The sequence below is a fragment of the Leguminivora glycinivorella genome, chromosome 3 (genome assembly GCF_023078275.1).
Source record: "Leguminivora glycinivorella isolate SPB_JAAS2020 chromosome 3, LegGlyc_1.1, whole genome shotgun sequence".
Lineage (NCBI taxonomy): Eukaryota > Metazoa > Arthropoda > Insecta > Lepidoptera > Tortricidae > Leguminivora > Leguminivora glycinivorella.
In genome coordinates, this window is record NC_062973.1 from 16866918 (window position 1) to 17011096 (window position 144179).

Below are 144179 nucleotides of genomic sequence, written 5' to 3' on the forward strand. Positions count from 1 at the left end.
ACATGGGATATGTATTATATTTATTACAATACCCTAATGCCCCCATAGGGTCTCTCCTAACCTATCGACGCGGAATTGGCTTTCGCCGTCCTTAGATCGATCATTAGTATGAAGTTAGGAACTTGCGTTCAGCGACGAGGACGCTTACGGCTCAGCCACGACATTGGTCTAAGCGCGACAGCGGTGAGCGGCGGCCATAAATTGGAGCGAGACACAGCGATGGGACTTTTCATTCACACGTATGGCGGCCGCTCACCGCTGTCGCGCTTAGACCAATGACGTAGCTGGGCCGTTATGCGTCTTCATACTAACGAGCGAGTTTTGGTTGGCTAGAGCTGATTCCGCGTCGTTAGGTTTGAGGAAACCCTAACTCGGCGCGGGAACTTGCATGCGATTTTAGATACATTGAGGACTGTTGAGGTTACAAATAATTTAGCCGGCCAATCAATGTAATGATCCAATTAAAATTAGATCTGTATTGTTAATAAGTATTATAAATTTATAATCATTGCTAACTCCTGTAATTATAAACCCAATTTCAATCATTGGAATAGAATTATCTGATATGTACTGCATAATCGTATTTATTCTGTATAATGAATTAAAAAATGTAATGATCTTCAATGGTAACAATACAAGTAAATAGTCATGTAAGATTATTGTTACAATTCGATGAAGTAAGGTAGTGGCACCTAAAATGGTTATTAAGCTTTCCCACTTTGAAACCTTCATACTCTGCCATAACGAAAACTGCTGCTCTATAAAAAAAAACTGTGACCCAACTTAGACGCTGGTACCTTACTCATTTTAAAGCAAGATAATGGCCATATGTAAAATAAATCATGTAAGTATTAAAATTTAAATAAATTGTTCTTATTCAGCCTACTCAATTGGCCATCTGTCGCCAGTATAATGGCGATAAAAATAAATGTAATCGCGAGAGATTCATCAATGACCACCAATCAGTGACCAGTAGAAATATTTAGTATCGCGACTTTATAATCATATGTATAGCAAGTGTAACTACGAGTATTAATATTTTCTATAACTCCTAAAAGTACAGTAAATAATATGAACAATAATAACAAAGTAATACCAGGGGCGGCTCACTCCGCGATTCTATCGCCGCGCTACAAGTACATCCTGGCGGCCGCGAGTTCGCGGCCTACTCAGGGTGGCGCGCGTTCTCACGGAATGCACGTTCGCACTTTCTATTGTTACTTTACGTCGCGAGGTTTTTTTAAGCGATGTCCGCGTGTGGAATGGCTAATAATACTAAGTTAAATAGACACATTGAATAAAATAAATACCATAAGACATTCTTACTTAGATCTACTACTGATTAAGTCCCACGGAAAAGTTCAATAAGGCTTGTGATGTTGGAACTTGAACAAAAATATATAAATACAGTATATAAACCTAGAAAGTACCCAAGACTTGAATATAATAGTATAACATTTTATGTGAGTATTAATTCGTTTGGATTCATTGGTAACCCTATCACCGGACGCCGCGCACGTGCGGCTCGTTTCTTTGTAAGAATTTTGTAGGTATTTAAAAAGGCGGCATTTCGTGAACATCAAAGCAGTGGGCCTTCTGTACTTGTACTATTATATATTCTGTGGTAATACTTAATATCTCAAATTGTACAAGTTGAATGTTGTGTTGTGTAAGCAAAGTGTAAATGCTGATAAATGTTTTATACCCAAAAAGTTGTTTTATTTGCAATGGGATACCAATGTCACTCAATGAAAGTTTCGTTCATTTCATTCATGCTAGATATTGTGTGATTCCACCTGTAAATAAAGGATTTTTTTTACTATGTCTGTGACAAACAAGCGTACGGTCCGCCTGATGGAAAGCGGTCACCGTAACCTATGGACGCCTGCAACTCAAGAAGTGTTACATACGCGTTGCCAACCCATTAGAAACTTGTTCACTCCCTTTTGCTGTGTTAAATACACAGCAAAAAGGATTGTACAAGTTCCAAGGAGGGTTCAGGTTTCCGACGACTCAGTAGTAGTATAACTCGTAGGTTCATGAGCAGAGTAGGTGTGGCATTCAAACAAGACTTGTTGACCAACATGTTACTCTTATAATTACATGTAGGTACCAAAGATTGATTTTACTCCATTATTTCACAATAACTAAACAACATCTACATATCGTCACTACTTTGAAAAAAACTTGTATCTTCTTCTGTCAGAAAAATGTAGTGTGTATGGAATGCATATAGACTAACTGCGTTTTAACTTTGAGGAGCAGTGTGAGATACGAGATTATTTCAAAGTAGTGACGAATTGACGATATATTACTTCTTTTTCTACAACTCTGGTAAACCCTCAACTGTCAGGGCTATGTTCTTTTGCCGCCAGACTTCTGTGCCATTGGATGGGGGTCTTAGCTACTATTGAAGAAATTTGCGTCCCAGCTTGTAGCTCTTCTTTTAGGATTTCATTGACCAAGTTGTATCTCTGAAAAAAGTTCACAATACAGGGAGAATGCTTTGATTAGGGCCCCAAAGCCCTAATTACTGGTATGAACAAAAGTCAAAGTTTCATTTATAAATTTAGGCTAATAGATGGCAAACCCTAAAAAGTGAAGTAGGGTGAGCCAAAGATAATAGAACTGTAAGGTGCAACAATTATTTTGAACAGCTGACCAAGGGCTGCCACTTTGCCAAGCAAATTTGCTCAGACAAGGCAAACATGTGCGCACGTTTTGCGCGCACCAGGCGTGCGGTCTTTGTGGACCCAGCTAATACATGGTCACCCCTCATAAAGCTTAGTAGAGTGGAAAATAATACATTTTACACGTAAAACCTGCCTGTGTGGTGACGGGTTAAGAATTTCATCACCCCCTTTCTTCCCGTGGGTGTCGTAGAAGGCGACTATGGGATATGGGTTAAATTGTGGTGTGGGCGAGAGGCTGGCAACCTGTCACTGCAATGCCACAGTTTCGTTTTCTTTTAACCCCTTATTTGCCAAGAGTGGCCCTGAAGCTATAGTAGTTTCATGTGCTCTGCCTACCCCTTTATGGGATACAGGCGTGATTGTATGTATGTATGTTTGTTTTACACGTAAAATTACTAAGAATGTTACACAGTTATAGAAACAGTTTTCATACAAATTGACTAAAAAGTTAAAATTGAAAATAGTATGTTCAAGATAAGGTGGCAACAATATTGTCAGCCTCGCTGGTGCAAACATTATTTAAATCTTCAATTTTATTATGACATTTAAGCCTTGCAGAGGTGGGGCTATCAAATCGTTGCCAACTTATTGTGGCCTGACTTCTTGTACTTAATGGTAATTTTTTTTTCGTTGCACCCAATAGAAATGAGTAAAAATTCTCACTGTCCACAGAATAAGGTAAATTAGTAGGGCACAAAATTTATACTAAAAACCTATACTGTGTGAGTATTTTTACTAGTGACTACAATTTATAAATGTCTTATTTGCCAAAGTAAACAACAAATTTAATGAAGCTTATCGTTTAAAGTAAGTATACCTTGTACATGGGTAATCCATGGAACTTGTCTGTGACCACAACTAATCTGAATTGAGACTTTTCTGCTTGGTCTATTTCATTTATAACATCTACGTGTGTCGTTTGCAAGGTGACTTGCAATTTCTTCTTAATTGTGTTCTCTACTGCCCCAGACTTATTTCTTATACTATAAAATACACCTGTAACAGAGTAAATTCAAAAAGACAAGTGTGATTTATTTATTATAAACTACGATTATTTCATGAAGAACCTTCATACCTGTAGTATGGGATGCATTTTTCAAGGACTTTAAAATATTAATAAACATATTACCGCTCTAAATTTTTAATGTTCTGGTAATAAATAAATAAAAATATACTCTGTTTTGTAAACATAACCTCTATTTTAAAAATTTTCAATAATTAAATTTTGACATCTGACAGTTCTGGTAAGGGTGCGCGCCCACGGGCGACAAAGTTGCTCGACGACTGAAGCTAGGAACATACTACGCGGACGTCCGTCGTAAAACGACCGCGACCGCGACCTATCAGTGTGCACGGAACAAAACATCCAGAGAGCCAGATTTCGATCGGACGTCCGTGCGCTCAAGGCCACGTCCGCGTCCGTCGACCGATAGTTTGCACGGTTATGTGTTTTTCCATTGTCCAGATTCCCGTCCGCGGTCGATTCACGACGGACGTCCGCGTAGTGTGTTCATTGTTTTAGTCGTAAGCGCACTTTCATACTAGCCCATGGTCGCGACTTGGTCGCGACCAAAGAGTCGCCCGTGGGCGTACCATCTAAATTATGGTTAAGACCTTTTTACATGTTCCACAAACTATAAAGCTCAAGCTCAATCGATGTTGTTGGTGAAAGTCAAGGTCGTTAAGTTTCTGTCCTGAGCCCCCGTAAAATTCAGCAGACTTTTTCTGTAAGCAAATACAACATGAAGGCGTCTCCATTGCCTCCAGTTGGTCTCCTGTTTATTTTCTTCGAGGTACAGAAAAATACACCATATGTACTTATAAAAGAAGTAGAAGTTTAAGGCTCAGTCCATTTTTAACCGACTTCAAAAAAGGAGGAGGTTCTCAATTCGACTGAATGTTTTTTTTTTTTTTTTAATTTTTTTGTATGTATGTTCCTCGATATCTCCGAGAATTGTGGACCGATTTTCAAATTTTTTTTTTTGATCGAACGGGTATAACCCCGAGATGGTCCCATTGGCACCAAGTCAGGGTCTGATGATGGGATCCTGGAGAAATCGAGGGAACTCTTCAAATGTTATAGGCACATGTAATGTTTTTAGTGTATTTTTCAAAGGTAAACCAGTATTTACGCCTGTTGGTAATAATTTTATGTGGCTGAGCTGATGAAGGAAGGTCAACTCCTCAATGGTTAGGAGTTAAAGGATAATTCTTTCACTAGTGTACATGTATTCGGACTGATACATATAATATCAATAGGAACCACTAAAAATCAACAAATAAATAAACTTTTTAACAAAAAATAAAACCGCCTTCAAAAATAAGCGCGTTACAAAACACGGAGAAACTAAAAAGCAAAAAATAATAAACCTTTGAATTCAGATTTCTTATCGTATTGCAATAATCTAAACATCCAAATTATAAACAAATCAATTATTTTTGGAGTCGGTGCCAGCCTGTGCCGTATGGTTGGGTGGGGCAAACAGGCAATAGCAAGGCGACGAACAGGTCTGGTACCGACTGCAAAAATAATTGATTTGTTTATAATTTGGATGTTTAGATTATTGCAATACGATAAGAAATCTGAATTCAAAGGTTTATTATTTTTTGCTTTTTAGTTTCTCCGTGTTTTGTAACGCGCTTATTTTTGAAGGCGGTTTTATTTTTTGTTATATTTAAACAAAATAAAAATAACTTAAACCATGGGCCCACAAAATAGGAAAAATAAAAAATAATTATACGCTTTTTAGACTTTACCTAAACTGTAGTGCTATAATGTATACAAGGCCTTATAAAAACTCGTTTTTTGTTGTGGTATCCCCGTCCCAAACGCCATTTTGACATTTTTGACAGCACATAACAAAACGAATATGTCTCGGAATTTGTTCTCAGGCCATCGATTTATTTAATTTTCGTGGATATTTCTTTTGTTACGTTCCCATTACTAAATATACTTTAATTATAATTTTGATATTCGCAGTTTTTTGTTCTCGTAACAATTAATTTCTGGCGTTACGGTCGCTCGCTTATGTAGGGCGCAATTTCGATTTAATATTTTCCGTTTTTCGGGCTACATTTTTGTGTAAACAAAAATTGAAAGGACTATATAGGCTGTGAGATGTAATATTATCATCTTTACTGTTGTGCGTAACGTGGGCTTTCGTGTTTTTGGATGGTAGTTACAAATGCAGGGGAGTGGACGCCATGTTGTTATTTACTCGTTGATTTGTAATCGTCGCGAGTCGTGATATGGGTTTATTGTTATTTTGCAAAGCGTCGGTTAGTGTGTGAGCATGTTGGAGGATGTACCCGTCCACGGCAGCCGGAGTGACCCCAAAGGCTCGAAGGCTTCCGCGCACCAGAGAAATCTCAGTTTGGATTTTAGGTAAGTCGACAGAAACCTTATCAGTGCTTTATCTTGCCTCGGCGCATTGACGTGATAGACAATATTATACTGGGTTCAATGCCAATGGGTTTTACTATGAGGTTAGGGTTTCATGGAAACCTTCGTATTTGTAATGTTTTTTTTTTTAAATGAACTAAAAAACTGAATCTATACTCGCCCACCGTGGACCACACTCTGGACCCACCATCTGAACAAATATATAAGTTTTTATTCCATAAATAAAAAAAAAGTTTTTATTATTTTATTGAAAATTTATATATATGTATATATATATAATATATATACATATAATTAGTTATAAGGTATTCAATGTTTAGTTTAGTTAATATTTATTCACTTTGAAAGTGTAGTTTTGTGGCTTAGCATTATTTGTTTTTTGCATTTTGGCTTAGCAGGCAGGGTCACTACCAACTACACCAGACAGATTGCCCGAGTGTTTTATTTATTGCATATTGCAGTTTCTCCCATTTTTCTGTTCCATGACTCCCTTGTCTATCCCTTCTTAATATAATATCTCTTCACATTTGAAATGGCTGAACCACATGACTTTTTGCATTAAGATAGCTTGAAACCCAAGGATCATGAATCCATATAAGATAAATAAAGTCTAAGCAAACAACATACCTAAAAAACATCAAGAAAAAAATATGCTCATCAGATCTTGCCACACCTTTGGTTGATAGTTGGTTACATGGCAACACTCATTATATTAACCATTTTGAAGACATCGGGTTATGGATGTGGGTGAAATTGTCAAAATAGATGTTCTAAAGAACCCTGTGTCAAAAAATGGCAATAACTTTACTGTGACTACAAATTTATCTTTGACAATCCTCTGTATCCATTCTCTTTGCACTAGCAAAGACTGGTACTAACCAAGACTACCAAGTAAACTGTAGATAATGACCTATACAAGTACAGTGTCTAACAGTAATGGAAATTTTACAAATAACAGCAATTTAGACATGGCTTGATTTCCCATAGTTTATTTCATTCATGTGAGCATTGAGCCAATAGTTAAGAGGGCATGAAACAATACCTTGAGAAACTGGTCACACTTTATGAACATCATTTTATTTTAGTTGCAATGTTTTTGTGCAATCTTTCACATGATAATAGATGAGCTCTTGTGGCGTATGGAAAAAGGTATACTTTTGCATTAAATAATAGTAGTTTCTGTAATCATTTGTCCTTGGTTCACCCTCAGTTTGTATTTGTTTAAACATTGTTCTGGTATTTGTTCATGAATTGTTTGCAATGGTAATGACATAACATTTTTTTTATTTCTCGCAGTGGCTTACATTTAATCAAAGCTAAATATTAATTATTGATTGATGATATGCATATGACTGATGCTGTGACAAATAATAAATCAACCTCGAAACAAGATATTATTCTAGAGATGTAATGATTGAGAGGTGCCAAATTGCCAATAAATTTAGTTTTAGACTTCTTTTGAATTTACAACTTTAGAAAAATTGGGAGCGCAGAATCCCACATCTTTACATCTAGTTCATGTAATTAAACAAGTATTTGTGTATTTCTAATATCAGTCTATTTCGAGTCACAAGTTGTGCTAGACTGCCTGATGGTGATACGCATCCAATAATAATTACAATATTTGAGTCTGTTGATTTTTCTCACAAAAAAGATCTTCATATCTGTTTATCTGTTATGCAACCTTGATTATATGAAAGTAAATATTTACATGTTTGTGGTACAAATTATGTGTAATAAAGAGATTGTACTGTTGCCAACATGCTATTTATTACTTTACTAGTACTGGAAACACTTTTACACTCTAAAGTCATTGTTCAGAGTGAGCAATAATTATTATACAGTGGAATCTCTACATCTCGAACCTTGTTAAGTCGAAATCCTCAGTAAGTCGAATAAAAATGCCATTCCCTTCCGCTGAACCCTTAAATACGCGGTATCTCGAATTATTCAGACTTTGTAACTCGAACAAAATGTTGATTCCCTAGGAAGTATTGATAAATTAATACATTCTTATACTCTATAACTCGAATTTCGAAAAGGAGACTTTGTAAGTCGTACTAAGTAAAATAAAAAAATGTCTTACTCGGAATTCCCAGAAATAATATCAATAAAATCTACGATGAATGTTCGGGTTCAGGGCTTTCAAATCTATTGTTTTTGTCTTGTACACGTGCAATTAATACATTCGAACAGCTGTTGACGTTTTTTCTTTGTCGACACAGGAGTCACAGGGCACGATGTCTCGTGAAGCTTATCCATCAGTAGTCAGTACCTACTCATTTAACCTTAACTAACTACAACATACTTTTTTGCCTAAAGGTTGACTAGTAGAGAATGCTTTTTGGAATAAAGTAAACCTTTTGTACCATAAGTTGTTTGTTCGATGAAGATTCAATAAATAAATATGAGTACAAAAAGGAAACTGAAGACTTTATTTCATTTATGTGTCATTTGTTATATAATACTGTACCTAATAAGTATAGGTACGTAATATAAAACTTACTCTACAAATCGAAAAACATACTTAGAAATCGCGCCTTTGTAAGTCGAAATTCCAACAGTTAAACCACTGTATCTCGAAGTTCTTGTTAAGTCGAAAACTCGTTAACTCGAATTTTTTTGCTTTTCCCTTGAGATTCGAGTTATCGAGATTCCACTGTATGACTATTTTATGATTCAACAAATAGTTTAAAGTTATAATCCTTTTCAATAGATACTAAACTTGTAGTTTAGTATCACATGTGTGTAGTTTACAGCAGCGGCTGATCCATACAAGCCGATTCCCACCGGCTTGCCTAAAATTGATTACTAGTAAAGTACCTAATGTAAAGGTAGGTTTCTTTTTGCTCAGTGTTGCCTAGCAGAAATTTTTACCGGCCGCCACTGGTAGTTTGTTCATTGTTTTTACTTGTGCCTTCTTTAAACTATAGTTTGAAGAAAACCTTCTTTAAAATTTGTAAATAGGATTATTTAAGATGAAAGCAGATGACCATCCTTCAACCTCCTGTCCTGTTCATCCATATCCATACTAATATTATAAATGGGGAAGTGTGTGTGTCTGTTTGTTTGTCCGTCTTTCACGGCAAAACGGAACGACGAATTGACGTTATTTTTTAAGTGGAGTTAGTTGAAGGGATGGAGAGTGACAAATGCTACTTTTTGTCTCTTTCTAACGCGAGCGAAAAGCCTTGGGGCATTTTATTTTTAAACTTATATTGTTGTGGTCTCCACAGACTTGACTTCCCAGATTATTATAGTTTTGTTGTTATTATTGTTATATATAATGATTATCTGTTATCAAACCTGTTATCAGAGATAAATTGATTGAACACTAGTAGGTAGTTACGTAGTTAGGTACCTAGTGTACCTAGGTACCTACGCACGACAGAGAGATTTAGGTTACCCTGACCGATATTCTTAGGTATGGCATATAGGCCAAGTAAGATGTGGACAATGAAAATATTCCCTTTGATCAGACGTCAACGAACGAAAATATATTGTAAACGTATAGGTATTTGGTATGGACTATCTACAATATTCTATAGGTACATATACATATTTAATATAACATATTAGGCTTGTGTAGTACATGTACTAATAGTACAAAAGACACGATTCTCTGCACTGTACTAGACCGAACTACTCCCAAATGATTCTGCTCTCTAGTACATTTAGTACACTCACACACGCGCAACAGAGTGGGAGCGAAAGAAGCTAAGAGCCGAGGACCCGAGGAGTGACAATGACAGCAAAGCGATCCGTGTGATCCGACCGCAACCGAACTAGAACCGACTGACTCGGACCGAGAGCGCGCGAAAACGGCCGATCAGCTCTCTGCTAGTACGAGCGAGCGTTACTGTACCAGGGGCGGCTCACTCCGCGATTCTATCGCCGCGCTACAAGTACATCCTGGCGGCCGCGAGTTCGCGGCCTACTCAGGGGTGGCGCGCGTTCTCACGGAATGCACGTTCGCACTTTCTATTGTTACTTTACGTCGCGAGGTTTTTTTAAGCGATGTCCGCGTGTGGAATGGCTAATAATACTAAGTTAAATAGACACATTGAATAAAATAAATACCATAAGACATTCTTACTTAGATCTACTACTGATTAAGTCCCACGGAAAAGTTCAATAAGGCTTGTGATGTTGGAACTTGAACAAAAATATATAAATACAGTATATAAACCTAGAAAGTACCCAAGACTTGAATATAATAGTATAACATTTTATGTGAGTATTAATTCGTTTGGATTCATTGGTAACCCTATCACCGGACGCCGCGCACGTGCGGCTCGTTTCTTTGTAAGAATTTTGTAGGTATTTAAAAAGGCGGCATTTCGTGAACATCAAAGCAGTGGGCCTTCTGTACTTGTACTATTATATATTCTGTGACTGTACGCCATATGCACAATTTGTCTCTCGCTCTCTCGGTGTACTACTGTACTAAATGTCCTAAAAGAACGAACTAGTATACTTCGGAGATCGTACTAGTTGGGAGCGATCTTTTTGGTGAACGAGCAGGCACAACTCTATAACATACCCACTTACTTAACGACACAAGGCTACACTACTTTTAAATCACGTTTCTAGTGGAATGCCACTCATTAACTTCATTCTTAAACTTCGTGTTATGCTCCAATAAGTGTTAATTTTGCACACCTGTTATCCACGTGAAAGGAATACGTGGATATACGCGGAAAAAACATTTTACAACTCTCCATACGAACCATGTGCAGTCGCCACCAGTATATCGGAGCTGCTAAAGCTCTCAATAATATCGAAACGTGCACTGTAACGCGATTAATATTTTTTGTGAGAACTTTTGCAACTCTGATGTATGTGATGGACTGATGGTACCCATACCCATCATATTAAAACGGAGTGGCTCTCCGGCGCTCCAAACATAGCAAAATGCGTCCCTTGAAATATCCTCTTAGTACACTAGACGCTGATTCCGCATTCAAATTGCACAGAAGAAAATGTTTCCCGTCGATTCAGCAAATTGTTATCTTTTCTATGTATCTTATCCTAGAGTAGATAATATGATATAATAATACATTTCTTATACCTATACCTACTTACTTTTTTGTTGCTATAAATTAGCTAAGTATAATAAAGTTATCAAGATACTACGGACTATAAAATGTCTCCAGTAATACTGGACCAGTATTGTTGTTCTATTTACCTCAATCCCAAATATGCCACAACATAAGTAATGTAACAAATAAATGTTAGAATTTAGGTTGGAACTAATTCTGTATTACACGATTCACACATGATTGATGAGTGGCCCCGTTGGAATGTAGGCAGTCTGTCCTTTGACCTCAGTGTGCTTCATTCAATAAGTCGGATCCTGACACATAAGTATAGGACATGTACTCCTAATGATATCATTTATACGCAAATTCAACTTCAAAGTTTTCTAATACTTTAATAATTGCTTGAAATAAATAATGTCAAACAAGTTTGTCAATAAACATTCGTACCTTATACTTGTTTTCAATATACCGCTTATTTCTAGTGACGTGAATGGCTTGACAGACTATGACTGCACGCGTAGGTAAATAAATTTAGTTCTATATTAGTATTCCATAATATCAGAGCCCAGAATACTTTAATAAAAAAAAAATACTGCACTGAAAACAACGAATAAAACGAAGTATGCCATTAAATAAACTATCGCGCTGATTCCAAAACCACAGCTTTAAAAATAACATAAGAGGTCAAATTGTGACTGGGCCACGAAGAAGGTTCACAGAATGTAGGGCGATCGTCGCCCGCCAGGTGAACGGACAGAAAGTAAAAGTGGGCGGAAAGCGCCACCTATAGCCGGCTGCCAGAGTAGTTACTCCGTTTGGCTAGTTAGCCAACATCACAATCGCTTACGAATCTTAGCTAGATCTCCTTATCACTCTTCTGTAGTGGGATGATAGTGCCAGACTGCGTTTCGCACAACGCGTAGCGTCAACGATTGCCACTTCGGTTAGCCGGCTGGTCAGCCTTTTTCTTCGTTACTTTCTAAACCTCGTGTAGGATGCCTTAAGAAAGTTCTAAACACTACCATAATTTATTACTATTAGAGTATTGTTTTCTACAAAACCATAAAAGCGAGCTAACGTAAGCTATCGAAATTGCCTGTCGTCGAACGGATCGTTGTTACATGATCAAAACACGAGAATACGGTTGTTATTACGGTTAGTAATTAGTGACACTTACACTATATGGCTGCCAATTATGTGACATGTTATCGATACTCCACACCGTTGTTCGGAGAAAGGATTCAACATGATGTAACTGTAGATACAGAATATCTATATTACATATTTATAACGATAACATACGTAATTCAACTTTCAAAACACGTGGAGGTGTTGCTCGAGCTGTAAACATTTTCAATCGTTGACTAACCCATATGTGCCCAACACATATATTTTTTTCCCTATTTTTTGAGATGAAAACCTCATTCTCCTGCTTATTTTAATCAGTAGTAGCGTGTTTTCAGCAATGGGTCGAAAACGACCCAATGGGCATATATGGGCTAATGAACGGCACGTGTTTAAAAATAACCAATACTCATCAAAGTTCAGACTTTACCGTATTAAATTATTAATCCTTTAACCCTCTGTGGCGCTTAGGTGTATTAACACAGCGTGGAGAGGAAATGTAATGGCGCCCGAAGCTTGGATCCGCCGTGTAATGCTCGAGCTTCCACGTTCCGACCTCTCTCCCGAGCGTTAATGTAAACTAATGTAACGAGCCACTTGGTTGGTTTTAATAACTTATGAGCCCTTATTAAGGTCAACCGGGATAATTGCGCCTGCAGGGCTAGCACGTGATTGGCGCGAGATTATTGCGCGAGATAGACTTATGAAATTACTACAATTAGAAAAAGATGTACCTATTTATGAGCTATGTCGCGTCAATCATGTGCAGGCGCAATTATCCCGGGTCACCTTAACTATTCCATAAATGTTCGAAAAATACACTAAGACCCACAACACAAGACAGACACAAGATAGGAAAGTATGTAAGTCTCGTATTTACTGCAACAGAGTTTGTTATTTTCTCCTGACGTAAGGCCAGCACCCAGCACATAACAGTAAGTTGCTGATTACCATATGTAAATGTAAAATATTTTAACAATGCCTTGAGCCGTGTTCAAACATCGCAGAACAAACGTTGCGTACATATCCGCGATCATGACGTTGAATCGCTGTAGGTAAACATATTTATTTACTCAGAGATATTGTATTTTTATAATTACATTTTTTTTAAACTATACCATGAAATACACAATGAAACGACTCGGTTAACGTCAACCACATAGTCTTCAGTGTGGCAGGAGAGGGTATTGGCTATTATGTTTGTGACGAGTCAATACTGCGAGGCGAGAACTGAATATCACCAAGCGGCTCTCAACTATTTGTCAGGAGAGAATACACAGGTTCTTCGGGCGTATCATGCGTTCTAACCAGCACACTCTCCAAAGGAACATTATGCTCGGCAAAGTCGAAGGCCGACACTCCAGGGGTGGAATACAGTCGTCCCGGCAAACGCTGAGACTGAAACCCTTTGCCCAATACAATAAGCTCTTATTTTTGGGTGCGCCAAAGTTCATATAAATTTTTAACCCCCGACGCAAAAACGAAGGGGTGTTATAAGTTTGACGTGTCTGTCTGTGTGTATGTCTGTCTGTCTGTCTGTCTGTCTGTCTGTGTGTGTGTCTGTCTGTGGCATCGTAGCTCTCGAACGGATGAACCGATTTTGATTTAGTTTTTTTTTTGTCTGAAAGCTGAGTTAGTCGGGAGTGTTCTTAGCCATGTTTCATGAAAATCGGTCCACTAGGTCGCGGTCGGGGGTTTTTTCAAAATTTTAATTTTGTGGTTAGGTTATTACTCTTGCATAAAATTGTTTGTTTACAAGGTTGGCTAATTGATGCCATGATAACCGCCCATCATCGTAAAGTTCATGTTCGCAATTATTCATCACTTTTTGTACTTAATTATAGATGCGACACTGCTTCCTTCTTTTTATACACAACCAGTTTATTTTTGACAATTTTGCATCAAGGTTAAGGCTAAATTGCTGTCAACGTTCATTGTCGGATGAGTAATGCGTTTTTTAACCTTTATTTAACAAAGTGCTAATTATTTTAAAAGTTATTGGTAGACGTTTCGTACATGCAAACCTCCATTGCTTTTGACGTGACTATCAATTCTGTCTTTTTATATCATTTTTTTTCCCGTTTTTAACCGGTTAATGAAATATAAATCTTAATAATGTTTTTCTATGATTATTGCCACAGATCTAATTTTTTTTCTTCCAATTAAAGCTACATTTCTGTAGAAAATAATAACGGAACGGTAAAAATCTACATAACAAACGAACGTTGTTCATGGGAAGGCCTTCTAATGTCCATGAAACAATATCGGTGTATCATTCAATTAATCTAAAATGATTTGTTTGTGGCCTTCTGTCCAGTAGACCGCCCAAGGCAGTTTTATTGTTACTACGTATGTTTGTTCAGTCATTAGACTTCATGAATATTGTGTACTTTTAAATTAGCTCGATCTTTGAAGTTTGAATAGTACGACCATAATGGCAAAAAAATACATAGCGCCTGTCCCGTGACATCTCAAATGTCGTCCCTGTTCTTCGGGGTTGCTGACTGAATTAAACAAATAGAATAGAATAATTTGATCCAATACTATTTATAAAAATAACCTAATTCTAGATTATAGCTTTTTATTACTTCAACCTTACAATGCTTAACATGCACATTGATATTGTATTGTAGTAGAATTAATTTAAGTTAAACATATTTAAGTAAAAAAAACAAATGTATGACCGCTGCTATAAAAAAAATACACTAGTAGCGTTGAACGCATCTCAATGGGCATTTGGCATATGAGAGGATGCATTATGTTTTGATGGGGACAGTAGTTATACACAACACTGACTCATTCTGCCAATAGAAGTAAAACTGCTTTTTTGAGTGACTTATTTTTATTGTACTGTAAGATAAAAAGTTGGCCTGCGATTATGATTATCAATGATTCATCGTCATTATGAGGGCAGGGCATTGCAAGCTGTTTTACTCAACACTGCAAATTTACCAAAGTGGTATTGTTGTAAATATTTTGTAAAAGAGATGTTTATATATTCTAATGAATCATCAAGATACCTGAAGTTATGAATCTGTTACAGATATTAAGGCCAGACCACGCAATGTAAATGCTACTCGTATCTACATAAATAAGTCACACATGCCATTTAAAGGGTTAATTACCGGACAGTAAAGTTTATAGGTAACCCGAATATGTTGTGGTTTGGGTTCTTGGGTTACTAAACGTAAATTTAAATTAGTACCTAGATGTGGTTGTGGTGGATTTATTTAAGAAATAAAATTATATTTTTGTAGGTGTAAGTCTATATTTGCGTTTCTTTTGTCATAAATGAAATGCACTAGTTTATAAACATTTTCCTATACAGAATAGAAAATACTGTCCATGCCACTTGTCTAGTCGCAGATTGACTAAAAATCCCTCCCCTTTGAGCACTGCGTTGATTAAGTTAATGGAATTAAACTTCCCTTTGAGTTGTTTGAGTCCTGGAACCGCTTAGTCCCTTGTCAAACATATCCAACAAACGAGAATGGTGTTACACTTGGCTAAGTCTAACCTTCATTTGATTGGGTGCTCATAAAGTTACAAATTGGTCCCTTAAACCTATTAGAGCAGTAGTATACAACTGTTATGTACACATCACACGTTTGTACTTGTATAACCTTTATTTTAAATTTATATTTATAATGTGACAGAGAATATAACGATTATCTCACATAGATTCATAGGTCATAGATTTTTTGTAATAAGTATGACCCTACAAGTAAAAAATGTGAAAATGAACATTCTGATCCTCCTTTTCCTTTCATCAGACAAAATTGGTCAAACAAGTTGTGAACTCATACACAACAAAAAGAGGTCGTATGATTACAAGGGTATTGACACGTGTCGTCTATGTCAATATGTACATACGATTATCAAGTGTGGCAATCGTTTCGTAACTATTTCCGAATTTCCGCCTCTTCCGTGCGACCGATTATAATAACGGACACACGCCGAATTCGAATAATGTCGACTATAAAGTTACAAACTTCTTATCTCTTCCGAAAAAAGTTGTACCGTAACATGTCGAGCGTTATATCGACTTAACAACGTGAGTAACCCGCTTAAAATATTTTGAGTTAAGAAGTATGAAACTTTAGGTATTGTTGGCTAACGTACAGATTTTCTAACGTTACGAGATGCGATTTTAGCCGACGGTAAGTGGGTAACCTCGTGACCGGTGGCTCTTCAGTTTTTTCTGACGACCTTCTCGCCGAGAGAGCTATTGATTGAGTGTCCATTTACCTCGCCGGAAGCGGCTCGTAGATCAGGAAGTGAAGCTACAATGTTGTCGACATTTGTCATTGTCGATTCGAGGCGTTTCGCGTTTTTCTCGTGCTCATCGAATTTATTGTTCGTGATGGTGAGTAATGTTTTCGCCAGGTTGCATTTTGTGATCATTTGTTCTTTTACTGATATTTGCCTAGACGTTTCGCAGTTTTAACATGGAATTTATATTTAATAGAAGTGCCCAAACTATAAATATATGTAGTATAAATTAAGGGTACGCCCTCTTGTGATATTTTGGCACGTTTTTGTATCATTAATCGAGCGAGATGGAAGACAAACGCAGTCCCAAGCTAGAAGTAAGTACCATGAATATCCCTGGATGTCGTGGAATGTATGATTTGTATGCTAATATTGTAAGAAAACAGGATACCTACTCTACGTAATGATGAGATTTGTCATTGACAAACTGGACTCTGTACACACGTGAAGTCACAACCGTAACACGTAAAGAACATCACCTTTATTTATAACCATAAAACTAGCAGGCCTAAGACTATTCGACATAAAACAGACATTTCCTTTGAAACTGGACCAATAACACTCATCCAATTTAGCGTGACTAATACTTTCCTCCCGACGAAATGAGTCAATTCGAGTAGCGATTAACGATAGAATCGTCTGAGTCCGAGTGTAATAAGCTGCCTCAATTACAGTTAATTGTTGACCCTTTATCGAGTGGACAATCGAGCCAAGCATGCGAGGAATGCACGCCCGTGTACACCACAAACACAAAGAGCTTATGTTTTGTACTATCCTTGTACAATAGCGCCCTTTAAACAGCGGGCTTGTATGCTGACCGCAATTTAAGCTGATCCGTGCTCGCCTACAGAATACCTAATGGTGCTGTGTCGGTGCTATCGCCTTATTTGCACATTCAATTGAAATCCCAGGAAAAGCGATTAGTTCCGGTCGTTTAGTTTGTTTTGTAACTTTGGGTCGAATTAAACAAGGTATTTAAATCTTTCTTTCCCAGCGTTTGTCACGTTTTCCGGAGTGCCAGTAGCAGCGATGTGTAGTTTTTAGTTTAGAAACTAGTTAGACAGTTTGATCGCTGCAAAGTTGTAGCTTCCCTCGCCATTCACTACACTGTAACCATACGGACTATAAGTTGGACTTGAGATTTGTTTTTACCATTACAACTTATTACTCTCGTAGATCCGGAACTGCAACTATATCCCCGCGCATCTCTAGGCTGATGAGGTTGTCATTATCATAAACAAGTCATTGACCTTATTTTACTACATGATTCTCAGCTTTATTTCTTAGAAATTATGACTTACGCAAACGCATAATACCTATTAAACTTCAGTCTTGAGGCCAGCTCATGTGAAATCGAATTACTAAGGAAATCATGTAGATGTACTATACATTTTTGCGGTTATATAACACCGGAAAATACAAATGTGTACAGTCGACTACAAAGATATGTATACACTTTTTCACCTTATTACAATGCAATAAGGTGAAAAAATGGATACATATCATTGTAGTCGACTGTACTTTGCAGTTTTGTAAGATGATGATGGCTTATGATGGCATATATTGGACTGTAAATTAATTATGTATGTAGTATGTACGTTGTTGCTATAACAAGGTGCTAGTCGTGCTACAATTACGAGTAGGTAGATTAATATCGATCATTATAATGTAGGATATGAACGTTAAAAATATTATATCTTAATAGTGACTATAAAATAAAATGCCAAGGACAGAATTCAGAAGGCATAGTTCAGACCATGACTGTGTTATATATAGGTGACACCTAATTTCTTCATAATGTTTTATAATTGTCACAAAACAACAACAGGCAAAAAATAACGATTTGTCTCGGTTAATGGGTAAACCGTGATCATTTCAATAGCTTTTCTTGCTCTGGTAAACCAATTTAAAAGTGTAAACGCATAGTTGTTATAACGGGTATCGGGATCACATTATACTTGGTCATCCGACGAAGTAGCCACTTGCAACCAATGAAAATGAATGGTTAGTGCTCGTGCACTCTGTCCGCGGTGGCCGTGGCATGACGCAAAATATGAATATGAAGCATTCGAGTCTGTCGTGACACTCGTGACAGACAGTGCTGTTGTAGCTCGAGCTCGCCAACGCGAAAACTTATAAATGTGATTTTTATATTATTTATTCTCATGTCCTATCTTAACTCCCGATTGAATCCGAAAATTTTAATGTATTTTTTTTTGTTTTTGTATCTACTTAGATCTTTAGCAGATCTCTTTGTTAATAAAAGTCTATAGTTAGGTTTGTTATTCCACCATAAGTAGAAAATACCTTCTCTATTTGCTAGAAACTACGAGTATAGTTGATTCAGAAAGCGTCAGAAACTTAAGAGGTGATGAACATATGTAAAAAAATGCATTTTATATTTGCATTCATGAGTATGATCTTTAGAGTTTTTGCAAAGGTCTTAGTATTTATCGCCTCTTGTCAATGAACAGTTTCACGGTCACAAGGAAGATAGGTAAACGCGTGTAATGCTATTGGCGTGGGATTGAAGGCAACTAGATAAAAGTCATGTGGGAAGTGGGCTTTTAATGTGGGATAGTTATGGATAGCCGGTTTTACAGGTGTTACCCAGTGACGTGATTGTGCTGAGCTGGGCATAGGTGAATGCTGATGTCAAACCACAGAACACCCCACTAGAAGCCTAATGCAAGCGATATTGTTCGAGACGCAAATCACCAATCCTTGCGGGGTGAGGCGGGCGCGCACGGTGCTGCCATTGGTCGTTTCAAATAATGGCGCGCCTTTACGATTAGCAGTAGGGATGGGAATGGGACATGTCTAATTATAGACAATGGTACCGGTACCAGTACTGTGGTGAATTTGTTTTGCAACAAATTATAACATTATAATTAAATTATAATAAGGCCTAGTTACCCTTCGGGTTGGAAGGTCAGATGGCAGTCGCTTTCATAAAACTAGTGCCTACGCCAAATCTTGGGATTAGTTTCCAAAGCGGACCCCAGGCTCCCATGAGCCGTGGCGAATGCCGATGCCGGGATAACGCAAGGAGGATGATGATTGTGATAGCACCTCAATAAAAATCATTCTAGTAACTAATAACTAAACTGTGCATTTTTACTTACGTTTACTAAGTTAAATTACCAACTAAATATTCTAAACTAATCAATCAACTAAATAACACTACAGACTCTACAGATTCTAGATAATTATTCACAATTACAAATCTGCTTTCTTTTATATTTCATAAAATGGTAGCACATGGTACGAACGGCAGTACGAAGTTCCCGCAACACACATAAACTAACATGGCCCCATCCCTAGTCGTTTACGTGAAAGGGATAGCATATCGCATTGTTAACTAGGCAAAAAGGGATGGACGCGCCTCGGCGCCGCTCAGTACAACCATATTGACCAGTATAAATGAACTCCGCGGATAATAAACAATATTCAACAAAATAATTAATTTGACTTAACTGGAATGTTATTCCATCTTTTTTATATGTAGAAGTGTTAGAAAACTTGCCACACCACTTTATGCTGCAAGAGACCATTGTTTGCAACCAAATTTGATTATTTAAGATTTTTTCCCGAGCGGACACGAACACTGTTAGCGGGTCGTATACTTTGTCGTATGCTTGGTGACCGCGAGTCGCCCTGTAAGGGCCGTCTTGTTGTATTGGTCTGTGTGTCAAACATTTTATAAAAAATATCATGAAAATTTAAAGGGTATGGGTGATTCTAAGTTAAGAGGTACTTTCGACGGCACTGACAAAAAAATATATTTTTTCAGGATAATACTTCATAATAACATATTTATTTTATAAAACTAAATGTTTTCTACCTGGGCACTCAAAATTATTACAGAAATTCATGTAAATTAGTCACAATCAGCTCTAATGTAGGAAAAATGTCTCCCCTGGCCTGTCCCCCAACCGAATTTATTTGTCAACAAGTAATTATGACTTTGTTAAAATTCACTTATTATTTTAATAGCCTTAATTTTACAAACATAAATAACTAAGGAACAGTATTTTGTGAGTGGAATTTCTTATATTACTGTATTTAACAACAATTATGAACTCCAAACTTTGTCCTACGTGTTTCGTGTCTCATCCCCTGGCTTTTTAGTTTTCGTTCAAAAGTCGGTTTAATTTGTTAATCTGTGGAGGTTCTGTCGTCTAATACACAGGGTGTTATGTGAAGTTACCGTCAAGAGGCGCGTAAGGCAACTATGCATCCGTTTTGTTGATTATTTCGGCCACGGCACTCGCTGGGTACAGAAATGTTGAGTGAATGCAGTCTTTCCTCTGGTCACTTTTATTTCACAATCATTTGTTTAAATACTAATATATATAACAATATCCACTGTAAATGTTGAATATATTGTTACGTTTATTTATGAATTGCGTACGAGAAACACTTTTACAGCTATTTTTGATTTTCATCGAAAATGTATCTCCCCTGGCGTATCAAAAAAGCCAGGGGAGATACTTTTGTACTAGTTTTGATTATTTTTATTTCCGTTTTCTCTTAACCTTTGTTTAGCGTTGTACCTATTTTTATTCTAGCTTTACGATAGAAGGTTTTCTTTCCAGAAAAACGCAAAAAAAAGAGGACACATTCACATTCAACTTCATATGAAATTTTCGTGAAGCTGTTTAATAAAAAGGTTTAATACTGATATTAAAAGGATAGGCTTTTGTTTACTTGTTGCCTATTGATTGTACATTAAAATTATTTTTGTTTTAATGGATAATATGGAGAAGTGAAAAATAAGTCAACTCATTAAGGAATTATCACTTTTCTTGCTGTAAAAATGTTATGAAATGTAAAGTCTGAGTATAAATAATCAATAATTATAATAAAAACAATAAATAGAGTTATTTCTTAAAAAAATAAAACTAAATTTTTCATACAACTGTCTCTTCCCTGGTCACAAAGTATCCTCCTCTGTGCAACAGTATCTCCCCTGGACTGAGTATTTCCCCTGGTCGCTGATAAAACACGATAAAACAAATAAATTGACTGGTCCTCTTTGTAAACACTTCAAATTGGCAGTTTTAACTAATACAAATAAACAAATAGGTAAAAAACAACAAAAAAGTTCGCGCCGTCTCTCCATACAACGTATTACCTCTTAACTTAGAATCACCCGTATACCGAATTACCGAAAGACAACAAAAGATGAGCGAAATATTCGGACCATCCACAATCACTATGACATACATTTGAGTCATCAAGTAATAGTCGTTTTGTAAAGGTTATCTGATGTCACCGGATAAGACAGTTTTTGTTGTTATAACAGTTCCATGTTACTCTATCGATGTAAGGTTATGAGCAGTTTGAACAAAGTTGGTTTCCGATTCATAGTGACTCATGTCCACATAATGAATCAAAACACCTTTAAAAATAGTACACACTGGACTTAATGAGTCAACGCAGTATTCCGAAGATAAACTCGTCTACTGGGCAATGTTACTTCTGATATAATTGACTGACTCATTACTGTACAGTCAAGATCATAAATATGTATCATACGAATCATTTCATTCATATTTATGTCTATCAGCGTTATTATAATCAGCAATTCCCGTCAACTTTGTACAAAAATTAAGGGAAAAGTTAAATTTGTTTTTATTAATTCCTATTTTGTTACCAAGATTTTGTTGATTAATTGAGATTTTATTAAGTTTTATTTCGTCATTAGGGTTCTCTAGTATCTATATTTTCTTAATTATAACAATTATCCTGTATATATCTTACGAAAGTCGAATTATATTACTAAATGTTGGTAACAAAATAGGATCAATTAAAATTTGCTGACGTGGCATTGTACAAAGTTGACGGGAATTGCTGAAATGATGTATCAGCGTAAACTGCCTAAATATTAATACTATTCTCTGAGCCAAGAGGAGTTGTACCAAGCAAACTCGAATGACTTTTGCAATGACGGTGTGATATTAGCATTCATGAATGTTAAATATTCCCTTATTTTGTTTAATTCCAGTCTGTGCAAACGCAAAGTTAGCTCCTCGAACGAACACTAGGTTCTTACTTTATGGGCGAATCAACTTTTTGACCGACTCAAATCTGTCCGCACATTCTTAACATAGTTGTGAAATTTCACCCTTAAATAATGAATTTTATTGGTATTTTTCACTTTACCCTGTATATTAAAACATAACCCTAACTGTTAAATCCAATAAACTGAAACTTTGTTCATTAGAAGTTCGATTTCTTGGTAACTCCAGAGACATTTTGAGTAACGCCAGAGACACCAAAAATGTCGGTCAAAAAGTTGATTCGCCCTTATACGACTAAATGAACATACATTTTTAGGTAGGTACCTATACCGTGAAGGTATAGGTACCTACCTAAAAATGTATGTTTCATTGTACTTATAAAAATCATAAAAGGTGTCTCAGTCTCTCAGCATATTCGTGTTGCATCAAACTCAAATAGAAATTTAATAAAATAAGTTCCTATTCTTGTAGGATAATTTTTTTTTTTTTTTTTTTTTATAAATGGGCTTACTCTTGACCACAGACTAGCCAAAGGCAAAGACGTGGCCTACGATGGAGTGAGCTCGCCCAGAAGATGCCTGTTCACTCTTGATTTGAAGGTTGCCGGGTTAAATAACAAATAGTTGCTGAAATTCTACTAAATTAACAAATTTATTATTGGTTTCAGGTACGAACGCTAAGTTAACCCGCTTGACTTCATGGAAGGTAGTCGAGTTAATGTCTCGTCTCTCGGTGAGTCTACAATTGGTGTCATTCATACCTTCATTGATAGAAGTGATGGCAATTTTAACTCTTATACTGTAATTGACGACACAGATTATAGACAAAGCTTTAGAAATATTTCTACACTAAGTAATTGTAACGTCTCATGATGAGCTGAGTTTATAATGAAAATGACTAATGACATCATAACGGATGGCATATTAGCACTCGGGACACATAACGGTCCCATTTTGCGATGAGGTTGCTTTTGCTCAAGCTCACAAACATCTACACATATCATCATCTTATTATATACCACATAAGATCAAAAATTGTATACGCTTTTATCGTAAGTGTAAGACACACGAGAGACGAAACCATAATGTGACTTCCCACGGATTGGTATCGAAGTCGCACACGCGCCCACGAAGCCGAATAAAGGTCGTATATACTTGTATAGTAACATTTATATGACTTATGACTACTGTCGTAAACGAACTTACAGCGTCTTCTGCCGCTGGCGCTGATACTGTCAGACACAGACGTCAAGTCATTGATATAGAAACCACAGGCTGACGTAAAGTAAGTATTTTTCCTTCGGTAGGACCACCTACCGAACCATACTAGCCGGCAACGCACCTCCAACACCTCTGGTGTTTCGGGTGTCCATGGGCGGCGGTGATCGCTTACCATCAGGCGACCTGTCTGCTCGTTTGCCTCCTATCCCAAAAAAAAAAAAAAAAAAAAACTAGCAGGAAAATTTTGCGTAAATACGACAGATAAAATGATGTGGTTCGAAACAAAATAAGGAAAATAAATATAGGTACTCAGTTTAAATTTAAGCATCATTGGCTACATGGAGATCCCCATTGCTAAAGGTCAAGATGTCAACACACTCTGGATCTAAATATAGGTACCCCTATCCTCTCTACTCTAACTAAATTCAGAACGTACGTACTACATAAACGTAACGTACGTACTACGTAACGCACGTACTACTACGTAATGTACGTGCTACATAAACAAAGTTGTCAAACAGTGCAATCATCCGATGATCCTATTCTAGAATAATTATTTTGATCATCCTCTTATTTTATAAATATTCCACATTGGAATATTTATAAAATAATAAATATTCCAATGTGCATTAATTTGTATGCGTCGCACATTGACTATAAGTAACTTTACTTAAAAATAAGAGACTAGAAATACTAAAAAAGTAATAAAGCCTCAAGGCATTAAGTCCGCCATTTGTACTTTTTTTTCCAATTGTGCAATAAAGTTTAAATAAATAAATAAAGAGAATAAAATACTAAAATTCTGAACACGTTTCTTCGTTAAATATGAATATTTTGTTGGATTAGACCGTAGACTAGCATTATCTCAATAGTAACATTAGTGACCCAGAAAATGAGTACATTCAACCCCACCCAGTTTTTACTTTTAGGGCACAGCTCGTCACAAAGTCTATCAAAGGGCATAGTATCAATTTCGATGTCTATTGATTTAATTACGCCAACAGACTTCTCAAATTGGTAGTTAAATTTGGACAATTCCCTACGCCTATAAAAAGTATTTATAGCAGCCCGTAAAGACCCTATTATCCCGGCTTGATTCATGTCGGACGTCGGCAACAATTTGTTGAGATTAAATATAACTGAGATACGTCGCCTGGTCTCCGGGGAGAATAAGAGGGGCCACAATGGACGGAAACCATCAATCAGTGACCCCCGGGCCCAGAGGCCGCGTAACAACAGTTGGTGTCCGAGGGCGCCTTTGTAAACTACTCAAGACTTCCAGTATCGGAGCCTATCTCGTGTCTAGAGCTGCTATAACACTTGTTCACTGCTTACTGCTTACGCTTACTGCGTCCGATATTTTTAACAATCTGCGACTCCTTTTTATTTGGTTTTGTACTTGTTAGCGAAACAACCATGAGATATTGCTGACTTAACTGCTTTGTCACGAGAATATTATGACTGACATTACTATTTCGGCAGCATTTTTTCTTTTAGAAGATGAGACATCTTTAAAATAAGTTTTGGATTATAATTGCGTAAAAATGATGGAACACTTTTTGTTTGCCGCAACAGTAGACTTTATTTATTTTGTTGTAATTCCCAAATTGATTAGAAGTCAGTTTGATTAAAAAGAACATGATTGACATATAGAACCATGTAGTTTCAAATTTCCATTAACATACGTATTCAGTATAAGACTTCGACCTTGCTTTGCATTTGGAAGTAGCAATTTGCGAATTTGTCAGGTTGAGTCTCGCCTCGCCTTGTTTGACAAGGCCGAAATGCCAGCGGCTATGGCTGCCCGAAATTGCTCTCCTTAAGCCAAAGTATTTCGCGAATAGTCAAACATATCATATTTACGTTTCTCTTTCGCTAAACCAACACTGTGGCTGTTCTGCCTAAAAATAAACAGTATGGGTAATTAAAACATACCCAAAATATTTCTTCACAAGAATGTCAATTTAAAACATGAACGTCCCGTTGAAAACGGCGGTCTCGACGAAATTATTTAAAAAATAATTGGATCACACCGTCGTGGGTGAATTAATTTCTAATTGCAGCAGTATTTTGGGAAAGTTCGTTAAAAATAAGTTTCACTCGTGTTCTATTAATACCATAAATTGTATTGTAGTCGTACAAAATGTGTAGTAGGCACATAGCGCCGGACGGCGAGAATTGGCTTCATTTGGGGTCGGCGCGGCGCAGGGACAAACTGATTACGCTAGTGAGCTAAGCTGAAAACCGTAGACCGAAATAACAAGGGCAGTACGATAAACCTGCGTCACTCAAATGGCAAGGTTAACAATAGAATTGATTTCTGCTTTGATCTCGCATTACGAGTAATGTGGGCGACCTCGATCGGATTTTTCAATGCAAAATACTCAGTAGTCCGCTTAACTAGACACATACCTATAAGATATAACTCTATGAGGCATTCGTGGGCTATTTTTGTACGAGTGGAAAATATTTATATTGTATTCGTGCATCTACGCCCACGTTTACTGCATTCGCTTACATGGGAATTATATTTCCGTGCGTCTTCATAGTTCATAAGTTACGCTGAAAAACAAGAGCTTTAGGCTTGTGCCGTTTCGTTCGTTGATCGGAGCGCTCCGATCTCGTTCAATCGCTCCCACGAACTAGTTCGCTCTTTTAGGTCTTTTGCTCATTTAGTTCAGCCAGACCAGCGACCACTGCGGTCGGAAAGATCGGAACGAATGGGACCGAATAGTGTCAAAATGATACGAGTAGTCCACAGATAGTAACATTCCGGGTCGAAAGGTTGTAAGTAACCGAAGTTTAATATGAAAACTTGACGTTTTTTTGTAGCTCTCGCTCTCGGTCGGCGCAGTCACACGCTCGTTCTCGATCCAAACCGCTCGCGCTCGCCGATCCTATACTGAACTAAATGAGCAAAGACCGATTCTCAGAGCACGGAAAGATTCAGTTCATTTCGGTCATTGATGGGATTTTATTCCTAACAGTTCATAGTTCGTGAACGACACAAGCCTAAAGAGCTTTGAACGATTTACTCCGAAGTCCGAATGTGACTCCGATGATCTTATACATCAAAACAGACGGGCATATATGCTTTATATATGCTTTTAGCGTTTTGATCACATCACTTATGCTTATATTTGTATGATCTCACGACTGCGTCAGGTTTAGCTCTGGTTTAGCGCTAACATCTTTCTTTTTAGGGTTCCGTAGTCAACTAGGAACCCTTATAGTTTCGCCATGTCTGTCTGTCCGTCCGTCCGTCCGTCCGTCCGTCCGCGGATAATCTCAGTAACCGTAGGCACTAGAAAGCTGAAATTTGGTACCAATATGTATATCAATCACGCCAACAAAGTGCAAAAATAAAAAATGGAAAAAAATATTTTATTAGGGTACCCCCCCTACATGTAAAGTGGGGGTTGATATTTTTTTTCATTCTAACCCCAACTTGTGATATATTTTTGGATAGGTATTTAAAAATGAAGAAGAGTTTACTAAGATCGTTTTTTGATAATATTAATAGTTTTGGAAATAATCGCTTCTAAAGGAAAAAAAAGTGCGTCCCCCCCCCTCTAACTTTTGAACCCTATGTTCAAAAAATATGAAAAAAATTACAATAGTAGAACTTTATAAAAACTTTATAGGAAAATTGTTTAGAACTTGATAGGTTCAGTAGTTTTTGAGAAAAATACGGAAAACTACGGAACCCTACACTGAGCGTGGCCCGACACGCTCTTGGCCGGTTTTTTGTCTTTGTCTGGATTTTTATTATCATTTTAACATTGAAAAATTGTTCATACCCAAGATCTTAATGGCCGTTCACCTTTAAAACATATAAGACGCATTGTATGAACTAAATTATAATTTATAGATCACTTACGAACGCGACGTGTATCGCAATATCCATTAAGATACAATTACTGTACATAATCTACCAATCAGCAGCCCGGCCGGCGGAAACCGTGATTGTCGCAGTTCCTCCTATTGTCAGATTGCGACTGGCAGGCAGTCACTGACTGGGGCTTTCGCAGGATTTCTATCGCTTAGCCGGCATTTAATTGCTGTCATCAGTCAACTGTTCTGCCTCGTCAGCTTTGTTTGTCTTTGGAACCATGACTCTGTGAAACGTCAGACACGCTGAAGGCCAAATTGCGGCTATCCGTCAGCAATACCAAGCCACTTTATTTGTTTTTATTAGAATTTCGTATCATTCAGCATTTAACGTCTCTTGTTTGGTGTGGATACTCAGGATACTCTATCCAAATACTGAGTGCTTTTTTATGGACATTCCTTTACGTGTTTGGGTTTGGGCAGGAACGTCGCGGATGTAATAACATTAAGGGTCGACCCGCGACCGTCATCCATTACCAAACGACGAAGCATCTCTGAGGACTTACCTCCAAAATAGGATAGGTAATTACTATTGATAGATAAGTTCTGTTTATATTCCTAATAACATTAACGAATAGTTTATTTTCTTTAGTAATATTCCACGTATTTCTAATGAAATACCGGAAAGCCATTAGCGATGCCTACAACTAATAGTTGGGATAAACCCTCAAGGAAAGATCCTTTGTTTAATGTGTCTGTCTTGTTTTGCTTTCGTACAAAGGCTGAATTTTCGTCAACTGTATAAACTATTGTTCTTAATTAATTGTCATTCATTAAACAACTTTGGATCCTGGTTCCGTTTGTAATTACTAAACACAACTTAGTCAAAGGACTATTTGTTTACAGAATGCGTCTGACGTCACGAGTTCCGGATGCAGTAGATGGTAGTATCTCTGAGCGTCATATAATAATCGCTCCATCGTCATGCTGCTTGCTTTTTACATTCTATTGTGTCCGAAGGAAGTTCATGATAATTGCCCTTTATTACGTGCAATGGAAGGAAGTCGGGTTTATAAACGTTCAAATTACTTTATGTGAAGGGACAGTCAATGTTGATGGCGCTGACGGAAACCCTAATGCACGGTGTTTCGAAACGATCGTGGAATAACAAAATATCTACCGAACCTCGTTCTATTTTGTTTTTCTTAACTTAATACCTTTCAAATAGATAAATTCAACTTCCTTGTTTAAAATCTGTTAGCATAAAAATAGAAAAGTGCCATTATAGTCCCTCCTGGCAGCGAATAGAAGAAAAATATGATAAAAAAAATATGTAAAAGAAAAGAGAAATGATGATGTGAAAAACTTGTGCCATTTCTGTTAATAATCGTAGACGTACATAGATGTACCTATCAGTGGCGGCTGGTGAAAATTTCTGCTATAGGCAACACTGAGCAAGAAAAAACCTACCTTAACATTAGGTACTTTACTAGTAATCAATTTTAGGCAAGCCGGTGGGAATCAGCTTGTATGGACCGGCCGCTGCTGGTACCTATCTATATTCATCGTTCCCACAGTTAGGTACATTTGGCACTAGTTTATAATGATAAATGTGGCCTATCACCTCCATGTCACGGCGACTCCCTGGCCGAACGACGTTATCCAATTTGTCGCGTGCCCAGTCGTTGGTTTCGTAGACAAATAACCCAATTTACTCGTCTACCGCTGTCTATATCTAGCGTCGGTAACACATTGCAATATCTATGGCATTTCACATTACACTTCAGACTAGTTCAATTTTTAAGCTCCTGACAGAAAAATTGTTTAAATTGAAAACTTGTTATAATATTTCAATTTTCAACTAACGACAATATGCCTTAGATACTTTTTTTCTATGTAACTTATTCTAAAATCCTTACTAAATATTTTTGAAAATAATATAAATGCCTGAATGCCACACTTGTTACGACATTTGTTCTCTTATCAGCATATCACATCCACGAGGCAAAGCTGTATTGTTTCTTTATCTTTGCGTAAAATATTCAATCCATTGTCGATGCTTATTCAAGCTAGAGTCATTATTACGGTCAACCAAAACTAATATGTAAATCACATGCAGTGAAAGTTAAATATTTTCTCTTGCAGTTTAGAAGGTACGAATGTACCTAATAGTATACCTAAGTAGTATAGTATAGTATTCTAAAGTTAGTGTTCATTACTTACACAACCAACTAGGTCGCTATAGATTTTGGGTACAAGGGCGTTGGGTTGGGAATTATGGCTGATTAAACACTCCTAATTCGGGGATACATACAGAATAGCTAGTTACTGCCTTGTCTATATAGATAATGAGGGTGTGGACACTGGGCTGTGGGCTGGTTAACGTAATAATTACAAATCCGTACATGTATTAGAAATTCACGAGTTGCGTATCCGCCGCATAACTTAAATCGTCTTAGTTATGCAATTACAATATTATAAATGTTAATCATATTTCAGTTTATTAAGAAATAAATATATCATTGCAATGTCACAGTTTCGATTTCTTTCAACCCCTTATTTGCCAAGAATCACTGAAGCTTTAGTAGTTTCATGTGTTCTGCCTACCCCTTTATGGGATACAGGCGTGATTGTATGTTGTATGTATGTAAATATATCATTGAGACATTAAAAAAGTGTCAGTCGTCGAGGTACGGAAATTCGTCTACAAACCGCCTTCGAATTAATACAACAAAAGTGTGTTGTTTTTTTTTCCCTGAAGAAACAATAAATTTGTAACCTGGCATAAACTGTATTATGCAAGAGGTGCTCGGGGAGTTTTCATTTCGTTCAAGAAGCCTGCTGAATTTAATAGGCATCAAGTTTCATCTTGAGACGGCTAAAGATACAAAGATAGTAATTAAAATTAAATTCCAGTTAATTCGATATTTGTAATATCCCCGGTAGGCTGTTATTAATAAAGTTAAACTAATGAATTACTCTCGTTTTAATAGAACCTTGTTTGATTGTAGAGTTTCTGAAATAGCTTTCAGATTTAGGTAGTAAGTATATTTTAGGTTCATCAGGTATTTTTCTGCCGCTTGTCTGTCATTTGCCTCCAGCGAATCCTTTACTACTTAGAACACATGGCCAGACGGGAGCCGGAAAACCTTGAGAAACGTATTATGGTTATTGGTGGATACCAACCCGCTGGGTGGACAGCGTTAAGAAGGCCTGCCAGGGATTAACACAGGTGCCTATTATTAGGACTGCATAAGACCGTGCAGAATTGAGAGTTTTGGTGCGAAAAATAAGGGTGCGTAACATCTAAATATATAAAAGAAGAAGCTGACTGACTGACTGACTGACTGACTGACTGACTGACTGACTGACATATCAACGCACAGCCGAAACCGCTGGTCCTAGAGATTTCAAATTTGGCACATAGGTTCCTTATATAGTGTAGAGGAGCACTAAGAAAGGATTTTCCAAAATTCACCTCCTAAGGGGGTCAAATGGGGGTTCAAAGTTTGTATGGGGAAACAAGATTAGTTTGACTATTTTATTCGAAACTTCACAGGAAGATTCCTTAAGACATATGACTGAATACGTGTTTCAGGTTTTTTGAAAATTTAACCCCTAAAAGGGTGAAAAGGGGGTGATAAAGTAAAAAAATCAATATGGGTATCGTTTTTATGGTTTATCGGGTCGCTGATCACGATAAATACAACGTTTTTAAAATCTAACGAGGCGGAAGTGAAATACCTTCTCCCCTGTTGTGGTGCAATGGGGTTTAAATATATAAAAGAAGATATTGACTGACTGATTGACATATCAACACAGCCGAAACCGCTGGTCCTAGAGATATCAAATTTGGCATATAGGTTCCTTATATGGCGTAGAGGAGAACTAAGAAAGGATTTTTCAAAATTTTCCTCTTAAAAGGGTGAAATGGGGGTTCAAAGTTTGTATGGGGAAACAAGATTAGTTTGACTATTTTATTCGAAACTTCACAGGAGGATTCCTAAAGACATATGACTAAATACATGTTTCAGGTTTTTTGAAAATTTGACCCCTAAAGGGGTGCAAAGGGGGTAAAGTCAAAAACACAATAAGGGTATCGTTTTTATGGTTTATCGGGTCGCTGATCACGATAAATACAACGATTTTAAAATCTAATGAGGTGGAAAAGAAATTTTCTCCCCTGTTGTTGTGCAATGGGGTTAAAATATCCAAAATAGCCATAAGTATAGCTTTAGTTTTTATCTTTACTTCTGGTTCAAGAGATTTCAAATTGACACGGAAGTTCCTTAGAGGAGCACTAAGAAAGGATTTTTCAAAGTTCACCTCCTAGCATGATAATTTTACAGGGGCAAGGACAGGGACAGGGCCAGGGACAGGGACAAGGACAGGGACAGGGACAGCGACAGCGACAGGGTTAGGGTTAGGGATAGGGATAGGGATAGGGATAGGGGTAGAAATAGGGATAAAAATAGGGGACGGGGACGGGGATAGGGGAGGGACGGGGACAGGGACGGGGACGGGGACAAAGATAGAGATAGGGACGAGGATAAGAATAGGGATTGGGGTCGGAATAATCGGTCGGCAATCGATATATAGGCAGTGTAAAATGCAGGTGGCTCAGTGGGAAGGGATTAGTAAGTAGGCATCGGCGAGTATCCTGCATCCGTAATAACTATTACATTCAATGTGCTGTAAGAAGATCGTTGTTTGCTTGCCTTTTATATGTTTACGTTTGCAATATAAGCAAAATGGTAAAAATTGTAAGCGATAATGCAAGGAAGTACTTTTTACCCTACCGACCATAGCGTCGAGATACTGGCTATGTGGGTTGTATGAAGTTTCCCCAGTATAAATATTTATATAGGTAAAATTCATACATATTCGTACCTACTACCTACGCTGTGGTCGCTGTGTAACAATTCTACAATCATTGCAAGAATTTCTTTAAAAACGATAGTAATATGTGTAAGGTACAGTCAGCCAAAACCGGACAGTACAGCAAATAGATCAGTTACAATGGCCCCCCAGTCGAAAATTGCCCCGCTTTACCTGAATCGAAATAATCGCGGACAGATGTACCTACAAAGAAACCTACGGATCCAAATGAAAATCTTATTTTTTGTAAACGTTTCAATAAGAATATTTTTATTACGCGGGCGAAGCCGCGGGTAAAAGCTAGTAATGAATACAAACTTGGCATATTCTCAATTTACAAACGCTCAAAAAGTATACTTTTTTTATGTATAATGCACAAAAGGTATAATTTCAATTTGTATAAGATACAAATAATATAACATACAATATACATACTACCGTATACTATAATATACATATTAACTAATTACATTTACTATATCTTTAATACTATATAAATATTAAAAAATATAACAACATGTCATATAAATCACAAAATTAGGTTGGGAACCCCACAGAAACGAACCCTGTCAAAAAAGTAGGTTTAGGTTAGGTTTGAACTGTGACCCCACAGAAAGGAATCTTGTCAAAAAAGTAGGTTTAGGTTAGGTTTGAACTGTGACCCCACAGAAACGAATCCTGTCAAAAAAGTAGGTTTAGGTTAGGTTTGAACTGTGACCCCACAGAAACTAATCCTGTCACAATAGTAAGTTTAGGTTAGGTTTGAACTGTGACCCCACAGAAACGAATCCTGTCACAATAGTAGGTTTAGGTTAGGTTTGAATTGTGACCCCACAGACACGAATCCTGTCAAAAGAGCGAGGAGCGAGAGAGAGAAAACAGCAGGCGCTTATATCACATGTATGGTATTCGTTTTGTATATTCTATTACTTCAACGTTATACCACATTATACTTATAGGAAACAATATTATATGTAACAAACATTATATAATTTGAATTTATGCTATCTAAAATTATATATAACAGCAATTATACTAATTGAACTTTATACCATACAAAATTATACAAATTGAAATTATACCTTCTACCGAATATACCATACGTTTGTATACGTTCTATTACTTACCCGAAAAATAACGACCTCATGTGGTCGCGACCCTCAGCCTTGAGGAACCGAGGAAGAAGATAATTAAATTAACTACGTGGAACGTGTTTAGTTCAAGATGTCGACATTGGTTCATTGGTCGTCTGGGAGACTTTCTAATCAACCCTAAGGCAGTATATTTCATTCATAATTATATACGTTTTCACTCAAATTTTGGTGTGTCGATTTGGCGCTATCTCCCCGCAAAATCGACAGATGGCCCGACGGTACTCAATCCCGAACCAATCCGCGTTTCGCGATCGGCAGCTGTACACACAGACGCACCTTGCGATATTAATCAGATCAGATCAACATGGGATATTAATAATCATCTTCAGCGGCAGTCTATGCACTCTGATTACACATTTTACTTTGACAGTACCTCTCTATAATACTCGATCCTCTTTGATATTGCTAATTACAACGAATTATAATGTAATTGTAATTCGGGGAAAGTAACTTAAATTCATGATTCCTTTTTATTACACATTGTTTTGGGTTCTGCATTACCTATGATAACCTCCTTAAATGTTGCTGGTTATAAAAATTACACTACAGAGTTCGCGTTCACGCATTAGTATCGCGTGTCCTCCGTCTCTTCGTTCTCACATTACCCTCATCCCAAAGGGATCGATTTATTCGTAATTGAAGCCGGTGTCAACACCAACTTTCCCTGAATTATTAAATATCCACGATGACATGTTTTATCTATGCATGTCGGGTCACCAGGGTACCTAGCCAACGTCACAATCGCTTACGCTAATATTGTTATCGTAGCTAGCTCTGTATCGCGGCAATACGGCAGAGCGGTAGAGAGAGCTGGCTACGATAACGATAGTATCGTAAGCGGTTGTGACATTGGCTATAGGTATTAGCCATAGCCAGGCCCTCGGGGTTAGTGATTCGCGTTTTCAGGTCGGTGCTTGACCGCCACGCTTATTCTATATGCCTGAATTATTCTACTTCAATATGTCGGTCGGTCAAGCCAACTCGTGTACGGTGTAGGTATATTATTTAAGGCGTGGGGTGAAAATGCTTTGTGATTTTTATAATCAATAAAAAAATGATTACCTACACCAGTAAGATAGAGAGCCTCTCGTAGCTCGTTCTTTGTTATACGGAATAGTTTTCATCAGGCCTCTATTAAAGGCCCCTGCAAATTTCCCCCACCTCACCATAAGTGTTTTATTTCTGAATGTCTTTGATATGACTTTTCCATTCGAAAGAATCTTCAAATTTATGAATTCTTGAGAAGGTAATATATTAGATTACATTTTATTAAATTTATTAATCTTACGTAGAACTCAACTCATTAATTTTTATTAAATTTGTTGTGATTGTTCTTGTTATACAGTAGTTAATTAGGCTCCGTCAGGGCAAAGATATAAAAAGTCAGAGGTAGGTAGATAATGTAGAAATGTTCTCGAAATAAAGACGGTTAAAAAGCAAAAAGTACAAAACAAAGTTAATAATAATACTTAATATTGATATAAAGTGTGCACTACTAGAGTTGATTTCAATTGAAATCAACAACTTAACAAACTAAATATTTTTAAATTTTCTGTTTAATATAATATTAATAACATACCTAATAATAATAACGCTAAACGTAGGCGTAAGTATAAGATTGGCACGAAATATATTAAGTTGTTTGCCTAATTGAGGTTGCTTGAGGTCACCACGCCGTCACTTAATTTAAGCTTTTTCTTCGGCTTAACATTTTAGTTAGACAAGGCACTGAATGGTGAGATCATTTACATAGATAGCAATTTTAGAGAAATAAACCTCAACAGTCTGGCTTTAGAAATTCCTTTCTCTATTAGAAATTTGGCTGATGGATTTAGATTTTAGATTAGTCTTGGTGTTATTTTTTAGTAAAACAAGTCTTCAAAGATTCATAAAATTATAAATGTCAAAGTTGAAATTCAGTGTTTAGTTGAAGTCTACATATGTATAGAAAAGAAATGTAATGCCAGAACTTCTGTTGACTCTTCACAATGCTTGTGCTAAATAAATAAATATTCTGCACTAAGAAGCCATACCAGTTGCGGTATCAGGGTACTGCAAATTGGTTGAATAGGTTTCTGCGTTATTGGATTGTGACGGCATAGCGTCCAGAAATATCGATAGAGGTTTTATTAGACTACCGACATGCAACTATAACTGAAGGCCCGTATTTCTTAGCTATGTTGACCTTTAGAAACCAATCTCCTTCTATCTTTGGATTTCCTTTGAAGATAATTAAGGCAGAACAAAGTCAACAGACTTTCCCCTCGTTGGTAATAACTACAAGAGTTATTTTCTCTCATAAAACTTCCCTGGGCCCGGAATTCAACCATAAAACAGGAAAGTGTTTTTCATCTTTGTTTATTTCCTTTGGCCCTGGAATACGAAGGTTCTACTAAATATTCTGAGACCCTACGATCCACTTGTTGCTCAATCTATTTTACGATCTGAAGTTCCAGATGGGTTGCTTATTTAATAGCTATGCTAAGCGATACATGTTTAATTAGTTATTGCGCCGTTAAACCATTGCTTCAACGATACGCGTGTAACAAAGTAGAGTAATTCCCAGTGGGTCAAGGTTTGACTAATGCTGTAATACCAGCGGCTACTCCAGTGTCTTGGCTAAACAATCTAAACATTCTGTAATGAAGAATTCTGAATTACAATGCGCCTGAGCGCTGCTATTGTTATGAAAATCATTTTTCCCCTCACTAGCTAGGAAACACGTGTTTTGTCCTTTAATACCAGCGGGTAAAAACGCATTTTATCCACTAGTGGATAAAGTAATTTGACCTTGAATATAGGCAAATTTTCTGCTTTAAAATTGATAAAAGTTGGTTAATCTAGTGATGAAGATGTTTTACCACCTGTGGAACTACTGGAAGCAGTGATAAACGCGTTTTTTGCGTTGTACTTTCCTCGCTATAGTGAGGGGAAAAGTTTTGTGTTACACACGAGTGCAAATGTATTTTACTTCTCGTGTGTTGAAAAACTCGCAAGCTCAGGATTCTATTCTCGAACCACTCGCTTCGCTCGTGGTTCAACTATATAATCCTTTCGCTTGCTCGTTTTTCAATTCCACACTCGGCGTTAAAATACAACTTTGCACTCTTGTATAACAAATAACTATTAGATGTTACTGAAGATTTACATCACCGTCAGATTTTCAATTGAATATCGCGGGGAAGAAGTCATGTTAACTACAATGACGTAAAATAAATACATTTGCGTTACGTTATAAAAAACATTCGGATTGATTAAAATAATTGCGCAATATGCATTTTGGTGGCAGAGCACGTGAAATTTCGCACAGAAAGTGTAGCGAACATCGCAACTCCGCAAGGTCGGCGGGCGTTCACTTTCGCGCTATTTGGCAAGCACGTAACACCTTAAATTTAATGCTCACAATCATGAGTGCGGGGCTTTTAAGAAATTACTTAACCACCCCGAGGAGCGTAACGTAGCAGTAATGTTGCTAGAACTTTACCGACATTAAGATAAGATAAACAACTCGGTTACAGTACAGCACAGTATAATAAAGAGTACTATCGTACAGTATGGCCACTCCCGCTCCCCGCTGAAAGAGCCGCCCACCCCCTCTCGGTTACCTAACAGTTACCACTTGTCAAAAACGCGAACAGTCGACCTGTCATATCTCACTCATACGAGCATAGTACGCGTTCACCTACACAAGCTTAGACTGTGTGCTCTGCTAGGAACGCGCCTCTTTCATATATTTGATCGCCAGTGTCCGAGGTGTGGTTACAGCATTAACATACTCTCTTTCTCGAATTCATTTATTTGTTAATATAGAAGTGCTGCTGCTGACAACTATGTACGACATTGACTTACGAGTATAAGTCAGCATATGACAAATTCATTTGGTAATGGTAGATTAGATAGGTCTAATAGTCAATGCGACTTGTGCCAATGCCAGGAAAATTCAAATAATAGTTTCGCCATCAACCATATCATGTTCCAAATACACATGTAAGTATTGTAAGGATCTTTGTTTCGTTATCAATGAACAATGCTAGCCATAAACGTTCAAATCTTTCATTATTTCTACGGACCAAGAAATCAGTTGTTAGAAGCCATGCGTTCCTTTCTCCAATCACCGAATGGCCGGAACAATGCGCCCGGGCGCCGAGTCGAATCAATCCAACCATTGTTTGATTTGACGTCATTCCTTTGACTTCGTTTGCCTGGTAGCCCGATTTTTGTACCTACTTTGCAATTGCATTTTTGTTCAATTAATAAGATACGAAGCTAATTAAGATTGGGAAATGTAGAATTTTTGAGTATACGGGTCGATCAACTATTTTTGTTGTTATTCTATCTGATAAGCGAGGAGTAGAAATAGCAGAATAGTTTGTCTGTAAAACAAAGGTGCTTTGCAGACGTCCGATTAAGAAATAGCGTTAGTTTTGACTAACTAACTTTTAAGTTATAATTTTATTATAACTATCACAAAAACAATTGGTGTTTCAAAATCGAAAATAAGATGTCATATATTAAGGAAAAAATGACGAGAACCACCAGTGGTGAAGGCCGGATCAAAATATTTGTTAAAATAATTTGATTTGTTCCCATAGTTGCGAATTGGTGTTTCACCCATAAAAATAAATCATAACCAGATTAACCAGTGATCGGAACTATAGCACAACTTTAACAAAACTTGTTAAGTGGACATCTTAGAGTATTTACAGCCATGAAAATATGAATATCCTTGTAGTAATGTATTAGAACTCTTGGATTCAGGTATATAATCAAATTTAACACTGATCTGAAAATAATAATCTTGGTTTTATTTTAAATTTATGTCAGCTCTAAGGTTTTGTTAAAGTTTTACTCCCATAGTTCCAATCACTGATCATAACGATGGCAAAGAGTTAAAAGTTGATTCGCCCGCATGCCTGTCTATCTTCTGTATTATTTTTGAGACAAGGTCGAAAGGTTAAACGCTTAGAGATCCCGACCAAACCTGAACGAATCTTGATTTATAGATACCTAAATATGTACACAATGTACACATTACCTGTTGGCATTATATTTGGGAAACCTTACATGTTTCATTTTCTCCAACAAAAAGCTCTTTATTCATTGCATTTTATATACTCGTACTTCCGAGTTTTTTTTTCAATCTTTCATTGATTTTCCATTTCTGATGGGAAGTTTTCCTTTCTAAGAATCGCTGGTTCTCATTACGAGTGTGAGATGTGGGTCTTCGTCATGTGCCGTTGGCAAATGACATTTCAAATTACGTGCCATTCAAAAAGGAGTTGAGTGTACGTACTTTGTAGAAATCTTTTATGTGTTTGCTTGCGCTCGTTGGACTCTGACAAAACCAATTAGAATCAATAACGTTAATGTTAATGGACGTTATTTTGTATTGGCTCTATCTGTATATGTAGAGCTGCATTTACATCATACCTTTTTATCGTCAATTGTTTTGTTTATGCCGTGTCAATTTTTTTTATCTTCCTACACGTTGAGATAGATTTTATATGTTATGTATAGTATAGGCATTGCTGATCTGATATAATATAATATACCTCGCTTTTTTCAGACTTTATTAATAACAATTACTAACTTGATCTTTCGATTTAGCCCATGGTTGACTGGTAGAGAATGCCACCAGGCAATAAGTCCGCCATTTGTACTGTTTTATTTATATAAAGTTTAAATAAATAACCTTATCAAAAAGTGGAAAATTTTACTGTTTAAGCTTAATTTTATATTTACGAGTAGGTATCTCTAAGTATAATTAAAGTTGCTGCTTAAAATTAAAGTATAATAAGGCTTCTATTTCTGCGTCTTTAAATTTAATTAAATGGTGTGCAGTGTCTTCAGTCTAGCATATTAAAAAAAGTGAACTGCAGAACATTACATACCAAGCGATACCAACAACAGCATGGTTATATTGGTTAAATTCGGGTCATCGATGTTTCACTTTCCTTGAAGTGTTACATAAGTATTGAATGGTACCTGTTATAAGTTAAATTCCATGGTGTAAGAAATTAGCTACGCAGTTGGATCTAGTTCAATTCAATCACGCGCCTGGCTAGTGGTGATTTCATTTTCTGAATGCGTGATTCCTTGCCATTATCCAATAAACAAATTCGAGCAGTTGATAGGCTGGCATGCGAGGCCGCTCCGAAGCTCTACCGTGTCCATTGATAGTGGCTCGGCTGCCCGACCCCAACGATCTGTCACGGTGACCGCATCACACTTTTGCTATAAATAGATCTGCCTTTATCGCTCCCAGCGTATCTCTCAAATTAGCAGACGATGACGTTGGTATGGTTTTGAGTTTTCATTGAATTGGCAATAAAAACAGTCTGTTGGCTCAAGCCCATGAGGTAATACCGGCGCCTACTAACGATAATTGGATTAATTGGTCGTTAAATAGGAACATTTATTGTCCCTGTGATATGTAACAAAACAATATTAGTAATTAGGTGAAGTAATTGATAGCGGTTGGTAGTTTTTCTGCTACTTCCGTAGGAGCAAACCCCTGGAAAATTACTCAATTAGCTATTCCATTTCCATGAGAAGCTAGTAACTTGTGTTTATGTAACACCGACTAACTACGATGAGTTGAGTAGTTACGACAGTACTCAGTACGTGTCGCTGTTAGAAATCCGTTTCCTGGCGACTTCCCATTCGTGAGACTTATTTGCGAGTGAATAGAATGGTTTCACTCTGTCTGTATTTACACGTGCTTATATTCCATTAGCCCGGAATGGCCGGAATCCGAGAAATGCTCTTCCGAGCTGCGGCTCCATCAACGCCACATGTGTTTCGCAGGAGGCAACATGTGCCCCTTACTCTATAATGTTCCAAAAATAACTGATGTTAATTCGCTCCCCACTCGCGCTGCGTCGGAATTCTTGCTCAGTAAGTGGCCATAACACTTCCACTTCCTCTACTTTCTTGATTGGGTGAATATGCGTCCGCGTTGAGAAAGCCTCTAGGCGGTCGCGCCGCTCGTGCCAGATTGCTCTTCTGAAATTGATAGTTTAACTAAGCGATAGAGATTTACAGGGTCGTCGTCCGCTTTCTCCCAAATATTGGTATGCGTTTACAAATTCAGCGTTATGTCATCACGTCTGTCTGCGCTTCGTAATAGGACAGATGGCCACTACTGAATACAAACAAGTGTTAGTTCTACTTTTATATGAGCCAACTTTGTTTACGAGCATAACTGTTTCTCTTTAATATTCCATACGCGGAACGCTAATGCGGCGCATTCCTCATAAGGTAGCAATATGAGCACCTGTTGATATCAAACGAATACAAATATGGGACGAGTAGTCGTGGAGATATTAGAGTCCTTAAGAAATCGCGTCATTGAACCTTTGAACACAATTTCGTGTGACGTAGGCGAGTTCCTCGACGTAGACCATTGTTTTTTGACAATGAAGTATAATTTGTTGTCAAGCTCCATCGTTAATTGCACGTGTGCCTACGTCAGTTTGCGCAAGTGTGTTGTATGTGCGTCCATAGAAACCAGTTTTCACGTAAATTCCGACACCCGTGAAGTCGGTCGGGGAAATCTTTGGGCCACGAGCCACGAATCTTTGTTTACTGTTTCATTTGTTGGTCAGTGGAGTTCAGGCTGCGTAATCGAGGCGATCCTTGTACAATAGACAACACAGCTTTCGACCAATTGAAATGATTATATTTCTTATTGTTATGGTCTAACCGTTGATATTGGCTTATTGTGTTAGCGTGGCGGAGTGTTCGAACGGTATGCCGCGGCGTGCTGATGCGTTGCGTAAAACAGTACGCCCCTCGCGGTTCTCGGAGACAGACGCGCGTTCCGTTTGAGACTCTGTTTACATTCGCGCCAACAATGCCTCTTGGATTGTCAGTGTTACAATAATGTTTGTGTGAAGTCTTGGGAATATCGCAGTGACCAGTGCTAAGTGTATCGGAAATGGTTAGGAAAATTGTTGTTGTTGGACTGCAGTACTATGAGGACCCGTTCTATAAGTATGTATTATTCCATAATCCACTTACGATATCAAAGCTATTATTTACGAGTGCACACTAGATTTATGATGTTTTCATACTTTACATACCTATTATACCTACTAGGCTTCTGGTCACGAAGTTCCATGAGGAAGAGGTATGTAATTAGAAAGGTTTTGATAACTTAGGTCTGTAGAAATCCTCTATCAGACTTCTAGAGGAATAAATGGGGTATTTATATTTATATTTGTTGTGACTAGTCCTTGGTCCCTCGTCATAAAGGTAACATACATATATTGTACAAGTAGGACATATCTAATTACCCGTGTAAAATATTTACCAATTATTCAGGTTTAGAGCACACGAGGAAAAAACCCACAGTATGTCTTGTCATTACCAACGAGTCTCACCTAGGTTACCTAGGTAATGAGTTCTATTCATGTCGTTTGCTGGAATTGCTGGGGAAATAGCAGTTACTTTTGTTGAGATGCATTTTCCACGCGCCTCATCCATTTTCACACAACCGATTGAAACGATAATGCGGTATAAAAATTAAATATTTTTGACACTACAAACCGAAGTCCAAAGTATCACATTGTTAAGTATAAATATAGTAATCTACATATTTTGGAATATGTATTTATTCATAAAGCGATACAGTTGTACAATAATGTTGTATCGATAGTTTATAAACAAAAAAAAACACAATTAACATGTTATAGGTAACCAGAAACATCAAAAGGCAAACTTGATTTTGCTTACCGGAAACCGGATAAAAATCTACGCCTTCAACACCACCAAACCAAATGTATTTTGTTGACACTTGTATCATGTTTTATAAAAATTATAAAGCTATAGGTTATAGATATTTATTCATTTTGCCTATCTTTATAACGACTACTCTCTTAATATTTGATAGGAAAAACTTTAGGTATAGTCTATTTAAAACGTGACCCTACTCAATAGCAATTGTTGTTGTTAATTGTCTTGATAAGATAATTGATAGTCGCCTCCGATATCTAATATGTGCTGTAATCTTGTTCTGTCTATTCCTTTAAATGTAAACACCAAATCGAGTTACGACATTTTTGTCAGATAATCTCTTTTCGGTGTATGTATAATATTTCTATTAATAGTAATTTCCCGATTTTACAACGTCTTTTTATGGAGTCCATGGAGACTGGTTAAATATGTGTTTCTGCAATGTGTAGGTAGTTACAAGGCTTAAATAAATATTTGAACTACCAAAGCCTTCAGATCAAAACAGTTTCTCACTAAATAATACTCAAACAGCAAGTTTTATACACTGAAAGATATGTATATTGGATGACGTCACTTGTATGAGCTCCCAAATCTCCCAATGAGTTTTTTTAAATAGTGATACTGAAATTTTCATTTAGATTCAATTGAATACTGTTCGGAGGCATGCAAATTGATATATTATTCAAATATAAATATGATTAGAAATATTTTTTACTGAACTATGACAATTAAAGTAAGCATTTTTAATTAAATATAAGTAATTCAAGCTATAAGTCCATCACAAAGTCGTTATTTGAAAGGTTATTTCAATACGAAGTTTAGACATCAAATATTAGAAACCTTTGAACAATATCAAAATTATTTATGAATATAAAATAAATTGTTTTTTAGTAATCTCATAGTAGTAATCTAGTAGTAGCTTCTTTGGTAATCTTATCAATTAGTAGAGGAGTTGTACGAGCATTTGTATGGGAGGGGTCATAATAATTCCCACAGAACCAAAGTTTGGTTTTTTTAGTTCTATGTGTCTTTTTGACATACTAAAAATATAGTAAAATATATTTATGCAAAATGCGTTTTTTCGACAGCCAAAAGTTGTATGAAAAGTTACTATGAAAAAAAAGTCCTATAATTTAAACATCGTCTCTGGATGGTCTCTGGTATCAAGTTATGGGGAATTAGGCGGCAAAAAAGTTTTTAACGTTGATGTTTATCAAAAATTTAACAATTTTCCACTATTTTGAGAAAATAAAAATCATAAATTTGATGAAGGGAAGTGATCGAAACATAAATTTCAGCAATATAATTTTTTTCATAGGTACCTCACCATGGCAAATACGGGTACGATCCGCCTGGTGATAAGCAGTCACGGTAGCCTATGACGTCTGCCACACTAGAGCCTCCACATGCGCGCTGCTGGGCCTTTAGGGTACCTTTCCACCAGAGGTGCGCTACGTGGATGTGTTTGATATCCACCAATCATGTTCATTGTTCCACAAAGCATAGCGCTAGTGGGAATGGGTTCAACTAAGCTAATTGTGGATATCAGACGCATCCAAAACACATCTCTGGTGGAAATACACCCTTAACAGTCTTCAGCTAGCTCACAGGATAAGGAGCGTCCGCGGGAGAAAAATCCTCCTAAGCCGCAGTGTGCGACCATATGCGGGTCCAGGGTGTGCGGATGGCCGATTTCTGACTAGAAAAATCGATGATTATTAGATTTTGGTTTTTTCTCGTGCTCCTTTGACTGTTAATGAGAAATTAGTTTAAAGTGAAATTGCCTCTGATAAAATGTTAAACATCTTCACACCACCTTTCACCCGTAAAAGACCACACACTGTGGGGTTTAGAAGGAATTTTCTCCCGAGAAAGCTCCGGATTTTTGCAGTTTTAGCGGTAACCGTATTTACCATAAACTTGTATTTTAGTGAGGTTTAATATAAGAACATAAATTGTCGCATCCCAAATAAAAACTTTCGATAAAATATTATATCAAACACGAGAGAAAACCAAAACCTAATAATCATCGGTTTTTCTAGTCACAAATCTGCGCATCCTCACACCCTGATGGACCCGTAATTATATGGTCGCACACTGCGGCTTCTTCAATCTAGCGTTTTCCCGGCCTAGCGCCAGGGTCCGCTTTCCTGCTCAGTCTTCACCACTTTGCCCGGTCTTCGACATCCTCAGGCTTGAGATTGTTCTCTTGCATGTCCGCTCCCACGACGTCCAGCCAGCGCTTCTTTGGCCTACCGGGGCCGCGTGACTTAGGGCCTTAAACAGTGAGATTAAGGCATCTGTTTCCGATGTAGGCTTAGGAGTAATTTTCTCCCGCGGACGCTGCTTATCCTGCAAGCTAGCTGAGGACTCTTAAGGGTGTCTTTCCACCAGAGATGTGTTATGGATGCGTCTGATACCCACCATCAGCTTAGTTGAACCCGTTCCCTCTAGCGCTATGCTTTGTGGAACAGTGAACATGATTGGTGGATATCAAACACATCCACGTAGCGCATCTCTGGTGGAAAGGTATACTAAAGGGCCAGCAGCGTGCACGTGGAGGCTTTAGTGTGGCAGACGTCATAGGATACCGTGACTGCTTATCACGAGGCGGATCGTACCCGTATTTACCATGGTGTGGTACCTATGAAAAAAATAATATTGCTGAAATTTATGTTTCAATCCTTTCATCAAATGTATGATTTTTATTTGTTTTTATTTTATCAAAATAGTGGAAAATTGTTATATTTTTGATAAACATCAACGTTAAAAACTTTTTTGCAGCCTAATTCCCCATAAGTTGATACCAGAAACGATGTTTAAATTTTAGGATTTTTTTTTCATAGTATATTTTCAAACAACTTTTGGCGGTCGAAAAAAAAGTATTTTGCAGAAATATATTTTACTATATTTTTAGTATGTCATAAAGACACACACAAAGAACTAAAAAAACCAAACTTCGGTTCTGTGGGAATTATTATGACCCCCAACGCTATATCTCCTCTACTAAATGTTATTTTAAAATATAGTTGTAGAACTACTCTCAGGATATTAAGTAACTAACAACCTAGATATTAAGTCTATACTAACAAGTTCTATGGATTTTTAATTGGTCCGAAATAAACAATTTTTATTTTATTTTATTTTAAATCGTAATAGCAGCGTGGGCGCAATAAAGGCTTAGTCGACCAAAAAGAGTTTCAGTCTCATTTCGAAACCCCTCTGTATTCACGGGGTGATTTCTTAATTTCGCGCCGCCATCAATAACATTCTTCGTGATTGTGAGTCGTTGGACGATGCGATGCAATGCCACAACGGCCTCGACGACAGTAATTGTTATTCAATTACCTATCGGAATAAATATTACAAATTGAATTGAGATAATGAGCACGCCGAGAGCACTAACCGAGAGAGATGAGAGTGAGGTTTGTGAGAAAATTTGGCAAGGATTCGAAAGTTAGTACTTAATTAACTTAATATTCGCTCATGTCCGGTGATCTCATGCCATTCAGTCACTTGAGGCCTAGAAATACCTGTATGACCTTCAAGCGACAGATAGCTAGTTGGTTTCTGATTCTATTATTTGATTTAATTCAATATGTTGTTACACAATATCCAATCAAACTCATATACCTATATCAGAAATGTGACGCAACTACTGAACTTGATACCTTAGCAGTCATTATCGACCAAAATGATCAATTGAATCTAAGTGCAAATAATATTTTTGCCATATTATCAGCACTCTAGTAAAATAAAACAAAAAGTTGTTGACAGATTTAATGGGTTGTAATTGTATTGTAGTTCACCAAAGCAGAAGCACAATTAACATAAACAAAATGCACATTTTCTGCACAAACAGGGTTTATTGTTTGCCTCCGCAAGTTATTACCTACATACGAGTAATTTTCAAATCTCTGCACGAGTGTACAGTGTAAGGCACCGTTGTTTATAATGTGTCATAGTCATAACAGCCTAGACTAAGTATTATGGACGTTGTTGTCGCACCCGCGGAGCTTTTAAAGCTTTCGTAACGCACAAAAGATGAAAGCTTTAAGCTCCCTTTGTTGTTGTGCGTATTTTTCACTTTATTTGCCACCATCATTTTCCTGTTCTTGCTCCATTTATTAAGCTCGGTGAAGCCTCTCATTCATCCCTATCACATTTCTAACTCATTAATCTTATTCCTATTAACCTCTGAAGTGTTATATACTTAGGCCTTCTTTTTGATATAAAACATCATGGGCTTCAAAATCTTATAATAATCAGGGGAATAAAGGTTTTGCTGAAGATAGGTTTGAAACAGTAAGATACAAGTTGATAATTGCTTTTGTACACTTAGTTAATGTAGTTCATGTTTGTTGACAGACATGTGACGGGTGCTAGCGGGCCGCCGGCGGGATGCGGCCACCAGCGGAACCGCTCGCTGGACTCCGTCCTCCAGCGGATACCCGAGGACATGACGCCGACGTCGCCCGAAGGCTGCGCCGGGCGGCTGCCCTGCGAGCCGGCGGCGCCGCGGCTCGCGCTGCCGCCCGAGGTGCCCGCCGGCTCCGACGACTCCGGCATCCACACTCCCCCCGACGGGCCCGAGGACGACCGTCCCCCGCCACCCGCCGCCGCCCGCTCTCGCGAGAGCCTCGACTCCGGCAATCCCGAAGACACCGACAAACCGCCCGATCCGCCCGACACTAATGAGACAAATGAAACAAAATCTGAACCGGACCGGACCACGGACGTGGACACATCGAAAAACAAAGACTTCCTCCTCCGATTGTTCGAAAGCAAACTCTTCGACATGAGCATGGCCATTTCGTACCTCTTCAATTCGAAAGACCCCGGCGTGCAGGCGTACCTGGCCAACAAACTTTTCTCGTTCCCGCACGAGGACGTAGACTTTTATTTGCCACAATTGGCGACCATGTATATAGAAATGGGTGACGTGGCCGACGTCCTGAGGCCATATTTAGTGTTTAGGTGTAAACAAAGTGCGGAGTTCTCTCTGAGGTTGGCCTGGTTGCTAACGGCATTCGGAGGTGACGCGAAGAGGTCGAAAGCGATGAAGTTTAGAGATTCAATATTGGCGGAGGAGATCAGGCCGGCGGCGCGGCGCGGGCACCACCGATCGCAGTCGGACGCGTCGGCGCTGCGGCTGGCGACGCCGTCGGGCCGCCACCTCGGAGACCTGGCCTCTGGCCGCGCCTTCGACAGCGGCTGCTTGTGCGGCGAGCAGTGCTCCTGTGGAGCGCCGCGATTAGCACCACAAACACAGGTATGTTCACACAATTGAAACATGACATAAATTTGAGCAATGTGGCTGACACGTCTAATCTAAGCGAATGTAAGCTAATAAGAATCAATATGTAGTTATGTACACCTAATCGTATTTATTGTTTATTTCAATTTCAAATTTAGTAAGTTTGCAAAAGTAATAGATGGGTTGTGGAATTGTATGGGAATATTAGGAACCAAAATAATATTTCTTCGTTACTAGCTTACTGTATCGGCACAGAGTCTGCCAGATACATATAATATTACGGTTAATAGTTATTTGTTATACAAGGGGGCAAAGTTGTATTCTAACGCCGAGTGTGGAATTGAAAAACGAGCAAGCGAAAGGATTCTTCAGTCGAACCACGAGCGAAGCGAGTCCTTTCACTTGCAAGTTTTTTAACACATGAGAAGTAAAATACATTTGCACCAGAGTGTAACACACATGTTTCCTCTCACTATAGCGAGCAAACTACAACGCAAAAAATGCGTTTATCACTGCTTCCAGTAGTTCCACAGGTGGTAAATCATCTTTATTACTAGATTCACCTACTTTTATCAATTTTAAAGCAGTTAATTTGACTTTATTCAAGGTCAAATTACTTTACCCACTAGTGTATAAAATGCGTTTTTACCCGCTGGTATTAAAGGACAAAACACGTGTTTCCGAGCTAGTGAGGGGAAAAATATATTACTTTATTAATTTTAATGTACGAAATGTTAGTCGCTTCGCTACGTTGTATTTTACGGTTAAACAAAGGAGCTGTACGCGGAAAATGAAAAGGCAAACCTTAATAAACGCGACTTTTAAAGGCTGATGTAAATGAACTGCCGCGGTAAAGTGCAAAAACCAGGTACCCGTGTTATTTAATAAGATTATGCTAATGGGCTGTAGCCTGTGAAATATTAAACAAGTTGTTTAACCGAGCTCCGCGATAACGAACGCCGAGAGTTGGGATACCGTACTTTGTAGGTATTGTTTTGTGGCAGATAATGTCGATGTTTTAGGACAGATTCAGAATCAAATTGATTATCTTGATCAAAAATTGAATATCTTCTTAATTTATGATTGGACATCTTAATCTAAAATATCTAATGGGATTAGCAGTAGGTACCTATTTATAATCGTGCGTGGTTGCTTGGACCATAATCAATAAATGTTGTAAATAGGATTTGGAAACACCTGATATTTATAGTGATATTAGTGATTAACCCCCTTATTCATAAACGTTCACTAAAGTTATCGAGCCGATATAGTTCGTTTGTCCCTTTCCGACGTATTGGTGTGATAGAAAGGGACAAACGAACTTTATCGGCTAGATAACTTTAGTGTACGTTTATGAATTTTAGCTACTTTAATTTTTGAAACACGTTATTGTCATCTTTTTCCTTTTGTTTAATAGGTATCTCTGTATTGTCTTTTGTACCAACTGGATCACTTTGCGATTTTAACGTTTTCACCGGGGAAGGAAAGAGAAAGATCTTCGTATAATTGTTTTAGAGATTATCCTCTTACGTTGCTTTAATTCTCTCGAAGATCCGTAACTTACAAATCTTACAATGCAATCTTATTCGTTCAGATTACATTTTCGACATAATTGAAAAAAGTAAAAATGCGTTGACCTAATTCTCTTAACTAAGTCGTCGAAAAAATAAAGACTGCTATTTGTTATTGTTATTGTAGTCGAACAAAGAGTCGTGACAAGCGGGTGGCTATTGAAAACGAAAGGGAATGTTACTTCTTTTATTACAATGATTCACTTTGTAGTTCTAAAAAGGAGGGGAGATTTTCTTTTGTTTCATAGTTTCGAGCATAGATTGAATGATTCAATTCACTTTGTTCATACTTTGTTTGATACACGATCAATCAATTGGTATAATAATATATATTACAATATAATTTTAGTTTTACTTCAATTATAATAATTAACAGAACTAAAAGATACAAATTATAAGTACATATTTTATTTTTAAAATGATTTCCTACATACAATAAGGCCTGATTTAGACGGCGTTCGAACTCGCATGCGATTTTAGTTACATTGCGGGCTGTTGAGGTTACTCATAATTTTGTACAGTCATCAAATACCGCAATGTAATAAAACTCGTATGCGAGTTCTCGTATCATCTAAATGGGCCCTAATAGAGCTATACGAGGGATCGCATCTACTCTGTTAGAGACTAAGAGTGGTTTCGCACTACGTCCGATCCGAAACCGTGAAAATAAGATCCGTCGTAGAGGCGTCGTAGCCGTAGAACTATTGGTATGGTATGGTAATTTACGCACTAGATCCGAAGAATGACGGAAACAAATCGGATGACGATCGGACTTAGTGCGAAACCGCTCACGAGTAAATCTCTAAACATTTCTATTGTCAAGGCATCGGAACACGTCTATATTGTTACGGCTCAGCCACGACATTGGTCTAAGCGCGACAGCGGTGAGCGGCAGCCCTACGTGCGAATGAAAAGTCCCATCGCTGTGTCTCGCTCCAATGTATGGCCGCCGCTCACCGCTGTCGCGCTTAGACCAATGTCGTGGCTGGGCCGTTAAGGCATTATAGTGTGTTCAGATATTTTTGAGCATCTCGGCAGCTCCGATGTTCCAGTGGAAATATGTATTATTTAGAGGCACAAACACTAATTAACATAATTGTTCAACAACTTATCAAGATACTAATGTTGTTCCAATCAATTGATTATAAAGATGAAGTAGTGTTGTGTCCTTGTCTTGTTATATTAATAGGTACAATAATATATACTTCGCTACTCTAGATTAGTAAGTACTTTACCATTATAGTTTACAATCGAAGTCCGTCGCTAAGTATAATCATATGTTTACTGTAGGTAAACGATTTTTGGTTGTTTTCGAATCAAATACAAAGGAATGAGGCAGAAAAGTACAAGCTAAACTTATTAAATTACACAAAATACAAACAAGAGGTAACTTCTATTTTGTTTATCAATATCGCATAAAAGCGCATGTGTGGGTATATTTCGTTACATATATGACATTGCAGCAATAGGATTTCGTCCCAATATCGTGGAGTGTGCAACAGGTACTATCAGTAGAACGTGAGTTGAGACCGCTATTGTTCTTTTTATGTATTTGTGCAGTCAAATCGCTTACAAGGAAACATTTCCGCGCATCTTTTATTCTATGCATGAAACGTCCATAGGATTCCATTATCGAAGAAGGGCAATGTTTAATTTGTGCTGGCTGCATTTCCATATGGCCTTCTTTTACGAAAATTTCTTTTCACGTTTTAGTCTACTTTTCTGTGAATATTTGTCTTTTTCTTAAAGAAATGTTTTGGCCTTTGTAGGATTCATTTCCTATTCGTTTTCTATTCTATATTTTTTTGTTTGAAACATAGTCTAAATATAGTGTGAACGGTTTCGGTACATGTAGGCGTATATATCGCGCAGGTGTGGCGGTGGCATTTGCGGATAAAAAATGTCTCCGCGTGGGTAACACTATAATAACATGCGAAAACATTTCGCTTACCTACCACCATTATATATCGACTCACTAATTTAATTCGAAGGTCGGATCAAAACCAACCTCTCAATAGTTTCAATTTGCCAGCCCTAAAATTGAAATGTAACAAATAATACTTTTCACATTGTTTCTTCTGAATTCCGTTAATTTTATAAGTACGATGCAAGCATTTATTGAAGTTTTGAAATAAGTAATCGGAGAATTAGAATAGAATAGAAATCATTTATTCAGGCAACGCATCAATACAAATAACACATAGGGTAAAAAGTTGCACAAAGTAAAAAGTAGTAATAAAGATGTCAGGCCTAAAATGGTCTCCACTCTGCTAACACGACTAGCGTGGTTAACGGCGCTGGTTTTCTGTGAAACCAGTGGGGTGCGCGTAATTAGGTACAAAATCTAGCTTTGCTGATAAATTCTAAATCAAAATTAAGCTTAGTAGGTACCAAGTTATTGGTGGTCGGGTCAGTTCCGGATTATTAACACCGTTTCGACTAATGCCATTGTTTAGGTAATTAGCTGTACACAATGAGACACATAATGACCCCGTTATCTATTTGTGTCGTTGTTTAAATAAAATATTTGGCCCATGCCATGATGCCACTAATTAGGCCATGATGGGTGTAACTTGAACTATATTTGGCTTGTGGGAGTAAAACGAGGAAACTGTGCCGGTTCTCAGTTATACAAGGTCGGCTAAAAATTCATTAACAATATTATAATAAACTCGTGAGGCAGCGGTCCTTATCTAATCTTTTTTAGTCCTATATATCTATTTCTTGATAGGTATTCGCAATAAAGTTATTTTATTTGTATCATGATTTCTGATTGAATTGGGTGTATAGTAATTCAATTATTGTTTATATAAAAATTGATCTTGCTGAAGAATTGATGATGCTGACTGGCCTCTGGCATGGTATAAAAATAAACCTACGAAGTGCGTATAATCGTAATCGAAACTAGTGCTGTATACGAATTCATTTTACGACAGTAACCTTGTTGGGGCCGGCCGCACTAAATTCGCGATGAATATGATATTGTAAATACAGTCTACTGTAATTCCTGTAATGGATCGTTAACACGCGACACAATGTCGCGTCCTTGTTTTCATTTCACTGAGAATCAATATGTGGTTTCACAATAACGATTACCGGCAACGATTTTTTCATGGTATTCACATTTTGTATGTTTTCCCTCTCTATTTGTTTACATTGCCTAACTGTTTTCTACGAATGTTATTTTTACAAGAACACAATCTTTAGAGTTTAACTTAAGTAATACCGATTCTTTGGTTTCATTGCGTGTATTCGAGTACTGGCGAGACGGTCAAAAACCGATTATATTAACAAATTGTACTGCGGTAGCATGTTCCCATAAAAACTGTATGGCGGCAATGGCATTGACCTGGATGTTACAAGACTTGTGCCCACTAGTGGGACGATGGCTCATTGTTAGACGTTGGCGTAATCGATGGTAAACTGTTTGGTGACCTTCCGAAATCCGACCGACCTGTACGGCTTACTACGAAACAAAGACTAAAGTTTTTGTAAAAAAAAAGTATGCATACTAGAAATTCATAATGTATTCAAAAATACAATCAGCCTTTTGAATTCCTATTTAGCACACGAATACTAGGGATGACTATTTTGCACTTTTTATTGATGTCAAAAAAAGCTGTCCAAATTATGTAAAACATGGGTCTGGCAAAATGTACGCATCGAATGTTATTGTTATTGCCTATGATTGTTCTTCCGCTTCCCATTTCTTATTTCGTAACATATTTTAATATTTAAATGTTATGTTTCTGAAAAAAGTACTTTGTGTGCTAAACTTAAAACAAGGCTACACAAGCAAGGCGTGACAGCTATCCCATGTAAAAATCAACTGTCATGTCATTATGGAATAATTATTTCACACGTGACACATTTATAAATTTAATTCTATTAAGTGCGTTAATATGTCACTTTCTTAAACTTGGAGGTAAACATATTCTAACTTCAGTCACTTTTTCACGTTTTTGTGTCCATGAACTTTGGCGCTATTGACATTTTGCTATTGGTGGACAAACGCGCTACCATACCTATTACCATCCTTGCTGGCTGTCATTACTGTCAAATCAATGTAAATGCTAAAGAATTGTTTTAAAAGCAACAAACACAAAACAAGTGTCAAAATATTATTTTGGGGTCTCGAACATGACAACTAATTTGCATTTCGTTGCCGTATTTGGGTATCTGTGGCCTTATAAGTATTAAGTACCTTCCAAGGCAACTTGCGCTCTTCTGCTAATTGATAAATAATGTTTGCTATTGCAAATGTAGTAATTTTTCCTTAAAACTATGACTATGAAACACAAGATTCAGTATCACCCGCTTGAATAAGGCAAGGAGAAAATGAACTAGTATATCTTACACGACTTTACAATCTATCAGCACTGCTTCTAAACAATAATGTGAAACTGTTTAGCTACCTTCTAATAGGTAATAATAACATTGTTTAATAAACGTTAACATTAAACAACCATTGTCTACAGTTTCTGAACGCGCTCACGAGCATCGGCCGGCGGCTGGCCGGCGTGCAAGACAAGGAGAGGAGGAACGGGCGGCTGCGGGCCGAGCTGGCCTCGCTGGACCTCAACCTGCCCGCCAGGGTGTGGCTGCCGCTGCACCAGCGCCCGCACCACGTGCTTAGGATACCCTCGCAGGCTGCGGCCGTGCTAAACAGCAAGGACAAGGTAAGACAGTGAAGCAAATGGCGAATCAAATCAAAATCAAACAGCATTTAGCAGTCATCCATCCCGAGGTAGGACGGCAGATTATCAGCAAGTTTCCAGCCAACGTGGATGATTCTCTCGGCGATAGGCAAATATACGTTTTTGTATAAAGAATTCTACTATGCAAATGAACAATCTAGAAGTCAATCAATCTAAATTCTAAGTTGTCTTGCTCATTCATTAACTTCCTTGCCCTTTAGATTGCAGGGTGAATAGGTACCGATACAATACTAACTATAGTATTAAATATATTGCACACCCAGAAGTTCCTTACATTAATGGACATTCTTAGACAAGCCACAAATTGCAGGATAGTTACCAACGTCTAGACATACAAAGCGACTACCATAGTACAGCGGTAATCGACTTGTTGAGAGACGAAGTTTCAAACACGAGCCGGCTCCTCCGTGTTTTATCAACTTTGATTGCTGTTGCAACATAGTTCCTACCGCACGGGGAAATACAATATTATATTTTAAACGACTTGGTATTTGTAAACTCTTGCACGTGTAAGACTCATAGATACACTTATCGAACAGTTTGAATAGAATACATATTTTTCAGTAGGTATTTCGTACTACACATGCGGGTCTACATATACTGCCTTCGGTCGTGTTTTAGTTTATGGCCACTCGTTCCCAACTTCCTCTTTTCCGCACTTGTATCGTAATGTACTAGTCTACTAATTTCTGAGCAGTCAGTTACACAGTTAACTGCTTTATTTACTGTAGCAACAATTTGTGACTCAACGATGCTCAATTTAATTTAACTGTTAAAAGTACTAACTACTATAATTGCAATCTTATAATTAAATCCAAGAGGCTCTCAGGGTTGTCGCCTATAGCCAATGTCGCGTTTTATAGTGAGACTGTACATCCTTTGCGTTTTTATTCAGTCCAATCCAATGCATGAAAAAAACAGTCGCGCATCAGAAATCCCCTACTGGTCAGAAGTGGCAAATTACCTATTAGCGATGTATGTTATCGAATTGGAATATATTATCATACAGTTAGGCTGTATGTTCAATCGCAAATACAAAAATATAGTCTATGTAATAAATGTTAGTACGAGTCAAATTATACGCCACGTTTTTCTGCACGCAGGTTTGTTATCATATACAGCTGTAATCTTTCTTGATAACTGTTAAATATAAATCAACAAATGGTGTCGTCATTTATGAATATATAGTAAATCATTCGTAATGTTTTGTCCTGCCTGCTTATCTGCTCAAATTCCATTCGTAACCTCTCGTAATAAGTTATCTTATGCAAGTAAATTTCGATGAAGTTATTTACCCCAATGACAAATAAGTTATATAAGTTGTTGTGATTACATTTCACATTTGCGTAAATTTGTCCAGGAATGTACTAAAAACAATCGTTTATTACGTTAGGCTTTGGCGATTCTAAGATCCACCTTGGCGAGTTAAGTCATCTACATATAGAAATGCCAACACTTTTAACCTTTTTATATACCTAGTACCTACACTAATATTAAGGCATGGGTACCCGGATTATATACGGTAAACTGCGTCCAATGGCTCATGGGTATTTCCTGACAGGATCAATAATGGAGCATCAAGAATTACTGCATTGTCTTTGACGACTGAAAGTACCCTTCCCCTGAAGGTTGAAATTCTCACGTTTGATATTTTACCTGGTGTAAATTCTCAGAGAGAGATAATATAGGTAAATCTGTTATTTAAAGGTGACTAAATGACCGTAGTTATGCAGAAAACTATTAATTCCATATTTCGGTCTATGCAAAAAGGTAGGTACCAAATCCACATAGTTTGGTGTAGTCACAAATTCATAGTTGGTTGCTTTCTACAGGATAACAGGACTACAGTCAAATAATATAGATATTTTAATCTTTGCTAAACGAGTATTTAAGTCATTTCTGAGCACTCGTAATATCTGTATTATAATCCAATTTTAATCTTACCATTACTGGTAAAATTAAAATTGCATAATAATAACTACATTTCGATCACTCACACTTACTTCTTGATGCTTATTTCATTTATGATATTACCAATGCCGTTCTTGATGCTTATTTCCTTTTTGATATTATCAATGCAGAGTGAAAGCTGTGTTAATTATTTTCAGCTAAAATCTAATAACTTAGGCTCCACTTTCACTAACAGAAGTCGCTTGTATGTGTTATCGGTACTTACTGCAACAGCGACACAATTCTGTACTCATTTGTCTGGCCGGCGACAGCCTGACATGTCTAGCCAGAAATGGCGGCATGACGGCTAACATTTGAAGACTAGATAGTGTTTCATATTGTACCTACTGAAATGTACCTAAATAAATATTTAGATCTTACGGTTAATTTTTAAACATAACAAAGACGGTATCCAGATACTTTAGTAATATGTAAGATGAATCCTGAAATCATGTAATTTTCCTTAGTAAAGAACTTATTTAAGTAAAATAGCAAATAGGCACATTGCGCGAACTTGCAACAATGTAGTTAAGTTGTTATGTGAACAATTTCACCGGCGCCATGGTACATTTTCTGCCGAGTACGCCGCGCCTTTCTAATGGTTTTACTGCATTACGTACCTACACTACACATCCATGTGTCGGCCTGTTTTTCCACTCTCGCTATACTCCTGATGTCTTAGTACTTACAGGTTACTGACAGAAACTTGGCCTCTACGTCCCTCAAGTTTACTTTAATCTACCACACCAAAATTGGCTAAATGGGATGTCACCTAATGTTTTGTGTGAAAATATTTCAGGAAATTTGGAATTCTTTTAAAATAAAAACGAGAAGAAGTTGTAATCTTGTACAGTAGTGCCATCGGCGTTACGGTAGCTATCAACTTGTAATAGAATTGTCTCAGGAAGTAGCTTGTATTTATTATTATAAGTTATAACTACATACATACACGACCATAACGATTTTCATTTCATTTTCATTTCACATGTACATATATGCAAAGAAAAATAATTTTTAAGAAAAAAAAACCGCCTTCCTTTGGGGTTCTGGTGATAAATACTTTCAAATGTTGGATTATGTTATCAAATCGTCTGTATATTTTTTAATGTTTGTTATTCGATATCTCCGTCATTTCTGAACCAATTTTGAAATTTGGATGATTCTGAAGTAGGTACTTAGATGAGAATGATTATCAGAACGGAACTCTAACCAGGGGCGGCTCACTCTTCATCAGCAGTTCCACTGCACCAAATGTCACTGTTCTGGACGTAAGTGCATGCTGTTCTTATAAAAATACCAAAGTCACTATAAGTGTGCCGTTCAGATTTGAAGAGTTCCGTTCTGACCATCATCAGCAGTTCCACTGCACCAAATGTCACTGTTCTGGACGTAAGTGCATGTTGTTCTTATAAAAATACCAAAGTCACTATAAGTGTGCCGTTCAGATTTGAGGAGTTCCATTCTGACCATCATCAGGAGTTCTACTGCACCAAATGTCACAGTTCCGTACGTAAATGCATGCTGTTCCTTTAAAAACACAAAAATCACCATATGTATGCCTTTCAGATTTGAGGAGTTCCCTCGATTTCTCCAGGATCCCATTATCAGAACTGGGTTCTGAGAAAAATGGGACCAATCTGTATGCATATACATTCAGTCAAAAAAAAAATTAAAAATCGGTCCAGTAACGACGGAGATATCGAGGAACAAACATTTAAAAAAATAAAAAAAAATAAAAATACAGACGAATTGAGAACCCCTTCCCTTGAGATTTGGAAGGCGGTTAAAAAACGTAATATACAATAGTCACCTGTAAAAGAAGATTGTTTTCATTAAACTTACTGCTAAGATAAATTTTAAGTTTTTATAACAATAGCGTGCTTTGTATTTTTCCCGCAGAAATTATATCAACTCTTAATTGTTTTTGCACGAATTTCTTTCGTATCATATAATTCGAAACAATAGCTTTGGAATTACCTTGCATGTTCATATTATAATTTATCACGAGATCCGGTTAATGCCAAGTTTTATTGCATCGATTAAACGATAAGAACCTATTCTATTGCGACCTTAGAGTCAGGTTTTTATTGTTCTTATATAATATTAGAACACGCATTCTCACATTTTGTGACTGGTACACAGTGACTTTGGATCATATCCGCACTCAGTTTTTGTTTTACTCAGTCTAGTTTGGGTCTACAATTCAATTATTATTGTATCTCAGCATACTCAGTAAACAGCATGATTCATTTCCCTATAAACGACCACTTTCCTTAACATTGATCATTTCGTATTTAGCGCCTCATACATAAGTCCCAGCGTTCTTGTACAAGTACAAATTATATTTGAATTTTGAATGCTTCTAAGAAATATAAAAGAAAAGTTCTAAATTTAAAATTGAACAAATTGGCCCGGGACTTACGAAGTTAGAGCTTTCCGTGGCTGTGATAATAGTGACAGAGCGGATTGTAAATCCAGCCAAGAAGCACACTGCTTACAATGGGATTATTTGCGCATCGAGTTGACTTTCCTGGCAGGTTGATTTATTTGTACGATTCCTCTCACCGCAGGAAAACGTACCTTCCTACTAGGAACCAACAAGATGTAAATGCGTAATGATTTGAATTCATAATCGTTATCGAGTGTGATATCTCTTAAAAGTATCATTGTAAAACTGTAAGTATATATGTATGTAGATAAAGTATGACAACTCTAATTTAGATAACATTCTGTGCGAAAACTATGAATTTGTTGTAGGACATCATACTTACGCTTTTTCATCAGAGTCGAAGGTCGAAGCTCACAATAGACTCTAACCTGGTGTGAATCCTTACTCCGCCTCCTAAATGGATCATTGAATTTTGGGAGGAATTTTGTGGCTTTACAGCTCACCGAATTGTTTTGCTTTCAACGTAGCAATGGTATTCAAAATATTAACCACTTACCAGCAGACAAAGGACTCCCATGCAACTGTCAACACAAACGCAAGGTTAAAACGATTTATACAATTTTCCTTCCGCATTTTAAAAAGTGGCTGTAAACGTTTACCGTGGGTAATTTAAAACTATTACTATCGGTCTAGCGCTTGATCGACTTTCGCGGTCCGAATTACGGATCCAGTGACCGGTCGACCTTCAGCTGATTGAGCGATACCGTTCACGACACGCAGGAGCTGGGATTGGATCCGTATCTTGGCATTTAATGAATACTTGATGACAGTATAAAAAATATGTCTGTGAAAAGTTGCTTTGTAGCTTCATTTTCAGTGCGATTTTTTTTATGACTGAGTGATGGGTGTTCCAAATTTGTTGTCTCGCAAAACTTCGTATTTTTCATCACTTTGCGGGTTAGCAAGAAACCACTGGATGACTATGCTCATTCCGGGTCAGCAGAGGTATCTATCAGATGAGTCGCTGACTGCCGTTGAAGAAGGCAACCTGTATATTCAATCTTTACAATTATTCTCTCTCTAGGGCAGCGTTCCCACTTAAGCGTCGCGTGGTTCGGGGCGCGCAACGGACGTCCGCGCCACGCCGCCTGAATGTAATTCAAAAAACGTCTCCTCAGTACATTTTGTATAGGAAGGACGTAAGACGCGCCCCGGCGTGGCGCGGACGTCCGTTGCGCCCCGAGACACGCGACGCTTAGATGTGGCCGGTCACTAAGGATCACTTTATTTATTTTACGAATGCATTTTCTCCCACTCCCTTATTTCATTTGCGCAGATATCCTTATTTTTGCCGAACGTCGTCGAACGCTGCCAAAATGACCATTTGCCATTTGTCAGACCTAAGTTCCGCAGACTAAACAGCAACATTAACGCCATACAAGAACCGCACGATGTCTCACTATAAGATATTGATGTCAAAGTTCTGGTGTCGGTTCGTTAAGTTTAATCCTCCAGTAGACAATCTTATCAGGCCCCGTAGCCGAATGGCATTTCTCCGACGCCAAACGAAAGCGATACGCCGCTGGCTCTGTCGCGCCAATACGCAAGCGCGATAGAGATAGATATCTACTAGCGCTTCGTTTCGTGAGCGTTTCGTGAGCGATTGTGCCATTCGGCTAGCCACCCAGGTTTCATAGTAGAACTCTCTACAGTTAAAGCTCAGCTACAAAGTACAAGGTGATTTACATTAGTGCGTTTTCACATTATCCGATCCGATATCGGATGTAGGACCGATATCCCATTACAGACATCCGATATCAGATCGGATAATTTGTCACGCCCTTACTTTAAATATCTCTCGATAGCAAAATAACCGAATTCGCCAATAGGATGCTACTTTAGATTCCACTTCACGAAAATGGAAATTTGTGCCCGGTTTTTAGGGCAGTATTTAAATGGTTAATCGGCTCCCCAGTTCCGTATTTGGCGAAGGCACGGTTGCTAGTCGACATAAGGAATTTAGGACAGGGATCGTCCCATTTAAGTTATATGTTGATTCGGTTCACCAATCTATTAGGTACGCGTCAAAAGCAATTTATTGAATACCAAAAGATACTGACTAATGAATGTATTTATTAGGTATCAAAAAACAGACACACACTTTCCCATTTATAATATTAGTAATATGGATATTATTTTGTTAAGGGGCCCTTCATGTTAATTACGTTTTTTATCTAAGCTGGAGACGAGGAAGTAGGATATTTCGTTTAGTAGGTTATTATTTTTACCTCAAATAGGAACTTTGTCTACAAAATAAACGTTGTCTAAAAACGTTGCAAATTTTGTGGAAATAGAGGTGATGAATGGAATGGGCAGCTTTTACTGCTACCATAAAACTTGCGAGGAAGCCGGGCTATACGACAATGCTATTAAAGGCAGAGAAGCGGCAACGGCTGAAATGTGTGGCGTAAATGTGTTAACACGCAAGAATGTAGGACTGCATCTCTACTGAATATAATTTAAAGTAGAAACATGGGTTCGATCAAAATGATTGATGTTTAAGACGTAAATACTCGTTATTTACTCATTTGTTTCCTTCACTGTATATGAATTTACCTTTGTAATATTGTTAAATATGTAAAGCTTGAGACAGTGATTCAACAGGAAACGACTTTGTATGCTGCGCAAATTGCTTGTAAGTCGTAATGCAATGGATTTTCTCATCTCTCTGGCTTCCGATATCGTTGTGTGTGTTGACTGTTGACATTCCTTTCCTTGAGAGATCGGTTAAACGCAGCTTAGCATATTATCTAATCTAATGGGAAGTAATTAGTTAATAGTTATTTGAAATAATTATGGTCGGACGGGAAGTAAATTTCCTGAAGAACTTTCTTACTAAATCAGCTAAGAATTAAAGTCCAAAGGGAATTAATATGATTGTAATATTACATAAGAGGTATGGTAACGTAATAAATGCGTCAGTATCCGCATGAGCGTTTAAGCGAAAAAGGATCGTTGAGTCATTTGGCACTGTTTGTGAATTAGCTGTAGCTGCGTGTTTTGTAAATCGAGCTTGATCGGTTTTACCCGTATGAGGAAACGGCTAAAATTAAGAACAGTGGCAAGGAGTTCAGAAAGTCACAAAGAAATCGCTCATTTTACTGGTATTTAGACTTCAATTGGTACTTAATTGGTATTGTTAATGTAATTAATTACCTATAAGAGACTGTATACTTATCTTTGTATTTGTCTTGTTACAGGCTCCCTACATAATGTACGTGGAAGTCCTAGAAACAGAAGGCCACGAGCCGCTGCCTCCGCGCCTCCTGCCCCCTGCGCCGCCCGCTCCTCACTCTCCCCCCATCCGGCACACCAAGAGCGAAGAGAACCTCGTGCCGGAGTGGCCAGCGTTGTCCCTGTACTCGGGTTTGGATGATGGCGACGCTGGTGACTGTTGGAGTCATGATGATGAGGACTTGAGCCAGTTCCCGGCGAGAGCGCCGCAGCCCGACAGTGTTTCTCAGGTTAGTTGGATCTATAACACTCCTCAGTGTATCTGAGCCCCTGGCCTTCCTCTATCCGGTGCAAAAAGAGCGAAGAAAACATCGTGCCGGACTGGCCAGCGCTGTCTCTATACTTGGGGTTGGAGATGGCGACGCTGGTGACTGTTGGAGTCACGATGATGAGGACTTGAGCCAGTTCCCGGCTAGGGCGTCGCAGCTTGACATCGTTTCTCAGGTTAGTTGACACTGTAGCATTCCTTAGCGTTTCTAATCCCCAGGTCTCTTCCCATCTGGCACACTAAGAATGAAGAGAGGATCTGCGTTGCGATGGCGACGCTGGTGATTGTTGGAATTATGATGATGTGGAATTTAGCTAGTACTTGTCGGGGGCGGTTTTTAGATTTTCCCTCATTAGGTGTGCTTATTGGATCGTCTCTCCATAACTCTGTACCTAGTTTCTCTGTGGGACCCACAGTCCCAAGTTTGCAAAATCTGAACACACCTTTTTTTACAGCGCCCTGAATCAATTGACATTAATCTAAGATGTTGTCGTTCCTTAGGTGTCAGCAGTATCAGCACTGTCGGCGTCGTCAGCCGGGTCGCGGGAGTCGCTGGCGGTGGGCGCGGGCGAGGTGCGGCGGCGGCTGGCGGACGCCACGGCCGCGCCGCCGCCCAACACCTTCCGCCACGACCCCGCCGACCCCTCCGCGCTCGCGCTCAAGGTACCTACGACTATATTCGCACAAGACTCGACTCCTAAACGTAGGCTTTCGTCATCACCAATCACTAAAGGGCTCTTCAAGCCTTGGCCGTAGAGACGCTAGATGTGGGAGGGCCCTAACTACTTCTGCAATGACTCCTGTTCAAAGTGGTCTTTTGTAGATTTCTGTTCAACTTCAGGTCCGAAAAAAAAATCTATTTGATAAGTCTTTAGCCCGCTATTGACGACGTTGCTAACTTATTCTGAATCTATTTCGAAGAGGAATCCTTCCATAATTCGAAGTTCGAGGTACAAAAAGCAGTAATATTGCAGAAATAAGAGTTTTGAATGATTCACGGTTATTTTCATTAGACTTATATTGACCGGGATATAGACCGTGATTACCTTTTTGATTTTTGTCGAGCTCCCGATATTTCGACGCAGTTGCATGCATCATGATCACGGAAAACGGGAGCTCGACAAAAATCAAAAAGGTAATCACGGTCTATATCCCGGTCAATATAAGTCTAATTGCAGAAATACTTTACAAATTATGCTTATTCAATTTGCTCGTGATCAACCCAAATAAAAATTGCATAAAAATACTGAAAAGGTATCCTGTTATACGAAAAATTTACTTGGGGTCCACTTAGGTTTACCACGCGTCAAATTATTTAAACGTATTTTTGTCATTCAGGAATCCTGGGAGAGCAAACTCGCTCGCATGCGCTCCTCATCCCCATACGGCTCACTAGCCGGCTGGCGGCTACTCGGCTGCATCGTGAAAGTCGGCGACGACCTTCGACAAGAGATGCTTGCAGCCCAACTACTGAGAAGACTACAGGCTGTATGGGACTTGGAGAGGGTACCACTAAAGCTACACCCCTATGAGATCCTGTGCTTGGATAAGGAGTCAGGTCTCATCCAACCGGTGAGTGTAACATGCGTGCTAAACTCACAGAGAAATAACATCTTCTTTTCAAGTAAACCTAATTTCCGTCATAGACAATTGTTTGTAAACGTTCTCTTATATTATTCAGGTACTTAACTCGGTATCACTACACCAAATCAAGAAGCAGTCGGGCAAATCTCTTCGCGCGTGGTTGGAGCTGGAACACGGGCCTCCCACTAGTGAAGGCTTTATGCGAGCGCAGAACAACTTCGTGCAATCAGCAGCTGCTTACGCGTTAACCAGCTACCTGCTGCAGCTGAAAGACAGGTGACAATCTCTTAGCGTAGACCATAGATAACTGGACTACCTACCTAGACATCCAGTTGGTACCTTATTGTATAAATTTGGTTTGGTTGCTGCTCAAACTCTATGGCCTACAGCGAACCACGATCGACGTGTTGCCTCTTTGTCACACCTCTTAATAGTTGCAGAAGGGTGACAGGGCGGCAAGTGTGACCACGGCGAACGTGGTTCATGGCAGGCAGTTTCTTGGAAACTCACTACATTTATTCGGCCACCGTATTACAAATTTTAATAATCTTTACATTTACACAACCTAAAATCAGAGAATCTGTGTAGTGTTTTGTCTCTGAACAACTTTTATAATGATAAATAATTTATTTTCAGACATAATGGAAACATTTTACTGGACAGTGCTGGACACATTATCCACATCGACTTTGGATTCATTTTCTCCATCTCACCCAAGAACCTGGGATTTGAAAGTTCACCTTTTAAGGTAAGAAATTACGATTTAATTTTGAAAGTTGGTGGTTGATTATAAGTTTTATCAATATAAATATGATTTAACATATTGTATATCAATTATAGACGACCGGTCTGGCTCAGTCGGTAGTGACCCTGCCTGCTAAGCCCTGGTCCTGGGTTCGAATCCCGGTAAGGGCATTTATTTGTGTGATGAGCACAGATATTTGTTCCTGAGTCATGTTTATCTTAATATTTTCTATGTATATAAGTATATATTTATCTATTTCAGTATGTATATCGTCGCTTAGCACTCATAGTACAAGCTTTGCTTAGTTTCGGGCTAAGTTGATTTGTGTTAGGTGTCCCCAATATTCAATATTTATTTATTTATTGATAGAGCATAGATGCTTTCCAATTTTTTATACTTGGGAGGTTACTCTGACTCTGCCTTTTGCTTATCCTTTGTAAATCTAATTGGTAAAACTCGAGCCAAACAGCAAGTTGAAGTTTAAACACCCCGATTGGAATAGTAATTTAACCATAATTATATATTTTTAACAAGAATTTTATAATATTACAGTTGACGCAAGAATTCGTGGAAGTAATGGACGGAGAAAACTCGGATATGTTCGGGTACTTTAAGATCCTGATGCTGCGCGGTCTCATCGCGGCGCGGAAACACTGCGACCAGATCATTCACATCGTAGAACTCATGCGGATGTGTAAGTACATTAATTTATAGCCCAGAATATGTAACGTCCAAGGAGTTTTCATATGGTTTATATGAGATTCGCACGCTAGTCCGTAGAACTTGTCTTGGTAGACTGATCCGTTTGTCGTTCACAGCTCGCAGTCTGTATGATATGATATGTTTGGACATTTTCGGGAGTGGTCGTTCTCTTCTGTCGCACCGTTCGTTTCTGTGAGTGAACAATGTGCATACTGGCGCCACGGGCGACATTCGTCAGCCCGTCGACCGGTCAGAACGACCGAGGCCTTAGAGGTATCCGTTCTGTGTAGTCGATATTGGATATGCAGAAACGGCAAAAATCGCTTTCGTATTGATTCATATTGTAGGACACTGCTGTCCGAAGTCACAGTATAATAAAGAGTACTATCGTACCGTATGGCCACTCACGCTCCCCGCTGAAAGCGCCGCCCACCCCCTCTCGGTTACCTCACAGTTACCGCCTGTCAAAAACGCGAATATTCAGCCTGTCATATCTCACTCATACAAGCATGGTACGCGTTCACCTACACGAACTTAGAATGTGTGCTAGGATAACGCGTCTCTTTATTATTATCGTATGGCTTTATTAAGAAAAAAAAGAAACAAAGGATTTACAGAAAATCATAAAGGTTACATGCATGTTTAAATCTATAATTTTACATCTAAGTTAGATATCCATTCCCTGGCCCTGGCGTCTTTTTAATATATCTGATCGCCAGTGTCCGAGATGTGCCGAAGTTGTGGGATTCGTAATACTTTTTTTATGATCGAACTCCAGTCGCTGTAATCTTGGTATGTAATAAATACAGTCGTGTATCGTCAGGCGGTCAGCTGGCGTGCCTGCGCAGCAGCAGCGCCGTGTCGGGGTTGCGCGCGCGCTTCCACGCCGGCCGCACCGAGCCGCAGCTGCAGGCGCTCGTGGACCGCCTCGTGCGCGACGCGCTGCACTCGCTGTCCACGCGCCTCTACGACAACTACCAGTACTACACCAACGGGATACTATAATACGACAACCTCGCACCGCGCTTACATATAATACAGCTAGGTAAACTATTCCCAAATTGACAGCTTGTTATACGAGTGATAAAAGGTCACATCACACGGGTGCACCGATTCTATAGCTTGGCAAAAAGAGGAGAAATAAAACTATTTTACAACACGACACTTACTCTTTTATACAAGTGTCATATAGTTGCATGTAAAGCGGTTTACATAAACGGTGGCGCTCCTATTATTTTCTTCTCTTTTTGCCTGGCTGTAATACTTCCTATACAGCTCATAAAATGCCAGTGAAATAATACTTCGGTGAAGCACTGGCCAGAGACAGATAAACGAACAAAATAGCTTGCAGTTATGCCTAATGTAACCATGTCGAATAAGTCCACGTAAAGTATTCGCCGTCGTGCGAATTTCTGACGTGTAGACAAAATCTTGCCGTGAAAATAGCAGAATCCTGAGTAAAACTTGTAAATTGACGGTAGTATCTTAATAACGGCATTGACAATAAAAGATACAATTTGAAAGGTAATCGATAAATAAATTTTCCGTTTTAAAATGTATAATTCCGTGTAACACTAGCGTTATTTTTTGTAAACTACGACACATATTTTTACAAACTTGAAGTAGAGTTACTATGACATAGTTAAGTATTGGAGTAAAAAAACTGTATTTAACATTGAGGTACTTGCTTTTATGTTTGAGCTCGCTTAAAATCCTTTCAAATTGTAATACAGCTATACTCAATATACCTATATTTGAATTCTGACAAGTATCTGAGTGATTTAGATAGAATATTTGAATGCGAAATTGACACCAGATTCCATTCCATCGAAAATCATAATATTACTAACATAGTTTTAAACAAAAGGTTTAGATTTTTCTAACGTTTTTCAAGATACCTTCAGTCTAATAAGTCAATATAATTATCCGACTTACCAAAATAGATTAATGACAGCAGAGTTTAATCCATGTTTTAGAGTATTTAGATTATCTCTATCCCATTTTTTTTATTAGTAAAAGACAGAATATTCCGATGTAGGAAATATTATTAAGTTACATCTCCGCATTTTTCGTCAATTCCAGAGGTTTACTTAGATAACCATTCTGCCGAGAAGTGCAGTGCTCAGTCATATATGCAAGGCAAGCAATTCATAGATAATACGTATTTTTTTAATATTGTCTTCGGTTACCGCGATAGTTACTCATGAAATAAAACTATGGAAACGGATTAAATCGCGTACGTACGTATTTTTTTGTTCTTCGCTTATGCCGAAATATACATGACTGGTCATTTGCATTTTTCGTTTCGAACGTATTGACGAGACCGTTGAAGATATTCGACGTTTCGAGCCCGCGCGGCTTCGTAGTTAGTGCCATAGGGCCAGCGCAGACCTAGAGTAGTTTTTTTTAAATGAACGAAATAAAAATACTAAGGATCAATATACAATGTCGGTATAACTTGAGTGTCTTATTTTTCTCAGTGGTGTCAAGATACGAGCACATTTTAAAACATTAGGTTTAATATATTGAGAATGTTAGTCAATAAAAATACATTTTCTGCATTCGCTTACTTCTAGATCTGCGCGGGCCCACATCCAGGTGTCAGTCGTTCTCTGTATGTGTTCTACTCTGGCACAGCTACCTTATCTGTAGAAAAAGGCGCCCAATTTTAATGGGTACAAAAGTTAACTTCCCATAGAAAATTTAAATTAGACGCCTTTCTCAGCTGACAAATTAGGTGTGTTTCAGTATAGTTAGTTTGCTCAGCGGCCCCCGGCGCCCGTCCGTAGCGTAGAGTAGCCGCGCCGAGCGGGCCGCACTATCCCTCACTTTCGGACACCCTGTATAATGTATATAGTTACAAAATTATGATAATTTTCGCAATGAGAAGACTGATGTTCGAGCATGAGGTTTAGATTTAGATTCCTTATCCTTGTATAAGTTTTAACTGTATTGAAATTGATTGTGTACGATGAATTTATGGATAAACGCAGGTTCTGAGGACAGCCAAAGCGGACGCGGATGGACGTGTGTATTGGAATATTGTTGATAAATTAGATAGTGTCACTGAAATTGGACAAGTTGATATAAAATTGTGGCAGCATGCTTTAAGGGCGCGGTCGTTTTATGCAATCAACGCAGCGTTGCTTAAGTGGTAAATGGAATGTAGGGAGAATGACATATTATTGCTGCGGTAACCGCAGTTTAAATTTTCATATATTAGGTTTATCGCTGCGTCTATCGCATAAAGCAACCGTGCGCTTTGTATAATGTAATTGTTGTTGTAAGAACGGTTGTTGATGTTGTCGTCAGGCTGCGCTAGCTAAGCTTCTGTGTCATAAACTGAAGAGATAAATTTTATTACGCATTACTTTGTTATACTATACACACAGACATGTATGATGTTAACGCTTAATTTAGTTTCCCGTTCGTACGATTGAATTATATTGGGATTGTTTAAATTTTAGAGTAGTGTAAAGAAAATGTTGCCAAATTATTATGAGAAGGAAAGAAATGCTGATATTTTTCGATATATTCACGATTACCCTATAGACTCTCAACTGTCCTATGTAATAGAATTAACATAATATATTATATAACAGTTAAAAGGACGTTTTTACAATTCAAACATCGTCAGACTTCGCGAATGAAATGCAATAAAATGTGGCTTTCAATTACCAATTTGCACCTTATGCAGTTGATATAGAATTCTAAGTTTGTATTGAATTATATAATGACTTGTGTAACCTCCAAAACAATTACGTTTAAATAGTACTGTGGTGTTTTAATTGTTTTAGATACATTTGCAGAATACAGAGGAAAAATGAATATATTACATATTAAAGTATAAACGTTTATGCGCCAAAATGTATGGTACATTTTATGTCATGTATGAGGTTTTAGTTTTTTCTCCTGATTCGTCCAGTTGTATTTTTGCGAATCATTGTGGACTGTGAGAACGATCGTCTTGTATTTTTGCGCGTTTTCGCTGTTGAAATATTGAACATGTAGATAGCTTATATCGGATTTACCTTTAATATTTTACTCTTAATATAGTCTCATTATATTCGTTTCCTAGATAAATTGAACTTGTAAATAGAATAGTATTTGCTTGCTAATTCGATAATGATAATAATTACCTATTCCAATTTGGAAACGTAACATCCAAAGTCCAATATTAGTATTTTCGTCAAAATTAATTCCAATTTATTTATCAAAGTGTACAGATAATTGTAAGTACTATAATGTTTATCTTAATTTTTTAAAATATATATCACAATTTTTATATCGTTTTTTATTGTCATTCCTGGTAAAACTGGTTTTTCATATTTTAAGGCGAGCTTCCAAAGGGTTTCACGTAACAGCGATTTTTAAGTGAGAAGAGTACGAAATATAACTTGGAACTTCCACTATACACCTATTTATTTATTTGCATCAACGATACATTTACCATTACAGTTACCTAATACGAAGAATATACATGTAAACGAAGAATCGCACAATCCAGGCCCCGTAGCCCAGTGGCATTTCTGCGACGCCAAACGCCGCAGAAATGCAATCTATCTCTATCGCTCTTGCGCGTTGGCGCGACACAGCCAGACTGCATTTCTGCGGTGTTTGCGCAGAAATGCCATTGGGCTACTGGGTCAGAAGAGGGAGAATAGAATAAGGAATCTAAAATAAAAAAGACTTATCCACTTTTAAATATAATTATATTGGTCATTTCCTCTTCCTGCCCTTGCTCTTGCCCTTCTTGCCGAGCTTGTGTTTGAGTTTCTGCTTGATCTTCTCCTTGCGGATGCGCTCCTTGACGATCTGGCCCTTGTCGCGGAACTCCTTGGACGAGGCCGTGTCCTTCTTCTTGGCGATCGCCTCGTTGTGCTTCACCCAGTGGGGACGGAATTCCGACACTGGAAATTATTAAGATTTATTTATCTTAGCCTACTCGAGGTAAAGATTTGTTAGGTTAGTTGTCCACTAGAATGGAGCGAGAAAACACGCGAGAAATCACTTTTCTGGAATTAGCAACCCTAAAGTTATCAATCAATGACCCTTAGTCTATGAAGCCTTTGTGCTTTTATCTGAAAGTTGAACTTTCAGGTTTATATGAGATTTTCAAAATTTCAAACCTAATGCGGAAGCTGAAGATGTTGTTTTAAAAAGCTGAAAACTTTCACAAAGGTTTCATAGACATTTGCTAATTCCAGAAAAGTGTTTTTTCGCTCCACCCTATTGTCCACAGCAATGTTAGTTGTCAATGCGGAGCAGCCCAGGCTCCCTGACCGTGGCAAATGCCAGGATAACGAAAAGAGGATGATATTGATGATTTGTCCACAGCGATACAACCGGCCGACGATTTTTTTTGTTCATAATAACTTCTGCCATCAACCAATCATCATCTGACAAGATATGAAACGGGAGGCGGTGACTGAATTTACAATTTTTTTACGTGTTTCGGTGACTGCCATTCCTCAACCCACCAGCCAAGCGCCAGTTGACACCTGAGGGTTTTATTATTCATGGCCGTTAACCACTATAAATAAAGTATTGCCCGGAGGCGGTTGATCATGGAAACCTGTTCGTGGGTTCTTTGCCCTTAGTACGTTTTCACCGATATCGGATGTCGGACCGATATCCTATATATTTAAGCCGCCATCTTTGATATTTTTTTTAATTTATGATTTTTGCTATTGAAATCCTTCCTATATCCGATATTGGATCGGATAATGTGAAAACGCACTTAGTGTTCTATAAAAGCATACTAGATTACTTACCAGGCCGCTTTCTATTAGCGTTAGTATCCTCCTCATCATCGTCCTGGTCCTGCGCGTTTCGTTTCCGCCACTCGTCGTAGCGCCCGCTGCGGAAGGACGCCGGTACTCGCCCGCCGCTTTCAGTCCGGATCATTTTGCGTCCGCCATCCTATAACGAAAATATCGTCACATTAACAAGAAGAATCTAAGAATTAATAGTCCTCTGATTCTACAATAATGCCGACTTGGTTTCATCAACAACGGCAAGGGTAACTATAAGTGTTGTGGTGTGCGCTGTCAATGCAACCTTAACATTTTCAATACAAAAAGACGGGTAACTGACCGGCGAGATACTCCAACACCCATGGTGTGATACTATACAGCACGACCACGGATGATTTTATTAGTTCTGATGCGGTACAAATTCACGAAAAAAAATGTACTTTTTTGTACTGACGTTTAAAAAAAATGTACCCTCATGATTTTGGAGTTTCGACATAGGGCCCGTGGTCGTGCTAGGTAGGTACTCCCTGGCACGACCACACTATATTTAATGAGATTTTAAATTTCTGTTGCAGTACAAATTCACGAAAAAAAATGTACTTTTTTGTACTTACCTTTTAAAAAAAATACCCTCATGGTTTCGGAGTTTTGACATGGGGTGTGGTCGTGCTAGATAGGTGGTACTTCCTGGCACGACCACACTATATTTAATGATTTTTTTAATTTCTGTAGTGGTACAAATTCACGAAAAAAAAATGTACTTTTCTGTACTTACCTTTTTATAAAAAGTACCCTCATGTTTTCGGAGTTTCGACATGGGTTGTGTTCGTGCTAGATAGGTACTCCCTGGCACGACCGCACTAAGTTTTTGAAGTAATTTACATAGTACAATTTCAAAACACTTGTTTAGTATTCATTTCACCATCAAATTAAACATAAATATAGTGTGGTCGTGCCAGGAAGTACCACCTATCTAGCACGACCACACCCCATGTCAAAACTCCGAAACCATGAGGGTATTTTTTTTAAAGGTAAGTACAAAAAAGTACATTTTTTTTCGTGAATTTGTACTGCAACAGAAATTTAAAATCTCATTAAATATAGTGTGGTCGTGCCAGGGAGTACCTACCTAGCACGACCACGGGCCCTATGTCGAAACTCCAAAATCATGAGGGTACATTTTTTTTAAACGTCAGTACAAAAAAGTACATTTTTTTTCGTGAATTTGTACCGCATCAGAATTAATAAAATCATCCGTGGTCGTGCTGTATAGTATCACACCACCCATGCTGTCCTAGCCCAACAGATACACTGGTAAAGTCTGGAAATAGCGTGCGAGTTGGCTGCGGGCGTGTTTATTTCATGCCAGTGATATGAAAACATCGGCATGCTCCTCTCTGCGTAGGTACACTAACTTGCGTTGGTTGTCTAAACTACTTTCATTGGTCATTACCGATGTACAATTAGCGGCACGCAAGTTTAGCGCTGAGTGAAATGTGGAGGGGATAGCTGCGCGTCGTTAACCCCCTGAGATACCTGGGCCATTTTTTTCAAAGTTCTCCACTCCACTTTTTTTTTTGATTTGGAAATTTTTATGTGGTTTCCATTCAGAATCGCGAGCTCTTTCAATTCTAATAGGAGAAAAAAAGTGTCCCAAGGTTTTTTCCCATTCCGTTACCATTTCTTCATACATTTTGTAGGTAACCCACCTGTTTTTGACTTCTGCGCAATAACGGTCAGCGCTAGTTTCCTGCCGCTACTTGTACTGGGTGTTGACTGTTACACTGTATATACAGAACCAGGCCTACATCACTAGCTCGCGGTCGCGTGTTAAGTACCTACCCGCTAGCAGTTGCCTCGAGGTAACAAGTGGCCGTGAGGCGCCACGCGCCCGCCTGTGTAGTCGCGTGGCACGTACCTACTGTTCTTCTGAGTTTTACGTAGTAACTTATTAGTATTAGTTAAATAAAGCGTAGGTATTTGTCGTTTTGCGGGCAAGCGAAGGATCTGTTACTTAGTAAGTTATTGATAATCTGCGACAGAACATAAGGGCACGTTGTACCGGATCGGCGTGCACCATCTTCTTGCGCTTGCGGTCCCAGCGCATCTGGTTGTGGTGCGCGCGCGCCGCCTCGCCGCTGTCGGCGCCCATGTCCAGCTCGGCCGCCGCCGCGCCCGCGTTGAAGTTCACGGCCATGCTGAAATACATGTAATGACGTAAATATAACGCATTGTCATGAGACCGACGATAAACACTAATCAAGCGGGTTAAGTGGTTATGCCCTTGGCTGGTTTTAGTGTCACGCGGATCGACCGCGCGGAGGGATCGTACCGAACTAATATCAGGGGCGGCTCACTCCGCGATTCTATCGCCGCGCTACAAATCGTCACTACTTTAAAAAAAACTTGTATCTTCGTCTGTCAATGAAAAGAAAATTGTAGTAAGTATGTATGGAATGCATATAGACTTACTGCGTTTTAACTTTGAGGAATAGCGTGAGATACGAGATTTTTTTAAAAGTAGTGACGAAATACATGTCGGCGGCCGCGAGTTCGCGGCCCATTCACTGGTGACGACCTTTACTGGGGACGCTATTGCTATGTCTTGTATGGGAACCCTGCATTTTATGATTAAGCACTGAGACTTGGCACAGTTGTTCATTGGGTGGCCCTGAGTAGATAAAGATCGGGAGGCATCGAGAGCCCCCCTTAATTTAGGAGGGAGGAGGGGGGGAAGGCTGGCGCCTCCGCGCTTCCTTTGAAACCATATTTCTCTAAAACTATACAAAATAGGGCATGCGATATATCATTTTCGGATAAATGAAGGACGAGGAATTCATTTTTGGAACAAAAAAGATGTATTTTAGAACAAAAATACAAAATAAAATGGGAAAATCTGAAAACGAGATTTTTTTTTATACATATTATTGCACATTTTATAAAAACTGTAATGGTTTTTTCTAAATAAAAAATAATATTGAATAGCTACATTTATCTAGTTTTAGAAAATGTATAATTTGTTATAGAAATATATTATACGACGAGTGATAAAAAATAATTTACATCGCCCGATAGGGTGATTTGAATGCTCATTTCAATAAGTTTTGTCAAGGATTTCAGGTATAATCACTATTTTTAACACACGAAAGCCGTAATCATTGTATTTTATGGCTATTTTAGTGATTAATGTAGTTAAAATAAAAAAATACAAATACAAAAATAAAAAATAAAAATTGTGATAACTTTTTTATAACATTATCCTATTATGTTATTTCTATACAATATATATCTAAAAGAAATAAATATGAATGAAAAGCCACATTTATGTAGTTTATAAAAATATATAGTTTGTTATATAAACATATTACGAAACGCGAGATAAAAAATAATGAAAGTGACGTGGCAGGGCGATCTTGATGTACGGTACGGGTCAGCTTGTATGAATCGATGAGGTGAGGTAAAGGTACTCAAAGCTCTCAAAAAGTGTAGTTATTTAGAGTACTTCAAATTAAACAACATACTCCTATATAGTCTGAATTTAACTATTTATATTACATGAAATGATCGATTGATATGATAGGTCAGATATATACATCTGATCCTAATACATCTTGTGAAATAGTAGTTATCTATATGATTTGCATAATTTATGGATAATTCTTACTTGACATATTTATTATTCCAGATCTGCGTCCTGTACTTTGGTTAACGAGTGCCAAAAATAGTTATTAACCAAAAAAGACCGACAAATTAACAGCATTTCACCGACAAAAGCTGCCTTGCACCATTTTTGTAAGGGTTATAGGTATATCAAGGTGTCCATTTATGGGGTCAACTAAACCCAATTCAAAATTTGCCATTATTTGCTACTTGTGGCTGGACGAAAGTCTGTAACAATTGGGATTTGGGAGCCTACTTGCCCGCAACGTTGCCTGTTGCTGCAGAAACATGCCTCGAAATTGTCGGATGCAGGTGTAAAAAACAGTGCCGCGTAAGGTGCAATCGTAAAAAAATACTTTTTAAATTAAATGTTCGGAGCTGATGTGCTTATGCAGTGGATGTTGTGATATATACATAATTAAATTCAGACTATTCATGTTGTTTTATTTGAATAACTCAAAATAGCTACACTTTTTGAGAGCCTTAAGTACTAGCCCCGATACACATTTTTCGTCTAGTCAGACCATTTTTTGAGGTTCTCCTTTGTACAAAAGCAATGTCTTAGTTCAAAAATCATTAATGTTTAATGCTAATACGAATCTAGTTTATTTTTTATGGCACTATTGCGCAATAACTATCATTGATACTGAAAGGAAGAATATGACGATTTTTATTTTATCTTTTATGGATGGGTAAAACCAATTTAAGGGGGCCCAAAGGAAGTAACTAAATTCCGCTAGTAAACTAAAAAATCTTCAAGCCTATGCATGCAGAACTGCTTTAGGAGAGGAGAACGTGATTAAGACATTTTTTTTGCAATATTTAAGTCACATGCAATTTTATTTTACAATCAAAATAAACTATATTATAGGACTTTTACAATTTTCTGTACTGGGTCGTGATATACCTACATGTGTAAACGTTATTAGAATAAGAATATTTCTGTATTACTAGACGAACTCCACTGCATAGCGGGTAGTACCTTTACCTCACCTCATCGAATAATGCAAGCTGACCCGTACATTAAAATTCTCATTTTCATTATTTTTTATCTCGCGTTTCGAAATATATTTATATAACAAACTATATATTTTTATAAACTGCATAAATGTGACTTTTTATTGATATTTATTGCTTTTAGATATATATTGTGTAGAAAGAACCAAATAGGATAATGTTAAAAAAAATAATCACATTTTTAATATTTTAAAAAAAATTGTATTTTATTTTATTTTAAGTTCATTAATCACTAAAATAGCCATAAACTACAATGATTACGGCTTTCGTGTGTTAAAAATAGTGATTATACCTGAAATCATTGACAAAACTTATTGAAATGAGCATTCAAATCACCCTATCGGGCGATGTAAATTATTTTTTATCACTCGTCCTCTAATATATTTCTATAACAAATTATACATTTTCTAAAACTAGATAAATGTAGCTATTCAATATTATTTTTTATTTAGAAAAAACCATTACAGTTTTCATAAAATGTGAAATAATATGTATAAAAAAAAATCTCGTTTTCAGATTTTCCCATTTTATTTTGTATTTTTGTTCTAAAATACATTTTTTTTGTTCCAAAAATGAATTCCTCGTTCTTCATTTATCCGAAAATGATATATCGCATGCCCTATTTTGTATAGTTTTGGAGAAATATGGTTTCAAAGGAAGCGCGGCGGCGCCAGCCTTCCCCCCTCTTCCCTCCTAAATTAAGGGGGGCTCTCGATGCCTCCCGATCTTTATCTACTCAGGGCCACCCAAGGAACAACCTGTGCCAAGTCTCAGTGCTTAATCATAAAATGCAGGGTGTTGTGCAATAGCGTCCCCAGTACTTCGCGCGGCGCAATAAAATTCAATGTCGGCTGCTCGCGTGCGGTCGGTTTATTAATGTAGGTAAGAATTTAGAATGGCGGAATTTTGTGAACACCAAAGGAGTGAGCCTTCTGTACTTGTACTATTATATATTCTGTGCTAATATGTATTAACTTCAGGGAGCGTTTTAGAGTAGCGGACGGGCCCGCGCGGCCGACGACTTAAACTTCATACAAATAGGTCGCGCGGAGCGCTCCGCGCGGTCAGTCCTCGTGACACTAAAACCAGCCTAGGGACTTCGGCTGGATTTTGACATAGGTATTGTTCAATAATTCCCCTAAGAGTCGAAGTCTGCAGCAAATTTAGTTTTTCATACAAATCAAACAAAATGATAGTAGAGGAGGTATGGTACCTACGTTCGCTCTAAGCCTCTTGTGACGGATTTGTAACTACGGATCTACAAATGGGATGGGAGTGAGCGGTTTAGACATCTGTTGCGTAAACGAAAGACGCAGTTTCGATTCCAGGTCTGGACACTGGTATTTTTTTCCTTAAACTATTTTAAATCTGGAGTAGTGGTTGCTATGGAGTAGCTTATATGACTAAGATTACTCTTGAAGGGTTCATTCCTTAGATTATTTTGGTTTATTACTTACCCAACTTCGGTGATCTGGTCGCTGGCTTGGTGCGGTATGTAATTCTCGTCTCGCACCACTTCCTTCTTTGGTTTCCCCTCTGTGCTCAATATTCCTTCGGCCTGCAAATGTCGAGTGTTCAATTTGCACAAATGCGTGATATGAATAAAAATTTTGACGACCGGTCTGGCGCAGTCGGTAGTGACCCTGCCTGCTGCGCCGCGGTCCCGGGTTCGAATCCCGGTAAGGGCATTTATTTGTGTGATGAGCACAGATATTTGTTCCTGAGTCATGGATGTATTCTATGTATATAGTATTTATATATTATATATATCGTTGTCTGAGTACCCGCAACACAAGCCTTCTTGAGCTTATCGTGGGCCTCAGTCAATCTGTGTAAGAATGTCCTATATTAATATTTATATAATATATATATATATAATAATATATATATAAATTTAAAAAATCGCCACTCATCTTTCGTGAAAGTTATGAAACCCACCATTAAAGAGAGTATTTTAATTGGTATTGCCTCGCCACGGACGGTGAAAAGGTTAATGGTGAGTTCATAATGTTATAAATAAATAAATATTATAGGACATTCTTACACAGATTGACTGAGGCCCACGGTAAGCTCAAGAAGGCTTGTGTTGTGGGTACTCAGACAACGATATATATAATACATAAATACTTATATACATAGAAAACATCCATGACTCAGGAAATATCTGTGCTCATCACACAAATAAATGCCCTTACCGGGATTCGAACCCGGAACCGCGGCGTAGCAGGCAGGGTCACTACCGACTGCGCCAGACCGGTCGTCAAATGTTATCCTCTGAAATTAGTATAGGTAATTTTGCGAATGAAAGAATTGCGAATGCGAATGGTGAGTAATAGGTACCTGCAGTTTCTTGTTTTCCCGGACCCGCTGCACCAGTTTACCGTGTTTCTTTTTCATGGTTTTCATGGCTACGTTCATTGGAGAGTCATGTTTCACGCCCAATTCGAGGATAGTCTGAAACAAATCAGATCAACATATAAAAAAAAAAACGTATAATATCGTAATCTTGGAATAGAAGCAAGTATTTACATAATCGTAATGAAGTCGTTTTTAGGAGGTAGGGCATAGCGCATAGCGAATGATATTCCGCTTTGTGTGGTAGGGCACAGCTAGCGGATATCATCTCGCTCGAATCTAGAGTAGAGCCCAACTGGGGAAGTACCTCCCGCCCTACAGAAGATCGCAGCCAAATAGCACTAGACCTACTGATAGATGTTCCTGCCGGCGAGTAAGGCTGCCAGAGCTCAACGAGGGTGCGGTGTGCTGGTGACGGAAGGACCTACGTAGGAAACTAATTTGTTCCGTCTATTGTCCTCTGAGTCGTCGGCAACCCGAACCCTCCTTAGAACTTGTACACTCATTTTTGCTTTTTTCTAGTAGGTTGGCCACGCGCATGTGACACTACTTGAGTTGCAGGCGTCCATAGGTTACGGTGACCGCTTTTCATCAGGCGGACTGTATGCTTGTTTGCCACCGACGTAGTATAAAAAAAAAGAAGTGTGACCACGAGTGTGATCGCTGTGATTGTCTCTCATAATTGGACTTACTCCTTTAGGGGTGTAGTTCTTGATCTGCGCAGCCAGATCGAGCACGGCTCTCTGTCCCTCGTCCAGCAAAGCCGGGTGTGTGAGAGTGGGAGGCGTGGTGGCCTTGGCTCGCTTGTTAGCGTCGGCGGAGGCAGGCTCTCGCCACTTGATGTACTGCTGCCAGCCGCGACCCATGACGCGGGCTGCGTCTTCCTAGATAATTGAATAAGTTTGTAAATTACATATTTCTAAATTAAAGGAAAATGGAAAATTCACACCTCCGGCAGGACTCGAGCCTTGCCGGGGTCATCGCGCTTCCAACTGCGAAGGCCTGCTGAACGTGTGCAAATTCATCCATGCCTTCCCTCAATTCTCAACCGCCTTAGGGTGGCGTTATAGCAAACATCTGCCCGTAAGAATACATCCTAACAGGCATTGGAGATGCGCTAACCCATACTAAATTTGTTTTTAAGCGATATTACATATTTTTAAATTAAAGGAAAAATGGAAAATGGAGGTGTGAATTTTTCAATTTTTCCTTTAATTTAAAAATAAGTAATATCGCTTGCAGACGTTTCTGCATGATAAAAAACAAATTAAGTTTGTAAATTATTTTTGACAAGGTCGATTCACCCGATCTTCTTACAATCCTCAACTTTTATTTGCTACTTGCGAAAAGGGTAGGGAATGTCGACCCAAATCGATAGGAATAAGTTGAGGCAGAAATAAGTTTTTTGCAAAAATTTCATTTTTGGAACAAGCTTTTATCCCCCCCCCCCCGCTCACCGCTGTCGCCATCGATCTAAACTACCTAGATGCACCATCATGGCTTAGAATGTGTCCGCAGCAAATTGTGCTTGAAAATGTTCTAAGCACAATTGGGCGGTCAGTAGCGCTTCATCCGCCGTGTCGGCAACATGCCTAAGTGCTCCGTAAAAAAGTGCAAAAATAACACCTTATATACGTTAAAAAAGGATGACGTATCGTATTTCCGGTAAGTAATTGTTAATAATTTTATAATGTTATGCATTTGTGGCCAAAATGGCTTCCTAACTTACTAAAAACATTTATTTTCTAGAATAATTAAAGTAAATTCCTTGATTTGGTCTTACGCAGTTTGTCTCTTTCTCTCGCGCTATACTAGTAATGAGCGGACGGCGACAAAAGATGGATGAAGTGGAACATAGTTAAAAATGGAATGATGGAGTCGCTAATTTATATTTTTTGTAAAAGAAGCCTATTTGATATTATTAGTGTATGTATTTATTTATTATTATGGACCAATAAGTCTGAAATAAATGATTTCAATTCAATAATATTAATACATATCTTATAAATTACTTTAATTATAAAAAGAAACAACCCGGGAATAGCAAATTCGTTTTTAAGTAATAAAAAAGGTTTTTATTCCAGATTCCCAAAACAAGACGTTGAAAGGGGAAAATGGCGCAAGATTATACATAGCTGAGGAGCGGAGAGAAGATTTACCCACACAAAGCTTTGAAAGAAATTACGTAGAATAATAAATTAATGTCATCATTCAATTCTTCTTTGTTTTAATAGCTACTTAATTCATATTCTCCAAGTGCACCATCCCTCACACACACCACATACAATCCCTCAACTGTTTACCTTCACATAATCGCTACACATACACTCACTACACGCACACACACACATATGTTATATATATTAGACGACCGGTCTGGCTCAGTCGGTAGTGACCCTGCCTGCTAAGCCGCGGTCCTGGGTTCGAATCCCGGTAAGGGCATTTATTTGTGTGATGAGCACAGATATTTGTTCCTGAGTCATGGATGTATCCTATGTATATAAGTATGTATTTATCTATTTAAGTATGTATATCGTCGTTTAGTACCCATAGTACAAGCTTTGCTTAGTTTGGGGCTAAGTTGATCTGTGTAAGGTGTCCCCAATATCTATTTATTTATTTATAAACATACACACACACACACACACACACACACATATATATATATATATATATATATATATATATATATATATATATTTAAACAGTTTTTCGCAAAAATACCGCAAATTTCCTCATTCTCGCCTTTCATCTCATAGCGCGACTCCCATGATGCCTCTGTCCATCCTCGTTCCCAATTTAAAAATGGCGTTTAGATTGTTGCAGCGCGAACGAAATTAAACTTATGTTGGTTGCAATAAGACGTAGATTTGTTTAAAAATATGCACACCTGCGATCTGCGGTCATAAAATTTTATGGCTTTCGCGATGATCACATTCATTAATGTCATAACCGCCAATTGCTTGCATTTGAAATTGAACTCTAAGTACTAAGAAATAACGTTGTTTTTGTAAAAAAATTAAAGTAGTTTTTACTACATTGCGAAGTTTTCGTTTGTCAACTAGACGCACACATTTGCAACTAAGCGATCGGACACTACCGCCTTTGAGTGTCGAATTTGTAGGCGATAGTGTATCTAGGGAAGTTTAAATCGATGGTATACCTGCGAGGGACACTTGAGGTCAGCGCCGAGGAACAGCTGCAAGTCTAGCAGGTGTGCCACGTCGCCCGCCGACACCAGCGACCACGCTCGACCCGCGCGACCGGCGCGAGCACTGCGACCTGGGAACATATGTTACGTGTTAAACATTATCGCGTCGTGTGTAGACTTTAGCATTTACGCAGTAACTTTTACTCTTTATCTGTTCGTCAAGAATAAAGAAAGTGTGGTCGGATGACAGACTGCGCTATGGCCAAAGATAAGAACCAAAAGAATAACTGTGCTGTGTGAGTAAAACAAATGAAGTGAGTGGTTTAAAAGACACATTGCTCGTTAACACGTCTTTGGACAAAACGCATCGTAAATCCAGTGCACTCCGGTTGCATAGTAAGTGTAATCAGATGATTTGTAGCATCTACAAACGGCAGCTTGCTAGACGCTTCAAGTATGGTTCGGCCTTAAATGACAGTCCACAATAAAATGTGGATAATCTATTTTATTGACTTTTAAAATACAATCATAAAAGTATCTCAGTAGTAAACTCACCTACTCTGTGGACGAATAGCTTAGGCTTAGCGGGAAAGTTGTAATTGATGACTGTGTCCAACGCCGGCAGATCCAACCCTCTCGCCGCTACGTCCGTTACTATGAGCACGGAACATCTGTTGTTGGTGAAACGGCCGAGAGCGATCTTACGCGCTGACGGGTCCAGGCCAGAGTACGCGTATGTTGAGGAGATACCGGCTTTCTGGAGGATCTGAGACGAAAAAGTATTATAAATGATTTTGTACGAACAAAGAGGATTGAGTATTATAGAGAGTTACTGTCAAAGTAAAATGTGTAATCATAGTGCATAGACTGCCATCTCTGGACACAAGCTTAAAACTTTTGAACCTCAGTTTTGACAACTTAGCTCATATTGTTAGCTTGATGTTAGTGGCTTGATGTGTTAGAATATCAAATTTAATGTTAATATTAGCGCCATCTAGCCGAGCGTTCCCCAAAGGTGTAACGCCATCTAGGCCACCGTACCGTTTTCTCTAGGGCTTTGAGGTACGTTTTTTTCTTAGACTTTATCCGTCTATACGGGGTTACATATGTATTTGGTATGAAAAACTTCACAAGTGAAACTTCACTTCGATACTGAGGCGAGGATAGCCTTGGCAATGAAGTTAGTCAATAAGCGTTATGCCATTTACCTATCTGAAAATGCCACAAAGAGTTGCCAAATAGGTTCTGGCCATATTTTAGTTCATAAATTGAACTTTGCGAATTTGATTACATAGCTTTATGTCCTGTCGCCAAAACGAACCATTTAAGGTGAATGAATTTAGCGTGGGCTATCATCGAATTTCGATTTTATATTTAGAAACTCATATTTTTTTTTCAATGTACTATCAGCTGCAAATTCGCCATGCACTTTTGCAGCTGATAATACTGTAATACATTATGAAATACTATTTAGAATAGAAGACCTTAATTATTATCCACGCGCGCGTGTATTATCATAATATCATAAGTCATAGTGTCGCAGGGAGGCTGCTTGTCACCCTTGATGTGGTGCCTACTTCTGGACTCTATGGTAAGAGAACTCAACAGGGGAGGCCTGTACATGCAGGCCTACTCTGATGACGGAGTACTACTGGTGAGAGGCATGGTCCTCAGTGTCATGAGGAACATAATGGTAAGAGGTCTCAGACAGGTACTGGGATGGTGCAGAGGGAGAGGACTGGATCTCAATCCGTCAAAAACTAAGCTGGTGTTATTCACTAACAAGAGGAAAAAAGAGCTGGAACCCATAAAAATAGAGGGTGTAGAACTAGAAATGGTAGACGAGTTCAAATATCTGGGCATTACTTATTCGCTTAGATACAGGACTCATATCAGAGAGCAGACGGCTAAGGCCATAAGAACGCTGTACCAATGTAAAAGGGCAGTAGGGAAGAACTGGGGACTGAAGCCGAGTATGATCCACTGGATTTATAAAGCCATTATCCTACCCAGGGTACTATATGGGGCGGTGATCTGGTGGCACAGGACCCATATTGGAGAATATCGGAAGAATCTGACAAAAGTACAAAGATTAGCTTGCCTCATGATGACGGGGGCAATGAGAACCACCCCGACACATGCTATGGAGGTGCTGATAGGCTTAAAGCCCCTCTGGATTGAGGCAGAGAAGAGAGCCATGGAACAGTGGTACAGAATGAAAGCATGCAAGGAATGGAGAGGAAGTTGTGTGGACAAGAGACACGCACTGATACAAAGAGAGGCACTATCAAAACTAGAAATGCTGATGGTCAATAATGACCTCATAAAGAGGGAGGAGATTTTCGATAAGAAGTATAGGGTACATATAGGAGAAAGAGACAACTGGAAGGTAGAGGTCGTGCACCCAACGACTATATGCTTCACAGATGGCTCTAGGAGAAGCTCTACAAAGCTAGCAGGGGCGGGAATAGTAATCCCGAAACTAGGAGAAAAGGTGTCGATACCACTAGGGAGATACACTAGCGTGTTCCAAGCAGAGGTATGTGCCATAGCGCGCTGTGCACGTATATTAAAAGAAAGCGACAAACAAGATGGAGCCGTGGTAATATACACCGACAGTCAAGCGGCGCTAAAGGCTCTGAAGAGAATATCGGTGACCTCGTCCCTGGTGAGAGAATGCAGGGAAGAGCTAAACTCGATAGGCAAGCATAGAAGTGTAACGGTTGCGTGGGTACCGGGACACCAGGGAGTCACAGGTAATGAGAAAGCGGACGAGTTGGCAAGGGCGGGGGCGGAGACGGAATTCTTGGGTCCGGAACCGGCTCTGCCTATGTCAGCTGACGTCACGAAAGGAGTCATTGAGAGGATAAAAGAGATGGAAGCACAAAGAGCCTGGGAAAGAGAGACCAGTTGTAGACAAACGAAGATGATGATAGAAGGTAGAGACCAAAGGAGAACTAAGTATCTTCTGAAACTAGGTAAGAACAGTCTAAGAATGCTGACCGGTATCATAACGGGACACAACACCCTTAACAGACATATGAAGATAATAGGTATCAGTAGTGACGAATCCTGTCCACACTGTGGTAAGGAGGAGACTAGCTTGCACCTACTAGCAGAATGTGTCATGTATGCGGCACCGCGACATGACACATTCGGTAAAGACAATCTGGGAGAAGATGAACTCAAGGATGTCAAACTTAAAGATGTCCTTCTGTTCTGCAGGAAAACAAGAAGATTTGAGGAGAGAAGTGTGGGAGGGCAGCCGGGACAGTAACCTGCAGCTCCAACTCCAGGGAATTGGGCTGAATGAACGCACCAGCGATCGACAGCCCGCCTGTATCCGGCCAGGCGTCCCTACACTACATCTACATCTACATCTACATCATAATGTCGTTGTCAGTTACCAGTCCCCGGCCCACATCACTAAGACCTAGTAAACTTACCATGTGAAGATACTCTACATGATGCTTGGTAGCGGCAAAGACGACAGCCTGTGGGGTAGTATCTGTCAGCACTCGTTCGAGTAGCAGTAGCAACGCCGCCGTTTTCAGTTCAGCTCGCACGTAGATCCAGCCCAGCCATAGAGTCGATGGCAACTTCCAGTCCACGTCCAGACGGATTAGCACCGGGTCGGATAAGCCTGGTTATGAAAAATATGGAGTTGATGAACATAAAGACTGTTCTGTGAAAATATTTCATCATGTACAGTCTTTATACCAAGGTTAATTAAAATCAGCAGTATCACTTTGCTCTCTACTTTATTTTTAGCTGCCTGTATTTTTTTAATATAGGTCAATTTGTCTGTATTTTTTTTTATGTTTGTTCCACGATATCTCCGTCGTCATTAAATTTCACCATTTTCAGTGACCAGTATACAGTCTGTATCCAGTGTTTCGAAAATTTTCAAATTATTAAATCATTCAAAAACAACTAGGCACTAACTATATAATTGTTTTCCTTTAATGAAGCATTTATATAATTTAATAACTAAGCAATTACTTGCCTGCACGGGCGAACTCTACTAGCATCTTAGGCAGCGTGGCTGAGAACAGCAGTGTTTGCCGGCCAGAAGGTAGGCGAGCTACGATCTCCCGCAGTTGCTCGCCAAAGCCCAGCTCAAACAGCCTGTCTGCTTCGTCAAACACTATTACTTCTGTAAGCAATAAAACGGGTATGCATTATATTACATCTGTGTTTTAGAAAATAACCTACTTTGTTTTATATCAAGTACAAACAATACTATATATATTATCAACTAAATGAAATATGCTTAGGTTTTATTTAGGTGCTGTTATAGGTATATCAGTGGCCCAAGACAGAGAGAGATGGAACCGTTTGGAGGAGGCCTATACCCAAACTGGGGTTCTTGCAACAGAACCGAACCATTAGAGAAAAACTGTAACATTAGATGTATTTACTTTTGCAAGAAATAAAAGGCTTTTTTATTTTATTTTTTATTATAGGTATATCAGAGAATAATAATTGCCACTTATTATGATCAATACTTGTCTTGTTATTAGTATTACTTACTTATGTTGTCTAATTTCAGGTTCATTTCTATACAAATGTGAAGGAATCTTCCGGGAGTGGCCACCACAATATCCGGGGCCTTTCCTGACATCACGCTGAATTGCTGTTCAATTGATTCTCCACCAAGAATAGCAGCTGAAGATAGGCCTGTGAATTTGCCCAGTTCTCGGACAAATTTCAGTGTCTGAAATTGTACATAAATTAAAATTACATACATATTTTGGTAAGAGTATATTACTTTACTTAGAAGTGCCTGTAAGCTGTTTGAAAAGCCAGAGAATATGACACACCTTTACTTCATTCAAACCCAAAAATTATTAATAAATTTTAATGACATATTATTCATATCAAATCAACTTAAAGTTACATCTTACCTGTAAAGCTAACTCCCTGGTAGGTGACAGAATGAGGGCTCTGAAGTTCTTTCCAGGCATGGGCTTGTTGGTTGGTGCCAAGAGCTTGTCCAGAATCGGCAACACGAAGCATGCAGTCTTGCCGGATCCCGTCCGGGCCATGGCCACCACATCTTTGTTTTCTAAAGCTAGGGGAATTGTCTGTAAGAGAATAATAAAATGATTATACTAGTGATTTAAAATAACAACTACAAGCAGTCTGGCCTATGAAATGTTTCCAAAAAAAGTCATCAGACCACTATCAAATTCCCTTGACTGTTTATGAATATTTTTGCGTTTTAACTTGTGTCGAATTATTTTGATTCATTTTTAACAGTACCAGTCCCAGTCCATTATTCTTTTATTCCAGTGGCTTAGTATAATATATAATAAATCCGTTTATTTCAGACAACATATAGTCCAAACAGTACATATGTTCTAAGTAGTTTTGGGAGCAGTTATGGTGATCACAAATTTGTGGATTGTGGACTTGGTCATTTTCTTTAGCTTATCTATTTCAGTTTATAATCATATGATTTGTGCTCTAACTATCCTATAAAATGAATAGTTGATAATACTGATAATCTTGATTCTTGATGCAACTAATATGATGTTAAAAATACACTTACAATAGTTACAATAATTTTTGATCTTGAAATTTTACTGTACCTACATGGTAGACGGTAGTATACAGGCAGTAAAGCAGTGAAAAAAATTGTTTAAGTAAATAATATTAAGAAACCGAAGTGCATTATAATATGGCTGGTACAAAACCATGCAAATCTTTTGAGGTTATGTTTGGGTACTTTTCTAAGCGACATACCTTGCGCTGTATAGGCGTGGGCTGCTTATAACCTCGCTTGGTAATGCCTTTGAGGACTGGAAAACTCAGCCCCATCGACTGGAAACCTCCAGACCCCTTCTTTTTCTTTTTATTGCTTTGCGATTCATTCTCAGGTGCCGTTTCATCTGTTGGTACTTCGAAACCCGGCAATTCATTAGGATTTTCTTTAGGCTTCAGCATTTTTGATGTTTAATAAATATCAACACTATTTTGTCACATTTTTTTCTGAAAATTGTTCAGTATAACTATAAACACACGTGTGACTGTTTTCGTCTGATAATGACTTGACAACGTCGTCCCGAATGACAGTACAGTCCACGTTCCGTTTCATACAAGTATTACGATTTATTAGTTTTATTACATACGATATAATATGTATAATCTGGCACAGGAAAAAAAACAGCCATTAAAATAATTATAAGACATATATATTATATTAAAATTTAGTCATATGCACGCAAAATCGTTATATGAAAAAGAGCGCTGGACGAAAACTAATCCTATACTGCAGCAATGAGCAAACTTGTCAGTGGAGAAAGGCATACATAGTTATAAAAACTGTAGGCGCAAATGTTTAACGTCCCACAGACCACTTGAATTTCGGCCGAAAATTCACGAGTGAGCGGAGATGAGATTTAAGTATAGGTATCACCTGTTCTAACACATCTTCCGCGATATTATAGGTCCCTATGTATTGAACTATTGAACATTTTGACCGTGAAAAGGCTTGTCAATGTTTTAAAAAAAAAACACGGAAAGACGGATGTGGAATAAGGTCAAACGATTCCTAAAATTCGTTTTCTCACCTCCCGTTGACCTCTAATAATGGCACTTGCCATTCTTGCCAATAACTTCCTGTTTTCAATAATGGTTGAACTCACGTGTGTCTATATTTTTTTCAAGGCTGGAAACAGGTTTTATAATTGAAATGCACCAGAGCCTTTAAAAGTCTGTTGGAAATAAAAACATTTCTGTTCATGATAAGTAACCCGAACAAAAGGTCTAGCTTTTTCTTGTTGTGAGTATAAAGAAGAAACGATGTCGTCGGTGGCAGAATAGCAAAAGCACTTTATTCCATATTCAAATGAAATACATAGACAACTATTACACTGCGAGTATCAAAAGAGTTTATCAACTAAAGAGTTTCCATAACTATATAGAGGGCGCTATTATTCAGTTATAAAAACACAATACCCCCACTATCACTAATAATAGTAAAACAAATTAAACATTAACCATACCTAAGGCTTTTATAAAATTATAATGCTTCTTTGCACATAAACTTTTTGTAAGCAAATCAGCGGGCATATCAGCTGTGGGCAAATAATACAATTTAACTAAATTATCAGAAACACACTCTCTAATGAAGTGGTAGCGGACGTCGATGTGCTTTTAGCCTAGGAACCATCCGGTCTTGCTACTACTGGGAAAATAACTTAATTCTATAACAGTACTTTTTATGTCACCAAAAATTAAGTTTGGTAATTTGAAATAGTTTTTTTAGTTAAGCCACCAAAATTTGTGACAAAAAACGTATAATAGAATTAAAAAAATATTATTTTAATTCACTAAAAATCAGGCGAAAATTGAATCAGGACTTTTGTTTTAAATTCGACTACTTTAATTTATGACCTTTATAACACATTAAGAAACCACCTATTTTTGTGAATGATACTTCGTAGTAGCAAAAAGCGGACTAATTAAATCAGTTATGACACAAGCAATAAAAGGACAAGTGAAGTTATGGTTGTTTTGTATATACATTATGTGTTGAAACACTATGAAAACTGAAACCACCCCAAAAACAATACGGATGTTCAATATTTTACTAGCTCGGAATAACATTCACGGCAAAAATTACATAAGCAAAAAAATTGGAACAGACTTTTCGTTAGGATCATAATAAAGAAGAATAAAAATTAATCCACCTTTAAATGCTCGCCAAGAAGCGCTAAAACCACATACGTACGTACTGAAATAAGTATTTTCATATTCTTCTTACCTACAAACTCTCTACCATTGACGATGTAATTTCCTGCATTATTTCAAAAGTGACTCATGTGTTCAACCGCATTTTCATTACATCATGGTATAATAATATATTTCGTCACCACTACTATCGCTTAAATAGCTCAGGTTGTACTAGCGTAACGTAAAATGACGGACGGTCCTGATGTCGTGGGTTCGATTCCCGGCAGTTGAAATGAACTTTTTTGGTTTTTATTTTTATTTTATTTTTCTTTTACCGCCTTTTTACCCCCTTTATTTAAAATATTGTTTTTTTTTTGTTGTATTATATAACATTTTATTTAATGCTGTGAGTAATTTAGGTACAGTCAAGATATTTAATTCCCTAGCCATTTTAAAATGTTATTAGACACATGTAATGCAATAAGGTCGAAAACTGTATTTCAGTATTAGTATTGATTGAAGGTAACCTAAGGTTCAACATCGTTCCTCCCCGCAACCGCAATACTCTGTCTTAGCTAACCATCGCTAGACGTTATGCCCTTATAATAAGGATTTAAATGTACAGTGACAGTTGTCCGGTATGACTCATACATTTATATATTATTATTAAGCTAGATTGAGTTGTTAGGCCAAAAAGTGTGTCCACATGAGAGGGTAAAGTTGGGGCTGGTGTCCCTCTCGCACTTATTGCCACTGTCAAAATTATTTGAATGACGTCATCACTGTCATTATTTGGGGATACCAGTCAATATTCAAAGTTACTACCAAATCTACTAATACCGAATTAAAGGTTTTTTTTAATTGCGCAAATCTTTGGTTTTATGGCTTCATAATAATGACTTACCAATTCGCTACAAGGTATTAATATCCTTGCCTCGATATAATACAAAAATAATTTAAGAAGTTTATTAACTTAGTTATCATACAGGTAAAATTGGTAAAAACACTACTACCTGGTCACACGTGCGAGAGGGACACCAGCCCCAACTTTGACCCTCTCATGTGGATACACTTTTACTATCCTAATAAAAACGTTTTTCTGCACCGGTGATAAAGTTCAATTTATTATGGCAAAAAAGTGTGAGCTCAGTCCCTATTGAAAGTCCATGGTATGACTCAATGAAAAATTGGCTAAATAGTAATCAGAAAACAAGCAAAAAGGGTAGAATATATTTCTATAAGTTATTTCGTTGGATTACATTACAAAATGAATGTATAATACATTATAATACTCGTTGTAATTGTATAGATTTAAATAAATAATTTTATTAGTTCAAATTAATGACCGTCAAGGAACAAAAACTAATTGAGTCGCTATTAGACCGTTTTCACATTATCCGATCCGATAACGGATGTCGGAAGGATATCAATAGATGAATCCAAGATTCCGCCTGTAATGTATGGGATATCGGTCCGACATCCGATATCGGATCGGATAATGCGAAAACGCACTTAGGTCTACATTTTACACTTTTAAAAACCAAGATTAATTAGAGTCAGTTGTATGGTCGGTATGTAGTGTAAATAAAAAGTCGAAAAGTAGTAGGTTCTTTCTATACTTTTTGCTATGTATTTTATATTTCAATAGGCAGGCTTCTGTACCCATATTACAGTACTTTCAATATGTGCTATGCTATAATTAAATTCGGACACTCGCGTAGACACTTCTAATATTATTTGAATGGCATTACCAACATTAAATCTCCTTTTGAAAATAAATTTTAAAGAATATCCCACTATCAGATCAGAGCCACTGGTATTTATTTTAAAACCTATAATAAATAAATCCGATTAACCTTTGGGTTGTCTGCTGTCGAATTTAATTATTTTCATAGAAAATATTTTAATTTGTATCCTTCCAGCTCGAGATTCTTGGAAGCCCTGTAAATTTTTCTTTGTGACAACAAGATATGACATGTCAGGAAATTTACACATACTTACATACATTACATACATTTATTGTAATAAACGTAGTACAAGTGACCAAGATAAAGATGATACAGTAGGGTATTTTTAAAGTTTATGTAATGAAGAAGTAAAATTGCGGCCTTTTTTAGGTATTTCTATTTATGGAATAAATTGGAAATATCTAATACCTACATACTTATTATATATTGGTAGCCGCTCCATTCGTTCAATATTCGTTCGCAATTCATTTTGACATTTAAGTCATTTGAGCATATTATGACAAAAGGTATTTTGATAAAGAGTTTTTAGTGTGTCGCAGTTCCATTTGCAATTTTGATACTTAGGTCTTTATACACTAAGTTGGTTATGGCATGAACGATTTTTTTCCTAAGCAGATAAGAAGTTAACGTTATTAGCATCAACAAGAATGTTATAAATGCAATTTAGACCCAGATTTTTAAAACATTTTTGTTATGAATTGTGCGTCCTTGTATTTAATGTCATTGCAGTAGCTTGTACTTATCAACTTATAATATAAATAAAACATAAAAGAAATGAATTAAAAAAGCTGTAATATCTACGACCTACGTATGCGACGACTAAGATTTGAACCCGTGACCTGTAGCTTGTAAGTCTAACGATAATCGCCGGGGCTATACCTGGCCGTGACATATGGGTCGAAATTAGACTTTGCATAGCTTTCGCGTGTTTGTAACAAGCGTTGCTTCAACGATTCTGAAGAATGGAAGAATACATTTCACAAGATAGTCAGGGACCAAACGACCTATTTTACAAAAAGTCGTCGACATCTCTTCTAAATACCTAAAACAGGTATGGATGTGTTCCTCGTTATCTCCAGATTACGAATTGACCTGTTTTAGTTTAAGAAGGGGGGACGGGTTGAGAAAAATGGGGGAGAAAGATGGCGGCCCACCATCATAGATATTTATTCACATCTCGAGTCCTATGGCACCAATCTGTTCGTGCAAGGTGTCGTTTGAAAGCTTATTAAACCTACTTTAATTGTTTTTAAATAACTATACTCTTAAAAGTAACCGTTTACGAAATATTTGAAAATATGTGTTTTTTTATCGCGCATGAATTGCACAAGTACTAGAAAAAATGCGTCTAACTCAATAAACAATAACTTTACCGCAATTGATGTTATTATAAAATTTTTGCGTCTATTCATGATCTTTCTAAAAATATAAGTTTCATTGGTATATGATAATATATAACCATGTAATTACGAATTTGGTTTAGCAGAAGTCACTCTGCCCGGTCGCAGAAATGGGCGCTGACCGTAGTAAAGTATTCAATATTTTAGAGGTCCTATTTTACGGATCCATATGCGAGAGCTATCGTTTCAAAGCTAATTAAACCTACTATATTTTTTCATAAATAACTATAGTCATAAAGGTAGCTGTTTAGAAAATATTTGAAAATATGTGTTTTATAGACCATGTCGCACAAGTACCTACTGGTAAAAAATGGTTCTTAATCAATAAACAACAACTTTTCCGGAATTGATGTTAGTATGAGATTTACGCGGAATTTCGTGCGCTTTCTAATAACATAAGTTTTATTGGTGTATGATATTATATAACCAAGTAATTACAAATATGGTTAAGTAGGGGCCACAGCGCCCGGCCACGTATGGATGCTGACCGTCGCCAAATTTTCTATATTTTTCAGATCCTATTTTATTTAACAGGAATCTTTTGAAAGCATATTATGCGTACTATCATTAGTTCTCAATAATTTTAGTTGTAACTGTAGTAGCTAACAAAATATTTGAAAATATGCATTGGAACCGATGTGAGTAAAACATGCTTCTAGCTCAATGAATTATATTTTTTTCCGCAATTGATATAGTTAATAACAAAATAAACGGCGAAATGTATGACCTTTTCAAATAATAAGTTTTGTCAGTATTGCATAAAGAATTAATGTTAATTTATCCATCATACTCACTGCGCACCGTCATATACATGGATGACCATTTTCGTTGCCGTTTTCATAATTTTTAAGATTGTATCTTGGTGCATGACCAATAAACAATAACTTTACCGCAAATAATGTTATGATAAGATTTACAGGACATTTCATATGCTTTCTAAAAATATAAGTTTTATTGATGTATGATATTATACAACCAAGTAATTACGAATTTGGTTTGCAGGTGTCACTGCACCCCCGTGACGTAAATAGGTGCTAACCGTCGCCTAATTTTATGTATTTCTCAGATCCTATGTTAGCGATCAATTTGTGAGAGGTATCATTTGAAAGCATATTATGCGTACTATCGTTACTTTTTAATAATTTTAGTCGTAATTGTAGAAGTTTACAAAATATTTGACAATATGTGTATTTTTACTGTATATAAATAGCATTCGCACTGATACGAGTGAAACATGCTTCTAGCTCAATAAATTATATTTTTCCGCAATTGATATAATAACGAAATGAACCGCAAAATGTATGGCCTTTACAAAAAATGAGTTTTGTTAGATTTGCTTAAACAATTAATGTTAATTTGTCCACCATACCCACTGCGCACGGTCAATCGTCATATAAACGGATGTCCACCGCCGTTGCCTTAATTTTTTCATCATTTTACAGATTTTATTTTACTGATCAAGTAAGTAAATTCGATACGTGATAGATTATATTTATTATGAATATACGATACGAAATAAAATCTGAAAAATCATGAAAAAAGGCAACGACGGTGGACATCCATTTATATGACGGTGCGCAGTAGGTGAGCTGAACAAATTCAAATTAATTGTTTATGCAATACAAACCAAACTTATTTTTTGTGTAAGTCATACATTTTCCGTTTATTTTGTTATTATTTCAATTGCGGAAAACTATAATTTATTGAGCTAAAAGCGTGTCTTATCAATGCCAATGCTGTTCATGCACAGTAAAATACACATATTACTAATCAAATATTTTGTAAACTTCTACAGTTTCGATATGAAATATTAGAAATAAAGATAGTACGCATAATATGCTTTCAAATGATACCTCTCAAAAATTTATCAGTAAAATAGGATCAGAGTAACGTAGAAAATTTGGCGACGTCAGTCAGCACCCAATATCGTGACAGGGCGCAGTGACACCTGCTAAACCAAATTCGTAATTACTTGGTCATATATTATCATACATCAATAAAACTTATATTTTTAGAAAGCGCATGAAATTTTGCGTAAATTTTATAATAACATTAATTGCGGTAAAGTTATGGTTTATTAAGTTAGAAGCATTTTTTATCTGTATATGTGCAACTCGTGCTCGAAAAAAAAACTCATGTTTTCAAATATTTTGTAAACAGCTACCTTTATAACTATAGTTATTCAAAAATAATTATAGTATGTTTAATTTTCTTTCAAATGATACCTATTACATATGGATCTGTAAAATAAGAACTTAAAAATATTGAATACTTTACTACGGTCAGCGCTCATTTTTATGCGACCGGCGGAGTGACCACTACGAAACAAAATTCGTAATTTCATGGTTATATTATCACTTACCAATAAAACTTATATTTTTAGAAAGCTCATGAATAGTCGCGTAAATTTTATAATAACATCAATAGCGGTAACGTTATTGTTTATTGACTTAGAAGCATTTTTTTACCAGTACTTGTGCGATTCATGCCCGATAAAAAACACATATTTTCAAATATTATGTAAACAGCTACCTTTAATACTATAGTTATGTGTAAACAATTATAGTAGGTTTAATTATCTTTCAAACGATACCTCTCACATATGGATCCGTAAAATAAGACCTCAAAAAAATATTTAATACTTTACTACGGTCAGCGCCCGTTTATGCGACCTGTAGGATAACCCCTGCCAAACAAAATTCTTAATTACATGGTTATATATAATCATATACCAATGAAACTTATATTTTTAGAAAGAGCATGAATAGACGCGAAAATTTTATAATAACATCAATTGCAGTAAAGTTATTGTTTATTGAGTTAGACGTATTTTTTACTAGTACTTGTGCAATTCATGCGCGATAAAAAAACACATATTTTCAAATATTTCCTAAATCGTTACTTTTATGAGCATAGTTATTTGAAAACAATCAAAGTAGGTTTAATAAGCTTTCAAATGACACCTCGCACGAACAGATTGGTGCCATAGGACTCGAGATGTGAATAAATATCTATGATGGTCGGTCGCCATCTTTCCCCCCTTTTTCTCGACCCGTCCCCCCTCCTTAAACTAAAACAGGTCAATTCGTAATCTGGAGAGAACGAGGAACATATCCATACCTGTTTTAGGTATTTAGAAGAGATGTCGACGAAAATCGTGAAGGAGACGACTTGTGGCCAAATTGGCTCTAGACTAAGATGACGGAGATCTGTCAAATGGTAGAAGAGAAAAACGTGAGATAGATGTATGTACTGACAAGTATATACTCTTTTCAACGACTGTCAAATCGCATGCCTAAAATAAATATGTAATTTTTTAAATTACTTTGGATTTTATTATCGGTGGGAAACGTCTGTTTTTAATCTACCTAAAATATTACTTATGTAGAAATAGGCATGTAATGAGGAGGAACACTCAAAGGATACGACAGATGGCGCCACCCTATTAGTCCGTGAGACGTGAGAGCGAGAAGCTGATAATTATGTTTTTTTCTCTCTCTCTCACATATGAATGACAGTGACATGCCTAGGACTCTTGCATAGGCGCCGCCTGGCGGGGTAAAATGTCAGTGTGCCTCCTCATTTACGTTAATGTGTAATAGAAGAACAGAATAAAAAGCATGCGACACGGCTCATCACCTACTCTCGGCCCAGCTCCACTGGCGTGGTGATTTGCCATATGGATTCCTAAATGTAAGACACTAAGGTCCAAACCAAACCACGCAAAAAATGTAAATATATTATTAAATTAAAGTATTAAATAAAGGTCAAACTTATTGGGTGGATTATCATGCTGTTAATATTGTTAAATAGGGACAGTAAAAGTCAACCTCGTACTATTATCTGTTCCTAATTTGCCCGGTCAAATATTTAGATTTTTTTATTTCCATATAAATATATTGGTGGTTTTTATATGCTAAATATCTGAAATATTATGTGCTATTCATTTCTGCTTAAAAATATCTGTTGTTATATTTGCTCTAGAGCACGTTAGAAAAAATTCAAAAATTCTATATCATTAAAAAAAGTCTTATTTCCCGTCATATATTTAGGTGGCTTCGGGTTGTAAACCTTAAAACTGATTTTTTTTTATATGTGTCCACCATTAAATTACTGTGAGGTATTTTGCTGAAAGAAAACGCTTATTTTTTGGGCGTAGTTTTTTTTAATATCTTCCATTCCAAACTATTGGTGGATTCGAAAATATAGGTTTTTTTAAATTGCGATTAAACGCTGTATATGAAAAAAAACTACTGTTGTAGAATTATTTTCAAAAATATCGCACCGTTCTTAGGCTATTTGACCTTTTATGAAACACAGGATTTGACGACAGCTTAAGTGCGCTCTGATTGTCATTAAACAGGTTCAAAATATACATTTTATTGGTAATTTCGAACTGCAGGTTTCTTAAGTAGGGTGAGGTTGCCAACAATGAACCACCAAAAATTTAAATCTTAATAAGTCAGTCATAATAGGTCCAAATTCAATTTTTTTTATTCAGTGCATTTGTTATTTATCTAGCTCTAAATTTTCATCATTATTTTTTAATAAAACTGAATAGAAGTCGAGATATTTTAGTTTTTTTAAAAGATGAACAATGGCTCATTGTGTACAATCTCTGGTACAGACTGAACCGGTACTATGTATTCAATGAACCGACCTAGTACACAATGAACCTACCATTATATAATTGCATAGTTTTTGATAAATAATTGCAAAATATACAAACTGATTTAGGTAAATATGGGGCAATTTAATAAATACAACATTTACAATGTCAAAAATGCTTATTTATTTAAACTAAGAGTAGTTTACTAATGTAATCGTCACAATATTCTTCGTTATATGAAAAATAAAGTCTTGCACTTCAAAAAACTTAAATAATATATGTATTATCATATATTTTTGTACTATATAGTAACGTTATATTAGATATATTTATATTAACTCTTAAACATGGCAAAAGTTGTACAAAATAGACCTTCCAAAGGCTAACTAGAGAATTACCTAGAGAACCTCCTGGTTCATTGAGTACTCTAGCCTTGTGGTTCAATGTGTGCTAGATATACATTTTCACTTTTTAAATTCGGTAAAAAATAAACGGCACAAGAAAGCCGCATCAGTGAATGTCAAAAAGATAGAGAAATAGTCACTCCGCACAACTGATTAATTAGATAAATCAAACATAACTACATTCTGAGAAAATAAAAAAACTAAATACTTAATTTTTTTCTGTTTTCTTGTCCAAAATCACAAAATACTTCACTACACGTGCAATTTCAACGCGGACCGGCCGCCGACTGGGGAGCGAGCGGGGGAACCTTAGCGGCGCGTGCCTATGTTCGCAATGCAGTTTGGCAACGTCGCATTTTCGAATAAAACCGTTGGTTCCTTGTGTACCACTGGTTCTCTGTTGCCCACCTTACCCTACACTGCCTCTTTACAAGCTTCCGAAATACTCATGTACTCTGCCTGGCAAGTTGATAAGGCCACTGTCCTTTGCTTTTTACATTTCCATGATATAACACCGTTAGACATTAAAAAGCAAAACCCAGTATATGACCTCCTATCCTGAGTGTCGCTAGCCCAGTCCGAATCTACAAAACCTTCAATTTCTGAATTTCCTTTCTTAGAATACTTAATACCGAGTTTCTTAGTTTTCTTTAAGTATTTTAAGATCCGTTTAGCATAATACCAATGTTCATTGGTATGGCAATTGTTAAATTGACTTAAATAACTTACAGAATAAGTTATGTCAGGTCTGGTCAAAACTGATAAGTACATTAAGCTACCTATGAGTTGCTGATATGGTACTTCATTGTTAAAATTTTGACTTGAATCAGCATGCAACTTATTTTCCATTGGAGTATCAAAAGTTTTACAATCAGTCATATGAAATTTTTCCAGCAAACTGTCAATGTACTTTTCTTGGCTCAAAGTGATTGAACCTTCCAGTTTATTAAATGTAATGTTCATTCCTAGACATTGCTTTACCTGTCCTAAGTCTTTAATTTGAAAGTGACTTGATAACATGTCTTTGACTTGTTTACATTCATTGTCATCATTTGAAAAAATAAAGAAATCATCCACATAGACTGTGACAATGGTTCTGCGATTACCATCAAGCTTTGTATACAGACAAGGTTCTATTTTGGATTTCGCATAACCATTCTCAACCAAGCAAGTGTCTACTTTCTTATTCCAGGCCCTAGAAGCCTGCTTTAGACCATAAATAGATAGCAGGTTCGTTGTCAAACTTGGGACACACAAAACATTTTCAACTACGACGACATATTACACACTGAACACACTAAACACAATAGCGCAGCATCAGCATCACAATTCTCTATCAGCAAAATAAATTGCGAGAATAAATTTAAATTACTGGGCCCATAACCTATAAAGAAGAAACGATGTCGTCGGTGGCAGAATAGCAAAAGCACTTTATTCCATATTCAAATGAAATACATAGACAACTATTACACTGCGAGTATCAAAAGAGTTTATCAACTAAAGAGTTTCCATAACTATATAGAGGGCGCTATTATTCAGTTATAAAAACACAATAGTGAGTCCACTAGAACAACAGCAACAGCCAGTCGGCTGTCATGACAAAATACCTATTAGTCTGTTAGCCCGATTTTGTAAGGAGGTGCTCATATGGTCCGATTTGTCATGCATAAGTATGGCCAAGTATGGCTTTACTTTTATTTAAAGTCAGTTGGGGTAAGTGAATCTGTGGGCTTTACTTTAACTTAAGTACAATAATAAATAGAATAGAGGTACCTATTAGAAACACGCGGCCGAGGAGTTAATGAGTATTCGCATCGCAGATAGCTAAATTCTTAAAGGCGACTCCCGTCTGAATGCTTTAAGAGTTTTAAATAATCCAAGACATGAAAACGTCTGACGTACCTAATATCAAGCAAACTTTTAACCACGCTTACAAAGTGTAAAGCTCAGCTTAAGCTAAAGTTTCCCAAATTCCACTGCTCCGTTCAAGCCACAAATGTTCGGAATAGCCGATGGGACACTTTAATAATAGGTCCACGTTGAATACCCGTTCATTATGAGCGGGCCTTGGATTTGGGCAGTTTCACCTGAGCCTGACTTTATGAAAGATATCCTTTGTTCCCTCTACCTTCCACGTAAGGATATTTAATAGGATTACTATTTTGGACCTCAATTTCGTAGAATCGATAGTCTTGTGACTGAACCGTTGTAGGTATTGAGGTATTCGAGATTATCGAGAGGTGGTCGAGAGATATTCAATGAGTAACGCAATGTACAAATTATTATGTTCCGAGCGTTAAGTAAATAAGTATCAGGTAACGAACTTATACCCACTCAATATAAGGAAATTAACCGTGATACATAAAAAAATCTTATTGTAAAAAACTAATTGGGCAATGTCTCGAGACGCAATTTGGAATTGCATCCTTGTCAAGTTAGTTCTAAAATAAATGTAATATTCAGGTGTCATTTGCAAGATACGCCTAGAGGTTATCATAAAATAATATTAAATTAAATTGGATACGTCCACTAGCCCTTTGCAGCTGGCTAGCGTAGTTTTAATTGAATCTCCCCCAGATAGACAAAGCCCGATAGGATGCTCATGGTACATACCTACAGTGAGCTGCAATTAATTTACTTTATTCAATGTTAAATTCTCCATGCATTATTGTTTTTTCCGCATAAAGAATTTTCACTGTACACAGCGGACGTCCTTCCAAATCTACTTAGTGCAGAGGCCCCTCGTAACTCATAGTGTTGTGTGTTTCTTTCGGTACTCGTAAGTGTGGTTGCCAGAGTACCTACTCTGGCAACCATACTTACCTACAACTACTTGTACCTACAAGGAGGGTGCGGAATTCGCAACGCGTATGTGACACCTCTGGAGTTGCAGTCGTCCATAGGTTACGGAGACTGTTTATAGCTTAACATTAGGAGGGTAATTACTGGCAACATAAGTGGGGCTGGAAGGACTCTCCCCTCTGCGAGTGTGGCGAGGAAGAGCAAACCACTGACCACATATTCCGGCGCTGCCCCCTCCACTCTTATCCTGGCCCAGCTGATAGTCATAGGGCTTACGGCGAAATTATGGTCAAAAGCTGCACTTTATGCAGAAAGCAAGCCACTTTGCACAGTGATACTAGGGACCAATACAAATGATTTCATCCGAGGAAACACGATTTTCATCCACTAGAATTCAAGATGGCGGACATTTTCCAAAATGGCGGCCGCATATTTTTAAAAATTTATAGAATCATAACGGTTGCACCGATTTTGATGGTTGAGGTGTAAATCAGTTTGTATTGAAGAGTTTATTAATATAAAAAATTAAAGACATAAAAAATTTAAGATGGCGGCCGAATAATAAGAAAAAATTGAAATTTTCAAACTTTTTTTTTCATTCTCGTGAAATTTACCAATAAATTTTCTATGACATGGCCGCATTTTTATGTATTTCAATTAAACCTGATAATATTATCTACATAATAAAGTAAAAATCATGAAAATCCGTTGAGAAGTTTTTGAACTGTACCCATTTCAAATGGAGCGCGCGGATTTAAAAGACGTTTTTGCACGTGATGTAAAAAAATTTGGAATCATAACGGCTGCACCGATTTTAATGGTTGGGGTGGCTATCAGTTTGTATTAAAACGTTTATTAATATAAAAATTAAAAATCATTTAAAAAATTAAAGATGGCGGCGGAATAATAAGAAAAATATGAAATTTTCAATTTTTTTTGTATTCTCACGAAATTTACGAATAGTTTTTCTACGATATGGTCACATTTTTATTTATTGAAATAAAATCTGATAATATGACCTGCAAAATAAAATAAAAAACATTAAAATCCGTTCAGTACTTTTTGAACTATACGCATTGCAAATGAAGCGCGCGGGTTTGAAAGACGTCTTTGCACTTGATGTGATGCATCGTATCGTTTGGTACCGCTATACACGCAAAGACTGATTATTTATTTTGGTCACAACTTACTATATTACTGTTCAGAATCAATGTTTTTAGTATTTATATACATTATTAGTTTTTTATTCCGAGTTTAGGTATATTTAGATAACCCCCGTAAACTTTGATGGTCATAATTCTTATTTTAATACATAAAAGAACTTCAATAGGTACACATAACATTTGTATTACTTCTCCTTTTCAAGGCTAGAGATAATCTCCGACAACTTCTGTAGGGAGCTACGGAAACATATATTAATACAAAACTTATTTTTTGCTTCTCGTCTAGGTTATACTGAAAGATAAAAGTCATACAAAATAATATCAAAATACAAGGAAATAATGAATAAATAATAATTTATAATATCATTTTTGCAAAATACTTTTTTTTCGGCAGCTGCCTTTGCAAATGTTACACTGCATTATTTGCATTGCGCAGGGTAAGACCCACAACACGTACCTACAGCGTATTGTTTAGCAGCCTTTTTCACAACCGCAATTGACCAAGTATACCCATTCATACCATATCTCCCTGTTTTCAGACCACTGCAGTACTCAACTATCATTGTACGTCTTCCAACCCCAGGATGATGGCATAGGCATATAAGTAATATCCAGAATATGGGGCGTTGTTATACGACACGGAGCGCAAGTGCCGATGATGGTTACTAATTTATTTTTGGTGGTAAACAGTTTCTTCCTCACCAAGTTCAGGTGAAATTTTCAATCATGGCGATTATCCAATCCAAACTCCTTCCGATCCAAACTCCGTTGAGAACAGACGTGTACACAGTTATTTATAAAAATAATTAAATTCCAAAAATATAATATCAACCTTGCTCGCTTAATCTATAATACAATTTTGGTTGCACTTGTAAATATTGTCACTGTCGTGGCTGCGGCCCCGCACCTCACCTGGATGAAAAGAGAGGTACCTCATAATTTGCCTCTTGCTCGCACCTGCGCTCGACGTTTGCTGACCAGGCTACGTGCTACGAAACCCGCTACGCCGTAGGTGACCTACGCAAGTTACTCAACCAGCGCAACGTGTCATGTTAGGTAATATGGTACTTAAACGCACTCCGCCAAATACCCCGAGTGGGAAAGGCCCCGAATCCGATAATACAGATGCATCCGCCTCGAGCGCGAGCGGCGCGGCCGTTGCGGAGCCCCTGCCATCGCTCGCGGCGTCACAACAACTGCAACACTCGGGATCAGATTCGGCGCTAGATAATATTACGACGAGGAGCAAACGTAAATATGTAAGCGAAGAGGCCAGTCAAATGACCTCGTTTATGGAAGATATGAAAAAAATGTTTAAAGATTTCTCAGTTAAACAGGACAGTAAATTGACTTCTATTCAAAAATCAATTGACAGCATCAGGGAGGACTATTCTGAAATATGCAAGTCTCTCGACTTTCTGAATACGAAGTATGACGATATGCGTGTGGAAATTGATAGCTTGAAAGCAGAACGAAGCGAGGCCCAAAAATATATCGCGTCACTCGAAAATAGATTAGACCAGCAAGAAAAAAGTCCCGATGCAATGAAATTTAAATTAGGAATGTGCCGAAAAGTACTGTCATCGAATCAAAAGCAGACCTACACACCACAGTACAAAAAATTTGTTCCACAATTGGCGCAAATATTGACATGTCAGACGTAAAAGATCTGTACCGGATAAACACCAAAACTGAAGGCAACAAGCCTATCATGCTAGAATTCACAACATACAGTAAAAAAGAGTGTGTTCTGTCTGCCTACAAGAGTTACAATAAGCAAAATCCCACTATGCAACTTAATAGTAAACTGGCGAACATAAACGAACAGGAAAATCGCATCTTCATGTCGGAGTCCCTCACTTTTAAATCAAGGAAGCTGTTTCGTCAAGCAAGAGATTTCGCTGCTGAAAACAACTTCCGCTTCTGCTGGACCGCGCGCGGAGTCGTCTATCTGCGGCGTGCGGAGGGCTCGCCTGCGCACCGAGTAACAGCTGAAACCGACCTTGCCACTATCTTAACTGCCACTAAATGACTAAGTTTAGGGACTGGTATCTGTATTATAAGTGTTAGAATTTATTATAATTACAGATTAGTAATATTAATTAATGTTATACAATCTTTACACACGTACACATACATATATACACAAACACACAAACAGGTGATAAATTTGCAACTAATTCTACCTACACACCAAACACCTAAAATATCACATACCTGCACCCCACATACAAAAACAAGACAATACCTAACCATCTCAGTGTTATACTGTCACTCTAACCCAAAAGTTCTAGCTATGAAACGACCTAACCCGATCAGCACTTCTGCATCAATTTTACACAAATATAACATTCGATAGCCAAACGAAATTAAATAATTTTCAGGATGACATAGATTCACATAGTAGTCCCAACTGCTACAAAATAAGGGAGCCTTCAGACTACTCATCATTTGGTAAGTCAGATAATTTCACAATACTAACAGTTAACATACGTAGTTTAAATTGTAATCTAGATAAATTTCTGCTATTCGTCTCTTGTTTTGATATCGCTATTGACGTACTAGTACTCACTGAATGCTGGACTTCTGATTCACGTGCTCCACCCAACATTACTGACTACAACCTCTTTTATTCAAAAATTCAACTTAACAAAAATGATGGAGTCGTTGTTTATGTTCACAACAAACATAGTTCCCATTCACAGGAACCAGCAGTTAAAGATGGCAACTGTTTGATTATAGAGGTCAATAAAGTCAACACACTAGTTTGTTCCTATCGGCCACCTTGCTACTGCAATACTGATGCGTACCTCGACTCTCTAGATTCAATCTTGCGTGATATACACACACCTAACGTGATATTTGTGGGAGATATTAACATTAATATTTTACCAGGTCAGATTACAAGTCAGGGATCGAACTACTTGACACTAATGTTGTATTACGGTCTCTTACAGGGGTTGATAGGCCAACAGCAGGTCCTAATTCTTGTATTGACCATTTCATGGTGAAGTGCAATAAAACATGGTCTACACACATATTTGATCATCTAACCGATCACTGCCCTGTTTTGCTAACTATTTCTGAAGGAGCATCTACGAATGCTTCGAATTCATACCGCAAAATTAAATATAATTATAAAGCCATTAGTGAATCACTTTCTCTTGAAGACTGGACACAGTACTACAACATGTCTAATGCTAACCTTGCCGCTGAATTGCTAGTAAATAAAATAAAAACAGCTGTAGACGGAAACTCTACTACACAAATGACACCAAAAAGAAGGAAACCATTGAAACCGTGGATTACTGAAAGTGTTGTTAGGTCTATACGTAAAAGAAATAAATTGCAACGTAAGTCTACTCGAGCACCTGACGATGGTTCGTTAAGAACCGAATATTACAAGTACAGAAATATATGTAACAAATTAATAAAATCATTAAAAAAAGAATACTACGAGTCACAACTAATAAAATATGATGGAGATATAAAAAATACATGGAAAGTCATCAAAGATATATGTAATTTAAACACTAATAAAAACCACGCCGAACAATTATTAGGAATTGAACGAAATGAAACGGAATCTTTAAATATTGTTAATAGATACTTCACCTCAATCGGTAAAACACTCGCTGACGCCACGCTAAATAATCTCAACGCTACCGACACGCAACTGGCATCTAAAAGTTCTGACTCGAGCTCCACAAATTCTTGTTCCTTCTTCCTCTGTCCCACAGATTGTCAAGAAATTTCTGCAACTATATTATCACTTAAGTCTGGTAGTGCTCCAGGCGAGGACGGCATTACCTCCGAAACCCTGAAACTATGTAGACTGTCTATACTAGAGCCACTAACCTATCTATGTAACCTCTGCTTTTCTACAGGCGTGTTCCCAGATTTATTTAAGCTAGCCAAGGTTACACCAGTATTTAAAAATGGGGACAAAAACCTTCCCAATAACTATAGGCCCATTGCGTTGATATCAACAATTTCTAAAATAATTGAGAAACTGGTGAATAAGCGCCTCAAGAGCTTTCTGGAGAGAAATTCCCTTCTAGGCAGCAACCAGTATGGATTTAGAGCAAAAACCTCTACTGAAGATGCTGTACTTCATCTTACAACCACTATCATGGAACATTTAGATAACGGCAAGAAATGCCTGGGGGTCTTTCTCGACTTACAGAAGGCCTTTGATACCGTTTCAGTCCCAATTCTGCTAGCCCGATTGGAGAATGTTGGTATAAGGGGTCTTGCACTTGAATTCTTCAGAGACTATCTGACAGGGAGAATGCAATGTACATGCATCAATGGGGTCTCTAGTGAATGGATTCCTATTGAATATGGTGTCCCACAGGGCAGTACCTTGGCTCCTACTCTTTTTCTTATATATGTAAACGGACTATGCAAAAATAATATAGTAGGCTGCGAAACACTCATGTTTGCAGACGACACTGTGCTGCTATTCCATGATAAGAGTTGGGACAGTGTACGTGCGCTTGCAGAAAATGGCCTTAGACTTGTCACTTCCTGGCTGGAAGATTCCTTGCTCTCACTCAATATCTCCAAAACGAATTACATTTGCTTTAGCAAGACAGGAGCCTCCAAACCGGGAATAGATCTTGATCTTAGAATACACACCTTCCCATGTAATAGGAATAACGTCACGGATTGTACATGTACACTTCTAAAACGTACAGATCATCTTAAATATTTAGGTGTACAGATCGATGAACACCTAAAATGGAATAATCACATACATGTTGTCGCATCCAGGGTTCGGAAACTCATATACGCTTTTAGAAATCTACGAACTGTGGCAAGTAAGGAAATGCTGATCAATACATACAAAGCACTAGTTCAATGCATTGTGAATTACTGTATTTGTTCTTGGGGTGGTGCTGCTAAGACCCACATGATAGAGGTAGAAAGAGCGCAGCGTGCACTTTTAAAAGTCATGCTATACCTACCCTTTCGATATCCCACTACTGAATTATATAACATAGCTATGGTTCCCTCCGTCCGTAAATTATATATCATGCAATGCCTAAAAAGATACCACCATAAAATAGTCCCGTTGTTACCAACATCAAACAAGCGCATTGAACGCGTTCCCATGCCGAAATGCAAAACTAAATTTGCAAGACGGAACATTAATTATAACGCACCGTTAATTTATAATAAACTAAAATTAAAACACAAGAGTATAAAAACATTAACTGGCTACGATTTTAAAAAGACGATCTGGACATGGATATGTAGTATGAACTACGATGAGACTGAAAAACTATTGAGTGAAGGTTTATTCGGGTGTTAGGATTAGTACGATTATAGGCACACAACTACTAGATATTAAGCAAAAACGTACTCACAACACACATACATACATACACACACAACACACACACACACACACACACACACACACACACACACACACACACACACACACACACACACACACACACACACACACACACACACACACACACACACACACACACACACACACACACACACTCACACAATTATGCATGCTGTTGTACCAACCTAGTAATATATGTTAATTTCCGTTTCTGTGTTACAAATGAAGTCTAATTGTTCTTTTCAATACCTATCTAATCGAGCATGTAATTCGGGCATCCACTGGGACTGCAACACAGTGTAAACTAACGCAGTCTCCAGGGCGCCATTGTACCATGTACCATGTACCTTTTGATCAATAAAATGATTTATTATTATTATTATTATTATTTTTCCTCCAGGAAGACTTTGTAGTTACTGCGATGTTTCTATCAAAGCTGGTATAAATAACTTCAGGGCGTGCAAACAATGTTTTAGAACATGATTTTTTCTTTTTGTATTGAAAAAAGAAGTGGTGTCATACGTAAAGGCGTAAAAACCACGAAGAGCAGTCGGTCTTCCAGTGTCCAAAGTGTTGGCTATTTTATAACTTACATATACTCTGGCAAGTTATTCTCCTTTGAAATATTAAGAAAATATACTAGACAAGACTTTGAAATTTCCCAATATAATGAGCTCCATAGATCCCATACTTAAATGCCAAATTGGAACCGTTCTTAACACATATTTTAGTGAGCAAGCATGGACTTTAGCACCCTGAACTCACTCGGGGCCTCTTCATGAGGCAAAGACCTTTCGAGGCTCTAAGCTAGGTCCAAACCCGAATCTGGCCACTGACTTTACGTCTATCCTTCACCCGTACTTCAGACTTCAGTAGTTTTTATTTAAATACCAAGACATAATATGCATTTCAGCTACACTTATCTGTGTGCATTAGTATAAAAGAGATGACTATTGTTTTTGTTATATATTGAAACTAGTAATTAATTAATAAACTATATTTATCCAATATGCCTGTGTGGTGACGGGTTAAGAATTTCACCACCCCCTTTCTTCCCGTGGGTGTCGTAGAAGGCGACTATGGGATATGGGTTAAATTGTGGCGTAGGCGAGAGGCTGGCAACCTGTCACTGCAATGTCACAGTTTCGTTTTCTTTCAACCCCCTTATTTGCCAAGAGGGGCACTGAAGCTGTAGTAGTTTCATGTGTTCTGCCTACCCCTTTATGGGATACAGGCGTGATTGTATGTATGTTGTATGTATGTATGTATTTATCCAATATGAGCGAGTTACATGACAACTAAATTAGCTTCTGCAGATAATCTTAGACATTATGATCCTAATTTGCCACTGATCTTGACTTGTGATGCTTCAGATACCGGGCTCGCAGTAGTATTATCCAATAGAGATGAACAGGGTGTTGTAAAACCTATTGCATATGCTAGTAAAAAATTAAACGATGTTGAAAGAAAGTATTGTACAATAGACAAAGAAGCAATGGCAGTGATTTTTGGAATCACCTAATTTTACAATTATGTTTATGGTCGTTTCTTTGAGCTGGAAACTGACAATGCAGCTCTGACAAGAATTTTTGGCCCAACTAAAAGTATTCCAAAAATGGCTGCCAAACGATTGCAACATTATGCAATTTTTTTATCTGCATTTAATTATAAAATAAGGCACATAAAAACCAGTATTAATCCAGCTGATTTTCTATCAAGGTCCGTGTCTGAACAAAAGGATAATATAAATGATGATATAAATATTCATCCTGTATTTGTGAACGCTAGTTATAGTGTGTTGAGTTATACTAACGATTCCAACATGAAAACCTTAGATTGGAAAACAATTCAAACAGAATCAAAAAAAGATGTTGTTTTGTCCAAATTAATAAGGTACTTGACAGATGGCTGGCCAGAAAAGAAAAACTTAGATAAAGAAGTGTTACCATTTTATAGCAGAAGGAATGAGTTAACTATGGACAGAGGTTGCTTATTTTGGGGATATCGAATATTAATACCTCACACTGTTCGAGAATCGGTTTTGGTTGAATTGCATAAAAGTCATTTTGGAATCATTAGAATGAAAGAAATCGCACGCTCATATTTTTGGTGGCCGAACCTTGACTCAGAAATAGAAAACATTCCCAAAAAATGTATAACTTGTTTGCAAAATAGTAAAACGCCTTCGAAAACACAGAAACCGTGGCCTGTTCCCCCTTCAGTGTGGTACAGAATTCATGCTGATTTCCTGGGCCCATTTTATAATAAAATGTTTCTGGTCATAGTAGATAGTTATTCTAAATGGCCAGAGATATATGAAATGACTAATATTACTAGCTCTCGTACAATAGAGGTATTTGAAAGTGTATTTTCTCGTTTTGGATATCCAGTTCATTTGGTGACAGACAATGGTCCTACATTCACCAGTCAGAATTTTAAAGAATTTTGTAGTAATGGCAACATTAAGCATACATTTTCACCGCCGTATCATCCTGCGACGAACGGTGCAGCTGAACGATTTGTGGAAACTTTTAAGTCCGCTATTACTAAAATTAAAGAGAGTGGACTAGATTTACGATCTTCTATCAATCTGTTTATGTTTGACTATAGAAGTACACCACAACTCACTACAGGAATATCACCTGCTCGTTTAATGTTAAACCAAGAAGTAAGAAATAGATTTAGTTTATTGCGCCCCCCTCCTCTGTCAGAAGTGGTGCAGGAGAGAGTGGAAAAAAGGGACCAAGGGAGAAGGGATATCAGCTTTGTAATAGGTCAGAAAGTAATGGTTAAAGACTACAGGAAGGACAGCAGGCCGTGGGTTCAAGGGCTAGTTATAGAGGAGTTAATACCAGGAACTACCTATGTAGTAGATGTAGAAGGGTTTAAGTGGAAACGTCACATAAATCAGATGTTAAGCTGTTCTAATGAGTTAGAAGATTTATGTTAGTTTAGTTTGAGTAGGAGGATTTGTTAATTTGGTTTAACTAGTTAATTTACTAAAATAAGTGGAGGAGAGTGTGAGGAACGGAACTCTTCTCTTGGGTCTATGGTTCTAGACTTTCCAGAACGATGTCAAACTGTCATCGAACTCAATTGTTTTTTATACACAGTTGCTATGACGAAACAACTGAAAGAGACGAATTTTTTATTGAGACAACTGAAGACATGCTTACTGGATTTGACACATGATATTAAAAGGAAGACTAATGAAATTAAAACAAGAAGAATAAAGGAAAATAGAAATACTTCACTCAAGACGAGGCGGTATGGCCTATGGTCCTAGCCTGTCCAGAAGGACGAAGAAAAAAAAAAAAAAATTATACACAGTTGTCATGTAACTCGCTCATATTGGATAAATATAGTTTATTAATTAATTACAAGTTTCAATATATAACAATTACTATGACCACTCTATTTCATGGCCGCTGTACACACATGGCCAACAGTTCCACCAACCCCCTTGGCCATGTGTGTAGAGGGCTACTTGGCCGTAAGTTGGCAGTTGGCGCTTGCGCTTGCCGGCCAACCGATTCGTGTCGGTTTTTTGTCCACACATCAAAGGATCTTGGCGCCAATGGCCAACTGCGTTTACACGTTGGCGCTTCATTCAGTTGGTCGTCAGCCGTCAGAGAGGACAGTAGTGATATATTTAAGAAAATAATAAGTTTATCTATGCCAATAATAGTGTAGATTTTAGGAAATAAAATAACCTTGCAAATGTTTAATGTATTTCCTAAAAAAGATAAATGTTCTTATCAGAATATTCAAAAAATTGTTAATATTGCAAATAATTTAATTTTACTACGGGGTTATTATTTTTTAATATTTTTTTTCTGACAACGTCTATGACCAAGAATTTCCTAGATTTTTTCATTCCACGTCCATCTTTCATGAAGAGCCAATGCCAAGTGATTGGTTCGCCAATGTGTAAACAGCGGCTCTTATCTTGGCCAAGGGGTTTCACAAAGGGCTGGTGGAACCGTTGGCCATGTGTGTACAGGGGCCATCAGACATAGACAAGATTAACGGGCCTTTTTATCTGCAGACTCGTTAGTACTTTCCCCTATTCTACTAACGCAAGCGAAAAATATAGATAATGTCCATGTTAAGATTGATTGAACCTTAATGAATGTCTAATTATATTTATTAATCTTAATTGTCTGGTCTGCGTTGTCTTCCATCCTTCGAAAGGATCATAAATGTAGGTATCTAAAGAGAAAATCATTGTTGAAAAAATAATAATAGGTAAGTACCTACTGCTCCTCAGAATAAAACAAAGAAATAATACAAATTAAAAATGGAAACGAAGAGATACTTGAGACAATGAACCCGACTTGTAGCTAATTAAGAAAAGGTTTTATATAGGTTTTCATAGGCAACATGGAAACCTTAAACAAACTGTAAAATATAGAAGTATTTTTGTAGTCGTTCAGATATAATTATTAATTAATTCTGAGATTGTTACTGAGACTATTGTTAATTACTCGCAGACTTATTTATTGTTGATTGCGATAGCTTCGCAATACATCCCGAGAACGTTGCCCGAGTCCCCGAGTGATGGGCAATTGGGCAACATTCCGAGGGGGCAAAGTTTGGAAGGTATAAATAGGTATTAAGTAAAAGTACCTATTTTAATTTATTAGATAGGTGTAGTTTTGTTATTTTTTCTACTCCCGTGTTGTTATACGTCATTTACAGTGTCGTGCATAGATCGTTAAAACCCTACATAAAAGATGCCCGCCCCCGGCCGGCGCCCCGCGTACCCACGCATACGATATAGCTCTTAAAGCTTTGTGAGGATGCCTTTAAGGGATATAGCGGGCCGCGGGGCGCCGGCCGGGGGCGGGCGGCGGCGCGGGGGAGTGCGAGCGACAGGGTGAGTGCAGAAACATTGCAGAGGACAAGTCAAAATACTTGTAGGAAACAGTGCGAATTTCACGAAAGTTATTCTAGAAAACTATTCAAAAGTATGTGCATGGTGGTAGAAAAAGTATTGTATGCAACGGTGTTTAACTGAGTCAAAAAATATTCGTGGCGTCTTAATAACAATTTTCGGCTTCGCCTCAAATTGTTACCCACGCCACTCGTCTTTTTTGACCTCCTTTAAACGCCTGTTGCATAAAATACTATTGTAAGTGTTTCATAATTTCGTAATTTATTGTTGTATTGAATGTTGTTTATTTTGTTAGAACTGAAATACCTCCTAAAGGTTTCCTCGTATTACTAAATTATTCAGTCATTATTTATGTTTGGTATGAAGCGATGGTATCTTCAGTAGAGTCCAAATTGGGTCGAGGTCGAGATACTGCAGACCCCTATGGCCTCTCCTTGGAACCACCCTTGTTCAGCGAAAAGTTTGCCAATTAATTCACAAATTAGTAGTTACCTAACTACAGGAAAAACGATATTTCATTTGTCAGATCCCTGGGCTGTAGCTTTGTTCGACTTATCAACTTCCTTGTTGATTATCCGTTGATGTGGATAATTTAACAAGGTTTTGGACCAGTGGTACAATCACTGTAAAAATTATGACTAGTATAAAACAGAGATGATTTTTGTAATATTATTTTTCAATCAATTCGATTTGTTTGTAGGTACAATTAGGTAATTTAAAAATGCATTGATTGATGATATGATGATGATAAATTCGTCTTGACTTGATCGAATCAACATGCGATAATATGCACAAATTTTAAAACAATGCGATTTTGACAGTTAGTGTGAGTTGAACAAGGCCCCTTATCACTAAGTCTTCATTCTTGGGAAATATTGCAAAAATAGCCACTTCTACCGTGTTGTTTACTCAAGTCAAATTGAGTAAATATTACATGCAATACTCTGAATGAATGGAAAACTACTTAGCATGATAATCTTGAATGAAGCAGCCTTGATGCACCGGATCTGCGTGGATTTTCCTACCGAGGTAGTCTAATAGCTGTGAGTAAAGTACGTATCTAGTTATAAACAATGATACTTGTTTTCAAGAACATCAACAGTCATTGAAACTTCTTCGAATGAACATATTAGGTACCGTCCTTTGCATCGGGCTGGCAGAAACAAAAACTTAAAGGAGAGCGAGTATTTGTCGTAAAGCTAACTCTGCACATCAAATATTCAAGTGAACAAAGCAAAAAAAGGTTCTCTTAATTTTTTAATCTCCTTTAATATTTATTTATTTATAATAATTTGAAGTGTATGACGGTATTTCACTGTCACTAATATTACTAGTTAAGTCCCTCGTGGCATTTTCTTGTCTGCTGAGATTTACAGGTTTAATGAAAATCATGTAGTATTTTAATTATAAAACTATAACTAAACTGGCTCTGAGGCCGATATAGTTATACCCTGTATCAATTTAAGCGTATCATCGTCATGAGTAGATGAGGTAGCGTAAATAATCGTACATCATATAAAAACTAAACCGGCAAACATTTTTTTGCAGTAAGCCAAGCCCAATTAACACGGATTAACAAAAAGGTAATTTTTCTCATGCTCAAAATAGTTTCTATTTTTAGCTGGACTCGAGTTGAATATGCGGTACTTGCAGTTGCTTTGGAATATTCCTATGTTAGAAGGTATACTCGTGTAATAAACAAATACCTAAATGACGCAAATCGCAAGTTGTAATACAAGCTGTGAACAAAGCTCGAGTAGTTGCGTCGAGGATTTTTTAACACTTTCGCTACCAAGAACCCGACTGTCGGGTACACCGCTCGTAGAAGCGTAGCCGATTACATGGGTTTCCCCGTATGTAGCGAAAATGTCGTAGCGCCGCGTAGAGCCCGGTTTCGAAAGTGTTAATTATTTTGCGTAAGTACTTACTATTTTTGGTGACTCGTGATCCCTTGAGACGGTGATGCTTATTTTTAGAGATGCCTCGTGTCGCAAAAATACTCACGCGACAATAGTTAACTTGTATACTGGACTTGGAGGGATGCCTTGGCTGATGATGAACAGACATTACTATTCCAGCTGGCTTCGGACATATAAAATAATTATATCGTCACTACTTTTAAAAAAATCTCGTATCTCACGCTGCTTCTAAAAGTTAAAACGCAGTAAGTCTATATGCATTCCATACATATTTACTACAATTTTCTTTTCTCAAACATGCAATGAAATATTGTCTTTACGTTCCTTAAAATGGGCTGGGAAGTATCGCTTTTTGGGCGCAACAACTCGAGAGGACTGTAAAGGGATTTCAAAGCCTGCAAAGTAACTTTTTTTTATAAAATATTGTCCTTTAGAGCATTTTTTTTTATTTCATTGTATGTTTGAGAAAAGCACTATACATGCCTCGGCGTGAAAACGGATTCCCGGCCTCGTATCCCTATCCGGCCTCGCTCGCACGCTCGCTCGGCCGTATATACCCACTTGGCCGGAAATCCTCATTTTCCCGGCCTCTGATGTAATGTACTATTTCATTGACAGACGAAGATACAAGTTTTTGTAAAAGTAGTGACGATATATTCCTTTGACGCGACAATGCTGCACCAAAATTACTGGAAAAGCTACGATCGCTGATGATGAAACATTAAGGAATTCTGGAGATCTCTGGCTTTCTGTGGAAAACTGCATGAAGGTAAGGATGACAGCATTTATGCACTAATATTGAAGCCTCAAAACCAATAATTAGTTCTATGTTTCAAGTTCTTAGGTACTTAAATAGGTCGGTGCATCAATAAAGCGAAGCAGTGAATTTTGTAATAAGTACAAATTCAGTACCAAAGAGGATCGAATATAGTATAAAGAACTATTGTCAAAGTAAAGTGTGTGGTCCATATTCACAATTAGGCCCATATTCTTTACGTTCTTTACTAAGTACCTACACACATATCAACTACTTTTGTTGCATATTATTTCACGTCGTTTCTTTTGTGACAATTCCAAAGGCATGACATTGACATTGCAATGGACGAGTAAAACGGTTTTGATATACTTATATAAGCATAGGTACCTATTTAAAGTATGTAGGTAGAGTTACTAAGTCACTTTTGCACTTAGTTGTTAGTTTACTTACACAATACAACCTTACCTATACCTTTGTTAGGCAATATACTTGTATGAAAATCTATAAAATGAAGGCACAACGAAACTTAGAGAATCAAGAAAAAAAGTTGTTATTTAACCCGTACACTGTTCGAATCTGATTCATGCCTACCTAATATACTTAATATTATTAAGTAGGTATATAAACGCTAAAAAGTGTATTCATTTATGGAAAATCAAAAAAAGTAGTCATATTTCAAAACATTCGCTACTCTCGCAGTTCAACATAGGAACCCCTCACTTGCTCAGTTATCAGTATCAGCACGAGCGGTTAAAAAAATACTTTGCTCCCTTGTAAGACAAAAAAAAACATTCAGTCGAATTGAGAACCTCCTCCTTTTTTGAAGTCGGTTAATAACTATTATTCCCGCCGATATTTAATACCGGATGGGACGACGGACGATGTGAAATTAAATACCCTTAGGTAATGAGTTTTCACATCCGCTCTGATATCGCATGTAGGACGATATCAAGATGATCCATATACTAATATTTTAAATGGGAAAGTGTGTGTCTGTTTGTTTGTCCGTCCTTCACGGCAAAACTGGGCGACGAATTGTCGTGATTATTATACATTTAACGCCATTTTTAGGGTTCCGTAGTCAACTAGGAACCCTTATAGTTTCGCCATGTCTGTCTGTCCGTCCGTCCGTCCGTCCGTCCGTCCGTCCGTCCGTCCGTCCGCGGATAATCTCAGTAACCGTAAGCACTAGAAAGCTGAAATTTGGTACCAATATGTATATCAATCACGCCAACAAAGTGCAAAAATAAAAAATAGAAAAAAATCTTTTATTAGGGTACCCCCACTACATATAAAGTGGGAGCTGATTTTTTTTTTCATTCCAACCCCAACGTGTGATATATTGTTGGATAGGTATTTAAAAATGAATAAGGGTTTACTAAGATCGTTTTTTGATAATATTAATATTTTCGGAAATAATCGCTCCTAAAGGAAAAAAAGTGCGTTCCCCCCCCCTCTAACTTTTGAACCATACGTTTAAAAAATATGAAAAAAATCACAAAAGTAGAACTTTATAAAAACTTTCTAGGAAAATTGTTTTAAACTTGATAGGTTCAGTAGTTTTTGAGAAAAATACGGAAAACTACGGAACCCTACACTGAGCGTGGCCCGACACGCTCTTGGCCGGTTTTTTGATTTTTGTCTTTGACTTTCCTCCTACATCCGACATCGGATCGTATAATGTGAGAACGTTCTTATATTATAAGTATAGGCAAGATATCATGAATAGGGGTGTGTAATGATTAGTATAACTTTTTTTGGTATAATAACATTTGATATAACAACATTTGGTATATATTTAAAGGATATAATCACTCATTTCACATAATTAACATTTGGTATAACCACAAAATATCTACTTTTATTTTGTATAATCTTTATTTCGTATAACACTTATTTATAATAACCGTTATATGGTATAACTATCTATTGATATACGACTAGAACAATATAACGAGCAAACAGTATAAAACATTTCATGAATTAATTTTATTATTTTTTGAAGGGATCACAGTTCTAACCTAACCTAACCTACTTTTCTGATAGCAGTACATATGTTTAAGGGTCACAGTTCTAACCTAACCTAACCTATTTTTCTGGTAGCAGCGCGTTGTGTGTAGGGGTAACAGTTCTAACCTAATCTACTTTTCTGGTAAATGATGAATTTAATTTATTGTACAATTTTTTTTTAATTCTAACTGTGCTTTAGAAAGGATTTGTGTTATACAATTTATTTATTATCGGAAATAAGCATTATACTCAAAGTATGTTATAATAAATGTTATTCGAAAAAATGATCATTATATTAAATAAGAATTATACAATTTGTTAGTATATTATTTGTTGTTATATGATTCAATAATTATATCAAATGATCGTTATAACGACTAAAAATATATCAAAATAAATTAATAGTTTAAAAAACACTATAAAACACGCTTTTATAAATGCACGTAAAAGCCAAAAATAAATTATGGATCGTTCAAGTTGTCTCTATTTGTGAGCTGAAGTTTAAAAACTATGTGCTTTTAATTATAATATTTGATTGTAAAAGCGTGGGGCGCTGGAACAGGAAAGACTTTTTGTATAACTTGCTGATAAATCAAATTATGCTATGCTACGGGAAGGAGGTTACACAGATTGACGCGCTAACTGGAGTTGCAGCATGACTAGTAGGTTCTACATTAAACAGTCAAATCAATTAAAAGTCAGTGTTCAAAGTAGGTACCAGTTTGTCGAACTCAGACAAAATATGCGCTAGTAGCGAGGAGAGTCGACAGTCACCGACACTTAGAACGCCGCTTTTTTCCGGTAATCAAAGTACAAAAGGGGAAAGTGTCTACAGTGACAGGATGCAGAGTTCTTGTTCGTGGACGAGATATCTTTGGTTCTTTTTGGTAACCCTTAGGCGGCATATGTAAACGAAGTATGCAACTTCATTCGCCAGGAAGTTCGGATTAGTATTTGTTTACAAGAAAGTCTTTCCTGTTCCAGCGCCCCACGCTTTTACAATCAAATATTATAATTAAAAGCACATAGTTTTTAAACTTCAGCTCACAAATAGAGACAACTTGAACGATCCATAATTTATTTTTGGCTTTTACGTGCATTTATAAAAGCGTGTTTTATAGTGTTTTTTAAACTATTAATTTATTTTATACTTTTTAGTCATTAATAATGAAATACTTTTAACATTTATACATAAATTTATTTCAAGTAGGCGGATTTTACATGCCATTTGTGGCTAAACGTGTACTTATTGCTAATTGCTACTTAATAATCACCAGCGGCTACCTTCTTATTACGGTATTATCATAAAAATGTTTATACCTAGTAAGTTATCCGTAAAAGATAGACCCCCTTTATTTGCTCTTAAGGGTCACAGGAAAACCATTACCCAACTTATTTTAAATACAACGTTGATCTTTCTTTTATGCGGGGGCTTCGCCCCCCGAGCCCCCCTTTGTTTGCTCTGAAAGGTCACAAGAAAACGCTATCCCAACTTATTTTAAATACTACGTTAATCTTTCTTTTATGCGGGGGGCTTCGCCCCCCGAGCTCCCCTTTGTTTGCTCTCAAAGGTCACAAGAAAACCTTAACCCAACTTATTTTAAATACAACGTTGATCTTTCTTTTATGCGGGGGCTTCGCCCCCCGAGCCCCCCTTTGTTTGCTCTGAAATGTTACAAGAAAACGCTAACCCAACTTATTTTAAATACTACGTTAATCTTTCTTTTATGCGGGGGGCTTCGCGCCCCGAGCCCCCCTTTGTTTGCTCTTAAAGGTCACAAGAAAACACTAACCCAACTGATCTAAAATACTACATCGATCTTTCTTTCATGCGGGGGGCTTCGCCCCCCGAGCCCCCTTTGTTTGCTCTGAAAGCTCACAAGAAAACGCTAACCAAATTGATCTTAAATACTACGTTGATCTTTCTTGCATGCGGGGGGCTTTGCCCCCCGAGCCCCCCTTTGTTTGCTCTTAAAGGTCACAAGAAAACGCTAACCCAACTTATTCTAAATACTACGTTGATCTTTCTTTCATGCGGGGGGCTTCGCCCCCCGAGCCCCCCTTTGTTTGCTCTTAAAGGTCACAAGAAAACGCTAACCCAACTTATCTTAAATACTACGTTGATCTTTCTTTCATGCGGGGGGCTTCGCCCCCCGAGCCCCACTTTGTTTGCTCTTAAAGGTCACAAGAAAACGCTAAACCAATTTATTCTAAATACTACGTTGATCTTTCTTTCATGCGGGGGGCTTCGCCCCCCGAGCCCCCCTTTGTTTGCTCTTAAAGGTCACAAGAAAACGCTAACCCAACTTATTTTAAATACTACGTTAATCTTTATTTTATGCGGGGGATTCGCCCTCCGAGCCCCCCTTTGTTTGATCTTAAAGGTCACAAGAAAACGCTAACCCAACTTATTTTAAATACTACGTTAATCTTTATTTTATGCGGGGGGCTTCGCCCCCCGAGCCCCCCTTTGTTTGCTCTTAAAGCTCACAAGAAAACGCTAACCCAACTGATCTTAAATACTACGTTGATCTTTCTTTCATGCGGGGGGCTTCGCCCCCCGAGCCCCCCTTTGTTTGCTCTTAAAGGTCACAAGAAAACGCTAACCCAACTTATTCTAAATACTACGTTGATTTTTCTTTCATGTGGGGGGCTTCGCCCCCGAGCCCCCCTTTGTTTGCTCTTAAAGGTCACAAGAAAACGCTAACCCAACTTATTTTAAATACTACGTTAATCTTTCTTTTATGCGGGGGGCTTCGCCCCCCGAGCCCCACTTTGTTTGCTCTTACAGGTCACAAGAAAACGCTTAACCAATTTATTCTAAATACTACGTTGATCTTTCTTTCATGCGGGGGCTTCGCCCCCCGAGCCCCCCTTTGTTTGCTCTTAAAAGTCACAAGAAAACGCTAACCCAACTTATTTTAAATACAACGTTGATCTTTCTTTTATGCGGGGGCTTCGCCCCCCGAGCCCCCCTTTGTTTACTCTGAAAGGTCACAAGAAAACGCTAACCCAACTTATTTTAAATACTACGTTAATCTTTCTTTTATGCGGGGGGCTTCGCCTCCCGAGCCCCACTTTGTTTGCTCTTAAAGGTCACAAGAAAACACTAACCCAACTGATCTTAAATACTACGTTGATCTTTCTTTCATGCGGGGGCTTCGCCCCCCGAGCCCCCCTTTGTTTGCTCTTAAAGGTCACAAGAAAACGCTAACCCAACTTATTCTAAATACTTCGTTGATCTTTCTTTCATGCGAGGGGCTTCGCCCCCCGAGGCCCCCTTTTCTTTACTCTTAAGGATCACAAGAAAACTTAACCCAACTTATTTTAAATACAACGTTGATCTTTCTTTTATGCGGGGGGCCTCGCCCCCCGAGCCCCCCTTTGTTTGCTCTGAAAGGTCACAAGAAAACGCTATCCCAACTTATTTTACCCTCCTGAGTCCCCGCGTACTTGTACAAGTACAAATTAAATTCGAGTTTTGAACTCTTAAACAAATAAAAGAAAGTTCCAAATTCAAAATCGGAAAAATTGGCCCGGGACTCATATATATATATATATATAGGACTCATATATATATATATACTCATATATATATATATATAGGAGGTTAAATACTACGTTAATCTTTCTTTTATGCGGGGGCTTAGCCCCCGAGCCCCCTTTGTTTGCTCTTAAAGGTCACAAGAAAACGCTAACCCAACTTATCTTAAATACTACGTTGATCTTTCTTTCATGCGGTGGGCTTCGCCCCCCGAGCCCCCCTTTGTTTGCTCTGAAAGGTCACAAGTAAATGCTATCCCAACTTATTTTAAATACTACGTTGATCTTTCTTTCATGCGGGGGCTTCGCCCCCCGAGCCCCCCTTTGTTTGCTCTTAAAGGTCACAAGAAAACGCTAACCCAACTTATTCTAAATACTACGTTGATTTTTCTTTCATGTGGGGGGCTTCGCCCCCGAGCCCCCCTTTGTTTGCTCTTAAAGGTCACAAGAAAACGCTAACCCAACTTATTTTAAATACTACGTTAATCTTTCTTTTATGCGGGGGGCTTCGCCCCCCGAGCCCCACTTTGTTTGCTCTTAAAGGTCACAAGAAAACGCTTAACCAATTTATTCTAAATACTACGTTGATCTTTCTTTCATGCGGGGGCTTCGCCCCCGAGCCCCCTTTGTTTGCTCTTAAAAGTCACAAGAAAACGCTAACCCAACTTATTTTAAATACAACGTTGATCTTTCTTTTATGCGGGGGGCTTCGCCCCCGAGCCCCCCTTTGTTTACTCTGAAAGGTCACAAGAAAACGCTAACCCAACTTATTTTAAATACTACGTTAATCTTTCTTTTATGCGGGGGGCTTCGCCTCCCGAGCCCCACTTTGTTTGCTCTTAAAGGTCACAAGAAAACGCTAAACCAATTTATTCTAAATACTACGTTGATCTTTCTTTCATGCGGGGGGCTTCGTCCCCCGAGCCCCCCTTTGTTTGCTCTTAAAAGTCAGAAGAAAACGCTAACCCAACTTATTTTAAATACAACGTTGATCTTTCTTTTATGCGGGGGGCTTCGCCCCCCGAGCCCCCCTTTGTTTACTCTGAAAGGTCACAAGAAAACGCTTACCCAACTTATTTTAAATACTACGTTAATCTTTCTTTTATGCGGGGGGCTTCGCCCTCCGAGCCCCCCTTTGTTTGCTCTTAAAGGTCACAAGAAAACGCTAACCCAACTTATTTTAAATACTACGTTAATCTTTATTTTATGCGGCTTCGCCCCCCGAGCCCCCCTTTGTTTGCTCTTAAAGGTCACAAGAAAACACTAACCCAACTGATCTTAAATACTACGTTGATCTTTCTTTCATGCGGGGGGCTTCGCCCCCCGAGCCCCCCTTTGTTTGCTCTTAAAGGTCACAAGAAAACGCTAACCCAACTTATTCTAAATACTTCGTTGATCTTTCTTTCATGCGAGGGGCTTCGCCCCCGAGGCCCCCTTTTCTTTACTCTTAAGGATCACAAGAAAACTTAACCCAACTTATTTTAAATACAACGTTGATCTTTCTTTTATGCGGGGGCCTCGCCCCCGAGCCCCCTTTGTTTGCTCTGAAAGGTCACAAGAAAACGCTATCCCAACTTATTTTACCCTCCTGAGTCCCCGCGTACTTGTACAAGTACAAATTAAATTCGAGTTTTGAACTCTTAAACAAATAAAAGAAAGTTCCAAATTCAAAATCGGAAAAATTGGCCCGGGACTCATATATATATATATATAGGACTCATATATATATATATACTCATATATATATATATATATAGGAGGTTAAATACTACGTTAATCTTTCTTTTATGCGGGGGCTTAGCCCCCGAGCCCCCTTTGTTTGCTCTTAAAGGTCACAAGAAAACGCTAACCCAACTTATCTTAAATACTACGTTGATCTTTCTTTCATGCGGTGGGCTTCGCCCCCCGAGCCCCCCTTTGTTTGCTCTGAAAGGTCACAAGTAAATGCTATCCCAACTTATTTTAAATACTACGTTAATCTTTCTTCTAGCCCCCCTTTGTTTGCTCTTAAAGGTCACAAGAAAACGCTAACCCAACTTATCTTAAATACTACGTTGATCTTTCTTTCATGCGAGGGGCTTAGCCACCCGAGCCCCCCTTTGTTTGCTCTGAAAGGTCACAACAAAACGCTATCCCAACTTATTTTAAATACTACGTTAATCTTTCTTTCATGAGGGGGGCTTCGCCCCCCGAGCCCCCCTTTGTTTGCTCTTAAAGGTCACAAGAAAACGCTAACCCAACTTATCTTAAATACTACGTTGATCTTTCTTTCATGCGGGGGCTTCGCCCCCCGAGCCCCCCTTTGTTTGCTCTGAAAGGTCACAAGAGAACGCTATCCCTACTAATTCTAAATACTACGTTGATCTTTCTTTCATGCGGGGGCTTCGCCCCCGAGCCCCCTTTTCTTTGCTCTTAAGGATCACATGAAAACCTTAACCCGACTTATGTTAAATACGTTTATCTTTCTTTCTTGCGGGGGGCTTCGCCCCCCGAGCCCCCCTTTGTTTGCTCTGAAAGGTCACAAGAAAACTTTTTTTAAATACTACGTTGATCTTTCTTTCATGCTTCCCCCCTCGAGCCCCCCCCCCCTTTTTCTGTTCTTATCTTCCGGCACCATCATCAGGCCTTGAAACCTAATCGTAGTCATAGTTCATTACAAGACTTTTCCAAGAAGCCTAAAAACAGCTATGATACGATGTTCCATCATGTAGTTCCAGTTCATATCTTCCGGCTCCATCATCAGACCTTGAAACCTAATCGTAGTCAAAGTTCATTTCAAGACTTTTCTAAGAAGCCCAAAAACAGCTATGATACGATGTTCCATCATGTAGTTCCAGTTCATATCTTCCGGCTCCATCATCAGACCTTGAAACCTAATCGTAGTCAAAGTTCATTACAAGACTTTTCTAAGAAGCCCAAAAACAGCTATGACACGATGTTCCATCATGTAGTTCCAGCTCATATCTTCCGGCTCCATCATTAGACCTTGAAACCTAATTGTAGTCAAAGTTCATTACAAGACTTTCCTAAGAAGCCCAAAAACAGCTATGATACGATGTTCCATCATGTAGTTCCAGTTCATATCTTCCGGCTCCATCATCAGACCTTGAAACCTAATCGTAGTCAAAGTTCATTACAAGACTTTTCTAAGAAACCCAAAAACATCTATGATACGATGTTCCATCATGTAGTTCCAGTTCATATCTTTCGGCTTCATCATCAGACCTTGAAACCTAATTGTAGTCAAAGTTCATTACAAGACTTTTCTAAGAAACCCAAAAACGGCTATGATACGATGTTCCATCATGTAGTTCCAGTTCATATCTTCCGACTCCATCATCAGATCAGCTCAACAGTACCATATTGTTGTATTGTCATCGGAACTACATATAGCTGCCAATTTTCATTACGCTACGATCCTTGGAAGATGGTTAAATTAGCCTCCGCAGATTCCATTACATAGTTAGTTACATACACGACGACCTAATAAAAGCGTGTTAAAAAGTTATATCGTTCGATACGCACCCCATGAATAGACACATAATCCTTCGAGAGGCAGTATTATTTTATTGTTTACTTACGTGGTCGCGTTTTTGCTACCTAGTACTTACCTCGTGGAGTTTTCCTATACTTATCAACCTGCCGCGATAAGACATCTTTGTTTATTCTAGAATTTAGTTCCGAGAATGATGTGGTTGTTTTCGTTTTCTTATTTAAGAAAATATACTGAGATTTTCAACGTAGGTACATATTGCTACTTAATATGTAGAATATGCATAAAAGATATTTATATTAATTAAGCTACATTTTAATCTGTCTACTAAATGTGGCTCGTTGGCTTTACGAGTATGTAGCGGTTTTAAGGGTTTACGGATCAAGAAATATCCAAACTTTAATAGAGAAGATGGCTTTACTTTACCACCGGCTTGGGATCCAGTAGTACATCTGATAATGGAACAAGCACGACGAAGGCTGTGAGGCATTTGTGTTGTATGGTGTTGGAAATTTGCAGTTTGTTCTTTGTCAATTTTGTGTAGATTAATTGGTTAATTATTTTTTAACATAGTAATGGTAATTTTTTTGAATATTGTATAACTAGCTTTCTTAATAGTGTGTGAACCTGCCTTAGAAATCTATATTACAATATTTGTGGTCATGGTTCGTTACACAGAACTTAATTTAGATAGAAGAAACAAATTCATATATTTGTATAGAGGCCGAGCGTGTCAAATTTTGTACTGAAGTTGATTCTTGCCTGTAATTTTAAATATGTCTCAGGCTCTTGATTGTTCATAATTTTTGTGTTGTTGCAATTGAATATCACGTAACGAGGCATTTTTTATGTTTTGGTTGACTTCAACTTACAAAAATTGACGCCCGAAAGCTGCAAGCTGCGAGTAAAGACGGACAACTCAGTGGATTTCACTGAGTTCATTTGACACGCTAAGAAGATACGTTTGCTTGATCTATGGTATATATGACATCTGTGGTTCGTTAATATTTCTTGTATGTGGGTAGCTTTTGCACATTGTAATTTTTCATCAGTCAGCCGTTGACCACGAACGCTGTAAAGAGTTCGAAACGTCGGGATGTATTTTAAATTCATTATACGCGATTTAATCCGTTTCCATAGTTTTATTTCATTACTAAGATTATTCTAAACAAACACAAATAATTCTAAAAGGCTAGACATATGACAACTGCTTCTGAAAATAGGGAATAGGTACCTATGAAAATTAAGTCACAAGGACCATGAAAGGATATTATTCAGTACAGATGGTGTTTTTTTTACGCACTAGTGCGAGAAGTGGTTCATTATACGTTAGGTCGAAACTTCGGACGGCCACCTGTACTGAAAAACATCGTACGATACACGTGCGAAAAGGAAATTCGTAACTCGTGTCGATTCCCTTCGGTCGTGTTTTAATTTATCGCCACTCGTTTCGAACTTCCTTTTTCGCACTTGTATCGTAATGTACTATTGTAGTACAACCTAAGTTAGTTATTTTTTATTTTTAATGAATCAAATATGCTATTAAAGGATATGAATGAAATATGAATATGAAAGGATAAAAAAACAACCAAACGTTTATTTAACATTTATTGCTTAACAAATTCAGATCATACTATAACCTGTATTTAGTAAAATTGAATAAATAAACTGATTATTAAATTATTAAAGCTCAAATGGCTGGCTGGGTATATTAACGATATTAACATAAGTACTTAAGATTATTGACTTTAATTTAAGGACTAAAAAAAGAACTAAGGTACAGCGGGACAAATCTCGACTGGGGGACAATTGTAACTGATCTATTTTTTCCATTATTACACTGTGATGTTGAGTTTTACATGTATCCACTGAACACGCCTACCATATAACCGGTGGACGTTCTATTTAATAATGCAAACATTGTAAAACGTGGAAAAAAATGGACCAGTTACATTTAAATTTTAAATTTCAATATAACAATGCCTTCAGGGGATTGTTGGGGCTGCCCTGGCGCTGCAGCGCGTCGGGAATGTTCGCCGAGTGGAGCGCGGATGGCTTCCACGCAGTGTTGCGTAAGGGACCATCCAAACTCATGAGTTGCGGCGGAGTTGCCGCAACTCATGAGTGTAATTCAAAAAACGTCTCCTCAGTACATTTTGTATAGGAAGGACGTAAGACGCGCCCCGGAGGCGCGGCGGAGTTGCGGCGCGCGCCGCAACTTACGTCCTTCCTATACAAAATGTACTGAGGAGACGTTTTTTTGAATTACATTCAGGCGGTGTGGCGGAGACGTGGCGCGCGCCGCAACTCCGCCGCAACTCATGAGTGTGGGGGTCATTATTTCAAGGGGTTCTAAAAATGTTCAAAAACAAAAATGCTCTTTTTGATTAGTTTTTTGTTTATTATGGATGTAGTCAGATATACAAATCAAAGTTTTAATGGTGTTAGAGATCAAAAATAATTATTTATGTAAAAAAAACTCAAAAAACTATATTTGGTGGTAACGAAAGTGACCATGATGACCACGAAAAATAACACTTAACACTTTCGCTACCAAGAACCCGACTGTCGGGTACACCGCTCGTAGAAGCGTAGCCGATTACATGGGTTTCCCCGTATGTAGCGAAAATGTCGTAGCGCCGCGTAGAGCCCGGTTTCGAAAGTGTTAATCAGATTTTAAGCCTTTTACATATATAATAGAAATTACAGTTATAACATGATTTCGGAACCATCGATTGCAATCAGTCAGGTAGCAATAAACTTGACATAAACATTGCACGTTCATTAAAAAAAATAAAAATAACTTGCTCACGAAAGTGACGAATTCAAATCATCACTTTAGTTACCCAATTTAGTCTACGCCTTAACGTCTGAATTTAATCACTGTAATTGAAACAAATATTGTTTTAAATGTGATACTTACCTATTATTTTTAGATCGGTATAGTATGTATGTTGTACACTTTCATATCAAACATCCAGACTTTCTGTTGAATTGACACTTAGATGATTTTCGAATAAGGTTTTTCCGAGTAAACGTTTTCCTGTGATCGCGTTGTTCCAGAACTTTACGGTGTATTTGTTTAATAAGCTTATTTTTTGCTATCGTCTCTTTTTTGCCAGCAGATATCTACAGATATCGATGTCTTCTAAATAAAACTTAACTATGTCTTCTTTAATCTAAGTTTACTAATCGATTTCGTTTTTCCTTGGGAATCTTGTTTTGATCTTCATATTATTTCCTTTTTCAAGCTTTTCTTTGCTCTTTTAAATTGTTTTTTTTTCTCTTATCTGTCATTTAAATTTGCCAATCTAGTGTCTAATATTTGCACCATTCTTCTTAAATAATCGACATAATCGTGTTTTAATTTTCTGCGATTTTTAAGAGTCGCTTTCTTACCCGCAGACACGCGCGAAGGGGACGGGTTATGTTCTGATATTTCACTTGAACTTTCTTCTCTAATAATTCTTTTAGTATATTTGCCTTGTTTTGCTTTACTCTATCCCTGTAACGCTTAGCTCGATCCCTCCAGTTTTTTCGCATAGCTTTGTTCACGAGAAGTAATTATCTTCTCGTGAACACAGCTATGGTATTTAAACGGTATTTTTTTTAAATAATAGCTAGCTAACTACCTTACTTCTGCCATGAATGACATTGGCATCCGTTTAAATTTTTTCAGACATTTTGGCATAATTGAACTGTAAAACTTATTTTATAAATTAAATCACCAAAATACTAATATTTACCACTTCGTACTATTTCTACATATAGGTGTCACACATATCAAAGTATTAGAAGCATATATCTTACAAAGAACTTTAATTAAATAATTAAATTTAACAAATTCATCTCCCGATGCATCATTTTCGTGGTCAAAAGTCACTTTCGTGTCCGACCACGAAAGTGACGGATCACGAAAGTGACGACCACGAAAGTGACGATAGTCTGCTTTAACGGATTTATACTGAATAGTTTTTAAGTTATAACGGAATTACATGGTCGACGTGTAAATTAACCCCAGAAAGCATGAATTAAGCATATTAATATAATTTAATAATTAAACACTTACCTAAACTTAAGTCAACAAAAGTGACGCACGATCTTTGACACAGACTTGACAAGATACAATATTATTTTATTACTCATAAATGATGTCCGTCATCGGTGTCCAACTATTTACCAAACTTTTGACGCAGAGTATCGGTGTTGCTAATATTTAAAAAACGTATAAATACTTCGATGCGACCAGTTTTTTTGCCAAAAATATTAATAAATATGAGTGACCACGAAAGTGATGATGGTTTTAGGAACAAATTAAATCATGTCAATATTGATATTCATCATTGCTATATTTTTTGTGCTTTTGTTTTATATATAGCCAACATACTTCCACATAAGTATATACAGTTAACATTGCGTTTTTGCTAAATATGTATTTTTAACAGTAGTGAGCAGTAGACGATGTCTCATCCGAACTGACCACGTAGCGTGATGTTTATTACGTAAATCGGAAATTTCAGAAACATATTTTACAATATTCTAAAAAACATTATTGGACAATAATAGTATTAACAAAATAAACACGTAAAGTTAATAATATATCATTTAATACGTATACTTTTCTGTACATCAAGTCTGAACACAGTTTCATGCATTGAAATAATGACCCGTGGATGGTCCCTAAGAGGGTGGCGTCATTGTGGCAGCGCGTAAGGGGCAGCACCATCACTCTCCTGAGGGTGATCGCAGAAAGGGTTGATAGCCCTCCTATTACTCATTGGATATCAATGCATGTTAGATCCAATGAGTATTATGTTTTATATTAATACTAGCGTAAGATGTTTTATTTTATTGTTTTTTTAAATTTTTATTTTCATTGTTTTTAACCACTAATATTTTGTGTAAATATGGACACCTGTCTGAAATAAATATTTCATTAAAAAAAATTAACCCCCCAGTCGAGATTTGCCCCGCTGTACCTTATAGAAATATGAAACATAAAAGAGACACTAAAGATATACACTGGTCTATTTTTTCCAGTTCTACCCAAGGTTTCGGTAGGTCGTATTGCCATTGTTAAATCTTGTGCTAAAAGCTTATTTTTAGAGTGTACCTGAAGACCAGACTCGGTTTTTCATACAAACTCATTTTTACATTGATATTCATATAGATTGCTCTTAAAAGTTGACCACACGATAATACCTTATCGTGTACGGAACGGTACATAACTAGTTTATGTTATCTTCAAGTGCCATAGATGCCATGGTTACAAAAATACCTAACTTATTTCTTACTCTATTCTGTTTGTTTAATACGCTGAGACTATACAATCTATACATATCGTCACTACTTTTAAAAAAACTTATATCTTCGTCTGTCAATGAAAAGAAAATTGTAGTAAGTATGTATGGAATGCATATAGACTTACTACGTTTTAACTTTGAGGAACAGCGTGAGATACGAGATTTTTTAAAAGTAGTGACGATATAAACAAATTACAGACATTTGTAATGATACATATATGCGCATCAGCATAATGTTCTAACTCGGAGAAACGCCCCTTCCTTTAGAATATACGAGTAACTACATATTACCCGATTTCGAATGTTCTCATCAAAAGTTCCCGGTATTTGTTCTTCGCACATTTATTGCGCTATAAGGTTATTTTCTATGGCTCTTGATGAGTTTGTAATAAACGCCAGTCTGTAACTCAAACATCAAGTGACGCGATTGTTAATTGTCGAGAACCTTGATGTCTTAATTAACCGCCTTCCAAATCTCAAGGGAAGGGGTTCTCAATTCGTCTGTATTTTTTTTAATGTTTGTTCCTCGATATCTCCGTCATTACTGGACCGACTTTGAAAAAAAAAAATTTGATTGAATGTATATGTATACAGATTGGTCCCATTTTTCTGAGAACCCAGTTCTGGTGGTGGAATCCTGAAGAAATCGAGGGAACTCCTCAAATCTGAAAGGCATACATATGGTGATTTTTGTGTTTTTAAAGGAACAGCATGCATATAAAGACTGTATCGTTAAATATGGAGACAACTTTGAGTAGCCGTATTTATTTGCTATTACATTTTTTTCTTATAACAAGACATGGGCTTAATAAGGCACATAATAAGGTACGCATTTTGTCCTAGAAACTCGACGTAAAGCATGTGGTTTAGACAGCATTGACTTAATCCTCCCGAGTACCAATTACGATTTCGGACAAATGCTACTAGAAAATTCACAAAGTGCGTACAAGACGACACAATTGCGAAAAAAAATTGTACAGTGCGAACCTCAACGACACATGATCCACAAAGCAGAATATCTAGACATAGTCTAGCCACTGTTATTTAAAAAAAATAAAGTTCATGATCTGTGTATGGCGGCCATTTAGAGAATGTGGCATGGTGCTTACGCTAACTCCGACTTTGATGTCGAATTTAACTATCATACACTGTTTATATCGATCAGCACGGGAAGCATGGTCGCGCGATAGACGATAAAATATCAGGCCGTCCCTATCGCACTTACAAATAGTGCGATAGGGACGGCCTGCTATTTTATCGTCTATCGCGCGACCATGCTTCCCGTGCTGGTTTAGGCACTGTTCAAACACCATGAATGTCTATTAGACATTGGCCTATGCCTAATTTTTTTTATCTATTTCTCTCATCCTGCTTGTATCAAAAATTTACGGCAAACCGGAACGTTGCTCAAAAATGCGTTTTTTAAAACTATATAAATTCACCGCATTTATTCTGCAAGTACCCAATTGAACAAGCATGAAGAGGACTCTTAAAAAATATATTTTGGCAGCATATTAACCTTTGTTTGTCGAAATCGTACAAAAAGTCTTTGAGATATTTTCAAATTAAGCCAGATTAGGGGTTGTCCGAAATGTATTTGCTAGACCTTAATGAAAGTACCATAAAGTCCCTAAAATAAAAAAAATATCAGACCTTCTTATATCAAATAGTACTTACCAATACCTTCAGATCATACTCTCGGACCATAATAATACAAAATTATGCACATGTCAACATTTAGACGAGGTTTGTTGTGTCCCTATAATTAACGATACAGTCCTTACGTACGGAACAGTGACATTTGGTGCAGTGGAACTCCTGATGATGGTCAGAATGGAACTCCTCAAATCTGAAAGGCACACTTATAGTGACTTTGGTATTTTTATAAGAACAGCATGCGCTTACGTCCAGAACAGTGACATTTGGTGCAGTGGAACTCCTGATGATGGTCAGAATGGAACTCCTCAAATCTGAACGGCACACTTATAGTGACTTTGGTATTTTTATAAGAACAGCATGCGCTTACGTCCAGAACAGTGACATTTGGTGCAGTGGAACTGCTGATGATGGTCAGAACGGAACTCCTCAAATCTGAACGGCACACTTATAGTGACTTTGGTATTTTTATAAGAACAGCATGCACTTACGTCCAGAACAGTGACATTTGGTGCAGTGGAATTGCTGATGAAGAGTGAGCCGCCCCTGGTTAGAGTTCCGTTCTGATAATCATTCTCATCTGTAAGTACTTCAGAATCATCCAAATTTCAAAATTGGTTTAGAAATGACGGAGATATCGAATAACAAACATTGAAAAATATACAGACGAATTGATAACATAATCCAACATTTGAAAGTATTTATCACCAGAACCCCAAAGGAAGGCGGTTTTTTTTTTTTTTTAATTATTTTAAAGAACATGTTCTCTCAATGGCAACTTGCATGAGAATTTTCGCATTAAAATTTCCAGTAATTTACAATTTACACCCAGTGTTTTGTGTTATGTTTGAAAATGTGAATGATACTCTGTATGGGAAGTGACATCACCGAAGTTGCCGCGGGCACTTAAATGTGAAGCGTGGATGCGTGGGGTAAGTACCTATTTTATAACACAACCTAAGGGGAAAGATTTCAAAAACATTTATCTGTTTGCCTCGTTACAAGTTTTTGTAAGAAAATAGAACGATACAATTTATTTCCACGTGTATTTCATATCTTTATATTATTATATTCGGCATAAACCTTAGTTACCTTGTTTTTTTAGGCCAGTGGTGTGATGTCGGTTAAATATTTAAACGTAGATAACGTTTAGAAGTATAATTAACAAGATTAGTGTATTATCGACGCTGGAAAAGTCTGGGTGTCTAAATAACATGTCAATCATTTACGATTACGATAAACGAAATGCCAATGTCCCTGTCGCACTAATACGAAAAAGAGGTAGAAAGAGAAGACGCTACGCCACGGACCGTATGGTAATGACACGTTGGCTAAACACACTGTTCAGTATAATATATTTCACCCGGGATGAAAGTAAGAGTGTTCCTCTAACGATTATCTGACGTTTTTAAAAGTAAGTTTAAGAAGTATGGGCAGGATATACATTATATTTGAATGCTTATGCCCATTAGATATCTTAACTTTTCCAGAGCAATTTCAATCAATCAATCAATCAATTTCGGTGCAGCATGGTAGAAATAAAGGAATTCATACTCGTACACGTGTTTTCAAGGTAGATGATCATCTTACTATTATTAATGCTAATTAACTATTCCAACTGGCTTCAAACATATTCATTTAACGCTACAATGCTGCACCAAAATTGCTGGAAAAGTTACGATGTCTGCTTATGACATATAATACCTCTAAAACACATTACTTATACAGGTACCTACCTATCTACTTGCCGGTGGCCGATCGTAACCCTCGTAAAGAACCGAGAGTTTCAATTTTGTAAACTCGTTTTCGATTTCAATAGTAGAATTTAATGCATAGTTTAGTGGAAATATAATTGAAAACAATAAAATCACGAAAACGAGCTGTCGAAGCTTTATAATTGGCCCCCAGGCCCCAGGGGGCCGATTTTTGAGTCTCACGGCGTTCGAATTCAGAAAATTGTCACTGAAAATAATAGGCAATTCACCGTTTTCAACCGGTATTTTAGTAACAGTGAGACCACAGAATATATAATAGTACAAGTGAGACTCAAAAATCGGCCCCCAGGTGATGAACTTCTTGGGTAAATCGTGAAAATCAATAAATACTTACCTACGTTATTTGAGTTGAACGATGGCAGCAGGGCAGGGGCCCAAAAGGTAAACTGTCAAAAACTAGGAAGTTTTGGGCAATTTGCCCTTCACTCTCCGTCAGAAACACATTGGAACATTAGCGATCGGCCGTCGACATAATATCACAGAATATATAATAGTACAAGTACAGAAGGCTCACTCCTTTGATGTTCACAAAACGCCGCCATTCTAAATTCTTACCTACATTAACAAACGGACCGCACGCGTGCAGACGACATTGAATTCTATTGCGCCGCGCGAAGGTCGTCGCCAGTGAATGGGTCGCGAACTCGCGGCCGCCGGCATGTACTTGTAGCGCGGTGAAAGGATCGCGGAGTGAGCCGCCCCTGATAATATATTAAGTACATATATTTAAATCGTAGTGCATTTTAACACTAGAAAGTCTTCCTTATTACATAACTAAATATTAACTAATGATATACAATTCAATCTATAATAATACGAAGAACAATCAAAACGAGCTACTACATAGTTGATTTCACATAATGTACCTATACTTAAATGTGGAACTCGTTTTTATTGTTCTCACCCGATTGCCGAAGAACTTTACAATTCCTGGTGACATTTTTGCAGTTTGTCTACACTATAACAACATAACTATTTGTAGTGCTAAAATTGTCCATATACCTATGACAAATGTCGACTTTTCGAAGGTTTGAAAAAAGGATCCTTAGAACAGTCAGCTAGAAGTCAGAACCCTTTACTATGTTTGTCTTCATATCTAAGGCATCAGAAATTCATGATCAGTCAATTGTAGTTTCAAACACTGGTATTTTACTATAAGTATATTTGTAGTGTACGACGTGAATGCGAAAAGTCTTTAAATTTTTATATTCCTATCCTAGTTTTTCTAAACGTTCCCCAATCCAAAGTGCGTATCACGTACCTGCGAACAAAAATTTATAGCATGAATAAATCTCAAATTTAAATAAATCCTAGATATAAATCTTTATTACATGTGTTAGTTTCTACGTAATTAATAAATTGGGAGGTATGCGCAGTTAGTAATACAAGCAGTCAACTCTTCAAAATATGTAATTATGTACTCCAAATGTCCTAGACGATAAAGTGGGGATTTACTTAATATATTTAAATTTATGCAATGCCTAAATGAGCACTGTATTAAAAACTACACGTGCTGCGTTTTCACCCTCCTTACTAACCTTGCAAGTTTTTAGGTTTCTTATATAAGTATGTAGGTATGTATTAGGTAGATTTGTATGGCATACGTACTGATTTAAAAGAAAAGGAGTACCTACCGAGGGCAAAGACTGTGGGTTACAATAAAATATTAATTTTAATACCATTGTCGCAAAACTGGTTAGAGCAAGAGGTCGATTACATTTTAAGATCCAATGACGAGGCACACTGAAAGGTTAGGATCGAAGGCGTCACTGCAACCGGTAAGTACGAAATAGGCACGTCATGTGTTGCCTTTGCCAAGCAAAAAAAATACTTAATCGAATAATAGTACAGTCGAGTTCATAAATATCTGTACATTTCTTCACCTTAACTAGTAGCAATGAGGAGGCACACTTACATTTTATCCCGCCAGGCGGCACCTGTGCAAGTGTCTAGGCATGTCACTGTCATTCATATGTGTGAGAGAGAAAAAACATATCACCTTCTCGCTCTCACGTATGGACTAATAGGGTGGCGCCATGTGTCATAACCTTTGAGTGTGCCTCCTCATTGTAGATTAATCATATCAGAGGCTGGGAATTTGGTAAATACAGACTTACAGGGCACTTTTATACCCGTAATGCACTACGTTGTAAACTGTTACAGGGCAGATTGGGCCTCGTAAGTCGTAATGCACTAGATTTTGAGCTAAGGTTTTGGCTTGTCGGAGTGAACGTGTTAAACATGATAGACAATATTTGTAACAATAATAACGTATTTGATTTCACTTTCTTACATCATAGATATTTAGATTCTTTATTTTCAGTTTGTGTGTAACATCTTTGCTTCCGACATTTTAGTCTGATCTGATAACGTGACAACCAACCTTTAAAAATAAAACCTGCTGGTCATATGAATGACAACGTTGTCAAAAATAAAATAAAAAGTTACTAGCAAGGCAGGCCTAAAAAGAAGTATGAAATCCCTTTTCAGGCCTCTTGAGTTGTTGCGCCCAAAAACCGATGCTTCCGAGTCCATTACAAGGAACGCAAAGACATATTTCATTGCATGTTTGAAAAAATGTGATTTATACAGTGACTCGTAAGTTCACACGTGTGCGGACGCGGATTCCTCAGAAAATGCTCATTTCCTGCCTTGGACGCAGACAATGATCATCAACGTATTTACACTGAGCTCAGCGAAACCTTACGTAATGCATTGTACCTAATTATAACCTGTTTCATATTATTTATTTAATATACATTACAACTTATGAATGTACCTAAGGCCTGATTTAGACTATTTTAGACGGCGTCCGAACTCGCATGCGAATCATGCGATTTTAGTTACATTGCGGGCTGTTGAGGTCACATACTATTTTGCACAGCCATGAAATACCGCAATGTAATAAAACTCGTATGCGAGTTCTTGTACCGTCTAAATGGACCCAGTGTCTTTATCTACTTTAGAAACCTTAAACTTATGTTAGGCTAGTTTCCTACTAGTCAAATCAGCTTCTTTTTATGAACTGTCAAAACGATTTGTTAATATGGAATTACTATGAATTACTGAGGAGTGACGTCACGGTCAATTCATTTACTTTAGATCTTTCTCTTTGACTTATTAAATCTTTTAATTATGTGGTGCTTTATTTCGTGCATTGCAAAAAATATTTTATTATAAGTATAGGAAACTAGCCTATTAGCACAGTATAATAAAGAGTACTATCGTACAGTATGGCCGCTCCCCGCTGAAAGTGCCGCCCACCCCCTCTCGGTTACCTCACAGTTATGTCAAAAACGTGAACAGTCGACCTGTCATATCTCACTCATACAAGCATAGTACGCGTTCACCTACACGAGCTTAGAATGTGTGCTAGGAACGCGCCTCTTTCATATATTTGATCGCCAGTGTCCGAGATGTGCTATGTGAGATCGAAATCTGTAGGTACTGTACTAGATGATATAGATACACGTACATTTTGTCCATTAATTGATATTTTTCGGTATCACATTACTACAATCTGTGCCTAGCTGTCCTCACGACCCGCGTCCTACACTTAGTACATAAGCTCCAATTCAGTTTTAACTCTTTGTCAATTTGACAGTTATAATTACAAGCTTTTATTTAACTTGCCTTGTTAGTATAATATTGTCTTCGGTTACCGCGATAGTTACTCATGAAATAAAACTATGGAAACGGATTAAATTGTTAGTAAGTATGTTAGTTTGGGTCAAAACGTAGAAGCTAAATTTGACCCACTTCCCGATTTCTGATTGAACTGAAATTTTGCACAAATATGTAAATCACGCGACAATGCAATATTATGGTATCATGGAGCTGATCTGATGCTGGAGCAGAAAGGTGGTCATAGGAACTCTATTATGAATCGTCGTATCCCCATCGAGTAAGTAAGGGGTTTTTAGAAACGCCTCGGAAAGCAGTAGATGACTGTTGAAAGAAAGGTACAGTCGGCGATAAAAGCTTGTTCCAAAAATGAAATTTTTGCAAAAAACTTATTACATACATACAATCACGCCTGTATCCCATAAAGGGGTAGGCAGAGCACATGAAACTGCTAAAGTCTCAGTACCACTCTTACAAAAAACAAAACTTATTAAACTGTCAAATTCTGAAACCCGGTCGTCAGGAGGTTAAGTATATCCAAGTTAACAGTTTCTTGGAGCCGCGCGTGTACATACACGTTACTTTTCATTGACGTCTGTGCGGAGATCAAAGATTAAACAACAAGCTAATGGGATTCCCCTTTTTATGCTTATTTGAGACAAAGAAGAGCCTTTTTGGCGCTCTTTATACTGTACTGGGTATGCACGTGTCTAAATAAGAGGTGAACGCAGTATGGGGTTCTTCAAAAAAGGAGTGTACAAGTTTCTAATGGGTCGGCAACGCGCATGTGACACCCCTTGAGTTGCAGGCGTCCATAGGTTACGGTGACCGCTTTCCATCAGGCGGACCGTATACCTGTTTGCCACCGACGTGGTATAAAAAATAAATAAATATTCCTCATTCCAAAATTCTGATTCGTCATCATTCCTGCAGCGAGTCCTATTTTATCTACATTTAAATGTTTAGAGTGGTACCTAATGGCATAGAAGAATGAATTTGCTAATGGTAACATTTTGTCATTGGTGAATGTAAAAAATGACAACTGACAAGACCACAAAAGTTTTCCGTAATAAAAAGCAATAGAAAAAATACTGATTGAAATTCCGTGTTCGAAAAAGATTATGCGAGAAAAGCTTTTAAATTCTAGTACCTACGTGGCTTGAAGTTAATTTCTTGGTACTTGAAATTAATACTACAGGGCTTTTCTTATCTACAGATTTTAAAATTATGCCTAATCCCGAGAAATAAGAGCATTAATGTTAAAAAAAAAAAGACTTACTGAAAGGATTATAATTTAAAAAAAATCGGTAATTCTTTTTTATATATTTTGGTATGATTAAATCACGTGATCTGAGGCTTTCTTATTTTTTTATTTACTGGCCAAGGTGTGTTTCCCATTTTTTCTGTTCGTTTCTAGCGCAGCGGCCTGAAATTTCACGCTATCCGGCTTGAGAACAGAAAACGTCTTCATTTCGCTACACCGCGCATACACCCTTTGGTATATAAATAAATAAATATATTGACGAGTCCCACGCCAAGCTCAAGAAGGCTTGAGCTGTGGGTACCCAGACAATGATATATAAAATATACAAATACATAGAAAACATCCATGACTCAGGAACAAATATTTGTGCTAATCACACAAATGAATGCCCTTACCGGGATACGAACCCGGGCCCGCAGCTTAGCAGGCAGAGTTACTACGCGCTAGGTCTGGGCCCCATTTAATAAACATTACAATTCAACAATTATGTAAAAAAGTGACATATTTGTAAAGTTTTGCTACAAGTGCTGTTTAATAAAACCTACAGATATGTAAGAAACCTACAATTAGTAAACGTATAATTGTAACCATTGTAAAAGCCGTCTAATAAACATTTAAATATGTAAAAAAACGCCTGTAGTTTACAACGACAAAATTGTACTCACAAATTTTTAATCGTAACTTACAACTTACATAAAATGTAAATTTTCTACAAGTTCTCAATAAAAGGTAGACATCTTATTTAAAAAAAAAAATTAGATTGGTTTACCTTTTACTGTTTAACATTAAGTATGGAATTCAACAACAAAAATTTATCTCTTATTTACGTCGATAAGACTATTTTATTTGGTCTGTTTAGTGAAAAAATAATGCACTAGATTAAAATAAAGAAGTGGAAAGAGATTGCCGAGCAACTGAAATCTTTAAGTATGTATATCAAAGGCTAGAATACTCCATGTGCATCTGCTACTACATGATGTTAAGAGCCACAGCCCATCCAGTGCAACACACATTAAATCTGCTCAGTGGGTGAAAGCGCTGCATTTATATTAACTAGTCTCATGTTGAAGATCACTTCCTAATTTAAAAGTAAATATTCGACGGTAGTCTAACTCACCAGGAGATTAATGCTGTGTCAAAACTTGATTTGAAGAGTGCTTTACGATCTGCATAATAAAAAATATGGTTCTAACAACTAGTAGTGACAGTAATAGCAACGATAGTGATTATGAAAATTTCAACACATGATGCAAACACTCCAAGTAGCTAGCAAAAAGGTCGGCCTGGAAGTCAACCCATCTAAAACAAAAATAATGACAAACAGCATCAAGGACACCATAACTCTCGGAAATAACCCAGTAGAGTATGTAGAAGAGTACATCTACCTGGGAAAGCAAATTAGTTTTAATAGTAACAACAACGAACTAGAGATAGAAAGAAGATCAAGACTGGCCTGGAACAAGTTCTGGAGCTTCAAGGAAAAACTAAAGAGCAACATGTCTATAGCGATAAAAAGAAAGATAATGGACTCATGCATACTGCCATGCCTAACGTACGGTAGCCAATCTTGGAAATTCACGAACAAAGTTTCTAACAAAATAATTACTTGCCAAAGGGCCATGGAACGCAGTATTCTAAAAATAAAAAAAATACAGAAAATTCGACATACAAAAATAAGAAGCATAACGAAAAATATAGATGCTCTGAGCTACGCAAAAAGCTTGAAATTCAGATGGGCTGGTCATGTGGCACGACTCACGGATGGCAGATGGACAGCGGAAGTCACAAGATGGTGCGGCCCTCTAGGCAAGCGTCGCAGCGGCAGACCATACACAAGATGGGACGAAGATATTAAAAAATCAGTTGGCCCAAACTGGATCCAAACTGCCAAAGATAGGGACATGTGAAAATCGATGGAGGAGGCCTTCACCCAAAAAGGGTCTAATGCACCAGCATAATTAAATAAAAAATAATATAGAAAAAAAAAATGTAATAGTGCAATTAGAATAAAAGGCTTTTTTATTTTTATTTTTATTTATTTTATAGGTAACGGATTTTACGTTCACCGAAAGATTCCGGGTGAGCTAGACTACCGTCGAATATTTACTTTTAAATAAGTAAGTGATCTTCAACATGAGACTAGTTAATATAAATGCAGCGCTTTCACCCACTGAGCAGATTTAATGTGTGTTGCACTGGATGGGCTGTGGCTCTCAACATCATGTAGTAGCAGATGCACATGGAGTATTCTAGCCTTTGATATACATACTTAAAGATTTCAGTTGCTCGGCAATCTCTTTCCACTTCTTTATTTTAATCTCGTGCATTATTTTTTCACTAAACAGACCAAATAAAATAGTCTTATCGACGTAAATAAGAGATAAATTTTTGTTGTTGAATTCCATACTTAATGTTAAACAGTAAAAGGTAAACCAATCTAATTTTTTTTTAAATAAGATGTCTACCTTTTATTGAGAACTTGTAGAAAATTTACATTTTATGTAAGTTGTAAGTTACGATTACAAATTTGTGAGTACAATTTTGTCGTTGTAAACTACAGGCGTTTTTTTACATATTTAAATGTTTATTAGACGGCTTTTACAATGGTTACAATTGTACGTTTACTAATTGTAGGTTTCTTACATATCTGTAGGTTTTATTAAACAGCACTTGTAGCAAAACTTTACAAATATGTCACTTTTTTACATAATTGTTGAATTGTAATGTTTATTAAATGGGGCCCAGACCGGTCGTGTATAGTTCCAAATTTTCTCGCAGAGACACGTATTTGTCTTAGGTCGCCATGAGACCGAACTACATAAAAAATAGTACCCGAATAACTCTGAGAAATCTCCTAAACACGTCCTGTGGGAGAGCCGCGGATTCCTGAGATTGTTGAACAAAGCCATTTCTAGTTATTCCCTGATTTATTGCCTTGGGAATCCTAGTAATTGCGATGTCTGGCTCTTGAGACTTCGAGACGAGATAAATAACTAGGGCAATTGAAACATTATAAATAAACACCTAATGAAAGGAGACCTACCTCTGTCACTCAAACGTAGGCTCATGGACATGTGTGTACTTCCAGTTCTCACCTACGGTGCTCAAACCTGGTCTTTGACGAAAGCTCAGATGTCCAAACTCGGGGTTTGCCAGAGAGCTATGGAGCGCAGCATATTAAGTGTAAAATTAAGGGATCGGATCCGGAACACCACGCTGCGCTCTAAGACTCAAATAATAGACGTAGCTCGGAAAGCGGCTAAGTTGAAGTGGGAATAATAAATTGGCCTAGTTATTTATATAGACAGCTGTTAATGGGCGTTGGCCGTCGCAATTCCGATCTAAGGTGCTCGTTCTTTACTTGCAATACGTGGTTAATTTGTTTGGCCATCATCAGCTCCAGATCCGCGCTTGTGTGCAATTGTGCATGTCTTGCGGGCGCAGCTTGGTCTCCCAGATACCTATACATATACCGTTGTATAGTAAAGCATAAGATGCATTAGGGTAATTCTGAAAGTCGTCTAATTTCGAAAGTCGCATAAAAATCACCATTATTTCCATCCTATCAAGATTCCCCTTTCGAAATTACCCGAGCATTTCTGTCATTCGAAATTACCCTAATGCACCTTACATGATTTAAGCTAGGAACACACTACGCGGACGTCCGTCGTAAATCGACCGCGGACGGGAATCTGGACAATGGAAATACACATAACCGTGCAAACTATCGGTCGACGGACGCGGACGTGGCCTTGAGCGCACGGACGTCCGATCGAAATCTGGCTCTCTGGATGTTTTGTTCCGTGCACACTGTTCGGTCGCGGTCGCGGTCGTTTTACGACGGACGTCCGCGTAGTATGTTCCTAGCTTTATTTATTTGTCTCTGTAGCTATTATTTTCTCCTGCATCAACATATTATGTATATACTGTCTCTGTTTAAACCCAATCGTTGACTGGTAGAGAATACCTTTTGGCAATAATATCCGCCATTTGTACATGTTTCTTTAGTTGTGCAATAAAGTTTAAATAAATACATATATTTATTTAAGCAAATCGTAAACGAACTTTAGCTAATAATATCACAAATTAATTATAATAATTGCCTTTTCACGTCGTAACTTGCCTAATTTTATTTAACTATAATATTTTACAACAAGTAAATCTGATCCCTTTATTATTTCGTTAAGCAGAATTTACGATTAAATATAAATACTTGGAATGAGATATCGCAAGACTAATTCTGCGCATAATTACATGATAGAGTAATAGTTTTTTTGATTTTGTTATTTTGAAATTTTACTAATACATACCTACTAGAAACAACAATTAAATTCGAAAAACGTTACCCATGGTGTTGGCATTGAAAGGTTTTTTTTCGCGTAACTTCAAATTTTTCTCAATTAAGCGTAGTTATTAAGTACCTATCTACATGTTGTGTCAATATTACAAACGTTTTATTATACAGGAAACCATTATATTCCCGGTATTAATAAGAATTACATTTTTACCACACCAACTAGTAAAGGACTTGATACTTCAAAAAATAATGACAAAGTTGCATGTTATGCACAAGAGTGCAAAGTTATTTCAGATAGGCGAGACGACTAAAAAAAACTAATTAGTCCATCAGTTAGATTGTCAAAGAATTTTAGACACGTATTTTTTCTCGTAAATGAAAAATGACGACGGTACAGTGCGTTGAAGTTTCGCGTGACGTCACGCCTAGGTACAATTTTTACTTAGAAGTGACGTCACAAGCCCCCCCTCCGGAACTTTGATGCTCTATATCTTTGTATTTTTTCAATAATTAGAAAAAGCGAAAATATGTGTTCAGTGTTTTTGGACGATCTAACGGACTAAACAGAATGCCATTTCTTTACGTAGTCGTCATCCCTATTAGTTGGATGTTTAGTGTCAGTTCATATTTTCCTCGTGTTGGAGTGGTAAAAAAATGTTGTGTCTCACTCAGTGGCTTTTGTTCAACCTACGTGCTTTGAAACCCTAGTAGATACGGCTTACCACCAGAAGACCTTTCTGCTCGTGTGCCTCCTATCTCATTATTAAATAAATAGTACCAAAGAGGATCGAGTATTATAGAGAGTTACTGTCAAAGTAAAATGTGTAATCACAGTGCATTGTTAGCTTGATATGTGTTAAAATGACAAATATTAATATTAGCGCCATCTAGCCGAGCGTTCCCCAAAGGTGTAACGCCATCTAGGCCACGGTTTTCTCTAGGGCGTTGAGGTACGTATTTTTCTTAGACTTTATCCATCTATACGGAGTTATGTCTTTGACAGTACTTACCTAATTATTTTAAGATTTCTTTCTATTTAGGAGCTATTTCAGAGCTATATTTTCAATTGCTAGCTGTTGTCGGGCAGCAAACAATACAAATAAACGGGAACGGAAAACCCAACTTAAACATTTCTTTGTTCCCAAAGGGGATTGAATGAAAATAACGTTAAGTACAGTCAGCCAAGTAAATGGTTTACCATTTTTCGGCTCTATTTCAAACACATGTACCTAGTCAACTTGTTTTTCTTTGAATTGTATAAACAATTGTATTCGGACAATATTATCTTCACATAGGTATTTTTAAATGTAAAACAGGTAAACTGACTGATTGCTACTATGTATAACCAAGTGAAGTAGTGTTTAGTAGCAGTACTTACCACGAAACTTTGAATGGCCGTATTTGAAAAATGCTTAAAAAATAAAAAAAAATGGTTGGGGGTGATTTGTCTAGTATAGGTGTATACTCGTAAAGTCGTATATCGTCACTACTTTGAAAAAATCTCGTATCTCACGCTGCTCTTCAAAGTTAAAACGCAGTAAGTCTATATGCATTCCATACATACTTACTACAATTTTCTTTTCATTGACAGACGAAGATACAAGTTTTTTTTTAAAGTGGTGACGATATATTAACAATAATTAATATTGTACTTTTATATTATGAAATAAATAAATCTAAATCTAATTTACTATCAAGTCTTGACTTTCGAACGCTCGATTTCATTGCCTAGGTACTCGAAAGAATCGAAAGTCCGTGGAAAACGGTGTACTCGTAATGCTATTTTTGAAGAATGACCGTTAGACTTTAAGAATTTATTATACCAAAATTATACTCAGTAATAGTTTTCAGTTCTACTAGTAGGTAATATTTAAGTGCCTAGTCATGTAAATATCACTGAACAAAAGACACGATGTCGAGCGATAATTTTTTAGGGTTCCGTACCAAAAAGGTACAACAGGAACCCTTATGGTGCGACTCTGTCCGTCTGTCTGTCCGTCTGTCACATTCCTAAATATCTCGAGAACTACTAATGCTATCAACTTGAAATTTGGAATACTTGTGAACATTGTTAACCTCTACAAATAGAAAGTATAATTTTTTTAAATATATTAATTTTAATTGTAGAAAATGGCCAAATTGAAAGGGGGGCAAACTGTAAATTTCAAGTTACTAGGTCAAGTGGGGTATCGTTGGAAAGAGCTCAAATTGAACGTAAATAAGCTATTTTTTATAATTTTTTTGTTGTGGAAAAAAAAAGAATTTTGAAGGAAAATGTAAAAAAAAATACCGTCCCCCCCCCCCCCCCCCCTTATCTCCGAAGTTTACCAACGAAAAATAATGAAAATTTTAGTGAACATTGGTTTTATGCTATTTATTACAGGAAAAATATAATCGTGTTTGTATTTTGAATACTTTTTTTTTAATTCACAAAAAACTTTTCAGATTTTTACTCTCAATTTACCCACCCTTGCGGATGTATATCGTACTTCAAATTAATACGAGATGTTACGTAAACCATATATATGTTTAAATCGGTTAACATTATAAAGAATTATCCCTGAAAAACCAGGTCGGTCAAATTAGTTAGCAAATTGACCGGGAGATGGCGCTATACACTATAATACTCATTAGTGCCTATACTTTTGTCTTCTAGTCAAGTCATTAGAGTTATATGAAAATATGAGATTATTTTTACTAGGTAGTTTGAAAGAAAGTTTGTACGGAACCCTCGACTCGCACTTGGCCGGTTTTTATTTTAATATAAATTTAAATTCGGCCTGACGTCGATCTGTGTAAGATTCTTAAACGATTTGCACATTGGCAATATACATACATATTCCAACTAGTAGGAGAATACATAAATATAATACATATACAAGTGATATGTACCTTACTGGTATGTAAAATTTGGCGAACCTTGAATGAGTGGTACGTGCTTGTAATTCGTCATGAATAAATGATTAGTGTTGTAATTAAGCGCTACACACGCAATGAACAGCTTTAAGGTAAATATTGGATGGTAAATAATTAGTAGCAAATATAGTACCTAAATAAAATTAACGTGATTGTACTGAGTGTATATAAATAAATATTTATAACGGGACGCACGATATTCATAGCAATATGTATTTTGGTTTAGATAGACGCAGCGTTAAACGCATGCAGTTTACAGTCACAGACTATATGAAAATGTCTAGGTATATTGTACTATTTTTCTATAACTCACGCTCCGCCTGCGTGCTATAACACATTTAGTGTGCGAGTGTGATGAAAAATGTATAATATGGCAAACCTGCCTGTTGCAGTCATATAAGCATGTCGCGCGTCTTTTGTTTTCTTTTTCACGGGAATATTTTATCTGTCGTGAAAGGCGAGCAAAGTACGCAAGACTTGCCGTAGATTACAGTTTAAGGAAATTTCAGCGTTATGCAATGCCAATGAAGATGTTGACATAGGCGTCAGTAAAGCTAATTAAATCACGGAAATAAACAGCATAAGGTCTTCTATTTATTATTTTATTTATTTATTTATTTATTTATACAAGGAATTCCAACAGCTATGAATGATACAATATACATTTAGAATAGCAATACAGAGCCAATTATAGGAACTCACAAATAGAGACTGGATGGATAGTTTTTACACAGTAATTTAAATTATGATACACAAT

At 37.5% G+C, this 144179-nt stretch overlaps 3 protein-coding genes across 5 annotated transcripts; 1 reads left to right on the forward strand and 2 right to left on the reverse strand.

Annotated features, from left to right (window-relative positions):
• Positions 1-1514: 1514 nt before the first annotated feature.
• On the reverse strand, positions 1515-3909 carry LOC125224783 (bolA-like protein DDB_G0274169). The gene is made up of 3 exons (XM_048128234.1): positions 3769-3909; positions 3511-3689; positions 1515-2474 (listed from the first exon to the last, which is right to left on the reverse strand). The coding sequence occupies exons 1-3, from the start codon at positions 3815-3817 to the stop codon at positions 2343-2345; spliced, it is 360 nt and encodes a 119-aa protein (XP_047984191.1). The 5' UTR covers positions 3818-3909; the 3' UTR covers positions 1515-2342.
• Positions 3910-5556: 1647 nt separating this feature from the next.
• LOC125242639 (phosphatidylinositol 4-kinase beta) lies at positions 5557-67023 on the forward strand. Of its 3 annotated transcripts, none has more exons than XM_048151472.1 (10): positions 5557-6078; positions 46749-47652; positions 53687-53887; positions 61526-61789; positions 62329-62490; positions 63166-63399; positions 63509-63687; positions 64048-64159; positions 64709-64850; positions 65668-67023. In XM_048151472.1, exons 1-10 carry the CDS (start codon positions 5987-5989, stop codon positions 65892-65894), a joined length of 2517 nt encoding a protein of 838 aa, XP_048007429.1. In that variant the 5' UTR covers positions 5557-5986; the 3' UTR covers positions 65895-67023. The 3 variants fall into 3 exon arrangements, with proteins under 3 accessions (XP_048007429.1, XP_048007431.1, XP_048007430.1); XM_048151474.1 differs by having other exon boundaries at positions 5559-6078; positions 65682-67023; XM_048151473.1 differs by lacking the exon at positions 5557-6078 and adding an exon at positions 41250-41639.
• A 2530-nt stretch (positions 67024-69553) lies between these two features.
• LOC125224854 (ATP-dependent RNA helicase dbp10) lies at positions 69554-86847 on the reverse strand. Its single transcript, XM_048128352.1, is given in 14 exon segments — positions 69554-69768; positions 70633-70780; positions 72677-72812; positions 76749-76849; positions 77632-77745; positions 78339-78550; positions 78668-78677; positions 80744-80928; positions 81353-81563; positions 84244-84440; positions 84804-84953; positions 85331-85514; positions 85705-85884; positions 86546-86847. Coding segments are annotated over 14 exon segments (2220 nt in total). The 5' UTR covers positions 86747-86847; the 3' UTR covers positions 69554-69577.
• Between the last annotated feature and the right edge of the window lie 57332 nt (positions 86848-144179).

What these genes read in the sequence shown, in the direction of transcription:
- LOC125242639 (XM_048151472.1), top strand. Translation starts at nt 5,987, where the DNA reads ATGTTGGAGGATGTACCCGTCCACGGCAGCCGGAGTGACCCCAAAGGC. An exon ending in TGCTAAACAGCAAGGACAAG is followed by an intron (nt 53,888 to 61,525) that starts GTAAGACAGTGA and finishes GTCTTGTTACAG; the next exon opens with GCTCCCTACATAATGTACGT. An exon ending in AGCCCGACAGTGTTTCTCAG is followed by an intron (nt 61,790 to 62,328) that starts GTTAGTTGGATC and finishes GTCGTTCCTTAG; the next exon opens with GTGTCAGCAGTATCAGCACT.
- LOC125224783 (XM_048128234.1), bottom strand. Translation starts at nt 3,817, where the DNA reads ATGTTTATTAATATTTTAAAGTCCTTGAAAAATGCATCCCATACTACA. An exon ending in AAATGCATCCCATACTACAG is followed by an intron (nt 3,690 to 3,768) that starts GTATGAAGGTTC and finishes ACTCTGTTACAG; the next exon opens with GTGTATTTTATAGTATAAGA. An exon ending in ATGGATTACCCATGTACAAG is followed by an intron (nt 2,475 to 3,510) that starts GTATACTTACTT and finishes AACTTTTTTCAG; the next exon opens with AGATACAACTTGGTCAATGA.